This window comes from Molothrus aeneus, chromosome 2 (assembly GCF_037042795.1).
Source record: "Molothrus aeneus isolate 106 chromosome 2, BPBGC_Maene_1.0, whole genome shotgun sequence".
Taxonomy (NCBI): Eukaryota; Metazoa; Chordata; class Aves; order Passeriformes; family Icteridae; genus Molothrus; species Molothrus aeneus.
In genome coordinates, this window is record NC_089647.1 from 35,480,902 (window position 1) to 35,625,080 (window position 144,179).

A 144,179-nucleotide genomic window follows, 5' to 3' on the forward strand; every position below is an offset into this window, starting at 1 on the left:
CCAAAGCCTTAAGATTTGTATACCAACAAAAGCAAGAGTCTTTTAATACACTATGTTTTGCCATTTGGATTAACCTGGGGTATCTTTTACTGATCCAGCTTCAGAGGACTGAAGTGGAAGAAGTTCAAACATTCCACAGATTCTTCTTCCATCAGCTTATAATGCAATTGTGTCTTTCCCCAGCTTCTGTACTTTTTAATTAACAGAAACAAATCCAAAGAATCCCTCCCACCACAAATATTGTGTGAGCGTATTTGAGTAAAAGCAGTGATTATTTGTTGGTATACTGCTGCATCCATCAGTCTTAAATAATCATAAATAAAAACATTTGTGCTATTCTTTGGTACATTTCTGTCTGTTTAAACCACAGCTGAACTTTTATGTTATACAAACAAAAAATTGCACTTTTATCTTCTAGAGAGTCTTGCTCCAAGAGATTTTCAGCTGAAGGATTCTTTATTGTACTCAAACCTTGTCCCATAAGAGTTGCTGCTGTTGCTCAGTTTATGAAGTATCTTAGAGATTTTGTTTGGTCCACAGCAGAAAACTCCAATGGTCTTCCTGTTAAAAAAAAAAAAAAGAGGGGAGGGAAAGTTATGACATTGTGAATAAACAGTAATTTCCAATAAGAGACAGAAGTGGACCCTGGCCTCATGGTGTTATACACAAGCCACCTACATACAGATTTTAAGGGGAGAACAGTTCACTAGATGATGCAGTTAATTTTACTGAAGCCACCACATCTCTCCTAAGTATCCCTACAACAAACCTTATTATTTATCTGACTAAGACAACTCTAAGGAAGAAGTGCTTCATCTTAGTCTCAAGATACCAAATGATAAAATATTACTATTTTTCACTCTATTTTTTCCCCATGATTAATCACTTTTTTTGTTAAAAATATGTCTCACTGTAAAGACTTCCTTAGTGTAACTCATGAATTACACAAGCATATCTAATCACTAACAGTGATTTGTTACACTAATGAAAACAGAGCACTACTAACCCATGATTATTTCTGGCAGCAACAGAATAATTTTACTGCTTTACTTTCACATTAGCATGTAGTTTTTCCTTCAGCATCTATATTGGAAATCTTACAAGAAGTCAAACACAGAGTATGATCCTTGCTCATCACCCATAGATCTTGGCCCTTTAGTCAACCTGACTTTTTCACACCGTTCTACTGTCAACAGCTCTTTGCTCTCTGGTCACCTTAAAAATAGGCTGCAAGTCAGACTTACAGCCATACAACATTTCAGGGCTCAGAACTTTAGCCAACATCAGAACAAAACACAGCAGGACTGAGCCATTCACAATATTCACTATCTCCCTTTTTTTTTAAGATGAGGAGAGGGAAAGAAAGCAGGGAAATACAATACGGTGCTGCATTTTCTGTATCATAAAAAAAAAATCATCTTCTTCCTGCTGAAATTGTGCCACTACAGAAAAATATCTAAAAGATTTACTAGGATGAAGAAAAAGCATACAAGAGGGAACATGGCTCTAACTATTGTGATCTACAGCACTCACCAAGAGGATGGAGATTTGGGTTCTGGGTTCTGCCTCCAGGACTGTTTCGATATTTTATGCAATAACTATTTAATATACAATATTTTAGCATATGCTAAATAATCAAATTCAGTTTAAAGCTCCCTGCATGTGTTTGATGAGAGGAGGGAACTGATTTAAGAATAAATCTTTGGTTCATACTGCTATGTGTACATGTCAGGTGGCAGGCAGCTGCCAGAGTAGCATGGCAGTGCATGTTGCATCAATGCACAGCAACGCTGGCATGGTACAGCTGAGCACTCAAACATCAAAAATGACCCAAAATTTATGCAGGTAACTGCAGTGGTGTCCTTGTGCAGGCACCTTATAACACAGATTGCAATTGCCTTCAATGACTTCATCTCTCATATCAATCAGGGAAAGTCATAATTCAGACTTTTCTCACCCTTATGTTTATCTATTAAGCTTTCCTGTTCTGGCAGTGCTCCTTTTAATGGCAATGGGTGCTGTGCTGGTGGCTGAATTTGCTGCAATAATGAGAGGGCTGCTGCTTGTTGCTCTCAAATAAGAATCCTCAGTACTTGCAGATTCTGAAATCTCTTTAATCTGTGCGCACTGGAGAAAAAGGATTCATGAGCTGCCAGCAAGCCTCTGGCTTCTACTGTGTATTTAATTGAAAGAATGAATGTTGTTGTTGGGTTTGGGGTTTTTTGTTTGTTTCTTTTTCTTTTTCTTTAGTTGAATTAGTACAGTGAACTGATAAAATAAACCCCAAAGAGTTCAGCTGCCCCTCTCCCTTTCATTAGGTATAAACAGCCAACAAAGTGAATACATAGTGCCAATGTATTCTCATCCCAGTAACATTCTTCCAAGGGGGGGGTATACAGATATACAGATTTTTTTGCTAGTGATTAGAATCACAGGAAGGTTAAATTATTTGCCTGAAGTCACACAAGAGACCCATGGCTAAGGTCTCCTGAAACCCAGCTGAGTCACTGTTCTGTGCAGTGAGCCACAGGCTCTCAGATTGCCTTCCTGGGATACCCACCACCAGCATTTAGTCTGGACACCCCTTCACACACCATTCATCTTCCTCCCCTGTGTCCATCCCTGCCTGCAGATGCCTCTGCCCCTCCTCCCCCAGATCCTGCCTGGCTGCTGAACACAAACAGAAAGGTGGCTGAGGAAAGCTACCACATAGAACAGCATATTACTACCCTGACTGTTTATCTATCATTTGTTTAGGACAAAGGCTCACTTTGTATCTTAGATGAACACAGGCAACTGTATAGTCCTATGTCTGAAAATCTTCATTAATGCCATTAACATGTTTACAGTTAAGTAAACTATGTTATAGGCCATTCTTTGTAATGATTATAAACTTCAACATAGAATTTACTCCTTCAGAGCACTAAGCAAGTAATTCCTCAGTGTTCCTATGGGATGAGCACGTCAGCACATATTCTTACATCCATTTTATGAACAGCAGGAGTTAAGAGAGAGATTAAATATTTTGCTACATTGAGAGGATAGAGTCAGGACCTGAAATGTTCCTCTTTTAAATCCCACATTGGTTCCTAGAGAGAGGTTTCTCCTTTAGAACAGACAAGAAACGTATCATGGTGCTCCATGCTTTTTTCTCCTACAGGTATTCATGTCTTTTTCTAGGTCGTTCTCTGCCTGGAAAAAAGCACATGCCCTTTTGACCTAAGCAAACTGAGCATGGTGCAAGCTTTTTATCCAGGACACAACTGAACAGGAACAAGGCTGTTGCTCCATTCCCCCACAAAAAGCATGAAAAAACAAGAACAGTAATTTATTATGTAACTGTTCCAGTTCAGATTGCTGGGTCTGCAGGTGTCATATGAAATACGAACAGTAGATGGCATACATCCGCTCCTCTTTTCCCGAAAATCAAAAAGGAGCAGGAATCTGATGCTGGGCTGTCCCATGTCACGCTCTGAAGGTCTGGCAAAGCTCAGACACTTACAAATGCACTTTGCTTATTTGGGACCCATACAGCAACAACAGCAACAATTCACAAAGCACACGGCAATCAGAACGGCTACACAGAGAGACAGAAAGCTTTGCCAGCTGCCTGTTTATTTATATGCAGCTTTTCCTAAAATCATAAGATAAAAACTGGAAAATATCTTGGCTGCCCATAAACAAGCCCAAGGGGATGATTGCAAATGTGAAAGTCTGAACACTGGCACCAGATGTTGCAAACAACTTGACTGACCTGTTTTGCTTTAGTTTGGTTTTTTTGGTCTCTGTATAGCAGCAGGGATATTTAGGTGGAAAGTTACAGAGAAATAAGAATTGAAATAAAGGTAGTAGCAGACCTGGAAATAGGACTAGAGGGAAAAACTAAAGTTCCCATCTCATTCAAGGAAATACAGAGAATAATTAGCTACAAAAGGTAAATTTCTGCAGGACAGCTGAGGTTGTCAAAGGCTTCGCTACTGTGCACCATTACCAGTAACTACATCTATAGGTACAGACCTATACAAACCTTGATAAAGAGATGATGAAGAGGGACAAAGCCTACATCTTAGCAAGATAATCAAAAGATAACATTATTTTTGTATTAAAGATACCTTGCTTGAAAATGGCAGCCCAATTTAAAGACCTGATGTGAAAATGCAGAGGAAATGGTACTTGAAGTCTAATTAGGAGTAATGCAATGGAAAGCAAAAAAGAAAAATCAAGTATGATTATTACTACTACTAATGGCTTCATCAATATTATGTGCTCTTACATCCTCAGAGGGAAGTGGCAGGAACCTCATAATTTTCACCTTTTAAAACTGTACTCACATAGTTAAACAAAGACATTAGAATGGAGCATAAAAGGTCTACAGCCCACTATGCAGAGATCTTTTGGCCCAGTCAGCTTGGCCCTCTGAACTCTCTATTTCCTTTTCTTTCCCATGGTTCTTTGCTCTAAACCCCTTCTCTAAGTGTGAAAATCTTACTAGAGATGTAGCAGCCTATGGGGTGTCCTGCTCACAATATCCTCTATGATCTGAATCCAACACAAGTATTGTCAGCAGCTCACACTGCCCACAGTGATACATTTGGCACTCAGTATTTCTCAAGAGCCAGGGCTCAGTGTCCCCTAGTCATATCTAGTCTCGGAAGAGAAGAGTCAACAAGCCATGGGTAGATTTCACTTTGCAAGTGCAAGAGAGAACAAAAATTTCTTGAGGGAAAGTTCTGCAGAGCACCTCTCAAACCCAATGCATCCAGATTACTGTCAATAGCTACTCAGGGGGGTTTTCTCCCACACCACTGACTTTGCCAGAAGTGGATTAGGGAAGATTCACACAGTCCCTTCTCTCAGATCAGCTTTTGAGGCAATGAACTGCCAGCAGCAGGAAAAATATTCAACCACCAAAGTTGGATCTGGACAAAAACATTCTATATGCATGCCTTCTCTGGTTTACACTTGTCTTTCAGACCATAATATGCTTTCCCAGCACAATAAAAAGGCATTGCCAGGTTTTAACAGAGAATAAAAAATAGCCAGAAATACCCAAAGACAATAAATCTTCTGAATAAAAACAAAACAGGTAATTCAAATTCTTCCTTGCGAATTCTGTTTGTATACTAGCATTACAAATCACAAATCAACAATTTTAAGAAATGTAACTTTATATAAAGAACCAGTGTATGTTGAAAGCAAGACATTGCCACGGACAAGAACACATGTAATCTCTGTGCAGTGAGATGGAAATCTGCTGCTTTTATTTTCTGAGCCACTGAACATCTCAACTGCATGAGAAGCTGAACTGCTCTGAACATAAAAAAAACCACAGTGTTTCAGTTTGTATAGTCTATCTCTCAGCAAGATAAATCCCAGAAATATTTTCATACAAACATAGCTAGAAACAGATATGCCCAGCCATCCAACTGTGGCACCCTTCACATGGACGAGCACCTACCTCCTATTGCACTTTGCTATGTCATCAAACAGGAGCTTCCACCGGGGTCGTCCAATCAAAAGCCTGGAGTTTAAAGCTTGATATTTTTCACCAATTATTTTCTGCAAGAAACAAAAAATTCCATTCTGCCTGATTTGCAAATTGCCTCATATCACCCAGGGCTCCCATTTCTGCTATTGGCTGACTTGCCAGAGTGCTGAGGTGTAAAACCTGAGCACAAGTACCAAACAGCTGTGATGGGAGCTGCAGCCATTTTATGCACCAATACCTCTGCTTAGTATCTTTTCAATGGCTCTCCTTGGTGTTAGTTACATACATTGTCCCTCATGCAGCTGCTCATTAATTCCTACATTACTTTTAAACCAATTTATTTAATCCATAAAACAATAACCATGCTCCTGTTACTCATTCCCACACTGGCTTTTAATGCTAAACTGGAAGAAATACTGCTGATGCAAAAATCATATTTTTGTCTGAAGTCTTTTTTTAAACTTTGTACAAGTAACTATTAAAATGACTAGGTCTGAAAAAGTAACAAGGGAAATCTTACTTTTCTCCCTGAGAGTAGTTTGCCAACTGTTTTGAGCTGCTGCAACGGCAGAAAGCAGACAAAACTGCTCCCCAGATGGAACCCACTCCATTCCAGAATGCTAACTCACCAGCATTTTGATAAGGTGAAATGCTCTCCCACTGCAGGGCACAACCCTGGGTTTGCTGTCCTAATACAGCAGCAAGAGGCAGAGAGCTACACATTATCTAGGCTCCCACGTTCCCTGCCTTGCTGAACAACCCAAAACACTGCTCACACCAATGCAAACACAGTCCTGGCCAACTCAGCCTTCTTTGGGCTTTTGTAGACAAGAGGCACTCGCTGCAGGGTGAGTTCTTACCACACAGGCACAAGGGCTTCTCACAAAGGGAGCAAGAAGTGTAACTGCCTGAATTTTGGCAGCAGTCAGCACTTTGGACTAACATCAGTGAACACACAACCTGTATGGCCATGGAGACTTCTCCTTGAGCAATTATGAGCAGCACTATGCTTCATGGCAGTTTTGTTCAATGGCCACAAAAAAAGTGACTGTAAAGTAGGACTTCAATCAAAAAGCTGACTTAAATAAATTCAGCAGCTGCTTAATTAGCATCACTATGAAGTATTTGTATACTACATAGTATCAGAAAACTTCCTTTGAATTGACTATTATTTCACTTTCCCTATCACATTGCATTGCAGTCCAGCTTCAGGTTTTAATTTTAACCTAAAAATTACATAGCAGGTTCATCAATTAGGCATTTTCAAGCATTCCATTTCCATCAACATATGCTGTCCAGGCATTGCATTTGTCATAGTCATAACTACTGTAGCTACCACATAATTTAAACTACAAGATTGTGTTCCTCCCAGAGCAGTAAATGTTATGCTATCTCCACCTGATAGCAGGCAGATCAAAATCCTTTGGGCATGGTTTTTCACTGCATTTCATGTTTTCCAGTAATTGTTAGGCTTGGCTCTGGGCCCCCTGTAGTCAATGGAAAGCTTCCTGACGCGGCACAGTTAAGACTTGTACCTAGGCTTATGTGCTACATAATGTAAAATGAAGATTGCAAGCATAAATAGTTACAGGACATGCCAAGAGTTGGGGAATTAGCCTGGCGTTAGCATTGGCAATACATGTCAATTGACAGTTCCATATAATTTCCAGTCTTACACATCAAGAAATTTCTACCTTTCATCTATATATGAGATAATGAAATAAAAAGTTTTTAAAAATAGCTAGATTCTTTCAAAACATATATGGGAAAAGAAGATTTGAGCTTGCAAGTTCCTAGAACTATTCTGGTTTGGTTCTTAGCCCAGAAACGATGCAGATTTCCCATCGAACACGGCCAACTGTCTGGTCTGTGGCCTGGCCTGGAAGGACCTTGTTCCTAGAAAAGGGAGATATGGATTTCTGCCTGCACCTAATCAAGTTAAGGGTACTGCACTAGACTCTCTTAATGCTGTGGGGATGAACTGGCTGTCTTGCTCTATTAATCAATCAGTCACCCGAGTTTATGGCCTCATCTCCTGTTTTTACCATCTGCAGTAATCCCCTTCTGCCTTTGACTGACAGTTTGCATTGCCTATTACTCCAAGGTCTAGTTTAGTTTACAAACAACATTTGGCCACGTACCTGTATTCCATCTGTTTGACTGAGGTACAGCTGGATATTTATATAGTCTGGCCGATTCTCCTGCCAAAGCTGGAGGATGATAAAAAAAGCTAGTGAAATAATATTCTTTTTCTTAATGCAAGCGTGAAGTCACTTGTGCCTACTATGCTGAGGTACATGGGTTTCAGCATCAATGAAGTAAGCTTTTCACTGAAGAGGATGTGCTTGTATAGCACATCATGCTGTGTAAAAAATATTATTTTAGGAAGACACATGGCTCTTAAAATATACTTGAAATTATAAATCCCACTCCCTTTTCAATCTGCCTACTAGCAGAATGACTAAAGGCCACTCAAGGCTTCCCAGACTGCATGTGCTTCTTCTTCCTTCTCATAAAGTAGTCTGGACACAGGTAAGTGTCCAGGCTACTGGAACATGGCAACACTGCAATGAAACATTGGTGATGGATACTCAAACTGGTTTTGATCCAAGAACAAATGAAGCCTGGATCAGGCAGCCCAAGCTACTGCTGGAGCTCACTCGTTTTGAGAAAGGCTGCCATCCTCTACAGAATGCCAGGTGTGTGGTGTGGGCATACCTTGCATTTAAGTTGTCAGGACCCCTCCAAGCAACAACCATTACCTTGTTATGCAACATACAGAGCAGATCTGCAAACCAGCGGAAAGACTCAATGTCCCGGCACACCCAAATGAAGTAGAGTCGTCTGAGCTTGTAGCATTTCCAGCCATCACTTGAAAATAAAATGTGTGGGTAGTTAAAAATTATAATTTAAAAAGGAAACATTAATGAGGATGCTTTATATTTATTAATGGAAACATGAATTTCCTTTAGAAGCTAACTGCTAAGTTGCTCTTCAAGCTGTGACACATCAGACGCTGAATTGACCAACACAGCCTATTCAGATTATCCTGAGAATATTAAATATCTAGCACAGAGCTAGCAGCCATCACAGACACTGCTTCCACACTAGGAAATTGTCACTTATACAGATGATTTGAGCAGCAAATATGGATTCATATATCATCATCAAACTTTTATTTTAAAGCAAAGAAGACATTCTAAGTTCAAGTGTATTATGTCAACGCTTTATTAGGTTTATAAAGAGGCCCGTAAGTGGAAAATATTGACAAATGTAATCATGTTGGGTCTTAATTCTGCCTTTCTATGTGAAAGGCTTTGGTTGATTATAATTAATACTGTAGCAAAATCACAAAGACCAAATGAAATCAGAGCTCCATTGTGTTAGGGAACTGTGTGATACATTACAGACCTCAGAAAATGCTGGTGGATAAAGTGCAGCCATGGGCAGATTCTGGCATTGCATTTAGAAAAACAGAACTCTCATGCAGATTTTTAATTCAATTAAAACACAAATAAGTACAAAGGAAGGGTTTGAATTAACTAGGAAAGAAAATAGAAATAAAAATATCCTGATGAATAATGAGTTCAAATAAAGCACAAGTATTCAGGAAACATTTTCTTAGTTAGCCAACAGTGGTTTTTGTTGTTCTAATCACTGAAATGGTCAGTGCACAGTTTCCTCCTTTTCCTCCTAGAATGATTTTCAGATAGAGAATGCCATAGCCTGTTCACTTAAAATTAAAATTGAAATGCCAATCCTAGGAGCCAGGCCTGGTCAAAAAGTTTCATGATATATCTCACCATACCCACTGTCCTTTATTCCAAACTGTAGAGTTGCTGGCATATCCAGCCAGGATATAGATATAGATCTATATAAGTGATGGCTCCAACCAGTATCCTGCCTCCCCATACCTCTGCCCTGAGGAGCAAGGATGAGCACCTCAGCAGCACATAGAACTGAGAACTCACCTTTCATGTAAACTCCTCAGAGAGAGTAAAAAAAGTGCATTCGGACCCGGGAGTACAGTGTCTTTCAAGTCCTGATTTCCAATTTTTTATTTGTTAACTGCTGACTTTCCAAACACTATTTCCTCCATCTCTTTCTGACTGCCTAGACTAAGACAAGCACTTAGGAAGGGTCACAATCTGGTCAGATATGACAAGAGAACTGTAAGCAGTAGCAAGGAAAAAACATGCTTTTCACTAAAAAAGGGATAAAAGAGAAAAATGAAAGGCATTTTGTATTGAAATGCCCCAGTTCGATAACAAAACACCACTCTAGGTGATGAAACACTGCATCCAGACAAGGAGGCTGGACTGCAAGAATTCATCAAACAAGTCCAGCATAGATTTAAAATAGCACTCCAGACACATATGCGGGGTCTACCTCCAGCAGGATATATTGTGCAGGAGAGGTGCAATCTCCCATTACAACCCCCATTTCTTGTGTTTCTGTGTTACACTGCCCATAATAGCCATTATTTACAGACTTGTGCATAAAAGCCTCTAGCTTTCAATAAAGTACATCATAACTTAAAATAGGGCACAGGGTTCAACAGCTAAGTGGAGGGAAGGGCAGGGGCATGAATCAAATTATGTACATACAACAGGAAAACAATGGAGCAGGAAACAAGATTTCAAGGACAGGCTTTGGATTTCTCCTAGACCTGAGTGTCCTTGACACAACAGGACTGGCCTGGCTGCTCTACAGAGCTGGCACCATCAGGCATTTTGCATCTTCATACCTGCCAATATCTGCTTCCAAGCCAGGGCAAAGACACCTACAGATCAGCCATTAAACCAGTGTCTTGTTGATGCTTAAATACTGAGGAGGGAAACAGACTAAGACTGTTACTTTTCTCCAGAATGATTCCCTTGTATATTGTACAGTGCACAAGGGAAGAGCAGCTAAAAAGGCAGGTTATGGAATTAGCTCCCTGGAAGTCAATTTATGGCTTTATGCAGATAAATGGACGTTGCAAAATCCTTTGGACACTACCATTTTCTTGGAGTGTCTGTGAGAATTCCTACAGCCTCAGATAACACACATTAGAGGCAAACATCTAATTACCTGCTGCTGGCCCATCTTTGTGTTCCATGACATTTTTGCTAAACAGTATCAGGGATAATCTATCACAAGGAAAACAGTCATTTTATCCACCTGAGCCCCAGGCTTTCAGCAAAAATGCACCCTGGTTTTGAGAAGGTGTTCTGTATGCTCTCAAGAAAAGAAAATAAGGGAGCCCAAGATGGTCTTTGGGGGCTGCAGCACCATGAGACACACAAGGCTAATAACTTTCAGTAGCACTTGGCACTGTCAGGTCCAGCCCAGGCTAAGGACAGAAGAATGTGGACAGCACCTAAATTCCACACTTCAGCTTCCCTTTGGAGTTAGAGCCGACCATGGTGTGTTCATCTTGCAAGAAATGCTTTAACTGTGCATTGTAAAGCCCTCCCAAAGCCTGGTGGCATCTCAGGGAAGGTTTGCTGCTTTGGCTGGCTGTTTATACTGGGCATTTGATACACTCACTTAACCTGTGACTGGAGCCCTTAACCAATAACACTAGCAAATATAAATAAAATCAATAGCAATCATAAAAGGAAGCCTATTTCACATAGCATAAGATTTAGTGGGAACCATGCTGTCAATGTGACAGAAAAAAAAGAGGCGGAAGGTTTAATCTGCATAGAATATCAAAGGCTTTACATTAAAATGAAATTTAAAAATAGAGGAACAAGAAAGGAAAAATAGAAAAATGCATGCCTAAAATTTAAACTTTTCAAATGGAGTTAAACATCTGCATACTACCTGAATTCAGATTGATCCCCTTATATTAAAACATCAAGCTTAGACATTTAAAAAGTCAAACCAGGAGAGTTGGTCTTGCATTTCCAGCAGAAGGATTGTCACAATTTTCTGACTCCCAAAAACTGTTAGAGTACACAGCCTCATCTAAGCTGGGCCTGGGGGAACAAGTCCTGCTGAAAGGCTGTGACTAGATTAATCACAAGCTTGATTGGTGGCAGGATACAGAGGCTGGTGACATTGTCCCAATTCAGGTGCATCCCTGCCACAACATTTTGGGTTACAGAGCTGGTATGAGAGGATTTATGCCCTTTAGGGACATCTCAGTCCTCTACATCTTTTCAAGGAATCATTCACTTATGCCAGTGGAAGTTTTTTAAGACACTCAAAGCCTTTCTGTCATTCATTGTTGCTGTAAACTGGGGCAAAATGGCTTTAAAGGCTTAAGCTCACTTACAGCAGTGTGTTGAGCACAGATGCAAATGGTGTAACCCCAATACCTCCAGCCACACAGAGGCTGACCTCGTAGTTCAGCGATTCCTCAAAGGGACTTCCAAAAGGTCCATCCACATACAGTCTGCATAAAGAGAAAAAGCACACTTTTAGAGGAAGCTGTTAAGACCAGACAAAGGTAAAGAAAAACAAGTTGGAATTAAAACCCTGCAAAGGATTTGTTTAAAATTTTTTATTAGTTTTCAGATGCAGAACGTAAAAGTCGTTTTCCTGGAAAACTTTTTGTGGGCAGAAATGAATGTACAGGTGGTAAGAAAAACTGTTACCCAAAATCTTTCGGCATGTTCCATGATTAGACAAGCTACTTTTTAATTGAACAAGTGGAGATGACTAAATTATGGCTTCCTATTTTGTCTAGTGTTAGAGGGCAAAGAAATGGCACTAGAAACAATGACTTGGAGGGTCATACGTAAGAAATAAAGTAGTTTGGCTAGGCCTGCCTAGGAGGTTCATCTTATACACATTTTCTGAAGGGGGAGAAAAACTGCCAAGTTTTTCCCCTTTGACTCATGCCTATCATTATTATAACCATTCTGTCCACTTGATTTAAAAGATTATTTAGGAGATTGTGTCCCATTCCCAACCCATTTTTAACACTTCAGAGAGTACTGGATAGTACATTGACTATAATTTAAAGGTCAGCTTTAGGTATTTTCAAAAGTTTGACCTCCTACAAAATCTTTCCTACCGTGCTGACAATCTGAGCAAGGTCACCCATAGATAGCTCAAAATTTATGGGCTGTAAGATTTCATACACTCTATTCTACCACTCGATTCATTTTCTATGGAAAACCAACTGCATATCTTACCTCAGTAACAGATTCATCTTTAGAAACTGCTGCAAAGAGAACTCGAACAGGACATTTACTCAAGGCCTGTTCTATGTATGACTGACTCACTGGATCAGCACGTTTTATTGAGGTAACTGCTGAACACAGCCGAGTGTGGTGGGACCAGCACTGTGTGCAGCAGCTCAGGGAACAGCACTTGCCCACAGGTCTGTTGACCAAGAGCAAGCTTTGGCCTGAGTCCACTAAGGAGCTCCAACACACATCAGTTTCATGCACACACACTGGTACTTATTGCACAACCAAGCTGCATATACTCCACATCTAATGAAAGGGCCTAAGAGTCTCCTTTATAACAACAGCCAGGGAATTAAAGGCAGAGAAGACATCTCCTTTCCCAGAAAAAGCCTTCTAAACCTCATCTGATTAATTCCTTTGGAGGGCTGGATTTTAGCCATAACTTAAGTTCTCAGTCTGATTTAATTTCTTTTAGGTTTGTGGTATGACCCTTGGCATCATCTTACCAGTCAAGACACTATCTTGTCTGGGTGTCTTTGGCCAATATGGTCCTTTTTAGGAATTTTTTTCCAGCCCTTTGCTATTGTTGCTTGATATGCCTCATATGTTAGGCTCCTTCTTCTGGATGCCTTAATTGAACACAGATAACTACAAACTTTCTGATGGATCTGAAGGCTGATTTTTAACTGTGTCCTGTCTCACAAACTCCATACTTGGTGTCTTACCTGGAGAGAAAGGGAGAAGACACTGGCCCAGCCAAAGAAATCAGAAGGCATTGGAAATATTTTTAAGCAATCAAATTTTAAACCTAAACCATCTTCAACCTAAACATGCTAACTCTTATTTCTGCATTTATAGTCTCTATGGCATTCTACGTTCTCTTGGAGAATCTCAAAGTTTTGCAATATCAGATATATTAGTTCCAGCATGATGGGAATATTAGAAAAACAAATTCACTCCTTACTTAGGACAGACATATTGTTTTATACAATACAGCCAAGAAAAACTTAACTTGTCATGCGCATACAAAGTAAACAGAACTTTAAGTATCTGCTCATTAAATGTTTCCTCTTACATAACACTTTGTACCACATTACTTAACCAGGCTTTATTTTCCACTAATGAAATGATACCACTGCTGGTGCAGAGTGCAGCAGCAGCTGCTTTAAGAGATCTAAAAGCTGCACTGTTTGATGGAGGAGGTAAAGGAGCAGCTCTTATTTAAATAAGCAACAGGGGAAATGCTGAGAAGCAGGTCGTAACACTGAAATAATCTAGTCCAAGGGATATTCTGAAAGAAGTCCACAAATGTTATGGATCTCAAATGTATATGTAACAGATGTAACAGAGATCTAATTTTGGGATGTTGGAGTATGTCAAAAACAAACAAACAAACAAAAAACCCAAAATAACTGGATAACAATGACCAGCAACCCTGTCATTCCTGGCCTACTTCATATACATGTTACCCTAATCAGCCCCACCACCTAGCTGGTGAAATCTAGAGAATTGCTCCTAAAGGTATGAAGGGCAAAAGCACAGGCCTGAGGGAAATTCCTTACATTCTGGACAAGCAGTATTAACTTTCCTTTGGATACACAAACCTAAAGCCAACATTTTTAATTAAAAACACAACCTAATGAAACAAAAACAATCAGAGCACATTTTTCCAGAAATTACCCCAGTGGATGTGACAACAGTTATTTATTGTAGGAGTGCCACTTAACATAACTGCACTACCTGGGGACTACCTGTATGTATGTATGTAGGTATGTCTGATCTCAGAGGGATTAAGAAATTCCTGGAAAGTCTGAGTGCCTCTGAATAATACTGACATGATCAGGAGTGGAAAAATGCAAAACTAGATCTGGTCACCAGAAACCAGTAAAGCACAGTGCCTGCCAGAAATTCAAGAAACAACCTGCAATTAAATATGCATTTTGGTCAGAATGCTCCAGTTTGTGGTCCATTAGCCCCATCTGGCCTGCAAAATATTTCTATTTGCCCACTGTGTCTTCCTCTGAGGGAGTGAGGAGCAGTTGCTTGGACAGCAGATGCAGTCAGAGAAGCCAAGGGCCTCCTGCTGTGTCTGCATGTGGTCCAGCACACAGCAGCCAGAAGTCACTGCTTCCAAGTGTGAAAAAGAGAAATGGGGGAAAACCTGGAGAAATATTGCTACTGTGTTAACCCACTCCACCACTCAGAGTGCCTGAAAAGACTGATTCCAAGCATAACATGATCTCCCTAGAAGATTTTGTTGGAGGTCATAAACATGCACTATATAATCCCATTTTACTACGGAGATAATTTATAACTGAGACAAATGTGGCCCTGATGACTTAATGGCAGTGGTCATTTATCCTTTTCTTATTCAGGCCAGTGAAAGCAAGAAACTTCCTGATCCCCTATCAAATGGCACAGGGTTGAACAGAGCAGTGATTCAGTCATAGATTTCTGCAGAGATTATGCAATTTTTGTTTCCTGTCAACATGTTCCTCCTTTCATTTGGTAGGACAGAAAACTTTTGCATAAATGCAGTTCATTATTGAAAATAAAATATCACAGTGCTCAATAAAAAGACAAGGGGGGTAAGATGACTTTTTACTTCTTGAGCTGTGGCCCAGATATATCACACTACCATGCTACACTCTCATATCCTCCCAGCTTTTATTTAATTAACATGAAGGAAGGGAATGGAACTTTACTAGAAGTTTAGAAATTGCCCCTTCAGGCAAACTTATTCAAATAACAAGTTGTTCTTTTCACATATATTTCACTTTTCACTTTTCACTTCCAGTCTTAGGAGTGCTCTTGCTTATTACTGGCACAATTTTTTTAGCTCAGATAAAGAAAAAAAAGCTCTTCAAAATAGAATACATCAGAAAAAATAGCAGAGCACATTATTAAAAAGCATCTAACAGATATTTTCTATTTAAAGCACAGTTTCATTCTACAGTGCAGTGGTACAAAAATAGCCCAACAAGCACTAAACCAGCTTGGTTTAGTGCTGGGCAATGCTACTGCACTAACATGGGGCTGCCCTTAAACTGTCTCAGGGACACAGGCAGCTGTACTGCTTTTGAGATCCAAGTCATTATTTTCCATAAGTGAATGTGTGGAGATACCTGCTCACATCTCTTGGAATTGGCTCTCAGAGCCATGCTTTACTTCAAGTTGTAGGAGCCCTTAGAAAAGATAATGCTTTGATTGTATTTCACAACCCAACAGTAAATTATGTTAACCCTTTTTTTACTAGGCTCTCTGGGAGTTACTGTAAGACATTATCTGGGATATTAGTGCAATAACAGATGGATAGGGGAGTTAAAAAAAGAGCTCATAGGAAATTTTAATTAAAGCAGAATCATCATTTGCAAGCTGAACAAAATGCTTGGATACAAAGTACTGCATAGAGCACAAAAAGTGAAATCCTAATCTGACTGAGGTTTCAGGCAAAGCTCAGCTGAAGAAGGATTTAAAGCAGCAGCATGAGATTTTATGTCCTTGATATTCAGTTCTTACTAAGGTATCTTTGTGTGAGCACACTAAGTTCTGGATACAGTCATAAGACACAGTCAATAAAGCTAATGGAGCTGAATTCCTGATTCCTTAGGAAAACATCACTGACATTCTCCAAAATCAACTAAACAACTCTTCTCACATGCTTGTTCTTCTCTTTTACTTGTCCTACCAAAACCACATCTCAGTACTGATGGATTCAGCCTGAGAACTCCAAGGAACCAACTGTCTGATGGCTGAAGCAGTTTCCTTATGTTCTTCTGCTGCTCTAACTCTGCTGCACCAGAGAGATGCAATAATCTCTCTCTGATAACCCACACTATCAGCTTCCACCCCCACATGACAAATATTCAAACAAGTGCCTCCATGTTCCTCCCACACTTTCCTTCATGCCTAGGAGGGAATCACAGTAAACATCTGCAGAGCTATCTCATTATCTCCCTTCAAATTCCTTCTTAAGACTCCTCTTTCCTCTGATATCTAAAAAAATAGGCTCCTGATGTGCTCCCTGTATCTCAGTCATATTCTGGATCTGTACTGTCCCACTGTTTCCCTGAATCTTGCTGTCTGATTGTATCCATCGGTTGTCTGCTGTTTCTCCAGTTTAAGCTGGTTTGTCTCTCTGCTGTGTGGCTCTGTCTATCACAGTGGCTTCCTGATGCATGACTCCTTCTTCAGGGCACCAGCAGAACAGAGATCAGAGAAGGACTTCTGGAAGTCATCCAAATCTGAAATTTGTATCAGAGACCATCTTTCATAGTCTGCAGAAAGCAAAATGGACTACTGCACTGTTCTAGAACATTTTGGAGTCCAAGGCTCAATTCACATTTTCCAGTAAAAGCCTAGCTACAACAAATGATGTGATTTTTCAAAGAAGCTGCATTTACTACTATCAAAGATTTTAAAATATTTTCTGTAGCAAAAATCAAGACAGCCACTTCATTTTATGAAGTCAACATACAATACTTCACAACATTATTTAAACCTTAATTTATATGTGTACACTTTGGCACCATTTTACCAGAGGGGTTGTGATTATTGACAGCATTTCAGTACTTTTACAATAGCCTTTTACAAAAGAACCACTAGTGAACAAAGCATGCCATCCTTGGCTTTTACGGATTTCCAAAACCACAACAACTTTTCTAGGTTTAAAAGTGTCACAAAATGTGACATCTGGCATGTGTGATCAGAGATTCCCATGTGTACTCCTGACACTGTGAAGGATGATGTTCCCACTAAAGCAATGATCAGCCCCTTAGACAAGTAAGCTTGCAAAACCCAGTGGGTCCAATTAAATTTATATACTGTTTTGTGCAAGATTGCAAAGGGTTATGATTCTAATTCAGGTTTCATTAGCCATCCTCTCCTGATTTTTTTAAACTGCTTGAGTTTAATTTCTGGTTGTTTTTTCACTTTTTTTTTTCCTCACAACTTCAAACATATTCTTACAGTATGTACTAGAGCTTGCAGAGGTTTCCTTCTCTTTTCTACAGAAGCTGAGTCCTTGATCAGCTAGTGAAATATCTGATTGTAACAACATGGATGGCTCAAAAAACTATAGAATCAATTAGCACCAAATTTTCTTCAAATAGAAACCTGCTAAATCATTATTATTTTTAGAATCCTATAAGAACCATCAGTTTCATTACATCTCAGTTCCATTTAATTCTGTCTGACTGGGCAAAACAAAACAAAATCAACTTTTTTCAGCTTTTTATACTCTCAAGAGCCCAGAGGTAACTAAAGAAGCATTTTCAGCTCTACAACATCCTTAGCAAGAGGAAGTATTTTGAAGGCATGATGATAAGGGTAAGATAGTGGAACAGCTGAGCAGGCACCCATATGGATAATGTTTCTCCTGTAAATCACAAACCGAGATTTGTGCGTTTCTATGACACACAGTGCAGGTTCGAGAAGATTCTGCTGGAGTGGGCTGGAACACTAAAGCAGCAAAAGTTGTACAATTACCTTTTGGGAGCTGGACTTATAACAGAGGAGTGAGGAGGAGGAGAAAAGAAGAAAAGAACCTCCTAACTATGAACAAGAAGTTCAAAGAAACATGGAGATTGAAGTACCACTGGTGGCAACAGAGAACAGACTTGCACCTCTAATGGACACCCTTATAAATATGGTTCCTCCTTGTTCATGACTCTCACAGTAATCTGAAAGCAACCTCTCAGACCAAGTTAGTTTCCCTCAAAACTGAATATAACTATCTAAATATTGCCTGAAGTATTTATGGAGAAACCATATTTCTGACTACTCATTGCTGACTATTACAGGAGAGAAGCAACAGTTTACACCATTCACTTACTCCATTAAAAAGGTCTGTAAAATCACTATGAGAACTACATTCAACTATAATTATCAACTGAGGCAACTTTGTTCTCTGAAAGTATGTGTACTTTCTGTACCAAATTTTTGGGTCAATATTCTTAATTAATGTTGCAACAATTCTTCTCCATTCTTCAACCTTTTTAAGGTCATTTTTACAAAATGTTCTCAAAATGTATTCCTTTGATTAAAGAACACACAATTTTATTATAACAAGAAATCCCGTTGTACACCTTATTTTTTACCAATTTCAATTTCTATTTTGTAAGGTGCCTTTCCTCTCTATAAACTTCTGTCCTACCAATTTTGCCTAAAGTAATCAAGAAAAATTAAAAGAAGAGCATTTGTAAAAGCTGCACAACCTATTGTATCCTGCTTTTTGAAAATTTATCTGTTACATCATTAAGTGATAAAATGCTGTATACCAGCAACCAAAACTAGGTAGATTGTGCTGGCCATATTTCTCCACAACCCATTCACTGACAGAGTAGTTATCTGCTTATCTCACTGCAAACTGTATTTCTGCTTTAGAGCAATCCACTTCCGTACTTATCTTTGGTCTGTTTCAATATTTATAGGAAGCTTTCTGTTGCCTATACTGCCGCCTTTTGTGGTCATCTCAGAGAGGTGACAGATGGCATGGAAGTAGTGCCAATATTGGTCCTTTTCCTCGCTTGGTAAATGCTACTCACTGAGACAAGATATCCCTTGTCTCCACACCAGTGGAAATACCTGCAGCATCAGTTTCTGTAGAAGCCTGGAAGGCAAGGTGGCTAATGCTCATGGTGCAAACTGCAACAGCTGGATGGACAGCTGTGGAGCCAAACAAAGATTGTTGGTAGCAACAGCCAAGCATTGTTTGCATTAATACACTGTGAGAAAGAACAGGATGTGGCTGGAGAAGGGGCCATACAGATGTAGGGCAGCACTCTCCTGGGACAAATATCCTTGTTCTGCCTCCTGGAGAAGAGCACAACAGAGCACAGCACAAGTGCAGGAGTGAGGTCAAAAAGCAGGATTGGAATGTAGGAGGGGATCAAGACCACCAAAGACCACTGACCCCTTTCCATACTGATGCATATTGATGCAACCCCATTGTATATTTCAGATGCTGTTTCAAGTTTTTCACATCTCTAATTATTATATATTAACCAGTACTGGAAGCCTAATGCAGACTTAAGCCCTCAAGCCAGGGTTTGGGTATTTTCCATTGAAGTAAGAATGGGAGAACTACATGGGAGTTCAGGACTCAGGAAAGCCAGACAGCACATACATGAGTTTTATACCCCTGGCAGGTCCTTTCCATTTACAAATATACTCAGGAGACATATTATACCAAAGGGCAAAATACTTCTTTGGATAGAGTAGGCTGGGGAAAAAAGACCACTCTAGTTGAACATCGTCACCTGCCGTAGGCTTTCCCAGTCAAGCTCCAGTACACCTAAGGGATGGGGAAAGAAAAGCTGGCTTCTGCTGACAAATCACAAGGATGACAAAGCAGAAGATTTAAAATCCTAGCTAGGTATTTTCAGAAACAAAAGGGGAGGAGAGAAGCAGCTGACTGAAGTGCTGGCAGATACAGCTGCCAGCAGATCAATATGAAGACAAGGACGGTCATATCATAGCTCTCTCTAAAGTCAGCCCACTCAGGCTCTCTGGACTGGATTAAGTTGAGACAAAGAATTCAAAATTAAGACAATATAAAGAAAAAACACAGAAAGGCAAATCTCACAACAAATTCTGCAGTTGGAATGAAGCAGTTACTTCTGCAATAAAATGGAATCCTCAATACATATTAAACCTAAACACAAATATTCTATCTAAAATGTAATACAATCCCTAGAAAAATCTGCCGTGTCTCACTGCAAACTCCTTCCTGTCTTAGGGCTTTCATTGGGTAAACAAAGTGCCTTTGTCCAGTCACAAGCCCATCTTTTATCTGGAAAACTCTCTTTTTAAAACAATGTCTCTCTTGGCTACACTTCTTTTAAGGAAAGATGTTGATGTTCTCCATGAGCTTCACATCCTCTACAGGCCAGTGATTATGCCTATAGAACTAGGTTACCTTTGGGGCAGTTTCATGAAGCAAGTCATTATTGGCTTGGGGTCTGTAAAGTATCTTTGCTTGAATTTAGCTGCCAGAAAGCCTAGAAAGAAATTCTCTAAATATGCCTCTGAGAGTTGAAGAGAGAGGTCTGCAAGATAGTGATAATGCAACTTCAGATGGCTTCCAGATGTTCAGTGATGGTCAGACCAGCTCATTTCCTTAGGCAGAGAGTCTCTTATCTGGAAGGGGATACGGACAACTGGCAAGGCCAAAATGTAAAGAAAGAACACCTGCCCAGCAGTAGACTGAACCATATACATTTGGAATAAAATGGCAGACTAAAGATGAGATCACCCAACTTGGAGCAGGAATTTCTGAAGTCAACAGAAGCCTACAGATGAGTCTGCACATAGATTCATTGGCAGAAGCTTATCATCCACCAGAAAATATACTGCATTACATCATAGATGAGCTCAATGCAGTCCTGACTATCTTGACCTCCTCTTTGTTTTTCTCTGACTATGCTCCAGCTTCTTATTTCCAGTTCTGTTTTTCAGAGTGAATGGCCTATTATTGTCTGCAGTGTTCCAGTTTCAAGTCCCTGTATAATGGCATTATTATTCATAGGTGGCAGTGTCATTGCTATTACCTTTCTAGCCATACAAAGATGCCTCTGTGCAGCTGCCTTAGGCTATTCAAAATAAAGAAATTTTTATCCCTTGAATTTTTTAATTCCTTCAAGCTCTTACCTTTCTATGTGCTCATATTAACAGAGCCTTACTTTTTAGCATTTCTCTTTGAGTTACATTTAAGAAGCTTACAGAGAACAGGTGATCCCAAACAAAACAGGTGAGAGATTTGGTAAGAGACAGAGAGATATGGGACTAGTATTTAATTACTGCAAATACATCATGCTTTTCCTAACCCTTCCCACCCTCACTTTTCATAAATATCCTGAGATCTACAACCCATTGGGTGTGAGACACTCCTGTAGGACAAGGTGACTGAACAGAACAGACGGTGGCCGTCACAGCAGAATTAACACCTCTGGCACAGAGTCGGGGTCTAAGCCAAAGGAGCCTCTCCTGCAGGTTCAATATCATCTCCTATCGACCAGGATTCCTGAAGCTGCTGTGCATATATACAGAGAAACACCACTGGGTGTGACTGGTCTTGTCATTATATACAACAACTCGTGACACGTGAGACTTCTTGCACAAAATCAGTGTCTTGCACCTCCACACTGATCCCCACCATGTTTGTCATCATTGTGAGATGCAGATCCCAAGACTGTGTCTCAGGTTTAATCTCAAATGATACTGTTGACCAGTCAGAGAGGAGAAGTTCACACTTTTAATTCCATCTCTCTCATGCTTATCCACTGTAATTTCCAGAATGTCACTTACATCTTCAGTTAATGCTCTTTGTTTTGGTGAAACTAGAAAGCAACACATTCTCAGAACTCTTCTCCATGAGATAGGGTTTAGTTTAAGTTTAATTAGCTAAATGCTTAACTTTACTTGAGGCTGCACCTCAAATCCTGTGTTCAGTTTTGGGTCCCTCATTGCAAGACATTGAGCTGCTGGAATGAGTCCAGACTGACAAGGGCAATGAAGCTGATGAAGGGTCTGGATTAAGTCCTATGAGGAGTGACTGAGGGAGCTGGCGTTGTTTAGCCTGGAAAAAAGGAAGCACAGGAGGGACCTTATCACTCTCTACAACTGCCTGAAAGGAGGCTGTAGCCAGAGTCTGCTCCCAGGCAACCAGCGACAGAACAAAAGGACATAGACTCAAGCTCTGCCAGGGGAGATTCAGGTTGCACATGAGGAAGAATTTTTTCACTGAAAGGATGGTTAAACTTTGGTGACATCCAGTCACCATTGCTGGAAGTGTTCAAAAAATGAATGTGCAAGGCACTACATTAGTGGAACGGTTTAGTTGACTTAGTGATGTTTGGTCACAGGTTGGACTCGATAATCTTGGAGGTTTTGTTCCAGCCTTAATGATTCTATGATGCTAACATTTCACACTTTAATACACACAGACAAAGGCTGTTATAAAGTATGAGCCTAACAGTTTCCCCACCCCATGTCAGTCTTTCTTATTCAACAATTTCTCTTTTGATGAACTGTCTGACATTCCTGCCTATTGGAACTCATCTTCCTTTTCTTCCATCCATCACCTAAAATTTGCCAGATGATTCAGAAATTTCATTCCAGCTGCTCTGATATACACTATCCTCCCTGGTTCAATATCATCCAAGGATTTAATTAACTTGGTGTTTACATCTCCCTCCTTATCATTCATTATTTGATATATTAAAAGAACACATCCCAAGATGAATTGCTCCCTATTTGATACCTTACTCATTTTAAAGCTCTCTGCTTAAGAACTATTTGCTGCTTCCCACCTGTCAACATTGACTTTTTCTTCATTTAATACACTGTGCTATATCCTTATCTAGATAATACTTTGCTGAATTCTCTATAGAAAAAAAAATCTGATTCCAGTACAAAACAAATGGCAAAAACGCCACTGAACTGCATGATATCAGAATTTAGTTCTGCAGGAGTATAAGGTGTATTATCAGGCAGAAATACACTATAAAAGTACATTAGCTTTAGTGGAACAGCTTTTTTGCCATAGGACATGGGTAGTACAGACTGGATGAAATTCCAGCCCTCTAGGTTCTGTGTATCTACTAAACTTCATCTTTGTAAGACCTCACTCTTTATCCATCAGCTGTGATCAGTGATTTAGGTGTTCCACATATCACTTAGTTTGCTTCTGTTTAAGGATTCCCTTAAAACCTGTATTTTAAACAAATTGTAAAGGTAAAATTGGACGGACGAGTGAATACTTTCTGGTTGTCCAGAATATACTGTTTGGTTGTCTGGTTCTGAATCCTCTCTGAGATTCTGAAAACTACATTACTGTTTTTCCTAATGGCTGCATATATCAACCATTTGCTAAACCACCACTGAATGTTTCTAACATCACTTCAACTGCTGTGTAAGTGCCTAAAGATCTCTAATCAACTTCCCCCTTGGTATAGGAACTTTACAAAGAGCAAAAAGAGAAAGGAGGAATGCAGCAGCTTAGGTGCTGTGCTGGGATCGACCCAGTCTCTGTCATACCTTTCTTAGGAGAACCTGGGCAAGTCAGCTTGACATGTGACAGTATCTACCTGTTAGACAGAAATAGTTGTATTTCTCAGATAGAGACAAGCATTGCAAAAATGACTTCATTAAAAGTTTGTGAGGCCCATAAATACCCTGTAATGGTGGTCATAAATTTCATCAATAAATGGATCAGAATCTTTAATGAGCAAGTAAAAGGAAAGGAGTACAACATTACACAAAGGAGTGTTTCTAGATATTTGTTTTATGGTTTCCAGCTGCCCAACTGATGGCTTTTATCTTTAGATGTGACCTGACAGTTTAAAAAAGGGTAAGCAATAGCTTCATGTCTCACTGGAGAAGCCTTGCCAAGGCAAACAAATTAAAGAAAGGGGACAGATGACTGTGGATAAAGCCACCATCCTTGTTATCTCCTTGTTGATCCTATTTCATCAGTTCAGCTAACCTTAGATGACAGTGTTCAAATACCTGAGTGCCCAGGGGGGTTTTTAACACAAGTGGCCCAATGACAATAAAACCATACATGACTTAGAATTACTTTTAATATATATTTTTCTGTGAAGCAGTTTTAATGATAATTTCCCTTGAAATTTCATTCTTCAAGGAACCTTCAGTACAGAGATAAACAGACCCCAGACTCTGCAAAATTGAGATATTTTTGGTTTATTAATAGATGCTTAATATCCCAGTCATGAGTCTTCTTACTGGATATCATAAGAAGGATCGAACAAGGGAACAAGCTAAACCTAATTGGATATAATTGCCAAAACATTTCTACATGGTGCACATGCTATTCACTGGTGCCAGAATCTGAGTGCAGGGCCAAATAACTAAAAACAAAGTTAAATTGGTGAGGGGGGTGCCTCTGCCCACAAATAGCTGGAATAGCAAATGCAGACATAAATGGATTTCTTAAATCAAGTGATGCTCTTAAGAGCTGCCTGCAACCAACCTGCTCTATTTTGCTATCAAATTACTTGAGAGAGACAGATCAAATTTTGATAGCTCCTCTTTGCATGGCTTCTTTAAAGTGGATTCCTTCACTGTTGTGCAAATATGCACCAATTAAAAAAGTTAACCATCAACCATTACATATCCAGTTACTGCCATCTAACAACAGAAAGACAAAATGTATACAGATGCACACTAACTATGCTCTCAGACAGCAAGGCACGGCTACAGATGGAGCAGTAAAAGCTAGGAAAGTTCCCCATCTCAGCTTCTGCTGACTCTGAAAAGAGGGAAGCAGGGGCTGAGCTCCAGGGACAGCCATTCTGCTGCACTTAGACCTTGGAATTAAGATGTTCAAATGGAACCATGTGTGAAAGAAGATTTGCAGATGCTGAACTTAGCCTGTTCTCACATCAGGACACAGCAATTCACAAATAAATGAACAAGACATTCCTTCAACCCTCCTTCCCAGTACAAAACAGAGGGAGATGAGGTTGTCCATTAATACCAACATGGCTTGCCTGTCACAGAAGAGCAGTGCCCAGAGACTCTCATTACAGCCTGTGTCACTGAACAAGCTCATTACATTTTGCTCTGCTGATCAACAGGGTACTCTTTTGAACTAAGAAATCTTTTTCCATGTAATGTATGGACTGTGCACAAAACAGAAAGTTACATCTGACCTTCCCTTCCCTTCCCTTCCCTTCCCTTCCCTTCCCTTCCCTTCCCTTCCCTTCCCTTCCCTTCCCTTCCCTTCCCTTCCCTTCCCTTCCCTTCCCTTCCCTTCCCTTCCCTTCCCTTCCCTTCCCACTATTCAAAAAACAAATTATAGTAGAGGTTTTTTCCTTTTGCTTCAGTTCAGCAGCCATGTCTGACATATGTGAGTTGATGCAGAATTTCATGTTGTCTCCTTGAAACAAAACAGGGGTGACAGAGGGGCTGGCATGTAACAACTGTCCTTCACATAAAGTCTGCTCTTTCTGGATGGAAAGCAGCACAGCATTTCACTCTGGCATAACTTAAATATGTAACCAATGACTATTACACTGCTGTTTACAGACCAGCAGTGATCCTTCAGGACAGCAGCACTCAGAAACACTGGCACTGAACTTCTGACTCTGAATTGCTCACTGCATCAGCTTAATAAATATATTTTGATACTTTCTAGTTGTTCTTTCAGCTTATACTAAAAAAAAAATTATGGAAAGCCTGGGTTCAGTTCACAACTCCAGAGTTTACCTTATACCAGCTTGAATGAAATGCCAGTTTCCTAGATTTGAGGAAAGTGAGTGGGATCTCTCCAACGCACTTCAAACTCTTACTCATGGAGTGACGTGCTGAAATCCTAGAGATGGTTCCCTTAAAAACTGCAGTGGCAGGAGATACTCTTGGTGTATTATTAAGATCACAGAGTTTCATCTTCATGATGCCCACACAGCCAGAACATCAGGTTTGTGACTCCTTCACAAGATAACATTACACCTACATGATTTACCTTGTCCAAGTTGAAGCACAGGAAAATAGATGGCTCAGTTCTGCCACCATTTCTTTGCTTGTTGTGGCAAAAGAGCACCACATGATAGAAAATTGCTAACAGCCACTTCCATTGCTGTATTTCCCCAACAACATTAGGAAATAAGGCACCAAAAAAAAAAAGTAAAAATAGTTTTCAAAAGTCTTTTGAGAAGGGATGCAAATACCTTCGTTTTGAAGAAACCACTGTAAACGCATGTGTGCATTTCAAATATTATTTAGGAAACCTCAGCTATCCATGCAAGTAAAAGAACTAATTAAACATGAAGAATATTAGAAATCACCAGCACTAATGTACCTAGAAAACCTATTTTAATCTTGAAGACACAGTATACACTGAGTGGAAATGCAAAGTTATAATATCCTTATGTAACATCATGATGCACCATGCAGAGGGAGAACAAGACCTTGGAAACTCTCAGGCATTTTGCTTTCATAAGACACTTTGGAGTATTTTTTGAAACTAGAGAGAATACAGAGAACATTTGTAATATAGGTTATCACCTCCATACTGGTGAAGCAGACCTGAGGTAAGAGGACTGACCCTGATGCTGTGGGGGTTTTTGGAGTAGGCAGCAATTTTGCTTTATAGAAGCTCCCAGAGAAATGAAAAAGTTTTAAATGTTGGATTTTAAATGAGAGTTTGATTCTACATGACTTTCAACCCCACAAAAATTTAATTTAAACCTTGTTTTATAAAGATACCTTGACAGCAATGGATAATTAGGACATAAAGCAAAGTATTATATCAAAGTTATTAGGCTCTAAAGCAAATTATTTTCATATCTTTTCTTTCTGGTTGGTGCCTACAATACACCTTCTCTCACTGCTTTAATGGAAGAAAAAATGTCACCACATTCTTGATACAACAGAAACGCATCATTAATCACCTCACTTGACACACCTGATGCCTCACGTTAGGAGCAGATGCTTAGACTAATAATTTTCTGCAAATGTGTAACCCACAAGATTCTTCTATTAAAAAACAACAACCAGAAACTCTGAATAACACCAAATTCATCTTCAACATCCAAAAAATCAGTACATATCCTCTATTCAAACAGCTTTTGTGTTTGGACTTATCTACTTTAGTCTCCAACTCTGTTTGTGAGCAGCCTCAGCCAGCCGATTAGGCAACAATCAGAAAGGATTTGGCAGCTAATATCATGACTGTTGCAGTCCTGCAGCTGCTAGCAATGTTTTCCAGCTGCTAGCTGTCTGGCCACTCAAAAGCACTTGTGATTCTTTCAAACCACTTGACAAGGTCACAGAAGAAGTTTCCTTGGGGCTAGGCTTGGCCCACTGGGCACTATCAACGAGCAGCCAACTCCTATCCTCATGAGTGAGGATAATTAACATCTACAATAACATACTATAGGATGAGACAGCTTTTCCACCACTGCCAATTTTTACAACTTCATAGTTCTGAGCTAAGCTCTAGCCCAGATGTTGAGACAACTTCCTCCATGAAATGGGGCTGACCTGTATATTTGGGGATGCTCAATTCAGGGTGGTCCTCTTGGCATCCCACAGCCCAGGTCTCCTATATATTTCTCTGAAGAGACGAGGAATGGCTGTTAGATCAACATGGGCCTGTTGCTGCCTCTGATTATCACCAAGAGTTTATAGGCCAACAAGTTTCATGAAAAAGAAATGTGAGTGTCTCCCTCACATATACCTTAAAGAGCCTGGCACTCAGAATTAAACCACTCCACCAGTGCCATGCACCAAAAGGCTGCTAAAACTTAAATCCAGGCTCATGTCCTGAAAAGAACAAACCATCTTTGCCCATTTTATGCAAAACTAGAATACTAACAGTCTCCTTTGTCTTGAATGTTTGTGCTTTCCTCTCCTCTGCAGTATTAAAGCATGAAGAGACACTTGTAATACACATGAAATGCTTATCTCACACTTTACCTGCACCTTCAAACCTATTTGGCAAATGGCCAGAACTGCAAAGAGTGTTGATAAATTACTACCATTGTTAAAGACCAGGAAGTACATTTATGGCTCATGTCTAACATGAAACACAAAGGACAACATGGCAGGCAGATTCTTCTTTTTCCTCCAAATGTTTAGGGGCATAACATAGTCCATTTTGCCCCTTATTATAGCTGGAATCTTTCTTTTCTCCTTTTTCCACCAAGACTTACTAACAAAACACCAAAGATGTTGCCTCCTTTAACAGCCTTGGGGTCCCTCACTGAAAGAATGGGGCCAAAAATAAAAATGCTAATGTGCAGGTAGGCGTATAGGACAGAATGAATGATGCTGTCCCCTTTTACCCAGAGTCACATGGAACCAAAAAGTGGTTGGAGTTGGAAGGGACCTCTGGAGGTGATCAAGTTCAACCCCTGCATGGAGTAGGTTGCACAGGACTGCTAACTCCAGGAGGAAATTAATACTGTCAACAACTAAAACTCCTTAGCACTTGTTTCTCTTCTTTTCCAGAGCCTGGTGCTTGGATTGCTGTAACTATGGTAATTGTGAAACTACTTTTTTTAAACTAATATAAGTCATTACTTTTAAAACTATGATAAAATTGGATATAAGGGCAGAAGAGATCATTTTAACTCTCTTACATAATGAATCAAAGAACCTCACTAATACTTTCAGTATCAAACTACTATAACTTGTGTTTGAGTTGTTTTAAAAAAAACATCCCTCAAGATATCTGGTGGCAGATAACTCCTCACAGTCTCATGATGCTGTTGAGTAGTAGACATGTATGTATCAATTAATTGGCAAGCTTTATCAAAAACCATGCTCATACTCCCAGACAGCCAAATGAAAACCATCTCTAATGATTTGTCTTACCTCCTTCACTTTGAACAAAGCAATGATTTCATCTCCCAAAAGTTGTGAGAGGTTTAATCATCTTTTATTCTCAGTCAGCCATTTCCCATTTTCAACTAGGATCACCACAATGTTTTGCAAGGAACAGTTCATGCCTGCTATGAGCCATAATGAGCCACAACTATGCTATGATAAACAGGTAAGTTCAAGCAGCATCTAAAAGAGAATACATATGCACATGGAGCTTCAGTTTTGCATGTATGTTGCTGCACAAATCTCTTTTTTTTTTTCCCCACATCTTTCTACCTAGAAAGATTTATACTTGTGCTTTAGATTTCAGGTCTGAGCCCTATTGAAATTAGCAGCAAAATTCCTCTTGACATCAAGGGAACTGGTTCACTCTGTGCTGTTGTTACATGAACTTGAGGCTACTGGAAACAGAACAAAAGTGTCTTTATTTTGCAAGTTACTGCAGTACTGTACTGGTACTCTAAACAAATATAGCCTATGTCTTGAGAAATTTATGAGCCATTTCTTAGTTTAATGTGTAGTCCTAATATTTCAAGATACTGATTTGGTTCCATTTGATATTATCTGGATGGGTTCACATGTGCTCTTTTCAGAATCTGAGCTCAAATATGTAATGTACAGTATGAATTACTGTCCTCTTTCTTTCTGTTTTCATTTCAGTTTCAAAAAAATTTAGATCCAATAGTTGCATTTTTACTCCTGTAATACGATTGCTCTTTTTAATGAATAGCTACCAGCTACCCCATTGATATTATTCTTTCCATTTTGTAGAAACCTCTAATGACAGGAAAATGGACTTTAATTAGAATGAAGGTTTTATTATCATGGAGCTCAGCCTTGCACTGGTTTGTAAACTCTACAGAATAAGGTGTTATCGCTGCAAAAAGCCACACTAAAAAAATTAAAAAAAAAAAAGAGACAAAACCCTAACCTCATAAAAATATTATTCTCAAACAGCTTGAATTTCTTTTAAAGGTCGTTCCTCCTTAAGCAGGTCTCTTTTTTAATCAAGTCATCAAAGTCTCTTTTTTAATCAAGTCATCAAAATTCTCTGAAACTCAGGTTTCTGAGGACAGAGACTGATGATGAGATAGTTTGCTTCTAGCCTGCATTTTGAAATAAATCTTGGAGCATTTCAAAACCAGTAATTTTCATGCTTCATGTACAATGCCACACAAAGCATTTAAAGTGCTTGTGTGGGCACTTCTGAAAGGCTCCTTCATTTGGCACCTTCCCATCTGATTTCAGCAATATGGGCAGGCCACGTGTTTTTGCAGTGGAAAAGAGGATAGATGTTATTTCAGATGAGAGAGCCAACTGCACACAACTGAGAGGACTGTGGAAGACCTGATTTCTATTTCTGATCTCATCCCAAGGAGAATTGTTCCTGGATGATGCTGGTACCTTACATCAGAGTTCCATGCCTCGGTTTTTCCTCTATAATAAGAGGACATCTTTTGTAAAGCACTTCACAGGGAGCCTTTAATAGAAAACCACTCCTTAAAAGTTCTCCACCTCTTTTTAAAATTAAAAATCTCTTTGCCTTTGCAATGAAGACTCAGTGATGAACACATAGGTCACAATTTTCCCCCTTGAAGAACATCAGGGAAGTTGTTGCCTTTGTTTCTAATGCAAACTGAACTGGGTTTCTAGGCCATGCTCTGCTAGCTGCTCTTATGCTCATTTCAATCTGTGATTCAAGGGAATCTCAGTGGGTGCACTGCCTGAGAAGCATCACTTCCAGCAGCCATATCTCACTACTTTCTTGTGTTAGACACAAATTATTTTCCTCTAAAAAGAAAAATGTTCTCAAGACAGCTGCAAATAAGACATAAGCTTTATTCCTGGGGTATTATTTATGAAATTTTATCTGTTTCTTGGCTCAGATCTCAAGCTGTAGGAAATTGCCACAGATCCATTATCATTAAAATAAATAATTGGGAACCAGAAGACACAATGGTTTAGGGAGGGCACTAACTTTCTGCCGTCTATTTGTCTAGACTTCTCCATGATGAGAATTGAATAACATCATTTAGCTTTTTTGAGCTGAAATTTCACCACAGCTATTCAAAGATGACCTTCAGAAATATGTATTTGAAGATACATACATATATATCAAGAAGTTGTATTTTCTGGGGTTTTTCATGATGTGAAAATTACCAGCATTTTTGTGCATACACAAGAAGACTACCTTAATTTACTGTGAACATATACAAAAGAATTAAAAGTAAATGCATTTGGAATATTATTTCATCATACCTGATAGGTTTAAGTTCATTTTTTTCTCCAAAATTCAAGACTTTGCCATTCCATTTAAATAATAAAGATTTATTTCTTATACAGCCAAATTTATGAGTTTAGATAGTCTCCTTATTCTATGAAGAAGTGCTGTTACTTCTCTTGATACACATTATGGAAACAGTCACCAAAATGTTGTTTTTCTTCATTTCTGCCTTTTTTTTTCCTTTTGTGCTTTTTGTTTTTGTTTATTTCACTTTATTTTAAAAGTAAGTGGGAAAACTTTTGAAAGGTTTTAAGATTTTGGGAGAGAGACCTCTTTAGCAAGCCTTACCCTGCAAGAAATTATTATTTATTTTGTTCAAGATAAGGGCAAGTTTTAAACTGATCTCCACCCTTCTGTATGGAGGTGACATTTCAGATGGTACAGGACTTTCTTCTTCAGGATAAAATGGTACAGTGCGATGGCAGAAACTGGAAACTGAAGTTAAAAAAATTATCACAGGTGAAGAAACTGACAAGTGAAACAAGCTGATCTAAAGGCTTGTGAGTTTTCCAGATTTTAACATCTCAATTTGATTCTAAATTCCTGCTCTGGCTGAGTGAAAAACTTGCTGCAGGGATTATCAGTAATTCTCTATGGCTTATGTTAAGAAGGGACTCAAATTAGCTGGAACATAACCACTCCTTCTGTTCTTAAAATCTGTGAATCACCCAAAAACTTTTTTATCAAACCCACAGAAGATAAGAGTGAAGACTGCAAATATTTCTGAAGGGGGAAAAAAAAGAAGCAAATAATCCCTCTAAAAAACCCCACATATTTATATGAGGATTTCAGCTCTAACTTGAAAATATAAAGTATGGATGAACTGTCAAGTTACTTCTAGACAGAAAAAAAACTGCTAAAAACCTGTAATGCCAGTAGCATTTCTGGCACATCCCTCTTTAAGTGCTGCTTTGTGCCATGTCAGCCTCTCTCCTGCCTTATTCACCCATCAACCTAATTTCTCACTCTTGCACTTCTTTTATCACTTTCCTTATCATTCTGTTCTTTAGGGTTTGCTTTTTTCTTTTGACACTATCAGGCCCAGCTACAAGTGGCACTTCTCCCTGGCACTTCAAGGCAATTGCATATCCTTTCCCTGTGCACAAAGCACAGGCAGTCAGGAGCAGAGTGGAGTCAGCAGGGATGGAGCAACCTAAGCCCCTGCTACCACCAAGCACCCTATCACATGCTGGACCCTGCAGCCAAATTAATGAGCATAGTGCCTTCTTCAGGAGCAATCCTGTGCAGTCTTTGCTGCACTCTAGCAGTTCCTGCATTTTATGAGTGAAACTGTGGAAAAAACATGTAGGAATAAAATCAGCAAAGTGGACAAGCAAGGAAAGCATGAAGCAGATACCAACATGAGAAAAGCTCCTGCAGAAATGTGCTAAATGTGAAACCCTCAATGGTTTTTTATGAGATACAGGGGCCGTAATGCTCATTTGAAAAGTAAGGAGTCGGGATAAGATTTGTTGGAAAAAGTTTGGTTTGCTGACAGACCTGATTGTGTTGGCCTAACTCCCCTCAGTGACTTCAGCAGGCTTGTGGAGTGAGGGAGAGCAGGACGGAGCTGCAGATATGTCTGTCATTTGTTTTGCATGCGGAGGGTTTTCCCAGGCAGCTGTGCACCCCAATCCATTTGGTTGCCCACAGCTGCAGGTTTATTCTTAGTTTCAGGAATGTGAAACCTTGTGGACATGGTAATGGCTTCGTGTCAGCAAGGAGACAGGTTTTCCCCTCAAAATAGTTCTCTTTGTGGACAGGTCAGTTTCCAGATTAAGTGGATAAGGGTATGTGGTCACATCTGATTCCTAAACCACGTTTGTCATTGAGGTATCAAAATGACTTGCCCGGATTAGATTGTTCTTGCTAGTCCTGTTACATGTAACTACATGCAGTGCAGTGTGTTTTCATTAAAAACCCTTAAAAACTCTAGGCATGGGATTGAAGCATAAGATAGAGCCAAGCCCCTTCTGCTCTGCAACCCCTTGAAGAAAAGTGAGAGGACAAATACTGCAGGCCGGGCTGGCTGGGTGGGTGCTGTCCCACAAACTGGCAGAGCGTTGTGTCCAGCCCAGAGGCCACGGTGAGAACTGGTGCTCATGATGCCATGTGGGCACACAGTGGTACATCAAGAAGCCAAGCTGATGTGCTGTGTAACTTTATAAGACTTGATCTTTGTAAGATCTGCTGCTTGCCAGAGCAGGTATTGGCTCCTTGGCTAAGCCAAAGCTGTCCAAATAAACTCAGGCAAACACAAGGGCAATAAAAATATCACACATTTCTCCATCAACTAGGAGGGAAAAGCAAGTTTCTTTGACACATCTACCACAGAAAATTCAGCATATTCTAGAAAACTTCTTCCAGACATTCCAGTGCATGGACATCTCTGAGAACAAGATGCACCCAAAATTATCTGGCTGTTACCTGGGAAAGAGCTCAGGTCCTAATGTAGTAAATGAACAAGAACATAATTCAAGTAAGAACACCAAGGTTTCTATTTCTTCCAAAAGTTGATGGATTATAGTTTGCACATTTAGCCTTTAATATTTATTGCAATGATTCTGAATATCCTGAGTGGTGCTGAACATCCTCCTATCCAATCTCCTTCCTTTCGACATTTGTCTCTTTAATATGTGAAAACTTTTATCCTTTCTACCTACTAAGCCCTGCTTAGTCAAGCTATTCAGCTAAGTCACTACTAAAAATTCTCTTCTATTTTTAACCTTCAATATTCTTCAGATTTCTTTAATCATTGCAAGCTTGAGTTTGTGCCCTGTGACAACATCTCATTAAAATGGTCTTCCTACTCAGATCCTAATGTAGTACAACCAGCCACTGCTCAGTTGAAGTCATAAAGGGACACTGATTTAGGAGATTTGTCTCTTCACTACCTTAATTTCTGTTAACCAACCCTTTGGAGAAAATGAGAATAGGAAAGGTGAAAAAATCATATGGGAATAAGACAAAATATATTATGAAGATAAACAGGTTTTCTACTTTGCTAAACTCAAGTACCTTGCTCAAAAGACAACCCCTGGGGAAATTTGGATAAGTCAATAGTGTTCAACCAGTTTCTAAACAGGTTGTAATATATGATAAATTTCTGTAACAAGTGAGCAAATTTGCACCAATCAATGATGCTATGAACAAGAATCTATTGCTTTGAAGAACATATGCAAACTTATTTTTGCTTAGGTGCCAAAATTTGGCCAACTTTTGCATGTTAGAGGAAGCACACAATCTTCCCAAGTAACATGGCTGAAAACATGTGTCCTTTTTGAGATGCAAGGCCACTATAACTTCAAAGAGGAGCAGAGCTCCATACAAGATATTTGCGCTGTGATCTTTGAAGAGTTGAACACATCTTCTGTCAGAAGACAACAGACAACTCATTTGCCCATGAATCTGACAGTGTGTAATATTGTTAGTAGACTTTTTGCCAAGAATGCTAGCAATAAATTGAATGTAATGAAATGGAAAGTCAAACATCTTAGGAATGATTTATATAAAGATAAGTCTGTTCTTTGAGGAAGGACAACAAACTGGTTTCTCAGACCAGTCTGACAGTGTCCATATCAAAAATGAAATAATCTAAGCCAAGCAAAGCATAATACTGCCAGGGTTCCAAAGGATAAGGAGAAAAGTAATAATTCATGGAAGTCCTAACAAAACAAGCAAATCAATCCGTACACATATGGTGCCTTCCACTATTTCATATATAGGACCTCCACAGTATCCAGTTATATAGTGACAATGGACAATGCAAACAAGAAATTTAGGGTGATAAATCTGTGTCTCCCTTGAAGTCAAAGCAAAACTTTGTCATTTTCAGAATCAGGATTTCATCCTTCAGTAGTTTATTTTCAAGTACTCACAGCGAGGATGTGACTGGCTTTCAGCACTCAGCCTCCCTAACTGTCTGTTCTTAAAAAAAATTGTATTATCAGATTTAAAGAGATTTGACACCTAGCTTCACTGACTTCTTGTCTATTTCAGAAACCTCCTAACAATAATAACTAAAATAAATAACTGTGCTTGTTTTCACCATCATTGAAGGACTGTCTAAATACATTCTTTCTTCCATATCCACCCTCTGTCCACCCTGCACTAGCATTCTTTCATTGCTCATTCTGGTCAGGGTTAATGTGAGCACTGTTTCTTCTTCTTTCCCCTTCACTGCCTCAGTTGAAGCTGAAAGTGACTGTTTCTTCTAGTAGATAAAACAGCAAAGAGCTTTTATTGCTTCACTCAGGTATGTCACTTGGAAAAAGAAGAGGTATTGTCCAGGATACACAATACATTCAAGACCTCCTTAACACTCAACACTACTCTTTAAATCCCTTTAGGGATATAGGCAAACATATACCCTTAAAAAAGGCAGAAAAAAATGTTTCCTAGTGTTTGCAGCCTTTCAGAGGAAAGCCTGTTAAAATTCAAGGGAATCTGTCACCATCAATGATGGAAGCCCAGAAGACAAGAATGGGGATTAGCCTGATAAAACATCTACCTGTGTCAACAGAGAAACAAGCTCCATCAGACACTGATCCAGGCAACTCAACATCTGTGCTCCACCACCACCACCACCACCACCATCACCACCTCCCCCACTGACAGCTGAGCGTGCTTGCAATGCGTGTTTGCTTCTCCTCAACATCAGTCAAAAGACTGCAGAGATCAGTGCAAGTGTGGCTCCCTGACAGCTCTGTCTAAGGATTCTGCACCAAAAGCATGTACGGTGCTATAAATGCTTTACTCTCCCTCGCTGCAAATAGATAAAGATTTTATTTCTCCCAAGAAGACAATCTTACTTACTTGGGATAGCGTCTCTGCTGAAAGATGGGCAGAATCTCTGTATCTTGATTTGAATGCAGAAGCAGTAAATCCCGAAATCTTTCTGTCAGGACAAAGAAAAAAAAAAGAAGAAAAGAAAAAAAAACAAACCCAGACTGTGACTCTGCATTATATGTTCAGGCCATGAGTAAGCAAGCAGTAATATCAGTGAATTCTCTTCTCCAGAAATATTTAGCAGAGGACAAAACTAAGCATGGAGGGACTAAAAACCACTGTTTCCTGTAAAACCTAATATTTTAAAATGCCTTTTTTTTTTTTCATTCAATACTGCATTCTAGTAGTGCCTATAAGCTTCTAAGGTCTGCACAGAGGTCTTCTGAGTATCACGCACAGCCAGCCATAAAAAGTCCCTGCCTTGAAGAGCCTAGTCTAAACAGAAAGGAGGAGCCCCTAAGAATTCACACTCAAGGAACACAGTAGTCAAAACAAAACACAGATTAATTAATTCATATAAATTAAACTGCAGTACAAATCCTTCGGTAACAGGCTCAATGTTTTAAGGATGGTTGGAAGACTGGATTTCTTTTTTGTCATAATTATCTATTTCAAAAACTGCATGATTGGGTTTTCTGCAGGAGCTAAAGCTTTTGTAACTTAATTTCACTGACCACCAAATGAAGGGGTGGTTGTAGCTAGCCTTTCTCTTATGCTTTTCTCTTGAGGTGGTTAGACACAGTAAGTCAAGTGGGATCTGAAGGACCTTCTATCAGTCCAGATTTCTCAGTCATGAAAGATAGAAACCTCCTTAAAATTCACATGATATTAAGATTCAGGGATAGAATGGGATTTCCCACCCAGATCAAATTCCTTTAGTAGCTCTCCATAGCATGGGATGTGCTCTGTTTCCTTCTTTCCTTCCGTCACCTGCAAGTTTAATCTGTCCTACAGTGGCACAGAACTGATGCCCTTTCCACCTCCTACCTTTCCTTCAATACTTTATAACTGTGGCTGAAAGTCTTCAGCTACAGGTATTATGCTTCCTTTGCTAAACCACAGTTTGTAGCCTTTGGTGTGTGTGGCAGCTGTACCATGGATTTCTCCAAACTAACTCTCTTCCATGAAAGTTTTCATTCTGGAAACTGAACCTGAGGGTAAGTGTAGTCCTCCTCCTCCTCTCAGATTCCTATGTATCTTAAAATTCTCTAACACCAAGTTTATGAATAAGAAAGTTACAAGACAAAAAAACATTTAGTTTTATGCAATATTCTGCATCAAAAGTAAGCTCCATTAATTTGGATACAATTCTGCTATGTAGCCTCCAAAGTGGAAAGAAACCCATCCGAACCATACTTCATAAAGTTGTAATACCTTGAAAAAAGCACAGTTAATTCAGAAGGAAAACTCTCTTGTTAAGGCCTCAGTTTTAAAGGTCAGCTATCTCACACCTGAGTCTTTTCTCAGCTGGCTAAGATGTATTGCAAACATTTTGGATAAGATACCAGGATCTGTCAGTGAAGAAAGAAGGGCTTATCTTTGTTCCTTTATTTGTACACCTCTTCATATTCAATTCTGAAAGAAATAAGCACTCCTACCTCCAAAATTCTTCTCAAATCTTCAAAATGTAAATTAGACTTCCTGTACCTAACTGGAACAAAGAGCAGATGTGGCCAACAAAACAAATTCAATAAATGCAATACTGTAAAGATGAAAGTTAACTCCAATGAGTACCTTTCAGGAAACAGACTGCTCACTGTATTGAGGAAAAGCTTGCTTTTCCTACACTACTTCTTGACCTCTGCTTGAAATTTTAGGAAGATGGAGAAATTTGCTTTTCTTTCAGTCTTCTGGTACATGGCAATAGGATGTACACACACATGCCCTATCATACTTAAAGATGATACATTACCATCTTCAAAAGCCAATGGACAAGAACTGAAAGGCTACAGAAAGTTTTCACCAATGCAAAATATCCCCTCATATTTCAGAGCCAGCACATTAACTTCCACCCCTGCTTCAGTAATCTCCCCACACAACCCAAGCTACTGATGCATTTCCAGGTGTCCTTTACAAAAGCCTCCATTCAAACAACAGCCTTTGTGTGTGCCTGATGGAGGAATGGGAGGAAGTTTACCACGGCAAACACTGAGTGACAGCACTTCTTTCCATGACTTGAGGATTTTGATCTCTAGAACGCGGTGCGAGACACCACGATTAAGGATCTGTCTTTGCGGTGGCATGGCTGATTTACTTCTGAGGGCCTGTAACCAGGTGTGACAGCAATGTCAAACACAGAGAGACATGCTCTTACTCAGTTCAATGCTGTACAACACCACATTACAGGTAGGTGAGTGAAGCTGATTTGACAGATCTTGGTAAGGATCTGTGACTCTCAGTGAGAGACAAAACACATCTCAGTGAGTGTGCAGATATGTCGCACCCATTGTTCTGTCTGAGACGGATATCATCCAGGCAGAGTGCCATATTCCATCTCTATCTCCTACTCTGTGCCATATTCCATCTCTATCTCCTACTCCGTGACTTATTCTTGTGCTGCTGCCCTTTCACATTGATCAAGGCCACCTGGCTGCACTCCAGGACTCAATTCAGCAAGCAGCGATCTTGAAAATATTTTGAATAGTAATGTGACAGGGCTGGCCAGTGCTGGAGCAAAAGCAGCCAAGTTATGGCATCTGAAATTGGCCTGAACAGTATTCCTACTAGATCTTGTTTTAGCTAAAGTCAACTTTTTTATTCCCCCCACGCTATGGCAAATTTCCCAGGCAGATGTATTTTCTTTTCACCATATGACTTTACTCATTTTTCCATGTGGCGTGGTTTAACCTCAGACAGCAACCAAGCCTCACACAGCTGCTTGCTCACTCCTCCCATGGTGGGATGGGGGAGAGAATTAGAGGAGTAAAAGGAAGAAAACTCATAGGTTGAGACAAAGACAGTTTATTAGGACAGACAAGGGAAGAAATTATAATCATGGCAATAATAATAAAAATAATTAGAATATACAAAACAAGTGATGTACAATGCAATTGGCTCACACTTGCCAACCAATGCCCAGCCAGTTCCTGAGCAGTGGCTCCTGGCCAGCTTTCCTCACAGTTTATGCACTGAACACGATGCCATATTTTACAGAATATCCCTATGATCAGCTGGGGTCAGCTGATCTGGCTGTGTCCCTCCCAACTCCTTATGCCTTCCAACTTTCTCACTGGCAGGGCATGTAAAGATGAAAAGTCCCTGTCTTAGCATAAAGACTGCTTGGCAACAACTAAAATACCAATGTGTGATCAACATTATTCTCATCCTAAATCCAAAACACAGCACTGTACCAACTATTAGTATGAAAATTTACTCTGTTCAAGCTGAAACCAGAACACCACAGAAACACACTACATGGTAGTGTTGCACCTCATCTCAAATCTATTATACAGCTTCTCCCAGCACATTAACCTCCATGTCCTGTGCATGCAGGAGTCTTTAGGACTGAATTGTCCCATGGGACCATTGTGTACACATGTCACTTTTCAGCTCTATGACATGCTCCTATTACACCAATATGTGCCTAGTACCAAAGTCACTCTAGACAAATGACACTATTGCCTTTAAGACCATCCAACAAGGTGATGAGGGAGGTGACAAGAGCCTTGGTAGCTACTTGACAGCACAGGTACTTTTGGTGCTCTTACAAAAGGAAATATCTGAAGACTGATGCTTTACAAGAGAAGGCTTTTCAATTCACAAGAAAAAAAGTCACAACAATAGCTTCCCAAAGGGGGAAGAATTTTTAAAGAAACCTAAGACATTGTTCTAATTCATACTACAACAACAAATGAAAGACTTGAGAACTAATGAAACCAATCATTAGAACATTTTTACATTATTTTGAGTTGCAATCAGTAGTTGACCAATAGAACTAAAACAAGTCACAGTCTTTTCATTACTTGGATAATTTTAAAGAGGTATCTTCCATAATTGAGTCCTTTTTCCTGTGATGCTTTTGTCTAGGTGTTGGTCTGATTCATTAAAATAAAAAAGAATAACATTTACTTAGCCAAGGTTGCTTACTTCTGAAAACTGGCAATTACCTTTTCCGTTCCTCATTCTATTCATACAATTTGCATGAGTTAAAGTCTGTACTAGCGACAGTATTGTTCACATTGTTCTGAGATGAGCTATACCACTGATTGTTTTGTTGATCTGCTGTGTGTGACACTGCAGCCTGTCTCACTGATGCTCCCATAAGTCTGCCTATAGGACAAAGTTCTCAAAGACATCAAGAAAGGTTGCACAGTCACATCTTATGCTCAAATTTATGTTATGTTTTCAATATGATGAGTGCCTCAACTTCCTCCTGGCTTTTATTTTGAGTGTACAGTTCTTTCCAAATTCTTCATCAGTGAGAAGTCCTCAGTTAAATTTAGGCAGTCTCATTGAGACTATACATGTTTAGCTAAATATATAGTATAATTAGTTACCTTTGATGACTGCAGACTGGTTGCAATAACACAGTCTTATGCCCTATCCTCCTAAATCAGGAAGACTGCAGACTTTAAAGAAAAGAAAGTTTGCCATTGAAATCTTTATGGATTTAACATATCCTATATATTTATTTCTTCTCTGTCTTTTATCTAAGTTTTCTTCTCTCTGTTCTACCTTTTGCTCCTCCTCTCCCTCCCAGCATAATATACTCACCAGTCAGCTACTGGAACCTCAGTTATAAATACCCTTACCATCTTTATGGTAATACATGTTAACACCAAGCCAGTTAATCTACAAGGACAGAAGGATGCATTTCAAGAGAAATTTTCCCTTTAAAATATTTAGATTAATGCCATATTTGTTCTCAAACAGAATGGGGTTGTGCTCAGTATGGTGAGTTGACAGTAATGTCAGAAAAATAAGAGCAAGAATGGGCATATGGTGTGAAGGTCACTCAAACTGGTTACACAGTCAAGTTTTGTCCTTCCAGGATACACTATTACAGAAGTGGAAAGAGAAACAAAGGAAATTTCTGCAGTATTTTAATATTTGGGTCTTCTCACAGTGGAGAAAAATAATTTCTATAGAAGGTCCCTGTGAGTTAAAACACATTATTATTCACATTCTGTAGACAGAAACACGCTGTGGCACAATGAGCACTGGCCTTGTTTTTCAAAGCTGTCACGTCCCTGAAGGTCTTATTGCTTTAGCACTTCAAAAATTATGCCAAAAGTCACGCACTGCAGTTGTGTAAGGTTTGACTTTAAAAGTCAGGTCTTGTGGTTGTCTTTTCTCACTCCTTCTTTTTACAAAATATCTTACGGAAAATAACAGCAAAATCACTTTCACTGTAATTTCACTCTGCTGAATTCCAAGGGTCTTGAAAAATCAAATCCCTGCTCCTTCAGAGTTTGATGGGTATGAAGCTATGAGGTCACTGCACTATATACCTGAAGTCTGAGACATTACTGGTTTGTTTATCCCAACTACCTTTACCCAACACCTTTGGACCATTTTCTGAACCACTAATAAAAAAAGGTCAAATTTCATACAATCAACTCAGTTCAGAACACTGTAACACCAATGGCAATTGGCTTAACAGGATAAGGATTTCATTAATACCAGTTTTATGGATTTTTTTAAAATGAAGTTAATAAGGATAAAAAGAAATGTGATGAGAAAGCAACCAGAGAGTGGGAGAACAGAACAGCTTCATCAGACCACCAAATGGTCTATCTATAGTGACACTCTTCTACATTTGGATATTTTGTAGTCATGTTTCTGTAATTACCTCTTCTGCATTCTGAGCAACAAATATCAGTTCCACCTTTCACCACAAGGACACTTGTAAGTCCTGCAATTTCAAACTAAAAAAACTGCCTAGTTTTATGCAAAATTTACAGTGGCTTGAACAACTTCGATGTCACAAATACCAACTTGCAGTAATTAAAACAAAATAAATTTAAAAAGAAGTCAGCTTTCTTAAAACTGCTGATGATAACTAATAGGATTTGAAATCCACTAATATGACTTGTTTTCGAGTTCCGTAAATTTGGAAAAGCTGTCATAAGTAGTTCTACAGTGCCTTGTAAAAATAAAAGGCAATTAGGAAGAAGTCTTTTCCAGTTAGGGGCTATAAAACAATGATGGGCAACAAGATGGCATAAAAATGAAATGTCTGATATTTTGGTTTGACCTGTGGCTTATTAATGGCTGAAGTTCCTGAAATTAAAGAGTTATCACTTCTCTCCTCTTGAAGAGTCAGTGCTACAAATATCTTCCATCAGATTAAAAGGTGAGGAAAAAAAAGGTGATGAGTTAATGTTGATGATCAAAAGGTTCCAAAATGATTACATCATCAACCTCAGAATTTCCCTGAAACATACATATTTTGCTGATAGAGACAGGCTTTTTGACCAGATTGAACTTCCATGATTCTCAGTCCATTAAGCCTCACAGAGTTTAATTCTCCTATTTTTCATCACCATTTCCTTCCTTCCTGATCAGTTGTCTGAAAGACTAATTAGCGTCATTATTTACAGAGTTACTGAAAAACCCTGAAAACTAGTGAAAACTCAAGAAGTTGAAAACTATATTTAAACACTTTGCTCTTTATATTTATTTAAGGGAAACAGAGAAGCCTTTACAGAAAGGCAAGCGGTCTCTTCATTTTCTAAGGTAGATGAATAAAGTGATCATCCTTCCTTTCAACATTTTCTTTTACAGGACTTTAGTTTATAAGCAGAGTGGGAGGGGGAAATATGAATTTAACTAATCATTACATAGATCTGCAGTGAACTCCCAGTCTCTCTGGACCTGTGGAAGAGTCGTCCTTTCTCTACAGAAAGTCTCTGTATGCCCTGCTTTCCCTACTAACCTGCCTTTGCACCCTAAAAAGCTCCTTCTCTTTTCTCTAGCTGTGTGCCTACCAGTTCAAAATCATTCTCCCTCCCTGATTCCAGAATTGGCAAATCCTTTCCCTGATGGAATTCTTGGTGCTTTCTTGTGTCCTTAAATTTGTCACAACTGCTACATCAAAATTTGCTTGGACGGATTTATTTCTAACTAGATCTCCCTCACACTATAATCACACATCTCGCATGATTTAGGTATTGTCGGGTTCGGCTGTCTGTCTCTGCCTGGACACGGGTAGGGTGGTTCTTGGGTGGCATGCATTTCAAAGGACGAGTCTGGACTCTTCAGCTTTTCGATCTTCGGATTGTTTATTATTTCTTATCTACAGAATTTTCTTTCCGCCCAACAGAGGTCTGATCTGCAAGGCAGCCAAGGGCACTCTGACCACCCACGGGGCGGTCGTGTCTTTTTATACTAAAATCTACATACATGATATTTACCTTTATTTTCCAATACTTTTCACCCATGTTGGCAAGTGCACTTTCACCATAAACCAATCCCCAAGTGCCAACATCACCACAGGAGATGGAAGACAAGAAGAAGAAAGAAGAAGGACGAGACACGCCCTGATCCCTCCATCTTGTCTCCATAACCCCCCTGTACCAAAAACCTTAAAGTTTATATTTCACCCTATAAATGTGTCCCTTTTACACCCTTCACTCTAAAGTGATTCTCATGTCCTCAAACTGCTGTCACTTCTGTGGATGGATCAAAATCAAGCCACCAAACACTCTTGGCAACATTCCAGGATTTCCAAGACCCCCAAGGGTTCTCTCGGCAACTCTGGACATCCGGAGTGATGTGCTGAGTTCCCACAAGGTATATATGGCCATGTATCAGCAAATGAAGAAAAAGAAAAAGAGCAAAAGGCAGTTCTTGTCCCAGGAACCTTAAAAGGTTAGAAGATAAATGATGGCAAGGAAAAGGCATCATTTGTTTTGTTTCAAAACAGGGAGGAGAGATGTGGAGGACCATATTTAGACTGCATTTTGTATGACTGACCTGACAAGACATCACTGAGTGACCCAGACTGCCTGTTAGCTACACTGCAAGACCTGGGTTTCCCAGACAGCCAGGGAAAAGAAGAGAACACAACACCAAAGTCAAGCAGTTTTGATGCTCACTACTGAGTTAGAAATCCTTCTGAAGGTTACACAGCAACTCCCTAGTGGAGGTGGTAAATAGCTGAGTGCTGGAGTTCAAAATAATCAAGAAACTTTAGTCAAGGAACATTTTTGGCCTTAGAGATAGATACTTACTGTATTTGAAGACTATTTATGTCATGACAGTAAAGCTCATTCCACAGCTAAGCTCTTACACAGTACCACAGTAAAACACAGTTTCTAAACAACACAGAATCTCAACTTTAAAAAATACTTTATAAATATATGCTCTGAAGGAAAACTTATTTATGCAGATTTTTTTATAGCACTGCATTCTACAGTTGCTGCATGTAGCCATGAAGGGCTATACTTTGCTTTTTTAATTCCCCATGAGCAAATGCAGGGAGGATCAACTACTATTTCCTTCACTAGTGCTGTAGTTTTCTCTTTCACAACAAGCCAGATGAAATGATTAGGCACCAGTATAGCCTTTTGGACTTTAAGATAATGTAGTGACAGTTGTTCTAAAAAGTCCTTCTTTCATAGAAAAAGGAAAAAAAATACACTCAAACTACACAAAGCAGGAGGATTTAATTGGTTCTCTCTTTGTAACTTGTAATCTGATACAGAAACTGGAGAAAGCCAAACCTTCCAAAAGCTACATGGAACTTTTTAACACTGAAATGGAGCTACTATCCAGATGTGCAATTATTGCAATACTATCCAGCTCTGCACATCTCCAGAGGGTTTGCCTCTAAAAGGCTGAGCAAAGGCACAATTAATCAGGCTGTACTGATTCACACCAAGGCCCCCCTACTCTAATATCTAGATTCATTTGTGGACACATCTATGGAAGAATGATCACAGGGTAAGACCCCTCTGCTTTCGAGCTTTTCTATGACCGTGTGTCTCCTGACTCTAACGTGGTTTGTCTAATAAGAAATTCTTAGATTCCTTTTTAATGTACTTGCCTAGTCCCCATGTGCATTCCACACTGTTTGACAAGGAGTTCCAGGTGTTTCTCACCTATTACATGAAGATTCATCACCTTATGTTTGCTCTGAAATCTTACTGACTGTATTTGATGGCCAAAAACTCTGATACTGGCAGAAACTGTGAACAGTCAGGCTCCACCCACCCACTCTTTCAACATTATGCATGATTTTGCAGACTATGGCTATATTCCCCTGAATTAGATCTTTTTCAGGCTAAAGAGTCCCTGCATAGACAGTTATCCCATGTTTGGAAGCCTCTCCATGCTTTTGGTCATCTTTGCCGTTCCTTCCTGAGCCCTGGGCAGTGTCATGTCTGAGTGATGAAGACCAGACCTGCACACAGGATTGAAGTCCTGGTAGCACCACAGAAGTACCCACCAGCTGCACAGTCATCTCCTTGGCTTTATTCTCTACTTGGCTCCTAATAATTTTTCTCTCTATTGCTGCTGAGCACTAAGTTGATGTCTTCATGGAAATAGTTATTGTGACTCCAAAGTGTTATTCTTGGGCTGCCATGGTCTCATCATTGCCAGCCATGTGTATTAGCTTGTCACCAAATATATTAAACACCAGCACATACCCACATGCATACATCCACCGGTATTTTTAGCCAGGTCTAAAAATATGTTTGCAAGTGTCATATATTTTACACATTTGAACAAGTGACAAGAACTTTTCAATAGACAGATTAATATGGCAGTCAAAAAATAATGGAATTAATTTCTATCCAAGACTGAAATTTTGTACCATAACAAAACCACTACCAGTCACTGTGAACACATTCTTGGGCTTTTGCCTATTCCTATTTGGTGACAATTTAAACTTAAGCATGGGATCATTTAACCCTCTGACTAATACAGACACAACTTCATCATTACTCTCAAATATGCAAATAAATTACTGTGTAATAACTGTAGAGGATCAGAATTGTTGAGGGCAGAAGAAATCTCGGGAGATAATCTAATCCTGGTCTAAGCATGGCTAGAAAGAGCAGGCGACTTGTAGTCATGTTCAGTTGGGTTTTATGCGTCTCCAAGGCTGGAACTGGATGATCTTTAAGGTCCATTCCAGCCCAAACCATTCCATGACTCTAGGATATAATCAGGAGGTCTGATTGTGAAAAAAAATATAAATAGCAATATTTTGTGCTGTTCCCATTCATTGCCACCTTTGGACAAAACTGCAAACCCATGTCAGTTTGAAAGAGGGACACAGCCGGTTAGGAGCCAACTGCCTGCACAGCTGATAGACATGAGGGGCAAGACACTGCCCTGCAATAAGCTTCAGACTGGCTGGGCAGGTTAAATACTGGCTTCTCTTAGCTGGGGCAGGGATGAGAGGAGAAGGGGAATGCCAAAGAAAAAAGGAGTTTGTGAAAGAGAATGGGAGTTTCCTTGCTAATTCACCCTCACTCATAGCCTTGGAATATGAAGTAGAGATGGCCCAACCCTCATCCCTCCAACAGCAGCCTTGAGCCCTGTGATGCTGCTAATCACCAAGGCTTAGCTGACCTTAGAGGGATCATCAGGCCTAACCTGGCCTTGCTCACAGCCAGGCTGTGTGAATACCTGCATGGAAGGTGCTAAGGTGGTCCCAGAGGAGAAGCTGCACTGTGCTGGATACAGCATTGGGAGTGAGCAGCGCTGACAGGCACCCTGTGTGGGAAATGTCTGTCCAGCCAAACACTTAGCTGAACTGAACAGCAGGAAATAACAGTGGGGCTGCAAGTAAGAAACAAAAGCAGAAACAGGGGGCTAAGGGACTCCATTGATATCTAAAAATCATTTCCCCTGTGTTTTCAGCTGTCTGTCTCTTTCAGAGAACACACACAAATTCTTCTCTGAAAGCACCAGTTACACTGAAGCATTACATAGGATAACGTGAGCAGAGCTCAGCTGGATCTTATTTCCTATATAAATTTTGCTAGTCAGCTGGGGATGAACCACTGGGAAAAAAATGTACATTTTTTCTGAAGATCTAATCACATCTGAGGCTCCATTTCTTATAACATCTCTCAAAGGGCAATATCAAAATCTTAGCAGGAAATCATTTGAATGACTGACAAATGAAATGAGCCATTAGATACTGTTTATCTCATTTTTTTTTTGATAGGTGATAAAATGTAATGCACACAAGTGTATCAGAAAATGTATCCAAAACATGGTTTCATTTCACTCTGATGTGAGCAATTCTGCTATTTCTTCTTACATTTGAATTAGACAAGTCATTGTTGAGAACTTAAGCCAGACAGCTGCCTGAATATAAATTATTACATACAACCTAGTCTGGGTAGTTTTCATTTATTCTTAATTCATAATTTCTTACAAATACCTATATTTATTGACTTAGCACTAGCTCTTGTGTTGACTTTTGTTAAAATATGTTGTGGGATTTTCTACAAGGTTGTAACCACCATCTTTCCAGTAATACTGTTATGAACATAATGAAATATTAAATAAAAATGTTTTTACATGGCAGAAAGTCTGTTATTACTCAAGTCAACAGAAAATGTATTCCCAGCCTTGAACAGGAGAGTACAGCTGAAAAATTTTACTATGCAATACTAAAACTGATAACTATTCCCTAGAACAGAGAACAAGTGGTTTAACTGATTTGGATCAAACAGTTCATCACATGACCGTAAGGAAATGACTTGGCACATCTTTATTTGAAAAAGTGATTTTGCCAATTCCTGTAAGTAAAAACTATCACTAGATATCAGTTACCAGTCACAACCTGGCATATAACAGCACATCAATGCACCATCACAAACTCAGCAGTACATAATAGCACAGAAATGATAAAATCCTCTTCAAGCAGACATGGCACATGCTGGTGTATATGTGCTGGGAAGTATGGGACACTTTTAAAGAAATACTCTTTCTTAACAAATTTTTGGATTAAGGAATTGCTGGTTTTTTTTGGAAATTGTGCTGAGAAAGTTTCATTTGCCATGCTTGTTAATAACAGGGCACAATTAGCATAATCCCCTCAACCCATTAAAAAAGGAAAACATCAAATAACAGAAATTATAAAAATGTCTTTAATGAAATATTTTGCTTTTTTCAAACCAGTCACAGCTAAGCTGAGGAGACACTCAGCTGACACAGTGTAAGTGAAATCCTTGAGGGAAAGCCCTGTGCTGTCAGGCTGGCACCAGTCACTTGGCAAAGCACAGCAAAGCACCACAGCTTTGACTCTGAAATGTGCATGGGTGTCTGTGGCATTTTCTTTGAGGAAATGGCACTTACAGTGTGTTTAATGAATAAGGGAATATGTTAAATTTATGACAGGAGATAGTCCTTAAAGCTGCTTGTTGCAGTGAAGAGCACAAACTGCCCACTGATTTATTTTAATTTCATATAACATGAGGAGGCTTTCTGGAGGATGTAGGTGTACTTGTTATAACTGACAGTACAGTAAAATCCTCACAGAAGACACTTGAGCAATACCCAAAATATCAACTAAGCTCTGAAATTCCTCCTCTCCCCCAAATCCTCCTTCAACACTGAAAGAAGTTGTTGTCACCTCCACTGAGTGCCTATTTCTCCAATGCATATAAAAACACTAATATTTTTATTTAGATCTTTCCAGGCTCTCTTCCCAGCAGAGAAGCATTTTCTCTTATTCATGATCATGGTGTTTGCTACAGAATTTTAGGTTTTATTAATATTTTTTCTTTAAAAAATTCTGATCCCAGGTAAGTCACAATGCTAAGCAGTCATCCACTCATTATCAGCTTCTATATGCAGAATAGAAGAATTTACCTTCAAATTACTAAGAACACAGTGATGTAAACCATTGTCCAAATTTTACTCTCTGTAGATGGTCAAACATTTCCAATCAAACTGTGGTTTATCAAGGATAATGAGATTATAAGAGAAAAAAATTTAAAATTAAAAATTTAAAAACCACACCCAAATGCTGAAAGTTTAGAGATATGTGTGGGCATGTATATATAAATCAAATGCAATACTTCAGGCAAGTCATAGTTAAGTTTTCTCACATGCCCAACTCTTTTCCCAGTTTCCCTGCCAGAAACTGCACTCTTCCAAGATGTGAGTGTTTGTCTCCACAGGACAGAGTGAGACCATGGCATGTTACAGCAAATATACCCTAAGCTGGGAACACAGCCAAGAGTAGATAAAGAAAGCTGGAGACATAAAAATCCTAAGAAGAGGTTGGGAGAGCATTTACAAGTGATATTTCTGGCTTTTGGACAGTATTCGTGACCATATGAATTCTTTGAAAATCAATTAGTATTTTTCTATTAAAAAGTTATTTTTATTAAAAAAATAGGTGTTACATTTTATATTTTATTCATTTACTAAGCAATTTTATTGTTCACATTTCTGAAGGGAAAGCTTGATTTAAAAAGTAGCCAGGAATGTTATTTCTTCTCTTTGCTTTGACTTCCCTGCTTCTTTGTCAAACCTGCTGAAGGCACTGCATGCCTGGAAGACAACCTGTTTTTTTCCAGCTGTTTCAGCTGATCTAATGAAAGATTTTACTTCTTCCTAGAATACCTCCCTCTCATGAAAGATTATATCATTGTAACATACTTTGGTTTTATCTGCTACAAATGTTACAAACTATATTAATAGGAGTCACGGTATCCTTTTTGAAACAAGCTCTGACACTTTGTCCCCACTTTGAGGAAAAAAAGCTTTAAAGAAGGAGAAAGAGGAAGAACAGGAACATGCCAGGGCTGCAGAAATGTGGGTTATAATATCAGTGAAACAAAATACACAGTGCACCCTGCCCATCAGCTGCTGCACTACATGCCAAAGGGCTATTTATTGCTGTCACAGCACAGTCTACTCCCTGTACCACTATGCAATCTCCTTTGCATTTTGGAAAGTGATTTCCAGGCTATAAATTCCCCCCTACAGTTTCTCCTCACAGCACTTTAGTTAATACTGAGATAATTGAGTCCTTTGTCTCAAAGAAATGCCACATTCAGCATGTAGCAGCCACCATTTCAAGTCTCCCTCAAAACTGGGATGCACTAGTAATTAATTTACTTGGCTGTATCTTAAACTTTATAGTATATTATATTTAAAACATTTCTGCCTCATTGCCTTTTGCAATTTAAGGACCTGATGAAAGTAAAAAAATTGGGTTTTAATTAATAAAAAGGCATCTTTTATGAGTGTCAATCCACTAAATTAATTTGTAATTAATTTAGTGGATTGACACTCATAAAAGATGTCTTTATATTAAAACATGGACTGCACTGGCAGTCTGACTCCATTCCCACTAGGAACTTGCCTCCACCTCTGTGTTCTGCACTGGAGTATCCAAACTTTGAGGCATAAGACCACGAGGTTCAAAGTTGAGTTTAGAGCTGGAATTAGCATGTATTTTTGTGTGTGGTTTATATAAAATGAGTAGCCATAAATATTTTAAACCAAGCTCTTTTGTTCACAGCACATACCAAAATATCTGATAGGAGAAGCTGTGGAAAGTTGCTGCTTGCCATTTCTCATGACACGATGCTTTCAGTGCAAGTTCTGAGGTTTGGGTTGACTTCTTTCTTTTAAGGAAGTCAACTTTTTTGAGGCCACCAGATACACCTGAATCCTATTTTTGCACTTGATACAAGTGGTTGGTGGCAGATTTTTATTATTAATATTTATGATTTAAAGGGATCCTTTTCCAGGGGAGGACTAGGACAAAAGAGAGCTGTGGTTTCAAGATGCCCTTAAAAATTCTTGGATCACAAACTATTTCCTTACGGTGAAACACAAATTTTTCAGCTTGTATTTGATGCATCTGAGAAATTATGCATATACAAAAGGACAGGACTGAGCAACAGGATGGGGTGGCACATGAAAAGCTGAGTTGCAAGGGACTGTAGGGAACCGATGATAAAATTTGGGGTGTAGGATTTGCCTCCCACATACAAGACCAACATTGATTTTAATGCATTTTGGAATGGAAAGGCATTTTGGAACACCTAACTGCTGTTTCAAGGATGACTGAAATTCAGGGTAAGGACATGCAGCTGACAAAAAGTGGAGTAAATATACTTAAAGAAAAAAATACTGCAATAAAGGAGATGGGATATCCTAAATAGAACTTCAAAGCTAATATTATGCCAACAAGCAGTTATATAATGTTTGTTGTGAAAATAGGAAACCTCATTTGACCACGTTATTTGATCACAATGACATTTGCAAGGTTGTGGGAGTTTTAATCAACTCCCACAGAATTAAGTGCTGAACACAGCACAAATTCTGAGCGAGTGATGGCCCCTCTCTCCCCTCCAATCCAAGCACCAGTAGAAATAAGCAGACAGGTAGAAGAGACCAAGGAATATAGTGCAATACAGTGACAGTTCAACTATTACCATTAATGGTGGTCTTCATGCAAAAGAGTCATTTTAAATCACACCAGAGCCCAAACCAACAAGACTGCCATTTAAAAGCAACCCCGCTTCTGTATCTCAAGGGAATGCCAAAAGTGGAAAAGGTGCAGGAAGCAAAGAACCAGACAAATACAAGGTCTCAAAACTCAGATTTAATACAACCGGTAGCCAAATAGAAGTTTCAAAGGTGCCATGTTCATTTTCTGTACATATTTGCACAAAAACGGGCAACAACAAAAATGAACACACATTTCCTAGTAGTGGCTCTTGTGCTGAAATGAGGAAAAAAGCAAAACAGAGAAAAGGAAAAAATTAAAAATATGGGACAAAACCTACTAACTTATGTAATCATCACAAAGTTGAGCTTCATTTTCACAAAAGTACAAAAAGAGCCCATGAAAGGTTGAAGCTGAAAACTCTGCAGAATATTCCAACCCCAAGATTGTAATATAACTTCTGTATAGAAATTATTCGGAGAAACTATCAAGCATCATGCAGGAGCTGGGAGCATGTAAAGATAAATGTTCCTTCTGATCATAAAATTTATAAATATCTACAGTTCCTGCACAAGTTTTTCCATTTTTTTTAATGTTCTAAAGCTGAAATATATTTTTCCTCATTAACTATGGCAATTTTTACAATCTGTTAGAAAAGGATCCCAAAAAGGACCATTTCAAGTCTACTTTTAAGATATTTTAACCAACAATTTTTAGTTAAAAGGTAGTAACTCAAAATTCCAAATCTGAAATGTGTCTATTTTTTTCTTCTGTCCCCAAGGGAGAAGTAACAATAAACTGGGAACAAAGCTAGACATTTGGCAGGGGTTCTTCAGCAGAATTTGGATGGCAACTAAGAGAATCTATTGCCCCAGGGAAGTGCAGATATGCATGAAGAGCTGGTATTTTGATGTGAACTCTTGTATTTCTCTAGAAACCATGCTCACACAAAGGACCCCGAAAATCCAGCAAAACTTCGTATATTCAGTGCTTGAAGCAACTGTGTACCTCTGCACAGAAACTATATAAGAATGAGTCTTCCCTAAGCAGACATTAACAGAAAAATGGTGAAACAAAGGCAACTCCAGAACAGCAACTTTGTCTCCTTAAGTAGGCAAACACAGCACACAGTGATTACAAAACCAGAAATATGCCTGGCACTCCACTCAAATACATGTCCTACAGCTTTTCACTCTAATAATGTTATTTTCAAAGTAGAGAGCTTTTTGCTTTTTTCCCCCTACATTCATTCTGATTCTATCAGCTGGTACATGCTAATGTGCTCCACAGGCTTCACTCCTGTAGCTCCTAACAGTGCTGAAAATGTCTGAGGTATGACAAGAAATCCTGCAATGTTGTGTTCTTAAATCAGTTCTTAACTACAGCAACATCCACACATCCAGTGCATAATGTATCCAAGGATAAAAAGAAATGTACATCATTGAGTCATGTCATTTTCAAAAATCATTACATGATTAAAAAGTGCCTGGGATACGCAAAAGGGTGGAAGTTTACAAATAACAGGATGCACCAAGAAAAGACTTCTGTGTAGGAGAAAATTTCCTTCAATGTAACTTTCTCACCCAAATATCTTTTTCCCCCTCTAGACAAAAAAATCATTAACCGTTCAAATTGGATTTGAGTCAAGTTACACTGTTTTTGGTACTAAGTCAGCTGGAGTTCAACTAATGTAAAACAATCCAGGTGTGGAGCCAAAAATTCAGATGTGTTCACCTTTAGCATTAGTTGTTTAATCAGAGGAAAAGGGCTTTCAACCCCTTTTAGTCAGTAAACTAAATCTGTTCTCCTTTTTCTTCAGTCTCTTAATTCTGCCTTTTATTGAGCTTTTTAAAGGAATAAATAAAATAAATAATGAACATTATTGGCAATGAACAATAAAATTAGTATTCCTTACAGTACACTATGGCTAATCATATTGTTAAGGCATATTAACTTCCTAATAATGTAGCTGTATTATTTTATTACTAATGTCAAATTATATTAAAAGGAAACACAATTAAACCTTTTTATCACTCAATTCTGCTATCCTCCTCAGAAGTGTAAGTAAGATTCCCTGACAATACAAAAATTGTTAGTCATAAAAATCTATCAGTGGAAAATAGCACCTATCTCATCTCTGTCCTGTTCTTCCAAAACCACACACAGATTTTGCTGGAACAGCTGACAGCACCACATCATTAACACCTTTACAGCCTGCCAGGAATCTGATGGAATAACTAAACACAAAAAAATGTTACTATGGAGTGGAAAAGGCCCAAATCAAACAGAGCTTGAGGTAATAGCAAAAGAGTTGACCAAATGTTCATCACCAGTGAGTAGATATTTTTTAAGGAAACTCAGTAGCAGTTACAGTGAACCTGGCACAACCTTGTCATTTCCTGTGGACAGACTTTATAGTCTGATTATTCCTTCTTGTCATCTTCTGTTCCACACATGACTTCAGTCAGAATCAAGATCCACTACCAATGCAGGAGATGCTGAGTGAGCCACTGCTTCAATACATCTCAAACTGTTCTCAGGGTTACTGAACCTAAAATATTGCCTCTTTGCTAGATCCTACATTTGGTGAGATGTTCCAGGTAAGCACAGGAATGCATAGCCTTGGGATGCTCCAGGCATCCCATAAATCAGGAGCTGCAAGAGCCTAACATGGTCATGCAAATACTCCTGACAAACTCTCCCAGACCAGAATGTTCAGATCATTCTTCCTTCAGAGACACTTAAAAGGTATGTCATTTTCTTCTTCTGGTCAATGTGAGAAAAATCCTTAATCAGACTCTAAAATCCCAAAGAACTGTCCTACTTTTTTGTTTGTTTTTCTGCTTAAAAACAAGTAATTTGGGGTGTGTACTGTTTGCTGTCTCAGGTATTACTCCATAGGGAATTAAACAAAATTCTTTTTTTAATTCACAGGGAATTAAACAAGATGCTTTCGTACACTTGCCATGCTCTGAAAAATTGTTGTTTTTAACTGAAAAATGGTTTGTTTGTTCTTCCCTCATGAAACTGCCTGCTCCAAAGCTGGACCTTCCAGAAAAAGGACTGTGACAATATGTGACAAAAATTCCCATTATGCCATGTCCTCTGTAAAATAAGGTCACCTGTACCTGAATGAGCCAGTTACTAGGCATAACCTCATCTGTAACAAAAAAAAATGAAGCAAAGATAAATATTTTCAGATGAGATCTGGAGTTTATGAGGGTGAAGCACATCAGTACTCCATAATCTGTTTGTTCTGGCTCTATCTGGACAGTTCCTGCACACATCACCACCTCCTGCTGCCACAACATGTAATAGCCTATGGGACAGAACTCTCAGATTTAACGGGTGGTACTCAAGTGCTTTTATGGCATACCCACAATAAATATCACAGTGCTCAGAACAAGCCTTGAAAATGTCTCCAGGAACATACACAACTGCACAGCAGGATGGTGTCACTACTAGGTAAAAATTATACAAATTACTGTGGAGCACAGAACAGCATCATTGCTCTAAACATGGTGCCACATCAATTTGTTCCAGAAACACACTGCAACATAACAGCAATATTTCACTGCCTTAAGGCATGCAGCTCACCTCAACACCTCTGAGTGCTGTGTATTTGTTTTCCACAAAAACACGCTGCATGGCTTCTGAAGCCTGTTATTCCTGCATCATCAATATCACTTTCTGTCTCACACCCTCAGGTTTGTCTAGTGAATGAGACACATTGTCTTGATACACTGCCATGTCTTTTTTCACTGCTGTCAAATTGTTGGATACGAGGCATGGCCCATGGCCTCTCTTTTTCCCTCCAGAGTTGCCAGATGAAATGTCAACTTTAAAACTAAACAAGCAGTAGTACTTGAGGCAGCAGCAAGGACAGAAGAGACATAAGGCTGATAGATGACAATGCTGAGGACAAACTAGACAATAAGTGGGACAAGAAAAACCTTGAAAAAAATTGTTCTGTAAATACTAAGCCAACAATTACTTCAAAGCTAAAGGAAAAATAGATGGCCACAGGTACCAAGAGAAACAGAACAAAATAGGTATTTAGAGAGGATAGCCAGTAACAAGATCAGGTTTTTGGCTCATCCATGCATCTCGCAGCTCTGACCCATGAATGAGACACTGCAGGACCTTCAACGTTACTGCAGGGTATAAACACCCAACCAGCTCAGCTTGAGGAAGCCACAGAGGAAGACAGGTTAAACCAACCTGCATGTGTGCAATCACCACAGATCAGCCACTGTAAACACATCCTAACTTGGGCACCCAAGTCCTGACTGTCCAACTAAGCCATGTTCCACAGCCACAGGTTTCACAGTGCCACGGAATGTTCTGTTAATACATCAGGTGGGGACTTAAGCAGCTCGCAAGTCAGCACAAGGACAGCAATTGCATAATCACAAACCCATTTTTAGGAAGGTCTATGATATCTGCTCCCCTGTTCACAATACCCATGGCAAAATATGGAATGATAAATCAAATTAAAATGTTTACATGGGAAAAATCACAACCATTGAACTAAATGCCAATGAACCAAACTACCTACCTCTGCGGCAGTCAGATAGATGTAGATATATAGACATACTCTTTACAATGAAGGAATAGAAAAAGGCGTGCTTGGAGCCTGGCTTGTCTTATCCTAAACTAGACACATAAACTGGTCAGAGGTCTACAAAGGGAGCTAGGGGAATCATTTCAGGTGAAAATATGTGCTCCAAAGGCATCTGAGGGCACATTACAGCAATACCAGTGATCGTGTGTTTGTTTTCTGTGATGAACATGCTTAACTTAAGCACTATACAGTTATTAATACCACCACAACATGGGTGAGAAATAGGAGATCTCAGATTTGTACTGGAAAAGGATATGGGTGCTTATATAATGGAAAAGAAATTTATGGTTTTATCCAAATCAGCTTCTGAGGGGGGCAGATTCTCAGCTGTTCTAAGCTCCGACAGCACCACTTTGATTGAATGGAGCATGAAACAGGGGGTGTAGATTACCAGTTGGTTTGCAAAGGTCTCAGAGCTACTGGTTTTGTAGCTTCTTCCTCTCTTACCTACTTTTTCTGTCCTACACTTTCCACTGTTTAAATAATTGATTTTAAAAAGCAAATAACAGTACTACCTGAAAATCTACTAACTCTTGGCTCTTATGCAAAGCATTGTTTCTGGAATGACTGGCTTTTCCTAAAGCTGCTTCTTTCAGCTTATTTTATTTGAAATCTAAAATATACACACTGGGATATGGGAAATATCAACAGCAACTTCTCATCCAGAATTGAAAATACTATTGCCCCTTTTCTCTTGACATAGAGTTGCTTTCCCAACCTACAGCACAAGGTATTCTATTACATTTTCAAGGTATCAGTCAGGGACATTGTTAAGAGACTTGACCCGAAACAACTTGCAGAATTGGTTTGCCAGTAATCTGTACTCCCTCTCCTGTCCTTACAGCTAGTGGCAGGAAATGTTCCTTCACCACATCTCCCAGGTGCAGGCAGCTAAAGAAGCTAAAGTTATCCAGAGGAGAAATACCTCAACTAATCAGTTCTTCTCTGCATTTCACAGCATATCTGCACCTCTCTTGCATTCTTTTAATTTAGGCTTGTAATTGAGTTCTCTGAAATAAATTGTCAAGTCTCTTTGGTGTCAGGTATAAACTGTCAGGAATGGGAGATGGCGATACAAAAGAAAATTTTAATAAATAGGATAAAGTCTGAGAGAATAGGTCATGAAAAGAGCTCAAATGACAGTATGTCTCATAAAAACTCCTCCAGTCTAATATCCTGTCTGCAGAAGCAGCCTTTAGAGCATGCTTAAGAAAGATAATAAGGAACATGGCAAATATAATAATCCTTCCTCAAACAGTCAGCAGATTAGAGACTATTAATTGTCACAGGGCTTAAGGGAATGAGTGAGAACAGGGCTCCATGGTACTGATGGAGCACCAAGGGCTGGGTAAACTGTCTGCTTCTTGACAGCACATCTGACACTGGGAGAGATATCTCTGTTTAGCAAAACTGCTACAAGAAATGGTCTCTGTAATGTGACAGTTCCTGAATATCACACAGTCCAACCTAGACAGATCTTCCTTTCAGTGGAGACTATAGATGCTGACTTGGGAGAATAATACATAAATGCTTAAAGAGAGGAATTCACACCACAGAGGTAATCAGAAAACTGTAAAGATGCCACTTATTTTGGAAAAATCATTTAGCTAGTACTTCTCCATCCCACTTTTCCAAATAGCCTACTGTCACCTCCCATGTAGGAATGATACTTGCCAACAAAAGAGCCATCATTCTGAGGCAGACCAGAGGCTAATCTGCCCATCTGGCCAACACTTCAAGCAAGGAGAGAAAATCAGGGGGTCTATGGAACACATGTGCATATGGCATTGCCCTCCCAGCCTTTGCCTGTTGAAGTCTGGCAGAGGCAAGTATGTAGCCAGACTGGAAAGTTCAACAAATATGCACAGACTTACTATCTCTGCATTGGTCTAATCCCTTTTAGGGTGACAAGCTCATTTGACTCAATTCCACAAACACACAAGCTGATACAAATTAACATGGAGAACATTTTTTCATAAGAAATGAACCAGACCCCGCTGTGTATCTGTCTTCCTTACAAGGAAATGCTATGCTAAGCAAGAACAAAGTCAGACACTACGGAATAAGGACAACTATCACTTGAGTATACAACTGTCACAGAGAGCACCAAATTGCCCTACCCCTCTGCAGGGAATCCTGGCTTACACCCCTGGTATGGAGGACATTCAAAGAGCAATGGAAGAGCGTGGAAGAACATGAAAGCAAACCTGTAATCTCAGTGTACCACAGGCGTTAATTAACCTGGCTGCTATCCAAACTGCTGGAACCAAAATCTGCTTATCTGGGAGTTGCACATTTCAGCATTTCTGCAGACACTACTATGTACAGAGGCACTGCACTGCACAGGGGTAGCAGACTACCCAAAAACAAAAAAAAGAGGCAGAAATGGAGGAATGCTGAAAATTATTACAGTGCAATCAGAAGATCAGTTAGTAGTGGAAAAAACATGTTATTTGAAGAAATAGTACATCTGAATAAAGCAGGGATTGCATCAAGAATGTAATAAAAACAACTTCGGGAAAACAAGTATGAACAATCTCTAGTGAGAATGCACCACAGTCAAGGAACAATTGTGCAGAAGCCAGAAACGGATAACAGTTCAAGTAAAGGCATTTGTCTCTGAAAAGGAATTGGTTTTCTACATACCTGTCCAGTCTCCTACTACTTTTAGGTGGACCCCAAACGTTGCTTTGGTATCTGTAGGGCACTAAAAATATTAAATATATTAAGCACCACTTCTGAGAAACAGAAAAAAAAATGCATTCAAAGTACAGTTGTTAAGACAGAACCTAATGTTAATAGGTTGTTCCTAAACAGCCACACCAGCAGCTGTACCCTTAAAGAAGTATCATCAACACAGCTGGGGAAGCCAAGAATGCCGAGTATCCCTTCAGACTTAACCCTTTCTTCTGGTCACAGAGGAGTCTGGATGCTTGTTTCCTGATGTGATTTGGAACAGACACTTCACTAAGCAGTACTCAGCAAGGATACCAAAAACAGAATGGAAGTATTCCTCTACTATTGACACATCATTCAGAGTCAGGAACTGCCCCACCATTCTTAAGGCATTTAAGAGACTTCTGATTCTTGAATGTCAAGGCCCATGTTTTCAAGCTGACCATTCTCATACAACTGATGCTTTCTTCTAAATGGAAACTGTAAGCAATTCACAAGACCTTACAGTTTGCAAAGGAAAAGCACCAGATTCCATAGCATGTCATAAAAATCACATTGCAGCCACCATTGTCTCGCTCCACACATGTGCCCTCACTTCAAGGCTATTGATTGTGACTATCAACACAGGAATGTTAACACTTAAAATCTTATCTACACCATGTTATTTGAAAACCTCCAGTCAAGGGCTAAGGAACTCCCCTGACTTTCCATTCCTTGCTAGAGGGACATTTCAAATGCACTGTTTGGACAGCTTTTGCAGGTAATTCAAATGATGCACACATAAACAGGACAAGCAACATCAAGAAAACTTCACTTTCCTTCTATAAACCAATATCATCGGTTTCTTTTTGATAAGAGATATTATTCCTGAGTTTTGATGACTTTCTTAGAACCTGTTAATGATCATTCCAAGCTCTATCACGAAACCAATACCCAACAGATGATGTTCTGTCCCTTTTGTTTTTGTTTTTTTTTCCCACTACTAAGAACAAACAGCAGTTTTGAGGGGAGGGCTTAAATGCAAAGAACACATCCATATTATAAATAAGAAGGGGCCCATATTATAAATAAGAAGGGGCAGGAAGAGAATCCATGCACCAAATACACATGCACCATGCTTATGAAGATATTTCCTGGCTCTGTTCTGGACCTTCTGGCCATCAGTGTTCCCAAGATTATATTTTCTGTGTACTGTGAAGCCACTGACCCCAGAGCTGACAATCAGTTCCTGTCAGCTCTGTATTTAGCAGCAGACACAGGCAAAAGGTTAGTATTATCTACATATCTTGGAAAAACTAAACAGGGAAAACAAAGTCCCAGCCCATCACTCCTTTTTCCTGAGGGGGAAGAGCACTCCTTTTACAACGAATGATTACTAGATACACTTTTATGTAACTCCTTATTATATTCCAAGTTTTCCTACAAAAATGAGGTACAGAAACCCAGAGTCCCAATTATTTTAGCAAGTCTTAGTCTCCAAAGAAAAACAGCATCAAGGGAGGGATGCAGACAAACACACAATGAGGCCAGTGTTTGCTATGTCTCATTGCAGCATCTTTCAACAAAAATATCAAGACTAGTTCTCCATATAAAAGCAAGCAAGCAGTCTCTTAGGTGGGAAGGTGCATACTGGCAGCAAAAAAGTCTGTTCTGGAGGATTCTGTAGGGTTTTGCACTGTGGGCTGCCCCAGGGCTCTCTGTGTTTCACAGGAGGTGGACTGAATTTCTTGGTCCAACTATCCACAGTCCCAGTTCAGCACATCTTTTACAAAATTGTTATTCCCTGCTTCCACAAAGTTAATGGCAGAATACCCCTTGTCTCCTGCCAGAATAGGTTCAAATCTGTTATACTTTACATCACTTTTATGACTAACTCTTTTCTGCACTACCCTGAAAAATTATCCAATAAAAGTGAGATTTATTTCTCTTTAGACTTTAGGAAACCTATTTTGATACTTATTACTAGCTATGAGACATCCTCATAGAGTTCTGGAAAAATCTCCTTATGCTGCTAAATCTTACCAGAAGAAACATGACTATCTGGGCTACGTGGAGTGAATTTCCTCCAGTTTAAAAGAGAGAGAAAGAATGTAGGTGATCCAGCAAAGGACCACCAAAGCAGTGAAAGGACTGGATAACCTGACATTCAAAGAGGGGTCAGTAAGGGAATGTGCTTGGGTAACCCACAGAAGAAAAGCCTTGGGGAGATGTCTGTCTACGAATAACTAAGAAAACAGCTAAAGAGAAGATGAAGGTGCTCACTCTCTTCAGAACCATGCATGGCAACAAGACACCAGACCAGGAGTACAAGTTGTTTCAGAGGAAATTTCATTTGGATATAAGAAAAATGTTCTGCATCATGGAACAGGCAGCCAGGGAAATGGTACAATTTCTCCTGCTAATTCAGCTAATTCACACAACACTAAATAATATCATCCACAGTCCTTGCACCAGAAGGTCAAACCATATGATCTCCATAGGCCTCTTCTGACTTTCAGACTTTCCTACATGCCTATAATTTTAACTCTGAAATTTGTATTTACATATTTTTACTGCACAGAACATTTATTTTACCCATTTCATCTCTGTAAACACAATGGCTTTTTCACAATGGCTTTTTTTCACAATGGCTAAACAGTGACTTTTTCCAGACTGTTGGAGAATACATTCCAGCAGCTAAAAAATATTCAAAGACAGTTTTTCAGAAGTTTGATCATGAAAATGGGCAGATTTTCCCATGTTATTTATTAACAGACCACTGGGAATGCACACTGAAGTGCAATGAAAATATTCTCTTATATATTTAACCTTCATGAAATCACAGAATTGTACGATAGCTGAGACTGAAATGCACCTGTGCAGATTGGCTACTTCGATCCCCTTGTGAGAGCAGGGTCTGCAAGAGCAGGTGGCCCAGGAGAGCGTCCCATTGTGCTTTGAAGGTCTCTAATGATGGAGACTCCACAGCCCAGGCAACCTGTGCCACTCTCAGAGACAAAGAGGGGTTTCTCTTAGGTCCAGATGAAACCTCCTGTTTACCAGTTTGAGTTGTCCTGTGACTAGGTGCCTCTGAGGAGACTAATTCTATTTTCTGCTCTTGTCACTCAGTTCAGCTTTCTCAGGTCTCCTCATACCCAGAGATCCTCCAGTCCCTTACTCATCCTCACGACTCTTTGTGCTTCAATACATCCATGTCTCTCTTGTGCTAGGAAGTCTAGAACTGGGCACAGAGCTCTAGATACATGGCTGATGGGAGAAGGGTCACCTCTCTCCATCTGCTGGCAACCCTGCCTAATACATCTCAGGAAGCTCTTGGCTTTCTCTGCTGCAAGAGCACATTGTGGGTTCAGGGTCAACTTGGTGTTCACCACAACCCCATAGCCACTCTGTGCTGAGTCCTTTCCAGCCAGACAATTCCCATCACATACTAGTACCTGGGGGTATTGCCTTGCCTAAATGAAGGTGTGCCAAAGCAGCCTCAGAAATGCATCATGCCCTCTCTGAAGCTGTGAACAAAACCAATTAAAATTATTTTGAAACTGTGTTTTGGCAAATAACATTTCAATTTCCCCCTGCTGCTTTTAACCTGGGAACCCTAAGAAACAATCCACTGTACTATGTTGAAGCTCCCTACTCTTCCTTTATCACCCAGTACACTGTCCAGTGGAAAATTATAAAGATTAGTCAATCTTAAAATAAAAAAAAATACTTTATCTTAGGTCCTTTTCCTTAAATCAACCTTGTTTTCCAAAAAGAGAAATCACTAACTTGAATAGCCTGCAATGAGAAGGGAGAGTAGACAATATTAAACTTAAGGCTTTTCAGTAATCCTTTCCACATTTTGAACTTGTTTGCTGCACTCATTTGATTAAAATGCTATGATACACAAATTAACTCTTGCAGATACTGTAATAACATGAAGTAATGTTCATCTTATTCTAACCTCAGGTGATCTATACCTTTAAAAAGTCTAAGATTTTACAGGTATGAATGTCTACATTCACCAGAATATCTTCCAACATTTGGCCCTTCTAGAAAACAAACTGGAAGCCAAAGAAATTCTAGTAAATTTGATACAGATGTGAAGATTTACACCCTCAGAGAAACCAAACTATGTTCTTAGCATTAAGATGGAATACTTCCCTCAGTTTACAATGCCTATTTTTGTATATATTTTCACATTCAACAAAATTACAGGAATCTTACATGTAAACAAAATTTAGAGAATACAGGTTGTTCTACATCTTGATAAAAAAAACAACTTTCCATATATTTTTTTCCTTTTTTTCTTCAAGCTAACTTGGAATACAAATGCCAGTTATCACACAGGGATTGTACAACAATCCCTGGAGAACTTTATTCTTATAAACCACTAAATTAATTACATTCACCAGCAACCTAAGCTCTACTATCTATCTCCATGCCAAGATAAACTGGATAATTTAACTAATTTATAATACACTACTAGATTATCACATATTTGAAATACATTTTATTTAACAATTTTATATTGTTATGTGATCACAGTTCTCGGTTGTCCTCTACCTTGCTTTTATATTAATGTAAAGTGAGCAAACTAATTACTGTTAGATCATAGCAGTTCTACTTTACACCCACTGTATAACAGCTCCAGGTTGCCCCAGGAGAGATTTAGATGAGGTATTAGGAAAATTTCTTTCCCAAAACAGTGGTCGAGCATCAGAACAGGCTGTCTGAGGAAGTGATGGAGTCACCATCCCTGGAAATGCTCAAAGGACATGCAGATGTGGTGCTTAGGGACATGGGTTAGGGGTGGACATGGCAGGGCTGGGTTAATGATCTTTTCCAACCTGTGTGACTCTGTGATTCTAGACCAGTACAAAAACCTGCTCATGGCGATGAGCACTGGAGAAATCTGTGCATGAGAGCCCAGCACAAAGCAACTGAAAATTGTGTTATGAACATCTGTGCTTCTAGCTTAGAGTACCCTGAATATTTAACACCACAGCTTATCTACTGCCCAGAACAAGAAATGAGACAAATCTTACTGTAGTTATTTTAATGTTATTAAATGCTATTCAGTATTTTAAAACAGTCTTTTTAGGTGTTAGGGTGCAGGGAATGGGGTGAGACAGCAGCAAACTAGCAAGAAAACAGAAAGTTAATTCCTGAATGTTTCCAGTTCTTCTGCGCACCTCTACGATAAGAACTGTGAAGTCTCTTTAGAGAGGTGCTAAGTTCTAATTACTGACTATCACAGAAATGCTAATGCATGCACCAGGATAACACCAAGGAATATCTGTTATCAGAAGAAAGGAGATGAAAGGGATGCCCAAGTTACAAACCCCCAGTGGCTCTGCAAATAAAGCTCCTTACAAGTTCCAGTGGAGATACTGCTCTCAAGTAAACTGCACCACAGTAAACACCATCTCTGCATGTGGCACTGCAGTAGGTGGCCTGAACAGTGACCAAAATTACAAAGAAGATCTGTGCTACAGCTGGAAGAACAAAGTGTCTGATTGGGGGAATTTAAAAGCTTGTTGTGGGATTTGTTTACATAAAAGGAAACTCCTTCAAAGAAGTCTTTCACTTTGAGTAAAAACCCATTATATGATCCTAATATGGATTTGCAGATATCCTGGCAGGGACTGCAAACAGTGCAGAGACCCTGTTTCCATGCTCCTGCCTGCCAGGGTGAGCCAGCTGCACTGCAAACCCTGATTCATCAGTACATCCTTGCTGCAGACTCCATGAACCCTTACCCAGACCAAGAGAAACACATTAGAGACTTGACAGGTTTTGAAAAGAGGCAGAAATGAGGAGAAAAAAAGAAGAACTAAACACGACCGATATATTTTTCCTTCTGTAAAAGGGAAAAAATAAAAAAGAGAAAAAAAAATAAATAGAAAGTTTTCAACTTTGCCAACTGACAAGAAAATATGAACCTTGGAAGCTCAGTAAGCTGCAGCTTGTCTGGTTTCATACAGAACTGATACAAACATTCCTAAAATGATTCATTCTGACATTAGAAAATGGAGAGGAGTGATGACAAACACAGGCATGCTATATAAAGGTAGCCAAGAAATAGTAGCTAGACTTCAGTCTGACTCATAAGAGGTGAACTCTGTAACACTGGGCTACCCCTGCTTTAACTAATTAATCCTGTAAGAAGCAAATTTCAGAGGAAAAAAAAGTTACTACGTGGAGGTATTCTTTTAAACACATCTCTTCCTCAAACATTTGGAGATTTTTTAAAATGTCTCTATTTATTTTTGCATCATGTTATTTCACAGATTGGATTTTGCTTAAAAGCTTTTCCTTTTAGAGACTTGGCCTTACAGCTACCCTAACTGAACTGGCAGACATCATAACATCTTGAATGTGAGGAAATCCTAACCATGGAGCATGATTTAAGTATCAGCAGTGCCAGGATGACCAAGGCAAGACCACCATGCCTCAAACACCATGGCTTCAGCCAGAGCCCTGCCATGGTAGAACCAACTCCCAGCAAGCAGCCCAGCAAGCAGCTGCAGCAACATATTCCAAATATTTTTCACTTTCCATTGCCATATACTCCTTGCTGTACAACCTCAGACACCTGCAGTCAAGCTAGTGGAAAAAACACATCATAACAAACTGCAGGATGCATTACTGGGCAGCTGCAGATCCAAGAAGGATCATTCTGGTCATCTGGGGTCTAAATTCCTCTGTAACACAAACCACAAACCCACACCCACTAATTCCCGTGAGTCTGTAGCTCATCAGCATTTGCTAATTCACTCCCTGCAATCTCAGTTGTTAAATTACTCTCAGTGTTAGAAATTATCTTTGTTTTCTTTAGGTCTCAGTCTATGAGATTCCTATCTATAAAATCTACTTGTTCCTGGATTTTACTCTTGCATTACAAGAAAATGCAAATTTTTAATGTAGTGTTGTCTTAGGATTGTAAATAGACCAATACTTGTAAAATACTCACAAAATGGCATAAAATAAAATTTTGAATATATAATATGAAATTTCTTCATTTGTTTTCTTGCAGGTCTGTAACAGTGCAACTGATACTCTATTGCTGCTATGGATGCACTCACTACAAAGGTACACTTTTAGACACTAATCAGCATTTCTTTTCCTCTGCAGCTCAACCAAGGCAAAAAACTTGCTGACTACCCTTTCATCCCTGCAGACACGCTACACATCACAGACTCATAGAATGCTCAAGCTGGAAGGAACCTGTAGGGATCATCAAGTCCAACTCTCTATAAGAGAGAAAATAAAAGTGTTTCAATCCTAGCAGTATTCAGCCTATATAATTTATGCCTCTCAAGTTGCTGGTTCGGGGGAAAAGAAACCAAATCACAACATTTCAAGATGCTCAGGATGCAAGCCTTTGTCCCTGAAGGAACAAAAAGCAGAAGAACAATGCTTCTGCCCATGGCTGCTTCTCCAAGTCCTCCAAGGGTACATGGACACATTGCCAAGTAACAATGCACAGAGCTAACAAACACAGGACAAGGAAACTCAACAGCACAAGAAGGTCCAATCATCCCCAAGCAAAACAATGGGCCACCTCCAAGCTCATTATAACTGGCTTTCAGTAGTGTGAGACACTCATGGAAAGAACAACCAAAGGATCAACAGGTTTTCCAGTCAGATCACCACCACCTTGAGGAACTGCTGTGTCCCTCTGAACTCCCCTACCAGCACACACTGTATTTTGCCAGGCTAAAGCAGAGAGCCCCACCAGCCAGATGGTCTTAATTTTAGGACAGAAAGAGACAAAGCACTTAATTTCCTCTAATATTTTGTCCACATGTTAACTGTATTCATGCTTAAAGCTTGCGCTCAGGTTTTGTTTTTCTTGTTTGTTTGTTGGGGGGGAAGGTCATTGGTCTTCTTTGTTTGTTTTATTTTGATATTCTCCTGCACTTCCTAGACCTTGCTCTCACCTGACTTAGCAGTCAAACTAAAAGCACTATCTCTGATGGGAGAAAACACATTTCTCTGTTGAAGTCAGTACATGCTTATTATGTATTGTAAGTTTACTTTCACTGAATCAAAAAAACCCAAACCCTGCTGATTAGAGGGATCTGCCACCTTCTCTTTAAAGTATCTGCTGAAGGAGAACTTGGGCTTTAGTGAACTTGAGTGTAAGAATTTCTGTGTTCCCTTCTCACTGAAAGAGTCAGATTTGAAAGTTTAAATAAAAGTCAGGGTTTACGTAGGGTTTTTATACAGACCTCACAACTATTAATCCCCAAACCAAACAAACAAGTCTAAGGAAGTACTAACGACATCTGCAATAATTATCTATTCTATTTTTGTTTTACTTAAATTCTTCATCAAACAGCTGCTAGATATTCTACTTCTATGAAGAGCAGACAAGCTCTAGGGATTTCTTTAGCCTGCCAGCAAGATACTTCACAATTTCCCTAAACACTCTGCAAATCATCTCATAAAGACAGGTTTCATAACTATTTGCACAAGATATTTAACAAATCTTATTAGAATGTCATCATGTTAGATTTTGTTTTTATTGTATTTATCAGACAGTATGAACTTAGCTCTTGATGTCCTTACGTACTTTTTACTCAGGCAACGTTCCAACAATTTTTCCATTTTTTTTATGAAATATTTCAGAATTTGGCCCCTAGGCTTTTCCTGTTGTGGATAGTTTATTTCTTAAGTTTACAGTGCACGACACATGTTTCTCCATCATCTCCTTATGCAGTACACAATTTCTGGCTTAAAGAAGCTTAGAGCTAAAACTCCACTGCTAGACTTTTAAGATCTTCACTAATTTTAAATGAGCCTTGGATTATCCAAGGATAAAGACAACTCTGGGTTTACAAAACACTGGTTTTATTTTACAAAAGCAAATGTGCTACTTTTGATGCTGTTTATACTGAGTGTAATATTTGCTAAGATTTTTCTGACAAGGAATCAGGCCCAAAACCATAAAATGCACAGATCAGGACCACCACCTTGTAATCCCATCATATCTAAATCCAGATACCAAATGGACTTTGACGGAGATGCAGAAGTAACAAGGAAAACTCAATCTACCAAAAAAAATTTACAAATCAAACCTTAACAAAACCCTTAAAGGTAGAGAATCTATGATTAAGTAATAGCTCTGAGATTTTAGGTACAGTATATAACTTGTCATGTACATTCAAAAACCTCCCAGGTAATTCTTCTATTTACCTTGAGATGGTAAATGGATTTAAAATTTTCTCTGTCTGTGATAATATTACTCTACTATTTGGATATTAATCAAGTGAGTATTCTTCTTTAATAATATACATTTGGATCTGAGTATCTGCATATGCAAACTTATCCTCTCCTAAAAACTCAGTTTTGACTTGTTAAAAATGCACACATACCATCCTCCCTCTGGAGTTTTCTTACTTATACAGACCTGTATGTATGTGGAAGGAAAGGAAGGAAGATGTTGCACTACAAATCCTCCTGATGTGATCTATTTCAAATTAACCATCTGCTCAAAAGTATGGAGAATCAGAAGAGGGGCAGAACTTCTTGGAGCTTTTATTACCAGACTCTTCCAGTTTTCAGTTACTTCAATGGGAATTAAAAGCAGATTAAATGCAGCACTAAAGTAGGGGAGGTCAGAGCATTCTCTGACACGGAACAAAATTTCTAGTTTCAAAGAATGTTTCAAACCTCTTGTTGCCAGTAGCTGATCACTGCTTAGTTGTTACCAGAACTAGGATCTAGACATTGAAGGAAGAGCCAAAACTCTTTAGAGGGTCTGAAGAAGCAATCTCCTACCTTATTAATAAAGTACATATTTCGTAAAGCCCTGGAGTCTCAAGACTAGGATCTTTGGTTTGGCTTGTTTTGATTTTTTGCTTTTTATGTGCTATTTCTGAACCACCTGTCTCTTTTAACTTTATCTCGTAAAGCTACTAATCAGTGGATATGCAGAGAATGTCTTATACAGACACAGGGAAAGCTCAGCAAGTGTTTATGCAAGCTACCTATGCTTAAATATAAAGATACATGTATATGTCAACTGAAGAAAAGGCAACAAAGGAAGTTTCAGGATATTCAGACTTTAGCTCCAAGGAAGAAGCAGGGGCATGACAACTGCCAGTGACAGCCAAAAATATCAAAACTTTGGAATAACAGATTATTTGATGCTGCAATTATGGATGTTTGTTGCAAAACAGAATTTTCCCAAACGAAACCTCAGATCTGAGCCATCTCCAAATTTAGAAGGATTCATGTCTTATTCTTGTCCTTATTTCAAGGTCTGTTACAGTCTAAATTCTAAATGAAGTGATGTAGTTGTTTCCTACCTTCCTTTGGCACAAGAAAATCAACACTACTGAAATAACAAGGTCACCAAGCTTTATGAGCTGCTGGGAGTAGACACCGGTCTTTTGATAGCCAAGCAGTCTAAACTAGAGCTTATGAGAGTTTGTGCTTTGACTCTGTAGTGCTGTAGTGGATTCAGCAGAGACCTCATGAGAGAACTTAGGACATCTTCTGAAGCACTTAAAATCTGCAAAACACAAGGCTGTTTCCATGAAACTTACTGCTTGCTAATGCAAGAAATTCCAGAAACACAGTAGAAAAAGCGACTTAGGACACTAATTTATATAGTCTAAATAGGAATCTGCCTCCAATGCCATTCATTAGTAAAAAAAAAAAAAATAAAGGAAGCATGCAGTCATGTATTCATGGTGCTGCAAATTGAGGGAACTCAACAGCAAGGGGGAAATGTGTGATAGAGATGGAAAAAAAAACCAATGTAAACTGCAAGCCTTAGTCTCTTTTTCTTCCTACAGGTTAAAACAAAGAGCAACCAGAACACTATTGAAGGAAATGAACACTCTCCAAAACATTAAAAAAAAGACAAAAAAAAAAGACTTCAAGGTCTCTAAAGATTGATTTAGACAATTACATTTAAATTGCATTCCATGGCAGACAAGTTCCACACTTTCCTCCAAAAAGGGTAAAGAAATTGCAGTCTCAGGAAGCAGAGCATGGTTTCTCTGGATGGTCTGATCTCCAGACCATATCTTGCACTTGATCTGAAAGACAAATCTCTTTAAAAGAATTCATCAAGGGGAAAACACACAAAAATAATTTGTCCATTTTACAAACACTCAAAGTAATTATAAACAGAATGTAATTCTAGTCACTACAGATGAAAATATCTTGGAACTGACTGTGTTCTGCTCAAATTCAATTCTAAGATGCAAGAATATCCTACCTAAAATAATTAAATTGGACATGAGGGTATACAGGACTGAGAATGTGACTCGCACTGTCTTACACATCACAGTAACAGATAGGTACAGTTGTGTAAAAATCAGTGAAAAAAGCATCATAAAACATGATAAAAAGAAAGGTTTTTTTGTGGAAATTAAATCAGAAAAATGGAGCAATGAAGACACTATGAAGTGAATGGCCCACTAAGCACTACCTAGAACTGTACAGCAGGTCACTTGCAGGAATCCAAAATGTTGGGCCAGCTATTCATTACCTTTCCCAGATTTCCCAAAGACAAGGAGTCGCACTAGAGAGTACAAAGTCACTAGTGAACAAAAAGCAGTAGAAATACACTTCAGAAATGAAAATCACGCTGCTCGTGAGAGAAAACTGGTGTTTTTAAGTGTCCAAATTTCAGAATGTACAAGTGACACTACCAGAGGGTTGAGGTAGGTGATCCTCCTTTATTCAGCCACACTTCGAGACCTGTGTCCAGTGCTGGGTTCTTCACTACAAGAAAGACAAGAACATACTGCAGAGAGTCCAGACAAAGGCCATGAAGATAATGATGGGACTAGAACATATCTCCCACAAAGAAAGTTTGAGAGGGTTGTGACTGTTCAGCTCTCACTTCTGGAGAAGAGAAGGCTCAAGGGGACCTTATCAATGCAAAGCACCCAAAGGCAGGCTGCAAGAAGAATAAAGCCTCTTTATGCTCACTTGGTTACAGTTCAGAGCTCCCTCTGGCTCTGAGCAAAACACATGGGAGATTTGCCAGAGTGGAATGGGAGTTCAGTGTCTTTACACAGCCTCCCTGTGTGTTCCTCCACCCTGGTGTTATGTAAGAAACTGAGCTAAACTGTAAATATTACACAACCTGAAATGGGAAGGGACTAGTAAAATATGTCCACGACTCCTTCATGCTGACTCACCCCTTCCTTTCCACTTAAGGTTATTACCCACATTTAGGAGTACAATGTCTGCAATGGTAATTTCTTTTCTTTTAAGCATGTTCTAGGCACAGTGAGATATTTCACCAGTGTGAACAGAACATCACATAGGGCCTGGAGACACGACTTTTTAGTATACCTGTTGAAATAGGACATAGGGTAATAGTTTTAAACTGAAAGAGAGTAGATTTCGTCTAGAGATAAAGAAGAAATGTTTTACAATGAGGATGGTGACACACTGGAACAGGTTGCCCAGAGATCTGGCAGATGCCCTATTCCAGGAAACATTCCCTGAGCTGGATGGGGATCTGATCTAGTTGAAAATGTCTCTGCCTACTGCAGAGGGAGGTTGAACTAGGTGGCCTTTAGAGGTCCCTTCCAACCAATGTATTCTACAACTATAAGCAGGACAACAGTACCAGGAAGAAGACTGCAGTCTCCCCCCACAGCTCTGCTGCAGTCATTGCTGAAGTCATTGTGGCAGTGTACTTCCAGTACCTGAAGCCACACAAACCTCTCATGAATTTCTTACTGTGGATCTAAGCCACTCGCCCCATCACCAACCTAGAAAAATAACTTCTGTGGAAAGATTATGATCATTCCACAAAAGAAGCAGCAGTAGCGTTCCAGCTTGCTTGGACAAGTAGGTCAGATGGGAGTGGAAAAACGACTGATTTAGGCAATTTAGAGTAATTGTCTAAAACGACTGAGTTAAGCTTTTGCATGCACATTCTACAAGCATTGTCCTATGGCTAGCATCATATTAAACAACAAAAAAGCTTTCTAGGCAGGACATCAGCCCACACCATACTCTCTGACCTAGAAGGACATGTGGAAATGTGCCCCTGGCTTAGGCTGGGTAAAAAGATTGTCATAGATCTAGACACTTAGAATCCTCATTATTCTGTAAAAGTCATTTACCCGATGACAGCCCTTCTCCAGTAGAGTTAATGCGGTAGCAAAATACCCTTGTGTATCAACTCAGTGATAACTTCATATCTTGTAATAGAATATATATGTGACCTTGAAGGATAAGCTGTTGTGCTGAAGGATACCACCATACTTAAAAGTAGAAAACATTGAGCATGAACAGGAATTTCCTGGTCTAGTATTACTTATCTAAAATACGATGCACTCTGCATGAGTGGAAATTGCTAATTTTAATGTTAGATATTTAATACGTGGCTGTAAAACTTACACAAACTGTAATTTATCAACTCCAATTACATATTGAAAATATACTGCACATTATCACTTATTTATGTTCACTAAGAAAACTCAAATTCACAACAAGAGATTTTCCATAGTTCCTGGCTCTAGAAGTTCATCTGCAAAAATAATTTTACTTAACATGTATTGCCATAATATGCCATTTTAAATACTGGATGAAATTCTCAATTCATGCAAGAAATCTGACATCCGATTCAACTTCATCTTATGACCTCACCCAGTAGGTCTGTGTCAGCAGTCTCTTCTCTGACAAAAACTCTCATCTGAACCAGGCCAAATATTTTTTGATGACATTATTTCTAAAAATTAAAACCACAAAATTCATTGTTTTAGCAGTGTCCCAACACAAGAAGACTAAATCTTTATAATAAGAGTTCCAGTTTCCAAACTGTGCATTTACTAATAATGATCAAATTATTACCATAATATTAATTTTGACTGAGATGTGCCGTGAGAAATTAGGAACATGATGTTTTAAGATTAATGTTTAAATAAGATATGCCCACTGGTACAGACCAGCTTTATAGCTATACCAGGGCAAAAGGAGTGGAAAGAGCTACCCAAGACTTAAAATAGTTCTTGAAATGTATGGTCTGATTACTAATGTCATAAGAAAATGTAAATATGTTCTGACTAAACCATTCTGCATAAATTCATATATGCATGTAAGTTTTCAGCATTCCACATCAAGTTATCTTTGTGCACTATACAGAGGACAGTCCTAAAAGTACTACTTCCATTAACACATTATATATAAATAATGTGTTATAAATAACACATAACACATTTCTCTGGTTTGTACTGGTAAAGTGAATGCCCATGAAAACTTTGCAAAAGTGCAATGAATGCTTCACCAAGCTATACAGAGGCAGCTTCCTTTAAGTGAGATTCATTCCTAGATTTACAGCACAAAATTGATTTTGGAAGCAATTTAGTGTCGGTTCCCCTGTGAATCCTAGCTCAGCATAGATAAAGTAAATTAAAAAACCAAAATAAAACACCCCACAAACCTAAAGAACTGGACCTGACTGTGCCCTCAGAATATCAGCTGGCATAAAAACATCTCAATTGCTCCACAGCACTCACTATAACTCAGAAGGAATAAAGTATCAGTTATCAGCCCAAAGAAAGCAATCACACATGAACATTTATCTCCACAGTCTTCTTGAAGAAGAATGTCCAATTCAGGCAATCCAAAAGCATTGACTCCCATTGGAAGAAAAAGGCTGCCACAATATTCAACCTCATATTCTGCTTTTGTAACAATATAGCCAGCCAGTACAGTGATTTTTTAGCAGAATCTGCACTATGTACTCCCAGAGAACCCAACTGTATGTTATTCCAGTCTGTCTCTACAGGTTTCAGTTCCCATTCTAGACCAACTTAAGTAGCAATCCTAACATTGCATCACCTCACTGGTATATCACATCAAGTCATCAATATATCTCTTAATATTAAAAAAAATAACAAAACCACAAGACAATTTTAGAAACTTTTTTTTTCAACTTGATTTTTTCTACCTTTGAAAAGGCAGTCACAGAAATGTGTTCTCATTGAAAAAGAGAGGTGGCAAAAGCTCATTACAATTTGTGCCCCTTCTGTATTAAGGTCTAGAAATATGGCTGAAACTTCTTTTATAAAAGAATTTCCAAAATCACATGGATTTTATTGATTTATTTATGGATTTTTTATGGATTTATTTATTATTGGTTTTCACTTACGGAAGACTTTGAAAAAAGTTCCCATTATCTTTTTCTCAACAGTGGAGAAAATTAAATATGTATTGAATACTGTCACACATAATAATCATGCCATTTCATATTCACTGGTACCCTCATAAATGAAACATGAGCTATTCTGGAGAGAATTGTCACCTTGAGAGAAACAAAGACCATTTGCTTACCAAATATAAATAAAAGAGAAAGTACAGAAAAGAACACTATTTCTTACCATTGTAAGAGTGAACGGATGGCTTTCCAGGGCAGACACTCTCGGACAGTGGAGAATAACATACTGAAATAAAATGGTAGAAAGGATACATTCAAAACATTCAGCAATGGGCTAGGACTTATAAAGTGATACTCATCCCTACAGATAATGTTACATGAAAGCAAAGTGGTTCTTTAGGGCCACATTAGCTCACCTGACCAGGCCTTGCTTCAAAGTCATCTTTCACCATCCTGACTTCAAGGACGTTGGAGGGGTGGCTTATCACTGAGGTGATTGTGACTGGCTTGTTGCTGCGGATGTAGCGGTACAGCCGCTCCACACAGTACAGGCACAGCGGCCCAGAAATCCAGAACCAGGTCTAAGGCAGAACAAAAATATCTTATCTCATAGAATTTTAACTTTCTGTCTTCGATTTTCACAACTACATGAGCTCTTTCAAGATCTCACTTCACATCTAACATCCATGTCTCTCTCTACATGCAGAAACCGAAGAATGTTCCAAAGCCTTAATCAGTCTAACCAGCAGCATCACCCACAAGCACCAGCAATTTCAATCATAAAACTCATAAGGAAAAAAATGCTAATGACCTTGTTTGCTATTCTGGTTTGATGTAGTTAGATTGCAGCTGGTTTCAGCGAAGAAAGAAACAGTACCTACACAGACCAGAGTACTATACAATTGGTTAACATTTCTGGAAAAACACTGTCAGACTTCCAGTGTTATTTAACTATTACCTTCTTATAGCCATCTCAGATTCAAGTAAAAACCTAAGAAAACTTCATTCTTGTGCTATAGAAATTATGTTGATATTAAACTAGTGCAAAATCATAGACAACAGAGAATGGGCACTTCTGAATCACAATCCATTTGCTCCCATGAAAGATGTGTATGCTAGACAGAAAATGCCCTGGAAATACCCATTCCTCTGCACTGATTATATGGGGAGTCCTGGGTGAATGCTCCAGATGGAGACATTTGCAGCTGCTCAGCTAAACCCCATCCTAAGAGTCAATTACCAATAGCTTATGGCAGACTTATCTACTAATTCCACATCTGCTCAGTCATTCAAGCTGTGGCACTGAAGTGCCCCTCAACCCTCATCCATCTTCCCTCCCTTCCCAATTTCTGACGTTACACATCAACATCTCTTGCAACTAGCAGAGCATTTATTTTCAACAATAAAAAGCCTTACTAGTTTCTGTAGCTCACAGTTTTGGGGTTTTTTTTCAACTTGGTATCACAATATTTCCAAATTCAAAAAAATCCTAAATAGTGTTTCAAAGCTGTCAGGAGAATATTGAGTGGCCATTTCTTTCCATGACTCCTTTCCCATTAATGGCTCTAAAGCAAGCATCTTAAGCCCCTAAGAAGACTCCTTGCTGCCCTGTGGGTCATATGGAGCCAGATATACACTGATGGTTATAATTCAGGAATATTACCACAACAAAATACCAATCCAAAGAGCTTTGTTGGAGGAATTCAATGTAGAATTAACTGCTTCTCAATAGGATTACATACTCCATAGAAAAATGAGTTCCCAGTGTAGCTAGTAAGGGGGACACATGTTCAACAGAAAACAACAATGATAATAACAAAGAGAAACTCCTGTGGGGTCTGTTATGGGACCATATTGAATGGTGGGCCTTGGACTCATGAACTCCATATTTGCAAGCTTCCTCAGGCTACTTGCCAATACAACCCAGCTCATCTTTTCTCAAAAGAAAAGAAAAAAATTCTATAAAGAAAAAGCTGCCACAAAACATAAAGAAACAAAAGGAAAATGGAAAACTGAAAAAAGAAAAGGCTTTTCTGTCTCCACTCTCATCATACTTATTTGTCCATGCCACACATAAAACAAGCCTGTCTGCAAATAACAGACTATAAAAGCCAAACCACAACCAACTGCAACCCAGAAATGCATATTAGGACTTGCATCCGCATGGTAAAAAAGAGAACAAATGGAGCTTGATTATTTCAATTAACTACTGCCACACAATGCTTACAAAAGGACCTTACAAAATGTTATATAAATGTTTGCTCTGAAATGCTATGCTGTAAAATCACATTTTTAGCAGGATCAATGCATCCGTTATGGTGTTGTTCAAAAAAGAACATTACAGCCAATCTCTTGACATTTTTCCACCCTCCCTGTTCCATGCACCACATTGTAATGTACTTCAGGGTTAAATACAGATTGTTTTTTCCCCACCAAATCTTTGAATGCCTCAAAAGGTTTTAATAATATTTTCCAGTATTAAAACATCTGGTCTGGAAAAGCAATAATTAGTGGTTATGGCTGACTGAAAGGCTTGGCATGGCTTTTAATACCTGAAATGTCGGATCATACAGACCTCTGGGAAGTGCGACTGGAACTTGGGTTCCTCGGAACAAACTCTCATAAAGCTATTTTGTACAAAGGGTTCTGGTACTGGTGGGTCCTCTGGGAAAGGCTCAGTAGTATAGTCTGGAAACAGCTCTTCAAAAGCCTTTGGCACAGTCAGATTCTGTCGGAGCGTTTTGTTAGGATTAAAGCAACCAGGAGGGTGTTCCTCTAAGTTGGTCTGGTACTTGAGCACTCCCCTACAGGAAAATAAAAAAAGTAAAGACTCTGAAGTAACAGAAAATAACAAACAACTTATCTTCATTCAGAGAGGACTTCAGAAAGCAGTCACAAGCCTCATCTTCTGCTAGAAATTTTATTCTGTTTGCCTTCAGGACTTTCCATGGGATTTAAACTTTGCAACAATAGAGCCTTCTGTCACTTGAGTCAAGGTTTAACTTTTTCAGCTCACTTGGAACTCCCCCACTGAACAGCCTCAAGCTTAATACTACTTGAAATGGAGAAAATATTGTGGGGGCCTTGAAAAAAAAAATTAAATAATCGCATTTCCAATTCAATCACACACAGGCTGTTTTCACTCATCCTCCCTACAGTCAGCAAGCCCTGCTTTTAAGGCAGTCTTGTAGCAGAAGTAGCCCAAGTTGCCAAATCATAAACTGCAGGAATGTTCCCACTACTTGGTGTTTATCATGTTTACATACAAATAGAAGGAAAAAAGAAAGTCCTGCATGGTAGCCAAGGAACCTTCCTTGCAAATTATTTTATGAGGTCCATCCTTATTTTAGTTTTTCTCAAGCTAAGTTAAATTTACAGTAAAATGAAGTGAGAACTTTGAAGTTGCAGTTAAAAACCTTGAAGAAAAAATTGGGAACATCAGACACTCTGCCAGTACATGAACAAATCACTGAAAACAGGGAAGAACAGATAATAGTAATAAAATTCCTCAGAAGTACTACTTGTGTCCAAATCTAGATTTGGTTACAGTAAAACCACAAGGAAGAATATATTGAAAATAAAAAAAAAGCTAAATGACACCTGTAGAGAATGGTGCTGGGTGGGAAATGAGGCATACTGAGACAATGCTCTCTGAGTGCTAAGCCTTGTTATGAAGGCTCATCTCAAGCATACAATCAAACATAAGGACAGGTGCTCCTCCCTCCTCTCCTCAATATACACACAGCAGCAGCAGCAACAGAGTTTAACTCAGAAGAAAGAGAACTAGGACATCTGCAATATTCCCAACCTAAATGGGCTCTGACAGGCTACTGGCAATCTTCCCTACAAAAATGCAGTCCTGACAGCTAGTAACAAGCTTCCTACATGGTCTAGTGAATCATGTCAGCTTGGAAGTTAAGCCTGCTCACTCTTGAATTCCATCTGACCCTGGGAGAATCATTTGGGAAGTGTCCTTGCACCTACACCCATGCTTCTGCCTGCATTTATTGCTCAATCATGCCTATCACTTGCATCTGGTAGCACTGCTGGTCACCACGTATTGGCAAAGTGACAGATACCCCCAGCATTATGCTAGTTCCCTGCTCCATAAATATTATGGTGCTTCATGGATTTAGCTGGAAGTCAAAGCCCGTGCAGTATTTTTCCAGTGAACCTTGTGTGCATACCTGCCAGCAACTCCCACAGCTTCTCTCTTCTCAGCACACCCCCAAAGATGATTGCCTTGAGAGTAGCTGCAAACATGAGCATCCCCTCCAGTGATCTCTAGTTTATTTAACCTATTATAAACATGCTGAGAGGCAGACAGGGATCACAAAGCTGCCTGTTAACAGCAGCTCAATAACTCCCAATTCTGAAGCTGCCAAGGAAAAGTAAGTCTTACACACCCAAGATCAGTGCCCAGAAAGGTTGAGTTCTGCACTGAACAAACATGACAGATGAATCACATCACTTTATACATTGCTGAGAAGTGGTTGGCTGCCTGAAGGATACTGTAAGAACATACCTGCAACAGTTTGAAACAAAACAAGAATCCAGCAATACTGTGGAAATACTTTACTCCTAAGAGGTAAAACCTCAATCAACCTGCCTGTGCAGTTCAGTCATGGAATATACCTTGCTCTGTACAGTAATGGCTATGCATTTGCAAATCACAAAGACATCCCACACAGGAGTAATCTGGGAACCTAAGCATGGATATCTAAGCTTCCTTTATTCTCAAAAGAGATTACAGAATTGTTTAGGTTGGAAAAGACCTCGGAGATCATGAAGTTCAACCATTAACCCAGCACTACCATGTTCACCACTAAACTATGCCCCTAAGCACCACATCTACACATCTCTTCAATACTCCCAGGGATGGTGACTTTATTGCTTCCCTGGACAGCTTGTTCCAGTGCCTGGCAACCCTTTAGTGAAGAAATTTTTCCTAATGTAAAATCTAAATCACCCCTCATGCAACTTTTGGCCACATCCTATTGATCTTATCAATATCACTAATGGAGCCAGGAATCAGTCCAGCTCACCTGAATGTAGATCTCTGAAACAGCAAATTACATGAAGCATCCTTCAGGCTCCACTGGCTGTATTTATCAGAACTCATTAGACCATAATGGGAAAGACACTGAGAAAACATGTAGAGACCTACATTTAGGCATCTTAAAGTTGAACTGACTCCCACTCTCCATGACTCATTCTTCTCCCACTTCTGACACTCAGTTCTTTCAGATTTGCACTGAATACCTTTGTAAGTTAGTACGAAGGAGGCTGTGTACCAGAAATATGCCTGTTCAATACTTGCTGTATTACTGCAGCCTTGGTTTGCAAACTTGGTAAATGGAACATGGTTAGGAAAACAATGGGCAAATGATAACACTGTGAAGGAGATTAATTAAACTGGACAAGAAAAATACCCCTAAGGCAATCACTGGAACAGACTGCCTAGGGAGGTTACAGGATCTCAGTCACCAGATGTTTTAAAGAATTTGACAAACACCTGTCAAGAATAATTTCGAAAAAATTCATCCTAGCCTCGGATGGGGAGAACAGGTTAGATCCATTTTCCCTAGCCATAAACAAGTTCTATGCCATTGAAAAAAAAAAAAAAAACAAACCAAAAAAAACCCCAACAAAACAAAAAACCCAAACAGCTCCCCAAAACAAACAATAACACAAAAAACCCAACAAACTCAGAGAACTGGAATTGTGTTGAGAAGTTTCAATTGCTTTGAACTCATGATTTCTTTAACAGCACATTTTATTCCACAACTTATTCCTACAATGATCTTGCTAGGCCAATTGCCTCTCCAAGTTTACTTTAAGCAGAAGGGAGTACTGTCACACATTCAAGCACCCTGTGTTTCAGTAGATATTTGATGACATGAAGAAATAAACCTCATTCAAATACACCTTCCCTTCTCTACACTCTGCATCTACATCCACAAAGAAAACTTCAGAGATGTTAATGGAACAGATTTTCACAGAATCATAGAATAGTTTGAGTTGGAAGGAACCTTTAAAGGTCACTTAGTCCAACCCCCAACCCATGCAGACATATGTCGTAACTTCTGGAAGATGTTTTACCTTGCAACAGAGCTCAGTTTGTTTGTGCCTGATACAGACCTGACCATCAGCTTCCTGGCACATAAACACTGGTCTGATGTTTGTGAAAAAAAGAAAAACTAGGAAATTTTGTAAGCAAAGAGAAAGAAGTAATTAGGGAGATGCCATTCCTTCCCTCTCCTTTGGAGTCAAAAAGGAAGGCAGAAAGGAAAATGCAAGGAATGAGCAACTTTCCTTTATATTCATGTCTCAGCAAACAGGTAAGAGAGGGCAGAAAAAGAAGCTATGTTTTCTTGATTTCTCACTAGACACTGAATGGAAAAGGAATAATCTTGAAAGTGAAAAAGTTTGTGCTAGCTGGCTATAGCATACACAAATCTCCAAGCTACAGCCTGATCTTTATTTAAACACACACCAGAGGACAACGTCTTGTACCAAAGTTGGCCCACTCTGCTCAAGCAAGCTCAGGAAAGGCAGTAATCAAGGAAACTGCTCTTTCTGGTTGTGCTTCAGGAAAAGGAAGAGTATTTTGTGCTGGTTGTGCTTCAGGAAAAGGAAGAGTATTTTCCATTTACTTACCCAGAAACATGCAGCATCAGCAGCATATAGAAGACAAAGAAAAGGTTGTGTGTATACCAGAAGATGTCATAGTTTGAAACCCTGAAAAGAATAAACCATGGTTCAATGCTGTTTCAACTCAGATGGAATCACTGCTAATTAAAAGCAGACCTGTGCACACAGGACATCATTATACACTGCACAGTTATGCAAAATAGTCAAAGCCCAGAATGTTTTCCCACAGGCATACTGTACTTGCACACAATTAAGTGTTGAGAAGAACAAGTGACTGGCACAGAAGTAACAAGCTGAGAAGGAGAGGTAAGGGTGTAGAAGTACAGAGCCAGATGGAGAACTCTTCTGAAACTGGGAGACTTGACTGCTTTCACAGGTCCTAGTTAGTCCCCATGAGATCCTTACAGCTGCAGTCTCAAAACTCAACCTCCTTACAGCGAGAGTCACCTTACATTCTCCCAGCCCCAGTACAGTTTAACGTGTCACTAAGGCTGCAGCACACAAACAGGTAGCATGGACAGCAGCAGAAGGGCCAGTGGGAAGGGTAAAAACTTTGTGAGGGTATGGAGTGGAAGAAGGCACAGGAAGAATAGGACCTAGAGCAAGGAGACAATAAGAGCACAGTAGGAAAATTTTCAGGGCAGGAAGCCACAATACGTTACTGCTCCAGGACTGTTGGTCTTGGGAGGAACAAGAAGAACATTGTGAGATCAGGAGAGGTGAAGGTGACTTCCTTTTATCAGTAATTTGTTAGGAAATATAAAAAGAATCCAGACCAAAGCAAATACCCATCTGGAACTGTTTTCTGTTAAGCTTGTTTGGGTGGTTTTTTGAGTAAAATAGTTACCAACAAACAACAATCAACTGACTAAGAAAATACACTACTTCACAGCACACAAACACACCTCTCATACTACACAGCATGGTAGGAGAGTTCCTTCTAAAACCAAAGAACCTACCCCCATTCATAAACTGAAACAATTATTAAATAAAAAATATTTTTAGCTCTGAGAGCATGGATTAAGAAGCTATTCCTCTGACACAGCTAACTTCTTTTTTTTCCAGAGCTTTTTCCCTCCTATGGTATTCTACACAACCAGCTAACTGCTCTTCCTTCAATACAACTGAAACATATGCTGCATTAGTTCTGTTGTTACAGGAATTATTTGTTTTCTTTTGCAAGAGAGGAAAAATAACCTTGACAGTCCAAGAGCTACCAAAATAAAATCCAAGCCAGCAAAATAACAAGGAAGGAAGCAAAGGAGGAAAAAAAAGGAGGCAAAAGAAGGAATACAGCAACAGCAAGGGGCTCTGAAATCCCCCCTCCACCCTGCCATTCTTCCCCCAGTCAGCTCAGTGTTAACACTTTTTTCCTCCTTGAAGCAGCTCAAGCCTTTTCTAACTCCCCACACCCTGGGAGGTATTTTCATGCAGTCACTCATCAGTATCTGTGAGGAGTTGTGGGAGTAATCATCAGTAAGAGGCAAAAAAGAAGAATGGTGTGCAGAGTGGAAGCACAATTGGAAAGCACAAAGAGGGTAAAACAGACCTTCTATCTCAAAACAGGTCATAGAATCCTAGAATGGGACCTTAAAATGGTCTAGGTTAAACCCCCACACTATAAGAAGGGACAAGGACAGGCCTTGGAGCTCTGGTTTAATTTGGTTCCATGCCATAATACCAAAAGCTGCACACTGAATGTTTTATTGGCTCTTTAGCATCTTTTTCAGAATGTACCAATTTTTCAAAATTTCAGTGATGAAAAGTCAATCCCTGGACTGCTTCTGACATGTTGCTTTCAACAGCTAATTATTGCTATTGATTAAAATTACTGTACACTTCTTTCCTGAATACGTCTAAATGTCAGCTTCCAGCTTGTTGATAATTTTATTCTTCTTTCAGCACTCCTACAGATATCTCTACTATAAAATCCTGCTTCCTCACATGTATTAAGTTGCCCTAAATGTGAGCAGGCCCTCTGAACTTCACCTCCTTAAATTATACAAGTATGTAAATCCTTGAACCTCTTACCATGAAGCGTATTTTCCAACACTGTAATAATTATGTATTTCTTACTTGTATCCTTAAACTACAGATACATACATTAGTATTCTAATATAGTCAATAATCTTCCTATTGATACACATGAATTTTCACAGCTCTTCAGAATATTTACTTTTTTTACCTTCCTAGGGCTTAAAATAGACATTATTCACAGAACGGATGCATTTCTTAGGAATGCAAAGTCCTGAAAATTTGAGGTAAATTGAATATTTAATTTTGGTTAACCTACTTTAGAATTTTGCAGATGAAGACCTGAAAGAGTTAGTTTACTGAGAAATGTACTAGGAATTTGTCATGCTTTAAAGGGACACACTAAGCAGCACGGTTCTAGAAAAATATTTTTAATCCTGTTACAGACAGTTTTGAAAAGGAAGATATATGCAGTAGTTTTGAAGATGAAATTGAAGACTAGAATATTTGGTTACAAAAATAGATGGCACTGCAGCACCTTATTTTTTATTGTTATTTTAAATACCGAACATCCAAATAGTAAATATCATTAATTTTAAAGTTGTCAGGAATGTCAACATTTATTGAGAGGGTTTATTGTGTTTTCTGATAACTTCATAACCCTACTGAAAACAACTACTGAACAAAAAATGTTGCTCTAATTCTCAGGTATAACATTGCAAAAAAATTAGAAAATTTTTCAACTAATAATCACTTTATCCTCTTAAAATATTAGCAGCTAATTCAGTCCTTCTAATACTTATTTTCACAGTTTACTGAAAAGGCAGGAAAATAGAGGCATACTCATACACAGAACAATTTCAGGAAGAACATACAAAGGAAGAAATCACTAAGCAGACCAGTGTGCAAGAGCAGATTAGGGCTGAAATCCAAGACTATTACAGCCTCTGAAATACTTTATAAAAAGCTCAGTTTCTGATAGACAGTGAACATTTACAATTAGCTTTCCTAAAACTGTACTGTATGCTCAGCCATCATAAGGCACATGAGAATCCACAGGGAAAGAGATTGAAAAGGGACATAGAAATGCATGCAGCAACTTGTTCCCTTAGGAGAAAACACCATAATAAAGACAAGCTTGAGCTCTATGCCTGAGGGAGAAGCCAGGATAAAATTTCCAAGTAAGAATTATTGCTAGGGCAAGAGGAGATAGAGATTATCTCTTTTGGGGCTTTGATTCTGCTGGCTAGATGGCAGAAAGCTGGGAAAATATTTGCACTTACAGTGACTGTGGAAGGAACTAAAAAGCATGTAACTTCAGAAAATGCTGCATGACCCCCAAAATTATTTCCAAGAATATTTACAACTACATATATTTTTCTAAGTTTCCCAATCACTAATACATGATGTTTTTCTAATTTAATTTGGCTTTGAAGAAGACAGCCAGGACTTTGTTCTGGCTCAATGTTGCAGAATAAAGTAATAGTTTTATTTTTCCATCTTCCCAAAACTGTCTTTCTTTTGTAAGAGAGCTATCTGTGTGGACCATGTAATGTGCAGTCTAATCCTACACTTCAGTAGCCTGCAGTGCCTCACAAAAGTCTCAGCCCTGGAAGAAGCCTTGTCTACTGAAAATGCACAAATATTTGCTGAACTACTTTCTCAAATCACAGGATAACACTGCCAGGTAACACAGCTACTCAGGAAAGCCAGATTAGTTCAACAAAGTTCATAACCACATATCTAACTCACATCACTGGAGCACCATTAATGTTTGAAGATACATAATTAATACATCCTTCCATGTTTGCTGAATTGAGGTGATGCACTTACATAGGGAATTCAACCTCTGTAAAAATGAAGGGGCTATTTTTACACGTTCAATTGCAGAATCCAGTACTTAAAATGACTACAACATTGGGCTAGACCCCCCCAGGTATCAGTCACTCACAGGTACTATCATATGTGCTCATTAACATTTGTACAGAATGTCAACCCACCAGAGGACCAGACCACTAGAAAACCCAGCAGCTGCTCCGAGCCAATACTGCATTGCTGCTTGGTATATTATAATTCACATTAGAAAGAATATATCTTACAACCAGAAGCAGAGCTCTTAAGAGCAATGCTCAACTTCAGTAGTATAGTTTTCATTGATGATAGTTTGGGATTTTGGGCTTTTATTTTGGTTTGGTTTTTTTGGGTTTTTTTTGTTACAATTTATTGTTATAATTAATTGGTGAAAATAATTAAGATAACAATAACATCTTATTTTTCTTCCACTGGACTTAATTTATGCACTGCACTTCCAAATTGCTGAGTTTACTGCCTCCCCTACAACCAGGAATAAAAGAACTATTTAAATTTTTAAAGGTCCACATTTTTAACTCTGCACACTCATTAAACAGTACTTTTTCAGAAGGCAATTCAATCAGGTCTTGTAATTGTTTTCATACAAAATTCACTGTGCTAATTTTACTGCAAGCTAGTGAAAAAATGGACAAGAAAACTGGTATTTTTAACACTCTAGTCAGAAGGAGAATATGATTACAGAAATGGCATTTTTTAGCATAACAATCTTACCTGATGGCATATGTGGAAGCTGTACACATTAGGAATAATACTAACACCATAATGACTCCAGTCAGACCTGGAACTAAAAGGGACATAACTTATATTTGAACTGTGAAGAGGTATACTTGTCTACTATGACCTTTTAAGAAAGTGGAATTAGACATACAAATCATGATTCATTCAAACTCTTGAATAAACTTATCTCTTGAGCACAACTCATGTATCAAACCAGACAGGAAAGAAGAGTTCTTGTCTAATTTCCCACCTTCCCAAGAAAAATATCCCTTTTCCTTGCCTTTCACCATGCATCACAATTTCCTATTTGTCTTTGCTCCTGTCATCTTTTGCTTGTGACATCTGTATCTAAGCAGGTAACTAAGAACAAACACTGTTTACATGCAAGACTGACTGTACAAGCTTCTGTCTCTTTTTTATTCCAAACACTACACTCTGTTGATCATGACAATTAAAAACCTGTTCAGGGACAGAATTTCAAGCAAATCAATTTCTATGCAAGCTGTCACTACAATTTTTTGCCAGGCCATTTCATTCTGGAATGGGGAAGAGCCTGAAATTACTCTCCATGGCATTGTATCATGCTTGAAATTGTTGCCCATAGAGCAAGGTCTGTGAGAGTCATCTGCAGCCAGAACTTGGGAAAGAAAGGTTAAAAATATTAATGATTTGACTCATCTGCTCAAGTGAAGACTTCTATGAGAACTAGTTTATCCTCAGGTCTTTTTTAAGTCAAAGGAGAGATAATCTCAAATCTTACCTTTTTATAAACTTCTCAATATTCATTCATTGAAAAGTCTGATACCCAAAATCTAACACACCACAACTCACTCCTCAGTTTTTACAGACCTACATTCAATGGAAGCTTTGTCATGGACTTCATAAAAAAAACTTGATTTCCCTCCTTCATGGAAAGATTGCAGTTAAAAGCAGCTGCAATAAAAAAATATGCATTCTGTCCACTGCCTCCTTCCTAATTTTTTTTGTCAATCTGATTTGATGTGTAGCGTGCAATGAATCTCAACTCTGAACTAATACCTCCAATGCAATTGCAGTACAGCACTGATTTAGCTTCCTACACTGTCACACAAGCCAGAGGTCACCTTTTATGTCCAGTTTTTCAATTATCTTCTCCATCAGACTGAAATCACTCAGTCTTGCCCCAATTTATCAGTTCATTTTTAGTGTTTCATTTCTGCCCTGTCCCTGACTCTCCTTTCCTCTACTAAGTATAATCTTTAATACTTGTTCCTCCCACAGTCTGCCTCACACCCTTATACAAGGAGGTTCTTTCCTGGGCTAATCTGAAAAGTCATCATCACTGTATAAATCCTTCTGATTCTTTATTCCTTCTGTTTGCTGTTCTGAACTGTCTGGGAAGAAACCAAGGGTTTTTTGCTTATTTGCACAGCTCCCAGTGCAGCAAATTCTTGAGCACTCCTTCAGCACAAATAGTATGTGATCATTACCAGTCATTAGGACAGGGAGTGAACAGAGTAATTTTAAATTTAGGATAACTCTGACTTCAGTTTCTGTCAGTTCACATTCTCCCTTCCTCTTCTCTCGACTGATCTAAACCTTTCCTAGGATTTTTGTGAAGCACTGGCACACCAGACACTAATTCCAGCACACCTATTGGGATTGACAAACCTAGAACAACTGCTGTCTGTTCATAGATTTGATTTGACTGTGCCCTAAATGCTACCAAGTCAGGATTTTGTGTTTGATCCAAATAAGGGAGAAAGTGCGACGGCATCAGGAAGGAACTTTATCTGCTTATGAAGCGCTACAGCTCAGTCTGGTGCCTGCCCCTCCATACCCAAACATTGCTCACTTCTAAATTCCTGCACCAAAAATGTCTTCATCTATTTATTCTGTATGAGTGCTGCAGCCTGATTCCCATGTAACAGTTCAGATTGCTCAGAAACCCAACCAGGTCTTAAATAAACCAGCTGAAGCATAAAAGACTGGTTTTCCATTATGTTTCTTTTTCTAGAAATTGGATCATTTAGGAATTTGGTTTCAATATTAGGGAGAATCTCTGTTTGAAACTAATGGATTTCTGCTGACTCATCTGTACAACAACAGATTTGAAAATGCTGCTCATCCTACTACTGGGCTTATGTAACTCCTGCTTCCTGACTAATGGCTAAGCAAATCCAGGTTATACTAACACAAACCACACAACCCCATACAGCTGAGATACAACAAATGGAGCATGCCAATACAGGACCAAAAGAAGTGTTGTCTGCAGAGAGACAAAGTTTTCTCACTCAGTTTTGCAGGACTTACCAGTTGCAAAAAGCAGTTTCCTCGGGTCCTGAAAAACAGACAAGTAAAACCAAATAAAATCAACGTATGGTATTTTATATCTATTATATGAATAATTTTACAATAATAAGTAGCCTATAAAGCTCACACATTTTAAGACATATGCAGTCCCTAAATCTGGAAGCAGGAATGGATTTGGTAACAGTTTAAATTGACTGCAATTCAACAAAAACTAAACCTTTAGCCTCTGCATTCCCCCAGCAAAGATAATTCAGATCTATAATCTGGATTCAGATAATTTTACAGATAATTGTTTTTAGAACTTAGGGAGAACAGAGTGAAGCAGAAGAGGCAAATGTTTTGAATTTAAATGTAAGACAAGAGGCAAGCATTTTATTGCCAGTTACATCACCAAGACATTTGCAGTGGACCCTAGTGAAGCAAGACTGAACACAAAGGATCTGACAGATGTTCCTGTGTCCTTCACCACATGTGAAAGGAAGAGGGAATATTTCAACATCAGGGAAACTGCCTCACTTCCCCTGACAAAAGCAGTGAAGACAAAACCTATACTTCAAGAGGTTTTGTCTTCACTGCTTGGAAGACTTTTATTTAAACTTGCAGATAAATGTAGTGAGGGGAGATGAGAAGTTTTCATACAGGACAGGAAAAATGAAGTGACCCTCTTTCTGACCTGGTCTGAATCCAGATGTGTATACCAAGGTAGAGAGGACGAGAGCAGTATCTAGACTGTCCACCATGGTTTAAAAAGGGATATAAGTGGGATTCAAATACAAAGGTGCAAGAGATACTAAAGTACCTAGAATTCAGGAGTTTTGATCCTAGAGTTCCTAAAAACCTTGCTATTGTCTCCATTTTCTATTGCAAAATTCCTAGGGCTGCTTAGTAGGGGCTTAGAACCCTGGCATCTTCTTGCCTGAGGTAAGCTCCTGCTGATCTTTCTAATGAAGGGAAGTCTATCAGACCACTCCTAACACAAGCAGACACACAGTCAACCCAGAAGCTCAGCAGAATAGTTGGTGTTGGCATGTCTGTCTGCCATTGAATAGCTGGGTGATTAGATCATTCACCCAGGGAATGGAAGACCTTGGTTGCTGGTCCTTAGGAGCCTGGACTGAGTCGAGCTCTGTTTTTCCAGGAAATGATGCAGCTGGGATAGGGTCATTCTAAGTATTTCCTAATGAAACTGGATAAAAAGAAATGCAGACCAGAGACTAGAATGAACACAAACAAGAGAGAACTTGACTGTAGCCCAAGAAGAAAGGGTGCTGGACTCTGGTCTTGCTTCTAAAATCAGTAAATATCTCTCCATTGCCAAATACACAAGCATTTACAATATACCTGACCAAGGGACTACGAATCTGATATTCCTGCAAGACATCTGCACCTCAGTCAGACAAGGCACACAAATCAAGTATTTTGCAAGCAGAAATCAGTTCATGTAGATAACTAACTCCATGCTTAGCATATATACTCATACATGCATTCACTGCAGCTGAAAAATGCAAAATCAATTTCAAATCTCACTGTATTCTAAACAATGGAAATACAGAACAAATTTGCCCAAAAAGCAGCAGAAATGTCTTAACCAGGCCCACCCAAGGAACAGAGAGAAGCAAAAGAGCAGCAAGAGAACAAGGTGGAAGGTGAAAAGTTTAGATGATTGCATTCTTCATCTAATAATCAAACAGGACAGAACCTTGCTGGCTTTAATACATGCTTTGTCCAAACAAAGAAATAAAATCCACAGGAATCTACACAAGGGTGAGTTTTCAGTGCATGAAACAGGAGCACTGTACAGATCACACAATGGCATTAAATATGCAAATATTCATATATTTAAATTATATGCTTAAAACCAAAATATGAAAGGAAAGCTGGCTCACCTCACCACGATAGTTTGCTGCATTTAGGGTCACAAATTCTTCATTGTAATTCTCAGAGAAGTTAAGAGCATTCACCAGATGAGCAGCAACATGTAAGACTAAAAAAAACAAAAAACTGAGTAAATCTGTAAACAAGTGCTGGATGTTCCCTGTGGCCACCCAGATGCCAAGATATAATCACATCATCTGCATGAGATATACCAGGGACTCGGGAATTCTTAATTATTCTTCAAGAGTAAATCAGCTTATAAATATTAATGACAGAAGGTTGTACGTATTTTAGGGGTTTTTTTTAATACTACAGTGGTGATTTCTGTACTGCAATGCTTCAGCTGAGACACAGCATTCAAAGGTGTCCAGCCAAGAATATTTCTTCTTCACCAAAGAGAAAAAAGGGTAGTTGCCTCCACTGCTCCCTCCTCTGCAGGTAAGTCTGTAGTACCCTGATTTTTTCACTCAAATTCCTTAGGTACAATGAGGGTTCACTTGCAAGGGCAGATTTTGACCTGGTCTCACATACCTATCTTCTAAGAAACTGGCATTTTAAGGAAAGGCTTGACATTAGAATGTATGCCCATGTGTTTAAAGCAAAAAATGAACCAAAACCCACACAGATTCGAGAAAGCATTTACAATTTAAGACGAGCAAGCACAGAGCAAGACTACCCCCAAATGTACTGCAGCAGAAAAACCACAAAGTGCTGCATCAACGTGCTTCCAAAAGATGCTGCTGCTCAGCACAGTGAGATCTCACCTGAAAAGATGCATATCGTGACACCACATGTCACATGGAAAGTTTTGCTTTTATCTAGCAGCCTTCTGGTTTTCTTGCTGGCAACCTAGTAAGAGAAGAATTCAAGTACTCTCTTCCAAAACAAAGCAAAGAAAAAAATACTAACAGCAACTGTGGTGACATAATAGCAACTTCATTAGTTTTAACACTTTGCAAGCTTAGTACCTAAATTTAAAAACTACTGGATTATGACAAGGAGACAGTTTTGAGGACTTAATGAAGAAATCACACAGATATCAAGAGTACATAATGTACCTCCTGGCCTTAATATTTAGGAATTCTAGCATTACTTGTGAAGGCATCACTGACTCTTTTATAAGCAAGATCAAAAGGAATGGTCTATTTGCATACATACGTACAACTACAGGCATCAAATCTTATAGATATTGTCACATGATTAACAGAAGTGACGAGTTCAATTTGCAACCATCTAGCAAACACAAATGTTCCTCAAAAGCATTATTTGTATTTCTGTAAAAACAACTAGCAAATCACAAAGAAGCTAAACATTGTCTCTCCCATGATAACAAATGTATCAGGTTGGGTATTTTTGTAGAACATTCTGTCACCTCCAGTAGGACACTTGTGGTCATGCAGAGACAAAGTTGGGTTTATTCCATTGAATTCTATCAGGAAGCACTTGAGAGGACACATATATCTCCAATATAAGGGTTTGGAAAGACAGAGGGGAATTTATCTGGTTACAGCTCCACAGCAACTCCCCATCCTTCAAAACTGCACTGAAGAAACCACCCTCTAAACAGGTCAAATCAAACCAGACAAAGCCTGTCTTCAAAGGAGTCATGATGTCTGATCCTTGCACCATGCAAGCACATAGCGTAGAACAAACAGGGATGTAACAGATTCTTTTTCTATTGTTTTTATACCAAACAGAGACCAGGGCCCTCTTCTCAAGCTCTGCATTCCAAGGACAGCACTCACCTTCTGGGACCCCCGCAGGAAGGCCAAGAGAACACGGCACATGGGGAGCAGGACCAGGCAGCAGTTGAGATTGAGCACAGATGCCGAAGCTCTGCTAATACACAATCCTAGCTGAACAAACATTGTAAGAGTTAGATTATGGGGAAAAGGGAATGGTATGTGCGTCAGTCTTGTCTCTCTTTTACTCTGCTGTGAAACCAAATGGTTCCCCTGCTCTCTGACTCATCAAAATAGTGAAGTTTCATGATGTGCTGCAGAAACCACGGCACACACAGCATGCTGTCCTGTCCTCACAGGGACGGAAACAGCTCTCATCTTTGCATCAAGAAGTTATTAAAAATTAACTTTGTCAATAATAAATTACAATTTTCTACTAGAAGATCCAATATCCTCATCAGTGCTCAAAGTCACATGGAACAAAACATTTGAGACAACAGTAAGTGTCCACTGAGAAAGAACCTGAAAGCTTCAACAGACATAACTAAACAAAAAGAGTGATAAATACTATGATGACACTAGACAGGCACTCGAGTGTAATGATTTTTCTGTTAAGCCACAAAAAGATGTAAAAAAATATTTATTCAATCAAACTGAAACGGTCATAGTGTTTCAAAGACTGTTGTAGAATTGCCACAAAACTCCTCATCCATTCACATTATGCAATGCCATATTTGGACATTAAGAAAGTAGGTTTTCTTCAGTTTAACTGCTCAATAGCTGGGAACTGTAATGAAATCTAATTGCACTAATGCTTTCACTGATATATTTGGAACTTACATAATTAGAACAAAAACGCTTGTCAAATAAATGAACAAAGCACACATTCATGTCATAAACCTGTATTTTTAATCTTATTATATTATCTCATTCATTTATGATTTTAAAAAGTTAGCAAAATGCCATTGTTCTCCTAGTTACTAGGTTGAATTACCTTTTTACTAGCTTATATAAAAGATGCTTTTAGACTGTCAACAGATTTCTGGAAGGATATTTCTTATACTGTTCTCAAAACCCCAAGTATTTCAACTCCTGAATAACTTAGTAAAAAAATATTATAATATTAAAGATAACTCAAATGCTGCAGGAGCATGTGAATGAGGTAAACAGGTACAAATTATCTAACAAAAATTACTTAAGGTTTATTACCTTTTTCAAAATTAAACTACGTTAAAAAATGAGCATGTTTTACTTTCTGACAAAAAAATTAATCTGTGCAACATCTATTATATTCTTATCTCTGTTATCAAGAAGAAACAAAATTTACAGACTTATGTTTGTGTCACAGAAATGGATGAATATATAAGCTAGTAAAAACAAAAAGAATAACTGCATTTCAGAATATCTTGAAGATCTGAAGCACAACAGCATGAAAGGGTTTCTAAACACCAGTACCATAAAGCATTACAACTTCCTGCTCTCCCAGTTAGCAACATCCATGTACCTCACCTGCTCTGCAGCACACCTGGGCACAGCACCAGGAAGCAAACAGAAGGTAAAGATGTTCAATATACCTGAAGAACAAAGCTCTGCACCTAAATCCTTTTTCTCTTCCAGCTACTTTTCATTATTAATTAGACCTGAGTGCTAGGGACCTCCTCACCAGACCCTACCAGCTCCCAGAGAACAGAGCAGTCACAAGGGCACCCTCTCTCAAAAGCTGCCCATGAGAAGTAAGAGCAATTACCCCACAAAATGTGCTCTACCTTGTTCTCTACCACGTAAATGTGGGATTTCCAGAAAAAAAATCCCAGGAACAGATCATCTCCAACCTACTGAATGATAAGAAATAAGACTAAAATGAGCCATGTCACTTAGTTCTTTCCCACTCTCCAGATGTCCTCCACTATTTCTTCCAATGTATTGTTAGTCCTCTTTTTCCTTACATAAAACCTCCCTTGCTTCAATTTTGTCTGTTGCTTCACTCTCTGATCACTTGCACAATGAGATTTTTTTCTTGCTACTCCCTCCTCATAAGCCATGTTCTTCAGAACTTAGGCCATCCTCTCCTCCCCACTCTAGAGTCTCCCAACTGGAAATAACCCTTGAACAGACTGGACTTAATGAAAAGAAAAATGTCTCTATAATGCACTGTTTGCATATACAACACTGTCTCTATTTTCATTAAATCCTCTAAAGTGAAGCTAAAAATGAGCTATACACCTCATTGAAGCAATAATGTCAGAAACATGGTATTAAAACATATAAGAATTTTTATTGGGGCTTACTGATGTGCTACAGTATTGCAGTGATTAAATGGGCATGACTTGAAAAACTCAAGAATTATGTTAGAAATAATGTAATGCAAACTTCAGAAGCAAACTGAATCATTTTTGTAGCTGTTGATTAATACACAAAATCTGAAAAAGTTGCAATACCATTAATGAGCAGTTTGAAAATTTTAATAACTTCTGTTGTATGGCCTATATGATACATCACTACTTTCTCAAGAATTTATATTGTCTTTGAGTTTAAATATAAACCAGGCATGACATCAATTATCCAAGACTTCCTTTACCAAGCACAGCAATGTTTCTTACAAAGCTTTAACAAAACAATAGCTTGGTCTAGAAGAGAATCAATTCTACACTGAATAGTGTTAAATAAATGAAATAACTCCTGTCAGAGTTCAAGAAGCATTTGAACAACACTGTCAGGCACATGGTGTGACTCTTGGGATGTCCTGCTCAGGGCCAGGAGTTGCACTGATGGGTCCCTTCCAGCTCAGCATAGTCTGGGATTATAAGTAAAATGCCAAACAATTTAACAAGTTTGAATCACAAATGATGTGCAGAAAAGGCTATCCTACTAACCCTCCTTTGTTTTTCTCCACTATTTAATAAAGAGCAAATATTCATTCATAATGCAATTACTATGGAAGAATGTCTTACATTCATTATAATTCAATGCTATCAACACCTGTACATACAAGAAAAAAAAGGAAAGAAAATACAAAAAGAGACCAGCAAACAACTACTTACAGCATTTTCAAGGAAGTATGATTCAAATATTAAAATACTGTTACCAATGGTTCATGTAAGGTTTTACTCTGAAGAAATAAAGTTCAGCAATATTTCCTGCAACAAGCCCATGACTGATTTGCAAACAATGGGAAATACATTTAGAAATTCTTAAAATCAAAATTCAGGCAAGAAGAAAAAGAGTTTAAGTTTGCTCTTGATATCTAGCCAAAAGCTAAAAATATGACCATGAAACTAATTCTTTCCAAATGGTTTCCAAGAGATCTCTTTCTTAACTTCCTTTGCATTGCCTGGGAGGCATAGTAACAAATTAACACAGTACATTGTTAGATTTTTAAACAATAGTAGAATAAAGGATGATTTTTGCTCCAAGGCAACTCACTGGGTCTAGAAGGGAATATATACCCTTATTAAGTAGTTAAGAAATGAGAAAAATATAATCCTATTTTCTTCCTGAAGTTTTTACTGTCTTAAAAAAATGTTATTGCATGTTAGTAGCATGTGAAATTTCTGCAGGATCAAAAAGAAAAAAAAAAACCCCACACAAAATCTCTGGTATACTGGTATCTGATTTCATGGAGAGGCAAAGAATCATAAAGAAACTAAAGGATTACTCCAATTTACAGACTAAATCTGTGGCAAAAATAGTAGGGAACTGGACCATCTACAAACTCAAATCCTAAAAGCTAGGTTAGATTTTTCCTCCAGACAAGCATAAAGGAATTGCCACCTTCTCCAAAGCAGCATAAAAGAGCTCCAGAATGTAAATTCTCTAGTTATCCCTGTCTGATGTACAGTCCACAGAAATCCAGATGGACTCCTGGCTGTGCTCATACAACATACAAAGTATGTCAGAGAATGAAGAGTCAGTTCTCATTGTATCTTGCTGCCAGCAAGACTGAAAATGAGAAATTGAGCTTCCTTTGCTAGGAAAAGGAGCTTTTCTGTTAGGCAAATGATTTCAGTATTAGATTGAGGGCTGAAGTACCTTACTGTGCACCCCAGAACTGCCCAAAATTCATAATTTATAAATACAGAGATTAATGTTACCTGCAACTGCTGTGCACAGAAATCTGATATTTTATACATGGTTGTAAAATTAAGATTTCAACAAATACTGTCCTATCTCACCTTTTAAGTCAATCTTTTATCAAAAAAATGTTAGAATAATGCAAACCCTTCCACAGCTGAGAGTGATGTGATTATGTCTCTCAAGACTTCACCACCTACAAGCAACCACCCTGAACAGGTCATGGTGCAATAGAGACACCACACTTGATGCTGTCTCTTAGAGCCTTTCTTTAAAATTTTTCAATCTTCTTTGGTTCAGGGCACCTTGAAAGGTTCTGGCAAGACTCACAAGCCACATGCTGCTCTGTAGACACAGGTGACAGACCACCTCCCCAGATCAGTACTAGAGCAGATAAAGTTGGTTATTTTCCTAGTGGAACAAAGCGCGCTACGCAACATGACTCCTTTTGACCCAGCTTCCTTTTCTTCATAGAGTACTCCTTCTCTTGAGTAACTCAGCACTGATAACTTAAGATGAAGGACAGAACTGAACTGTATGTACAGCAATTATTCCTCTTAGGCCTGTCAAATCTGGCTGGAGATCTAGCAATAAAAACATGAAGCAGCTGAAAAGAAGGAAAATGTGAGTGTAGGGGAAACCTACTAGAACATGTGAAAACATCTACAAAAGTTTGACTTGGTTTTGCTCCTGAAGAAGGTTTCAGAGAAGGAGTCTGTAAATCTCAATCTCATGTACTGCAACTCTTTAAAAATTATTTTAAGTGGTGCAATATTTTTTAATATGTATGGAGTATCTTCCCTGCACTGCTGTGAATCAGTATTCTCCCTATTCACTTGTAACTCATCACACAGGCATTCTTTGAAGGTTTTCCATCTCCTCTTGTCTACAAGTTTAGGTCATGTTCCCATTTTATAAGCAGTGCCTTTGTGTAGGATGTACTCCTTCTTCTGCTTAAATCAGACATTCAAAATGAAGAAAACAACTAACTTAATCTTGAGTGCAGTAAGAGCTTCCAACTTCTCTGATAATCTCCAAGCAAAGGGTCAAGACACAACTCTCCCCAATGCTAAAATATGGGGGGTAAGCAGATTCCAGTGTGGTTGCATAACGACCAATGAAAGTGGAATTTGGTCTCAATTAGTGAAATCTCTGTCGTTACGATAAACTAGCAAGGAGAGACATAAAAGTTACTGGAACATATTCCAAGCAGTGAATAAAGGTGACAAATGTTATGCACAATACTGCACAATAAAAAGGCAGCAACTGTACAGATAGAAAAGCGAGGCAGCACTTTTCAGCCCCATTTTCAGTTATTCAGTCTTTTCCCAAAGAGATCCTTCTGACAATGCATTTTCTTCACTTTGGTCTGAAACCCAGAAGCTTATCTCTTGCATTAACATTTGACTACATTACAGCTATTTGAGCAGGGACAAGAGAGGGAATGGGGAAAGAGAGACGCTTCATGCCACGACAAAATGAGCTCAAAGCTCTTTCTGCTCACAGGGAACTCAAGCAACAGGAAACAAGCATTTCATTCAATACTGTTAAAGCAAGACTTGAGTTCTATAAGGCCAGTACCAAACTTATGGCTGATTTTTTTTTTTTTTTTACCAGGCACAATCAAACTTGTTAGACAAAAATACAGCCAAGCTAGACTAAAGAGAGAAATCCTGAAGTCTGTGAAGAAATGCGTGCGGACAATTTCACTGACTGAGTGGACCAAAATCTCCAACAAAGATTTTGGAGTCAAGTAATTTAAGACTCTCCCCTTCTGTAACTCATTCCTACTACACATTATAGCACCTATCATGAACACAAAGATGAGAATATTCCCTTCCTCTCTGCCAAATTCTTTTATAAGAAATTCATGTCTGCTGGGGATTTGTTCACAGGCTTCTCTTTGTTAAGCCATGTAAGACCACAAGTTAACACCTATGAAATCATTAAAAAATGAGGTTCTTTATCTGAAATTTATCTGAAAACTGGTGTTTTCAAACCAGTGTGAATGAATGCATTCATACAGTAAGACTATGACCTGCAGTGTTACAAACAATTCAGTATCCAAAGGGATGGTTCATCAAAGCAAAAGTATTGGAAAGGAATTTACATCCACCAGGTTCTGGTGAACTTTCACTGCAAGTATTATGTAATCACAGAATTATTCTGGTTGGAAGGGACCTCAGGATGTCTCTGTTCAAACCCCCTGTTCTAAGCATGTTCAACACCAAACTCAGATTAAGTTTGCTCAGGGTTTTTTGCCCAATTACATTTTGAAAACTCCTGGGGATAGAGACTGCACAGTGAAGAGTTCATGGTCTCATCAACAGAAGTCAAACTGAGCAAAGCAGAGATGTTTGACACAAAATAACACTAAGTTTCCTGGTACATAAAGATTGATCAACCTCCTCCTACCATGTTACTGCCTTCTACTTATCTGTTCTCTTGGCATTTCCAGGACACCACCATGCTCTTGGTGCCTTTTCACAGGTGTAGAATTAAGGATCAGGAAGATTGTTATTGAAAGACTGAGTGAGAGTTAAGTACCTAAAAACTTTGAAATCCTGTCCTAAAGTATCTTGTTCAACATCACAGAAAAGGCAATTGGAAGAGAATAAACATGAGCCTTATTCTCTGTAGGCAGCTGAAGGGAAGTAAATCACTTCGGGGACCACTGAACAAAAGACCAACACCATTCTTTCTCTTTCTTCACCTCAGAGATGGCATAAAAACATGGCACAGTTGAATATACTCAGAATATTCAGTCCAAGATCTTATTTCATATCACACTCTGATTTCCTCCAGCAACTCTTCTTGTTCCCTGTTACTTGGTAAACAACCAAATTACCTGTGGTAAATTTTTCCATGCTGCAAGTGCAGACGTTCTTAAGGCGATTATAGCCTATTGTAGCATACTAAGAAAGAAAAGAAGCCAACTCTTTAGGAAACCTCACTGAAAAAATCAGAAACTTTTTTTAATTCAAAAAGTGACACTCCTTTTGGGCAACTTTGTTAGCTCTCTGGAAAAAGGAACCAGTTGTCATGGAAGTATCCATTAAAGAGTTCAATCTGTTCACACAAAAAATATCAACTGTTGAATTAAAAATGAAGAATTTAATAGAAATCTCAAAATCTTCAGACACCAAGAAATGGCACAGAGGCTCTGTAAAACACTTACACAGGCATAGAACAGAGAGTAGACTGGTTATACAGATGGACCATGGGTCAGTGACTATACAAAACTAATAGAGAAAAAGAAGAGGGGCAAAAATCCCTGTGAAGCTGTAGTATTGCTTATGCCATCTCCTGAAGAAACCAAATTGGGTTCAGTTTTCCCAGCCCTTGCAAAACAATCTCTATGACTAATACACATACACAGATATAATGAAGAGAAGGAAAAAAGCTTAATTCACAGAATGACTAGGTTGGAAGAGACCTTAAAGATCATCAAGTCCAACACAAATTTTAGGGTCCAAACCTTAACTTGGGGATCTACTGAAGATATTTAGATGAGCTGTAAAAAGTGAATTGCAAGTACATTTTACAGTCCTTAGTATTTTGAAAAATGTTAAAATTAGTTTTATAACTTTGACCAAAAGTATCTTTTAGGCTTAGCTCTTCATTTTTAACCTTATTTTAGGAGTCCCTAAATTCTGTAGTACTTTTTCCCACAGTGGCAGACACAATTATACAAACTTAAAAGGACGACCTCCTAGTCCTCATCTCCTGACCAATCTGTTGCCTGAATCATCTTACGGGTTCTGAACACACATTAAGTTACTTTGCAAGTGACTTCCACTTTAAAGTATAAGAAAACAAAAAAAAAATCCCAACCAGATGATGACCTGGTATGAGGCATATGAATAATCTGAATTGAGAGAAACTTGCTGATTGATACCAGCTGAAAACCTGGTCCAACACGTCACCCAAAAACATTTGCTTTACAAACAACCCATTTGCTCCACCAGGAACAAACACAGTTTTCAAATGGATACACTGGGATGCAAAGCCACCAGAAATCAAGGTAAAATTAAACACGTTTTCATGCTTTTTCTGTCAAGAAGGTCACCACTATGAAGGATTTAATTATTGTCATTCCCTTCTTTTTTGCACTATCTGTGCTAAGATTCACTCTTGAACACATCTGAATCAACCATAAGAAGGAAAAAAAAGGAGAAAAATGTATAAACTCAACTTATTTCTAAGCAAGATCACAAAACTTTATGGTACTGACTAGTTATGACAATATCAGCCATGTGAAACTATATACCCTGGATTTACCAAAAAGAAACCCCAGAGGCTCTACAGCAGATTAGGATGCACATCATCTGTGTTTAATCTCATGTCAATTTTCTACTGAAATGCATTCCTGAGTATGACATAGTGTTACAAAGCATCATGTTATTCAGACACTTTTTCCCAGACTGTCAAATTCTGAGCAACCCATGGGCATTTTCCAGAAAGATGTTAACCCTTACTTTATGCCTTTTTAGACATAAGTTTTTTTTTTTTTTAATTACTACAATGGGTAATTTCCCAAGGCAGGCTGGTATCTCACGTCTCCAAAGTATCTTTTTGTGTTTATCTGCTGGTGGTGGGTGTTACCCTTGCTAAACCAAAACATCTGAATCTTTATTAAACCACCCAGAATGAAAGAACTTACTATTAGAAATCAAAAGTGAAGTTACATGTATTACATTGAATTTAGACAGAACAGAGGATCCATGAGAATGACAAAGACTGAAAAGAACTAAGACTTATTAAAAGAAGTCCCTCAGCAAGCATGTATATTACAATAACTGGATTGGAAAGAATTTGCCGACAAGAGTCCATAGCTTGCTAAATGTACTGATGACGAAAAGTGGAGCTCCAGTCATTTGTTGAGCATGTCTGTGTTTCTGTGAGCTTGTCTGCTGCTGGGAACACTGGGAGGGTAGAGAAGAGGGAAAAGCATAGCTGTCCCACACTTGACTGGCTCTTTTTCTTCTTAACAGTGCTCACTTTCTACTCCTAAACGACTGTCAGAAGTATCCCAGTAAATTCTTACCTGATCTTTCCCCACTTTGAAAAGTTAACAGGTAGTTTGTGCCATTTTTGATTAGCAAATTCATTCTGCCCCTTATCCCATCCTCGAACATCCCAATTTCCAGGGCAAAAGTAATGTCCAGGTCACTCACCCCTAACATCTGATGCAAATAATAATACTGTAGCCCTTGATTATAAAGCAGGAAGGTTTTCCCGAAGAGCCATACATTGAGGGAGAGCCAGAAAAACTGAAATGAAACAGAAACAAGAGATTGTAAGTGAAAGTTACGTGTGCAAACTGTTCAGTGATCATTTCATTTCATTCATAAAACTCATAGGTAGGTCTGCAGCTTCATATGTTTATATGTAAATGGAATGGAAAAGCAAACTTCATGCACATATTATGCTTTAAAATATTAAAATGAAGTGCCCCTATGTGGGAAATTTTCACTTTCATTGAACGTCACAAAACTTTTTGTGTCTTACGACAACCGAGAGCTGGCAAAGCACTCCGATACAAGACGCTATCCCAAACCTTTAGCTGGACGTTGCATTTAAGAGACTCAAAGAATAAAAAACAACAACAAAGAGACAAAGGAAGGTAAAGAACTTGACCTCCAAGAAGCTGCATCTTCTCCCCCAAACTTTCCCAAACAGAGCCTAACAAAGAGCAAGCACACGCACAGCGTGTGCCAGCCGGGCAGGGCACGGAGGCGGGCACTGTCCCGGGCCACGGCACCCGCCTGCACCCATCCCTGCCAGCCGCGCACCGGGACGCGCTCGGAGCACATCCCGCCCACCCGTCCGAGCCGCGGCACCCGCACGGCATCCTGCCCCGCACGCCGGGAGCCCTGCCCCGCACGCCGGGAGCCCTTGCCCCGCACGCAGGACGCGGTGCCCGGCTCCCCGACCCTCGGGGCAGCCCCCGCCGCCTGCCAGCACCCACCGGCCCCTCCTGAGCCTCTCCCGCGGGTCAGCCCCTCTGAGGGCAGCCCCGGGGCCGCCCCTACCAGGAAGAGGTGCTTGCTCCCCTCGTTGGCCAGCCAGCTCCTCCAGGAGAGCGCCATGGTGCGGGACGCCCGCGGGGCAGGACGGAGGGTGGGGGGCGCCGGGCGAGCCCTCCTTTTCAGCCGGGCCGAGCCGCCCTCCCCTCTCCCCACCCCTCACCCCCCGCCCTGTCTTCCGGCCGCCGGGGCGTAGCGCTCCGGCCCCGTCGCGCCGCCGGCCGGCCCCCGGCTCCGTGCCGCCGGCGCTGCCCCTTTGTGCGCGGCCCAGCTCCCCGGGAGCCGCAGCGCAGCCGGGGCTCTCCGGAGGGCAGCCTGCCCTGCCCTGCCCTGCCCTACTCTACTCTACTCTACTCCGCCGCTCTGCGGTGCCGTGCGGCCGCTTCCTCGCGTCCCCCACCTTGGGAAGAGCGTTTCCCCGCAGAGAATCCCGTCCGTGGGGATCCCGCTTGCCCGACCCCCCCATCCCCGACCGGGCTGAAATGTGATCCAGAAAGCAGGAGGGAGCGGGGGAGCAGCCGTGCATGCAACTGCTCTGCAGTTCGGGTGAAACAAAGAGGCTGTCCAAGAAACTACTGTTCGGGCAGCACGTGAGGCCCTCGAAAGCCGGGAAGGGACAGGCTGTGTTATTGATTTGAAGTCTGATCTGCTCCATCAGGTGTCCCTGGAGGACATTGGAAGAGGCGGCCTCCTGTGTGCCGGCACAGCGGGTGTACAGTCGAACGACAGCCAAGAAAAAGGGGCTATGGGCAATTCCACATCCAGTGTCCAGAGTCTGGGTTGCTGTGCTTTGCCGGCAGTCTGCTTTTACTGGTGGCCTTTGGGTTCGGGGAGGTTGGGGTTTGAAGGAAAGTTGCACCGGATACTGATTTTTATATTAAGAAAAAGCTTTTGAAAACAATGCTTGTTGCTAGCAGCTTTCAAACAGGACAGCCTTGTGAGACAGCGGAACAGTTCCACCAGGCATTATGGTGCACAGGTTGCCCCTTGAGATAGCAGTAGCAGTGGCAGCTGACAGCAGATGGTGTTCTGGGAGACGCCAAGTCCAAGGAGCGGTGCTGAACAGTCTCGTCCAGTCCAGTTTGAGCTGGCTGTCTTTCTCTTATTATCTGGCAAGTTGCCATTTTTTGAGTTCCTTATGAGCTGCACACCAAGGGTCCAGAAGAATGGAAGGGAACAAAGTGCCATCTTTCTGCAGTTTGTATCAAGGTGGAGGGCATGTCTGACCTCTGTGTGGCCCTGGCAATAAAGAGTACAAGTCAGGCATGGCACCTTTGAAACTCAGTTGAGAGTGGTTTTGGTGCAGCAGGAGCTCTGTCTCAACAAGTGGCAGGATTTCTGTGGCTGTATGAAGTTTTGGGTGAAGTTCTGAAGAAGCAGGATTGCATCCATTTTATATCATCTAATGACGCTAAAAGGAGAACTAGTGAAAGGAAAAATACATATTTTGAATTTAAGACTCAACAGAACCATAGTTTGATGCCAAAGCAGCCCTAACAGCAGAAGAAATAGTACAGTTTATTTATCTTTTTTGCTATTTCCATTCACTTTTTTGCTTCTGTTGTAATGCTAAGGAGAATGGAAACTGCTTACAGAGAAGCAGATGATGAATCTTCTCTGGACAAGCATGTCAAAGATGGGATGCCACAAAATAAAACTTGAAGGATATGTCAGGCCTAATAACATGGGGTCTTGGCCGAAACAGAAGCCAAGGAGACAAACACAAAACCAAAATAATTTGCCCATGCTATATTTGCACATTAGAAATGGCTCTGAAAAATCAGCTTATGCAGGATCTGACTGCCCACTCACTTGAAGCTGATGACTCATGAGGCAGCACTTCACTGCCTACTTACAAAGTGCCATAAGGCATGTGGAGCACATGACTCATGCTCGTCCACATTGGATCCTACATCATATCTAGGTACAGAGCAAGGAATGTGTTTTTGTAGAAAACACCCCTATTTTCCTTCTCCCTGGAAACAGCCAAGGGCTTTGAACCAAAAAGAGTCTGGCAAAGACCAGTGCCACACTAATACATGTACATTCTTCCTCCACAGAAAAGGCTGAGTTCATTTTCAATTTTAAGCCATCCCAGATGTATATGAGTGTGTATTTTAAATTTAAGAGCACTCAGAAATGACCACAGACAGTAGTTATAATCCAAATAATTAGAGAAGTTATACTATGATTCTCAAACCATTTGAGCTCATCTCTGTTTTGTGGGCATTCATCCTCTGATTATGATGGTCTCTGTGCTTTGTCCTACCAACTGGACAGAGCAGTGCTAAGGTAGGCAGTCCTCTGTATTGGGTTTGTGTGGCCAGGTGTTGGTTGGGAGGAGGCCTACAGGGGTGTCTTCTCTGAGAAGCTGCTGGAAGCTTTCTTCATGTCCCAAGAGGCTACAAGACAGATGTGCCACTGGCCAAGGCTAGGCCAGTCAGAAATGGATGTAACAACTCTGTGATAACATATTGAGGAAGAAGAAAAAAAAGTTTTTGTGCAGATGTAACTGGGGCCAGAGAAGAACAGGGTGAGAATATGTGAGTGGAGCAGCCCTGCAGCCCCTGAGGTCAGTGCAGAAGGAGGGCAGGAGGTGCTCCAGGTGCCAGAGCTGGGATTCCCCTGCAGCCCCTGGTGTAGGTCATGGTGAGGCAGCTGTGCCCCTGCAGCCCATGGAGGTCCAAAGGGATGCAGAGATCCACCTGCAGCCCATGGAGGAGGCCCATGCTGGAGCAGGTGGATGCCAGAGAAGAGGCTGTGACCCCATGGAAGAGCCATGGTGGAGCAGGCTCCTGGCAGGGAGAGAGGCATACCCATGGAGAGAGGTGCCCATTCTGGAGCAGGTTTCCTGGTAGGGCTGGTGACTTCATGGGGGACCCATGCTGGAGCAGCCTGTCCTTGAAGGAGTGCACGACATGAAAGAGTGACCCACATTGTAGCAGTTTGTGGAGAACAGCTCATGGAATGGTTGCCTCTCATTGGAAAAGTTCATGGAGAAATGTCTGCCATGGGAGGGACCCCATGCTGGAGCATGTGAAGGACTCTTCTCCCTGAGCAGAAACATAATGACCATAACCTCCTTTCCCCATCTCCCTGTGCCGCTGGAGATAAAGCTGGGAAGGAGGGAGGGATGAGGGGAAGATATTTTTAAAATCTTCTTTTACTTTTCATTATCGTGCTCTGATTTTGTTAGTAATAAATTCATTTAATAATCCGTATTCCAGTCTGTTTTGCCTATGGCAGTATTTGGTAAGTGATCTCTCCCAGTCCTTATCTCTACCCATTAACCCTTTGTTTTATTTTCTCTCCCCTGTGCAGCTGCAGAGAGGAATGATAGAGAGGCTTTGGTGGGTGCCTGGGATCCAGCCAAGGACAGCCCACTGCACCATCCTAGAGACTGAACATACAGTGTCTCTGATAATGTTTCTTCTACTGCATCAGCAAAGTCAACTTCCAGGCCTACTTCCCATCAACATCCTCTACACTCAAATCTACTCTCCTGAAGTATATTTGGGTACTTTACAACAAACACTTCGCTGAATGTTGTAGTCAATGTTACAGACATAGCTCGTAAGTTTTCTTGTGCTGGAATTCTGCTTGTGTAATTGAGAGTGATCCAGAGTCAAATCACCTAAGCTCCTAGGTGTCTCCATCTGTCATGTCAGCATGTCTTATGTCTCATGTCATGTCAGCATGTCGTGACCATCCTGCAAGTGCCTGCAGGGATGGCATGTGTTGTTATGAGCACAACACTCTGTCCTTCTGGTCTGGGGAGCGATCCAGGCACCTCATCTTCTGCTCTGTTGCAGTCTGGATTTAGGTAGACAGGCCCTAAATTCTACATGCATCCCTAAGGGCATTTGTCTCCTACACCTTCTCAGAATATTTACCCTTAGCACTGAGAACATGGGAGGAGAAGAAAATGTTGGCACTGACTTTATTACAGAGAACAGGAACCAAGTGCAGCTTCTGCATAACAGCTGAGTGATTACAGTGTTTGCCCAGTAGTGGGAGAGCTGGATCTTTCTCAAAGAGCTGAAGCCATTGCATTCACATCCTAGGAAAGTTTTCCAACCACTGCTTTTCACTGGGGTCAGAGAAGGAAACAATCCCCAAGTGAGCCACTGTGCTGCCAGGAAGGCAAGCAAAGGAGGTCAGAGAGAAAATCAGAAAGCAATGCTGGCCAAGTGGTAACAGCACACTAAGGAAGAGAGAAGATCATCTAGGAAGAGGAGACTTGGGATGCCAGTTCATTTATTTTTTCCATTGGAAGAAAAAATGCAGAACCAGTTTCAAAATTCAACATGTTTATGAGAAAACTGAAATCAGAAGAGAATCCAGAAATAGAAAGCTTTTTCCACAAATGAACTTGTGTTTCTTGGAAACTTTCTCTTTTAACTTATGCTGCTTGCTGTTTACCTTTATCATTTTTCCTTTAACTCTAGCATTCAGTCACAACATAAGGGTAAAATAGCAATCAAAGTACATGTCACTGTGAGGATCTGTGCCATGTGAGTAATATCCTGTGCAATGGCATATGGCTTTTATGGCATTACATGTTGTATCGTTTCTTTCCCTTTTTGAAACTGGATCTTTACATTTGCTGCATACCACAAGATCAGCTTGCTTTCTAGTATGCTCTGTGATGGATTTGGAGGCCTCCCTAAGGTGAAATTCTTCTCCAGGTTTGGGTGGTAGCCAAGTTTATCAATTTCCATGAAGCTGAAGTGATTCATGGTAATGCATTACTTACTGCTACTGTAGTGTCTAGGAGTATTAGGCCTGGCTCAGGCCCACAATTTGCCTTATCAGAAAGGTAACATTTATGTCCAAAGGCTTCCAATGAAAAACCAAACAACAACAGTTGGAGTTCTGATCCTCAGTTCTTGTAGACATGGCAAAATGGGCAGCAAGGTGTGAATCCTTTGGTAGCATTAGCAGGCTGTGTTCTACTTCCAGTGCACTCTCCTAAACCAAGCCATTCAGCCACTGCTCAGCTCCATTCTACAAATTCAAAAATATGAGAGGAGGTCCTACAGTATTTTGTTCTCAAATAACCTCCTCCACATTCCTGACTGAAAGAAAGATAGCACGAAGACTCCAACACACGGCAACATCATTCATCACAAAAGAATGCAAGCACATGGCACATGGGGAAAATGTGTATAATAAATACAGCTGGAGTGCATTCCATGACAATTTGAGAGAAATGTCAGTTATGTTTATTTTTCCAACTATTTGCAGAATTTTCTTGAATACTTATTTCAAAATTGAACCACAGATCTATGGATCATTAACACACTGCATCTTGTTCCTTGTAAAAGCCTCTAGGTCCTGTCTACCTTACACTGAATTTATGGTCCTTTTCCTTTTTTTTTTTGTGGGAACCAGGTCTAAGAATACTACAGGGATTAAAATGCATATTGCATTTATTTTAGAGGCCATTGGAGTCCCTCAAGATGGCATTCAAAAGGTTTTCAGCCAATTATTCCTGTATTTGGCCAATCAACTCTGTTTGGAATTTCTTTGAAAAAAAGTCACTAAGTTGTTAATTGCAACTCTTTGAGTGGGACCATCCACCCCTTTCCTTATCCACCAAGTGGTCCATCCATCAAATCCATGTCTCCCCAGTTCAGAAACAAGGATGTTATGTGAGGCAGTGTCAAATGCTTTGTGCAAGTCCAGGCAGATGACATGAGTTGCTCTTCCCTTATGCACCAACACTGTAACCCTGTCATAGAAGGCAAACAGATTTGTCAGGCAAAATTTGCCCTTAGTCAAGGGCTGTCAACAATCACCTCCTTGTTTTCCATGTACCTTAGCATGGTTTGCAGAGGGATCTGCTCCATGATCTTGGTGGGAACAGAGATGCTGCTGACTGGCCTGTAATTCCCTGTGTCTTCCTAATTTCCCTTTATAAAAATGGGGGTTATGTGGCCCCTCTTCCAGTCAGTGGGAACTTCACTGGCCTGCCACAACTTCTCAAATAGGATGGAAAGAGGCTTAGCCACTTCATTCACCAGTTGTCTCAGGATCTGTGGATGCATCTCGCCCTGTCCCATGGACTTGTGCATCTTTTCCTCAGGTGATCTTAAACTTGATCATCTCCTACAGTCAGGTGGTTCTGCATCCTCCCAGTCTCTGCCTTTGTCTTCCTTGATTTCAGTGGTGTGTCTGGAGCAACTGTTGGTGAAGACTGGCAAAGTTACTGTGTTAGCCATTTTAACTACAGCACTGAACTGAATATTATTAATGCTTCCAGACCATGAATAAAAGTTATTGAACAGAGCTGGTGTGGAAAAAAAAAGTCACTGAGCAATTGCATTAACACACTACCACTGAATATCAATCCGTTTTCAGTATTTAATAAAAAGGTGATAATCCCTCAAAGAGAGACCAAAGTTTTTGTGGAATCATTAATAGTCTTTCTTTGAACAATCCATGAACAAAGAAAAAAACTGATCAAGAAAGGCTTAATATCAACACAGTCACAACTCAGGTGGAAAAGGAGAATTGGTCAAGAGCGTGCAGCAGTAACTTCAGACAAGAAATAAAACATTTCTCATAGCTCACATCCCAAGGTGACGTAGTGCATGCTAACATTATGTCAGAGGGGATCATTCAGTGCCAGGATACTAAAGTCAATGCCAAATAATCTGCAGTATCCAAGTTTTCCAGGGCACTCAACAAGAAAACATCAGTCTCAGTTAACTGGAAAAAAATTTAAACAATTATAGTACAAACTACAACTCTCATAGTTTACAGACCATAGTTTACAGAAACTCTTAAAGTCTACAACACAACATCCAAAAACTTGCTTATGCAAACATCATAAGTATCAACATTGAGTAAACATTCATACTTCCCCAACTCTTAGAAAAAACATTTTTCCTTGGAAGAATATAAATTTAAAAGCATCAAGACTGCAGATCTGAGAGGCTAGCACGTTATTCTGCATTAGTTCTGCCAAACTGGTGTTTGCACTTTTACTACAAAGTTAGTGGAGCAGGAAAAAAGAAATCAGAAAGGCAAGGCAAAGGAGGGCATGAAGCTAACAAAGGGTGTCTGAGAAATAAAGTTGACTTCTATCTATGATTACAATAAAAAGTAAAATCAGAAAAGCAGTTTTGACATAGCAAGATAAATTTTAGTCAGATATTCCAGATATTACAAATTCCTACCTGAGGGAGAGTTCATTCTTTGTTTATTCACATTGTCACATGTCTCAATTCTCTATAATTAGGTTCCATGCACAACTTTATTACTCTTATTTACTTCGGGATTACATTTGTCTTCGTAAAACCTGCTTGAATGTGTCCTGTAGATTAATTCTGTGGAAGTTCACTTCTGTCTGCACATTTGAGAAAGAAGTTCACATGGAGATGCAAGGAATAGTTGCTCAGATGTATCTCTCCTAATTACTCTGCCTTTCAAATTTGCTTTTTGAAAGAGGCCTTTTGCTTTCCTTCAAGATGTGTCTTGCTGCCAGTACAGATAGGCAATCTGAAGTGTAGTACTTGCCATGGCCAGAGATACAAAAATCCCTAAATGCCCACATGAAGGTGAAGGCCTGAAACAGCACCAGAAAAAAAAAAAAACAAACCAACAAAACGATACAAAAACAAGCAAACAAAACAGGAAAAAAAGAAAACAAAACCAAAAGCAAATGATCCAATGAAAAAACTAACCCAAAAGCACATAAGCAAAGACTGGAACCTTCATGACATTAGTACAGACTTCAGGCAGAAAAGTTGTCTATGCCATACACCTGCACTTGCTGGGCAGGTGAGGACTAATGCAGTTTCACTGAAAGAGCAAGATCTGCTTGGCTTGGAGAGAAATATGGGATTCAGTCAGACAAAGCAGCTGTGCTTGGAGGTGAAAGTGTAAACACTAATGAGGCAAAGCTCTCTACCAGCCTTTAAATAAAGGGGAACACCAGTATGTGAATAAATATTTATACTTTGGTCATGGTTAAATTTAGTCCAAAAATTATACAAGGTGCAGCAGTGTGCTGGAACAGCTTTCCAGTGAGAGTAGTGAAGAAAGAAAAAAGAACTTGTTAAGTGTTAGAGCTTTATTGTTTTATGAAAATGACTGTATATATCTCTCAGAGTAAGTGGAAGACTAATAAATGATCCAGTTTAAGAAAAGGCCTTCCACTCCAAACACATCTTCAGAAGTCATCACAATGATCACAATGATCACAATTATTCACTATTCCTTCCAGTTTCAGTAGAAGGTTTTTGGGTCAGAATTGCTAATTTAATTCTGATGTTTTATTTTTTATTTAATATTGAAAACAACATTTCTCTTCTTTCTTTATATTAAAATTCTCATGAAATTTCTTGAGAATGTGCTTCTTATTTTCTGAACTAATGGCCTTACACCAGAGTTCAGCTATCTTTGTAAAAGCAATACTTAATTTTCCTGCTTGGCAATTAATTTCACTGCAAATTCAACTCATATTTCTTGCTTAGTATGACCGACAAAGGCAATCGCATAATATCAGAGGATCCCCACCCCTTGCTCAGTTTTATGAAGCCCAGTGCCATATGGAAATTTCAGGGGATCATGTTGCATTTAGTGCTAAGACAAGGTAAACAGTATCAGGAAAGATAGTTTAGAGAAGAAAGATTGTGAATATTATTGAGAAGATTATAGGGGATCGACTCAAATATGCTGTTTTATTCAATTAGGCTCTCAGCCAGTAAAGGTCTTAGGCACACATTTAACTTAAAAAAAAAAAAAAAAGGCAAACAAAAAAACCCCAAAACAAGCACAGTTAGATCCAGTCTAATTTTGCCTACAGTTAAGTAAAGGGATTTCTTTGCTCAGTGAGGGCTTTCAGCACATATGTAACCTCTTTGTTGAACCAAAGTCTTGCCCAGGAGTTAATGGGAAGCAACATTTGCTGAGGTGCATGGAATTATGTCAGTTAGGCTGGGCACATAATGTGGCTTGTATTTCTCCTTGTTCTCAGTATTCTGAGTAACAGAGCCAGTTCTATTAGAGAAAGCCATTATGAAAAACCTTGACACAAAATGCTGCTGGCTTGAGAACCTTTATGAGCGTCCTGGGGTGACTCCCAAATTTGTCTTAAACCAGGACAATGTTAAATGCATTTCAAGTTTAATAATACATTTAAGAGTTATTGAATATCTAGAGGCTTATGATTTGCTATTGATACAATTTTTATTTGTCAGAATGTGCCTTTCCTTTGAAAAGTATCTAGGTAGAAAACTGGGACAAGTCTTAACTTACCTTTTTTGTGCTTTTGTACTAGACAGTCTTCTGGGAGAAGCTGAAAGTCTCCTCACTGTATAACAGAGTCTTATATTAGAGTTAATGTTCCTTATTCCTCTGGAGTCACAAGCACTATGCAAACCCTTGCAAATTAATGAAACATTGTTTCTGGTGAGGCTACTTGAACTGAACCTACCCACAAGCTAATGAAAGGTCTGGAGTTTGTGTGAGACCAATTCCACAACGGAGAAATTAAAATTCTAGTATGGTAGTTGCACCCCTCAGCTATGCAAAGAGTAGCCTATTTCCATAACCATTTAGTATCACCCTGACCACGTTATATGACAGCAGTGTTGTCTTTTCCCTTATTTATGTAGTGCCCCTGAAATCTTTGCTGCAGTCACCTTGCTGTATTGAAGGTCTAAAATGTTGGCCAAATGCTTCCCCTGGGAACAGTGGCACTGTGGATTATGTTAAGCCTTACTGAAACTAAGGGCTGTAACCAGCTTCTATTCCCTCCACTGAGAGAAGCATAGGAAGTCACTGAGGTCCAGTAATGAAAAGTTGTTGAAAATAAATATCCCCAGATATGAGGCACATTACTGCTCTAAAAGACAAGTATAAAAAAGCTGAATTTATTGCAGGGCAGCGTTTGCTACATATTAAGCAGAGGAAAATTTACATTTCCATGTGAATGTGTTGCAGGATAAAAACAAAAAAAAAAACAAATGGAAGAAATAGAAAAGGTGTGACACCTTCAACAAGAGTGTCAAGATTTGTAGCTGATGAAGAAAGCATGGAATGCATATGAAGATAATATTGTTTGTTACCGGATGCCTTGCTAGGAAAAAATAAATATATATTCTTTATGAACAAACATTTTTTGCAAATACTCTAGGAGCAAATGCTTAGTTTCTTCATGCATGTTTTCTTTGAACATTTTTACTTTCTGCAAGTCTAGCTCCACTGATTAATAAAATAAAAGAATAGTGTAGATATTAATTACATGTTTTCTTCAATTCATTTACATACAAAATTAATTGATTACTAATTCCAATTTCCATCATAAGGAAAATATATAACTTGAATGAAATGCTCTCATTCTGCCAAAAATATTTTTTCTTATCATTATTCATTTATTTTTGTGTGAAGTATTATGAACACTTTATAAACTAGAATAGATGAATAACATTTACTTTCAGCTATGCTGGGCTTTTGGAATTACATCAGCAATTCCTCCTTACTTGGTCATTTATTGCCCGAAAGCAGTTTCAGTCTTTAAGTGTTATTAAAAAGCAAAAGTTTTTTCTCTTACAAATTCAATTTGAAGTACATTAAATCATTTAAATAGTGAATGATATGCTTGAGTATTCTTGAGCAGATTTTTTGGATGTTCTTTTATTGCCCTGTACCCTCAGTGGAATTTTGTCTGTTATTGCCTGCTTTGGAAGGCCAAAATGTGAATTATGGTATCAAATAAACAGTTAATATTAATTACTTTTCAAGAATTTAGAGTGGAAATATTTACAAAGATGTTTAAAATCCAAAGGTCAATAAACAGCATAATTTTTCAATATTTTAATGCCAAGTTAATTTTGCTGTTTGATTAAGAAACACAAGGGGAAGGTGAAATACTCTTGCCAGGAATGAAATGCATTTACATTTTCCTTCCAGTTATGGTAATGGACTGACATCAGAAGCAAAAAGAAATAAACAAACAAGATATAGTCAATTTTCTGTGAAAATGAAAAATATTTTTCTGTAATTAAATTGCTTCCCAGAGGAAATAAATTTTTCAGTTCAATGCCACAGTCTTTCATCAGCTAACATTCTCCAGCATCTACAAGGAGAATGCTGAAACACTAAGATACTAGCATTTTTAAGTATGTAAATCTATAAGATTTTATTTGACAGAAATGAATGCTTCAATAGGAAAAAGCTAGTTCAGCATAAAATTATTTGTATGAGCTGGTTGCTGTTCACTTTGTTTCTCAATGTTTGTCTCCTTTCTTTGCCTTGCTACACATTGGTGAAGGAATTCATGGACACATTCTCATCATATTTCTCTGCAGGTAGAGCTACATGTCACCTAGATTGTCCTTCCACCAAGACATGCTCATTGAGGATGACCATTAGATCTAAAGCCTATAATTGAGTGGCATCCAATATTGAACCTATGTTTTTAGTCCTCAGTCCAAGGAGATTTAGTCCTGTATTTTTTTCCCCTACCACCAGTTTCCAGGGTAGGCTGGAATGTGGACATGCCACTGAAACTCTCATCCAATGCACTAAATGATGCAAAATTCAGGCAGCAAAAAGGAAGACAATAACAAGTAATGTTTTTACTCTGCTACAATGGAAAAGCATAAATAAAAAGTATGAATTTGCACCTGCAGTCCCAGCTCCTCACATTGCTGCTGAGTAGAACATTAACAAGCTAACACAACTTGTCAAAACCAGGAGCTTCTTAAATTAGTTCACCAGATGCTTAACCTTCTTCCTTTGTGTCACACTTACAGTAGAAGCCCGTAGATTCAGAAAATCATGTATTTTTATTAGTATTCAATTAATGTTTTAATTTGAGATACAGAATTTCACAGTGTATCTTCTGACATGCTGTGATACATTTCAAGATGATATAATAAACATTTGCAAGGCATTAAAAAATGCAACTACAAAAATTAAAGGCACTTTTTTGTTTTTCTCAAACAAGACTTTGTTAGATAGTTTTCATTGTGATTCAAAATACCAATGTCTTCTGTGAAAAAGAACTTTCCTTTCCTTTACCAGCTTCTTAAGAAACTCAGTGATGGGCAGGAAAGGAATACTGTAGAAGTGGAAGTTGCCATGGGCAGAATGGAAGCTTCAGACAAAGTTCATCAGGGAGATCCTTCTCTTGTGTCACAAGGTGCAGAAGGGACACCCTTGCTTTCTAAACTCCTTGTCAGAAAGAAGCCTAGGTGCAGCTGGATCCAATCTTAGCCCCAGACTTGGTCAAAGGCTTATGTCTAAAGGATTACAATATGTGTAATTGATCCTTTATAAGATTTTGTCCCACAGGATTAAGGATGGCAAACCAAATGTATTTAATCTCTTTTAGCAAAAATCCACAATACACGTGCTTATGTATTTATATGACTAGTATTTATATGACTAAATAAATGATCTGTCTAAATGGATGGTCATGATGACTGGACTAAAAACCTTAATAAAAATTACTTACTACACAGATAGCTACAGCTACTAGTGTAGTGCCCTCTTAATGGAAGCAATGTTGAAGCAATGATGTTAAATGTAGCAAGATAATTATTGAATAGAGGTTGATTTTATTCACCCATACCCAATTGTGGGCAAATTTTGTTCAGACTCAAGGGGAAACCTTCAGGAGTGTCCCCTTCAAGGGAGGAAAATCCACACACTCTGAGAAGGGGTATGTTAGAAGATCCTGCCATTAAAAAGTGGGACTGGACTGTCAGTCATGTTTCTACAGGCCAGTAGTGTCACCTCGCTGTCACCACCAGTGTCAGCTCAGCAGCCTTAGATAAGTTATCAGTACTATCACTTGTTGATTGCTTTATCAGGAACTTTGTCTCTCACATCATCACCAGGGCCAGTTTCTGTCAGGAAACATTGCACTTCCTCAGTGTTTAACTTTGGCTGATGAGTCTCAGCATCCTCCAGCACCAAAATCACAGTGACTCCCATTCTCCTTCCACCAGTGATAACTTTTTTAAATAGGGTATTGCTCAAGCTGTTTTACCTCCAGTTAGGCAGAGCATCCTGCTATTGTAGTAGATGTACTAGTACCAAGAGAGCTCTGTTTCAAGTCTACTGCAGAATCCACGACTTCCAGCTTGTTCTACTACTGTACCAACTGCTCTTGCTACATCTGTGTCTCCTCCCCATCCTCTCTGGCATCTCCATATGGTTCCTTACCCTGATGCTGGAAAGAGATGACACTGAAAGCAAGCCACACATGCCTTCTCGTCTCCCTGAGGGATAACATTCCTTAGGACAGTGCTTTTGAGCATTTGGGATTAGCAGTCTCAGGTGAGTGGAGAAGGTAAAAGCTTGCATATCTTGATACTCTTGCCTAAGAGAGTGTATGAGAAACAGGTTTTGCAGCCCTTGCTTTGAGATAAAGTTCTCAAGAAACACTTTGGTGTCTCAGCAAGATTGGGCAGGGAAGGAAGAAAGGAAGAAGGGAAATGACACTTGCAGCTGGAGTCACTTTAAAACCTATTGAACTGTTTCTAAGAGGTTTAGTAGGATTAGTAAAAGCATAAATATGTGGGTATTTTGTAGGAGTCTGAACATTATCATCTGTTGTGCTAATAGAAATATTTACCCTTTCAGCAGAAAGTAATTCCTGTAGCATTTTGCAGTCATCATCTTCTATGCACCAATCAGACAGGTGTGAGGTTGGATACACTGAAAAGGCAACAGTCATGCCTGGATGGGAATGCTGAGCACCTGGATGGTCACCACATTCCCCAGGACACAAAAATAAACATAATTCCCTGAGTAGTGCTGCAACAGTTTATCACATCTTCCAGGCAAATCTGTGCATCACACGAGTGCTGTTTGTCTATAGACACATCACTAAACTTGATCTCTTTTAGCAAAAATCCACAATACATGTGCTTATGTATCTATAAAGACATGTATATTTACTCAGAGTAACATCTATTTGTTGTAGGCACAACCAGAGAAACCACTGTGATGCTAAATAGGAAAATGCATCTTAAAGATCCTGATAGCATTTATAGGTTTATTCATTTATTTTATATCCCACAATATTTCTAAGTATAATTATTGCAAATGTAAATGTCAATAGGAAAACTTTTTACATCCATTTCCTTTGGTATGATTGCTGTAGCATTTATACAGTTTATTTATAAACTTCATCTTTTTAAATAAAGAACTCCTTGTTGTTTGGCATAAAATTGTTCTGATTCAACAAAGAATCTGAACCTACCACAGAGAAACTGATGTTCTTGCTGAAGAATGCTTTGATGGTTTACCTGTTCTTGTATGTAATTTCTAATTCTAGAATTCACATTTTTCTACTGAATGCCAAGATAAAATTTGATTTTAGGTTTCTCATTGACCCTTATTCTTTGTCATTGTCTTAACTTCTGTAGAAGTTAAGAATTGGTATTTAAAATCTCTGTTATTCAAAAAAAGTAAATAACCATGTATTTTAAGGAAACCTTCCTGCAGCAGGAACAAAGACAGCAAGAATGAGTTACCTGGGCAGAGATGCAGAAATTAAATAAAACCAAAACAATAAAAAGCAGAACACTCTGAAATTTTCAGCACTGCTCCACATTAGTTTACACAACTTACAGAGCATTTTGCTTTCTGAAACCAAGAAAAATTGACAAAATATTAGTGTCATTTTTCTAAATCACAGCTGTTACCCTCTGTCACTTATTTTAAGCTGGCCTAGACAATGATATTTCAAAGGAGTGTCAGACATGTACTGAAGTGTGATCAGTGCAATTCTAATTTAGCTGGACTTTTCTCATGCTTTGATTATCAAACTGTATAAATTAAAGAAACAAAAGAGAGTAGTAAATTGATGTATAACAATGAGCTTTATCATGCCATATGAAAAAAATTAAAAAAAAAAACCAAAAATCATTTTGTAATATAACTTTAAGAGTTGGTTATTACATTGAACATTGTCTACTTGTTATTTCAATGAACTAAATTGAATAATGAACAATACAACAGACTTCCTTGAAATGTCTGTTCCTTGGGGTAGCCTAGCCTAGGGGCTGGAAAGTTTGCTTTTGCATTGGTTTCATTCCAGAAGAAATAAACCCAACCTAATTCAGAAAGAGTACGGCAATATTCTATATACAATGCATCACTGGTTTACACCAGTGACAAGACCAAGGGTCTTGTGCTGATGTTTAAAAGACATACTTATAGGAACCATTCTCATAGGATGACAGAAGTCCATTTTATACATCAAAGTAACTACTGATATTAAGAACATCACCACCACTGGCTAACACCACCCTTTGCTGTGACTTTCCATATTTTCCAAAGATAGGGGGGCACAAGAAGATGAACTAAAGTCAAAGCAATGGATATCAAGGATATTAATAATTAGAATAAGTAGTGCAAGCCCACCAGGATGGCCAAGGTTTTTGTAAGCATGATACAGAAGGATTTGAAGCAGGCCATTTAAGTGGCTTTCAATATTTTCACAGCAAGCTCCTTTTAGCCAGAGTGCCAAAATGGGAAAAAGCCCAGTGTTAACTGATGGATTTAGTAAGTGGACCAAGAAAGTTAGCAGTACTGGCTGACAGAGGTTGGTGATTGATATTGTGATCGTAAAGGAGAGATAATAACCACCAAGGTACTTCATAATCTAAGTATTTTATGTTTGATATGTCAGTGAAAAGGAGCAATTGACCATGGAGATTGATAAAAATACTAAGAAACTTTCAATATGAAGGGCAGTTCACAAATCAGTGTCAAAAACTTCAGTATTGGTGGCAGGGAGAAGCTTCAGTATCTTCACATCCCATTTGTAAAACAACAGAAATAGAGCTCTAATCTTTGAGTATTCATGTAACGCAGAGAAGTATTGCTGGTTTTAGTAACTCTAATATAATCAAATCCATAGAAAACTTGATAAACAAGCAAGGAGGTTTTTTTGACTGTTTGCTTGTTTCTGGAAGATTAATACTCCAGTACTTTTTCTTACTAATGTGGCAGTGAAATAAAGTTCAAAACTATTTTGACTGTAAGACATGACATTTTTTTCTTTTTTTTTTCTTCCCAAATCTTTAATTCAGTTTTTAGAGTCAGATGCTTTAGACATGAAAGACATTGGATCAGTCTGAAGATGAGGTTTCTGGCTTTTCCTCCTCTACTCAGAGAGCTGTCTTCTGCCCTACAAAATGCTACAGTCCCTGTGAAAAAGAACAGTGTCATACCATCACCAGAGGGAAGACACTGCTTCCAGCCCAGCCTGTCTGACAGGCTGGTGGTAAAGACACTCTCACACAAAGCACCTAGGCTGGGTTTTAGTCCCTGAGCTTGAGAAATACCTCTCATCATGAATCTTCCAGCATCTTGCCTGTATGCTGTCCCTGTCAGGGTACTGAATCAGACCATTTATCATCTTACTCTCTAGTTGGAAGAAAAATAATCCAGTAGTACTTAGCGAAGTTCCCAGTTTGATAAGGGTTTTGAGAAGACCTGTTTTATGTAGCTCGGCTGTCATTAAAATTTTCAGATGAGACATGACTTGCATGAAAGCAAGTCATGGGCAGGCTGTTACCTTCTGGGAAGAGATGCCTAGGGCCTGAAAGGAAACACAACCTTTAAGATGCTTGAGAACTGCCACAGTTAAAATGATGCATCTCAAAGAGAATGAAGTAGTGCCTGGGTCTGGATAAAATGGAGATATCATCTCACTGTGCAGGGAAGGAGAGTTGGAACTATGGTTATTAAGATCATGAGCAAAGCTTTGGCATCCAGAACCATAATCACAAACTGACGGCAAACTGACATGGTACAAAAAAAAAGAGGGGTCTGGGGACAGCTCCAAGAACAGATGCTTGTGTGACAAGGTCCAGAAAAACATCAGAAACCTCACAAGGCTGTGAGAAGGTAAATATTCAGAAAAAATATGGTAGCACATGTAGCAGATTCACTAGTTAGGAAAGTTTTAAAAAGGGGATAATAAGAAGAAAAATCCTAACCTCTCAGAGGGAAAATAAAATATAAATATGACATGCCATCCTTTCATATTAACCCAGACCTGGTGAGAGACAAAAAGTGTTACTCAGACTTTCTTTTTTCCTCAGAAGACTGTCTCTGTACTCTTTTGTGGCTTGGATTTTTTTATTTTTTTTTATTAGATCCTTTGATGGAGAGTGCTCAGCAAGTAAACCATCTTGCTATTCAGAATTGTCTTTGTTTCTGTGTTTTATTTATCTATTATTTCTTTGTTTCTTTTTTTCTTTTCCTCTTTATCCAGCATTTGGCTTCACACTTTTTTGTATTGCATTGCACACAGAACATTCTGTTTCTTTAGGAGCTTTTTTATTGTGTGCATTACTGCAGAAAATAAACACCTGTACTTACACAAGTTTGTATGCAGCCTAGTGAGATATCCTTATTTTACAGATAGGAAACTAAAGTAGAGCAATTTGTCCCTAAAATGCTTCCTGATTTGGAATGGGTGAAGTTTTTTAGTTCTAAATCCTTCAATTTTTCCTTTTTCTGCTCTCCAGTTGTGTTGGCTTTCCACTTGTTACATTACAAGCTTTACAAGATCAATAGCCCTCCTCATCTTTTTGCCTTGTCAGTGCTGAATAAACAATGTGGGATGATAGAAGATATTTTTTTCCCACACAGATCAAGAAAGAATTTGCATTTTTGGCCATCTTGCCAGGCACATGTCAAGTATTGGTTTGTTAAACAACTGTTTGTGGCTAAGAAAAAATTTGGGCTCCCAGTACATTTTCTTTACCTCCACTTTTTCAAATTGATTCTCTAGCCTATGCAACATACAGGTAGATTCAGTTTACAAGGGAATTGCTTCAGGGAATATGTGTTCTCTCCAGCCCAGAAGTGCATGTACTTCTCTAGACTAAACATAACAGATATGTCTCCCTAGCACTTGCAGAGCCTTTGCAGTTTTCAAAGTTGACTGTCCCAGAGGCTGCAGTCTCTGTGCAATGTTAAGTGACCCAAAATGCCAGAAGACAACATGCAATTTATATTATTATTTATTGAATTCCAAGCATGCAAGTTCATATTATAAAAGTATGAAAAAATGCTTTTGTGTGCAATAAATGGCCTCGTACATTGTCCTGTGTCTTAGGGCAGACAGCGAAAAAACATAAAAAAACAGCGAGAGTCTTAGGGATGCCTCTCCATAATCATCTTCCAGCATTTCACTATTTGTGGCTCAGAGAGTCCCTGAGAATCAGTCAGGCTTTTTTTTTAACACTTAAGGGGTTTTTCCTTCCATGGGTTGTCCATCACTGTAAGAACCATATAGGCTTTCAGTGTCTACTACCTCCATGGGTAAGAAACTGTACAGCTGAACTATGGATTAACAAATATTTTCTTCACCCACATAAGATCACTCACCAGTTTCATCTGATGTCTCCTACTTATTGTTTTAGAAGTACAGTTGTTATGTACTAATTTTCACCAAAGCACCTAAGATTTTGAAGACCTGTATGTATATTTCTATACATATTTCTTCCTGGGTGATACCCCCCAGTTCTGCCATTAGCTCTGTCTCAAACCGGTTGTCTTCTCTGTTCCTCTCCCAGGTATACCATAACCTTTTGGATAGGGTGGATGCCATGTAGCACTGGTTCAAAAGACCCCTGACATTCCTTCTAGACTGTAACTCAAATATATGTAAGGAACAAAGTTTTACATAAAAGAAACTGAGAATATTAGAACTTTAGAACTAATCTGACAATTGTCAGTTTTAGTCAGACTGACAAAGTTTTACATAAAAGAAACTGAGAATTTTAGAACTTTAGAACTAATCTGACAATTGTCAGTTTTAGTCAGACTTAACCAGAAAAATAAACAGCTTGATGAATAATCCCAAGAAAAAAATACTGCAATATGTGTAAAGGCTGCTCTGAAATGGCAGAGCAAAATTGCCACACTGTAGATCAAAGTTATGAAACAAAATGAACAATATGAATAAAAAAACTAATAGCTTAGGGTTTTGTGTTTTGCTGTGTTTTTTTGTTTGTTTTCTAATTTTGAGTAGACGAAGAAGATATGCATCAATGTTTAAGTAATATTAAATCTGCAAGTGACAAAACAAAGTTGATTTAGGATTGTTAAAAGATGCAGTGACCTAAGCTGATCTTTTGGATGGTAATAAGCCACTTAGCTAAATCCCATCAAGAATCCTGCTTACTAAGTGATGGTACAGTGTGACCTAACAGGAGAAGAAAATAAATATTACAAATAAAAGGAAACCCTAGAAATAATGATCAATGTCCTAAGGCATTTGAAAGTAGAAACAAACTGTGCAAAGAGACATTATTAAATCAGGGTGGTACTTGGGGATCTCCTGTAAGAAGCTGAGAAATGAATTTGTGAGAAGATAGTGAGAAGAAAAATGTTACTATCAGCTGGGAAGAAGCCGCAGTGTGACAGACTCCAATTACAGTTGCATCAAAGAAAAATAACTAACCACAGACTGGCAAAGAGAGGAAAATGGATAAGCTTTAATTGCCTCAACAGAGCTGGTCTTAGGCACATCTGAACACAAATCAGAAAGGTCATCTGAAAGAATGTGAAGCTGCTTAGAAACAAAGAAAAATGGAAAACAACTTTTCAAATAATGAGAAATGGGAATAAGGAGAGGAAGAACTCCCAGTCTTTATCCTTATTAAACAGAATTTTGTTGAGTTTAATTCTGTAAAACATTCAAACATAACAAACAATCCACCAAAAGCATAAAAACAAGGATCAGGCTGCTGCAGAAGTTTGTGGAGTCATTCATCAGGTCTGACCCCTAAGACTGACCAAAAGTTGCAGGCAGGAGAAGAAAATTTTTAAAAGCTTCAGTGAAGCTGGCTTAAGGACTTCCTTGGACTTCTCTGTCAGTCTCTTGGCATGAGGGTTCTTCTTGGAAAGCCAGAAATTTGTCAAGGATTGTAAGACTTTGAAAGTCCACAAATAATATTTATGCTACTATCATTTGCTGTGAAGCCATACAAAGTTTCACAGGGCAAATCACACTGGGAAAAATTTAGATCAGACTCTAATGCAATTAACTTCATAACAGGGAGGTCAGCCTAGGGGAGAAAACAGCACAACAAATTCTCATTGAATCTCAAAATGCAGTTCAGATCCAGAAAAAAGAGTGGGTTTGTCCTCAGAAAGAATAAAGTTAATAGAAGTCATTGTATAAAAAAATCTCCATTGTAAAGAAGGAAGAATTGAGAGTTCCTTGAAACTGCTCTGAATCTCATTTGCATTCAGTGTCATCTCCTAGTCCGTATGCGCAGGTGGAAAAAGGAGTGAGAGCAGATTTCAGAGGCTTGGAGATGGAAACCTGCAAGTCTGAGTCTGCATCAAGTGTCATCTGGGACATAACATCAGCAAAATATTTCTGTGACTTATGTCTTCTCACTTCTGGTTTGTTTTTGGTTTTTTTTTCAGAAAAATATTTCTAATTTCATAGCCAAGAACTGGATTCCTTACTTTTCAAACTTACTGTTTGCATTTTGATCTCTATCTAAAGTGAGATTAGGTGAAGCTTTTGTATAAAAGACATTTTACTTTTTGGGGGGCATTCAATTGCAGTAAAATATTGCTATAGGTGTGTCCTTCTGCTTAATGTAATCCCCACTGCATGCCAAATCTTTATTGCAGTGACAGAGGAAATTATCATGGTGAAAGCGTTAGGAACATGCCATGATGGGGCAGAAGGCAGGTGACAGCTTTTTTAAAAACAGAATGTGACAAGGGAGACCAAGCAGGAAGAAGAGAGCAAGTTATTCCCTTCTTCACTCCCCATAAAAGAATCATAATTTATGGTGCGCCTGATGCTACCCTTAAGGTGTTGTAAAGCACTATACAATCAGAAAAACTTGGCAGGTATTAATAGAGGCTACATATCAGTACCCTCAGTGTCAACAGAGATTCCTACAAAAAATTAGGCTTTTTTTTTTTTCCCAACAGCAGGCTTCTCAGGAAACATCTTTTCTATCACTATTTATATCTTCACATTTTTCAAAAAGATGGGTTTCAGTGATCTTTTTCTACTCTGTTTCCACAGCTAGCTCCATTATTTTATGACTTGCCATGAAGTATTGGAATTATTTGCCTTTGACTGGAAGGAAAGAGTGCTTAAATCACAGCATCCAAAGATGCCTAATCATAATTTACAGAGATCTAATTTAGAAGTCCCGTCAAACCTGAGAATGACAGGTTGGGGATTTCAATAGCAACTACTTCTCAAAAAAGCAGTCAGTCCTTTAGAAGCAATGTACAATTAAGGTCATCCTGCCTAACATTTGGAGTATGACATGTCAATGGACTTTATCCAGCAATTCCTACAGTGCAGAAGAAGTACTTTATGCTTGATAGTGTTTCTTAAATATATCCACTCTCATTTAAACACTCAAATGATAAGTCAAAAATCTTCCACTGCCATAGTTCTTAGTAGTTTATTAACTGTTCAAATGTTTCACTCAATTCTCAATCTGAATTGATTTTTCATAAGTTTCTAGAGATTGGCACACATACCTTGTACTCTTAGGTCAAAGGGCAGGTACTGACAGATTTATTGTCTTCTGTCAGTATATTCAAAAGGCGCAGCATTGTAGTATTTCTATTTGCAAGCAAATTAGGCTTAGTTATCATGTCTGAAACCAAACTCCAAATCTCTCACTTCTTTTCAGAATGCTTAGGAATTACTTGATACTTCTTTTTGAAGAAATTAAACAGACCTAGTAAAAATATTCCAGTAGTGGAATCCTCTCTGTTCTGCACGTGACTGTAACATCACTTCTTTTTTCTAGCTGAAGTTCCAGTGATGGTAGACCCAAGTTCCCTGTTTATCTTCAGCTACAGCACCACACCACACATAAGTTTGCACTTGATTTGCTATAGATCATGTCCCAACTCCTACCTCAGAATCATTTTTCCAAGAGATAGTTTCTTACCATATGTATATGGCCTTTTTCCTTGACTTTCTGTATAACTTTATTAAGAAACAAATTATTCATAGGTACATTCTAAATGCAGCAGTAGAAACCTATTGATACAACTGATCTGTCCTCCAATTTTCATGTTATTTGAAAACTACATGTGTTGATTTTTTTTCTTCTGAGCCATATTAGCCAGCTCAGAAACACTGACCAAGACTAACACAAAGAAAAGTAAGAGTCTTGCTGATTTGTTTAAGGAAAATACAAATCACATATATGCTGCACTTAAAAGCATGAGTGTAGTTTTAAGCTACTAAAATTTATAAATATACACTGGTATTATTGCTTTCCTGGAGACAGTCTTAGTTAATAAACTTGCCCGCAGAGTAATTTTGAGGACAAAGTATCTTGAGTATTTGTGCCTCAAGATTTAGGGTGTTTAGATATTACAATTACTTGAAGTTTAAATGTTTTTATGAAGATTTTAAACTCAAATTGGAGAAGAGGAAATAGCCAAAGAGCAGAAGAAAAACAGCCATCAGTCATTCCAACTGAGATAAACAGAGACTGAATAACCTCACTTCAGTGAAGTTCACTTTTTTTTCTGGCAAGATATTCTGTTTTTAATTTGTTAGACCAACTTTTTCTTTTTGATTTTTTAATTTTTTTTTTTATATTTTCCTGTCTGGAGAGTACTGCACATGAACCTAAGGGAACAGGAGATGTACTCAAAACAGTAGCACAGCATAAAATGTTCAGACACTGGATAGGGATGACCTCATCCTATTTTGCCTGAGTTGACTAGCTCTAAGAAGTGAGCTCGCCATTAATGTGTTCCAACAATTCTTTGGGGAACTGAAGTTCAACATTAAGAGGCACAATGCCATTCCTCTTCATCCACAGTAATACAGTGGATATTTTGAAAGTTTAAAATGCAAAAATAAAAAAAAAATAAAGGAAACTAAAAGGTTAGTTCTCCCAAAAAAATACTAAGGAGGTATTATGGTTGACATCATAAAAGAATATATCACAACATGCACTGTAAGCAGTAAGAGAAAGTATTCAAGATATTGTTTTGCATTAGGGAAAATCCTGAACAAATTAGAGCAAATAAACACTCCTGAATGCTTGTACTCTTGTTATGACACCATTTAACGAGAACATGGCTTTTAATCTCTCTTCTAAGAAAAACTCAGGAAAAAGCTGCTTTCACATAAAAACTGAAACTGAAATGAAAATTATCTAATCTAAAAGCTATTTTCAAGTGAGACTATCTCTGCAAGTTCATCTCATGTTGTTCATATTTCTGTTTTCTGTCCTCCAGCATGCGTCAATGAGTTTTCCAAACCCACAAAGCCGCACATATTATTCAGTTATTTTATCTCTCTCAGTAAAATAAAGCTTGTCACATTAGTCAAAATCTGAACATCTCAGTCTGTTTTTCTCTTAGTTTTTTCTTAAGCTCCAGGAAATAAGCTGTGTTCCTCATGGATTTACCACTAAAAACCTTCTCAGAATAACCAGGACTACATTTCTAGTAAACTGGGAGAAGATGATACGTGGCACTAGAGGAAGCAAACTTCTTAGTTGTGGTTTGGTACATCCAGAATTATGTCATCCACTTACACACATTGACTCCAGAACACAAATCTATTTCCCCATCAATCTTGGATGTCAATTTTCTTCTTTTCTATAGGAAATTAGAAACACGGGGGCTTCAAACTGCAACAAGTCTATGTCTTCTTTCTCATTGCAGAGAGGGGTGGGTGCACATAGACACAGAGATAACCTCTCTCCAATGTTTTGAAAGAACGGAGCAATGAAACTTATTTTCCCAAACTACATAGCTTTTTGCAACTCATCTTTTCTGTTAAAGAAACAAGTGAAAATTACTTCTATTCATAGAGGCATTTATTTGGCCTTGTGGGATTTTTTTTTTAATCAAGTCAACATTGTATGGCCTAAAAATTATTTTTTCCTGACAGTTCATAACACATGAATCACCTACTAGACTGTAGAAAACATGATGGTTTCCTCCAAAGAAAGCAGAGAACAACTTATGCAAAATGTGCAGCCTTGTGAAAATGTTTTCCTAGTAGGGCAATAGAACAGGTCTGAGAAGTCCTAGTAGGAAGGGAAATGTTTTATTTTCTTTTTGCCTTTGCTTCAGAAATAGCATCTGTGCCAAAGACATGAAGGGATGGATGAGAAGTATTCAGAAGTGAAAAAATGAGCAGATTTGGATGGCTCTAATTCAAACTGTAAAAGAGGAAAATCAGAGCTACCATATAGTGACACAAGAATTGTGAATATGAATGAAATAATTTTAGAGATAATTATTTTATTGAGAAGCATAATTAATTATATAAAAGGGAGGGAGATTGTTGCTTCCTAAACACTCCTGAGCAGTAGAGTATCAGGCACCTTGATACACAATCACAGGAATTTCTGTGCTATAAGCAGTTCAGTTGCTTCACAGAGATGCTATCCTCTCCCCTTAATTTTGCAAAGGTGTTAAGAGTGGACATGGAATCATTTCCACCTCTCTTCATCTCACAGGAGCAGGTGTCCTGTCTCAGTGTAGTGGCTGCAGTGCTGTATGGAGGTATTTCAGTGCTCAGGGCAGGATGTTAATTTGCCTCCCCCCCACTGCTCCCCTGCCAGCAGCAGATCCTGTGTCCAGTAATGCTCTTGTTTTAAATCTCTGATATTCCCACACACAAACCAAAGGAGCTTTTTACACTGACCCGAATAGAACTCTTCTTCCTGAAATGTATCATTAACTCTGAGTTGTTCTTGAAAGGGGAGCTCAAGCTGAACTTTCTCAATTATGGGAGGAAAATTGTAACTTTCTAGAAGGCTGGTAGACAAAATTTTAAAGATAGATATCTGTGAAAAAAGTCACGATCATCTATTTGGAGCAGAAAACATAATTTTGCATTGAATTGACTTATATTACAGTGGGCACAGTGTTGCTGCTGCTCAAAAATGGAAAATTATCTCCATAAGTCATCCATTAACCAACAACACAGGCCCAGCTAGTTCAGCCGAACATAAATATTTCTCATTATTCATGTGAAGATAAAACAGTCTGAAATGTGTGAGAAATTGAACAATGCCATAATAAAGAATAGACCATGTACAAGTATAAAGGGGAAATGACAAATGTCAGAGTTGCCAAATAATCTTGTGCAATGTCAAAATCAATCCATTCTCAGTCCACTGAAAAAAACAACCTGACTGGAAGGAACCTCTTCAATCAGTGCATTCAGACTTTTGAGGAAACTTTTAAACTGATTATTTCTTAAAATTAATTCTAATTTCAGTTCTGCTCTTCTTGTTACTATTGAGTGATCATCATACAGACTCATTCTTCAGAATCTAGAAACTTTCTTCTGCTATCCAGCTTAAATGTATTTACACTCCCTGAAATCTATCTGGAATTTCTTCCAATATTCTCTTTCAGTCTAATTTCTGTTTTTCTAGTTATTCCTTTTCAACTCTATGACCTATCCACTCAAACTCTGCTTTGATAAGCCAAATATAGAACAAGGATATTTTCTGGGGTGGTCTAAAATCTTGCATTCCACATGTGTACCAAGTCTGAGTTATGACTCTTTCCTGGAAAGAGACTGCAATCATAGAGAACTTTCCAGAGCCTTGGTCAATAACATTGATAGTTCCTTCTCTCTGGTGGAAACATGTTGTTAAATATATTGCAGCATTTTGTTTGTTGTTTTGAAATTCTTTACTGAAGCCAAGATAAGGGAAATTTACTGTGTCTCTTTTTTTAGCAAAACCCAGAACTCTTATCAGAGAAAATGTTTGGGTTACTGGTTGTTTGTTCTTGGGAAGTGCATGTTGCCTTTTCCCCATTTCTCAAACACGGTTCATGGATAGAGGATTTTCTTCTTCAAATTACATTGTAAAGTCTTTCATACAATAAACTCAGTCTAACATAATCAAATTCTGTTTTATTCTCTCTACTAGTTGCATTTAACTTCTGTTCTCTCTGCCCTTCTTCCATTTGGCTATAAATCTCACTAATATACTCATGTTTAAAGCTATCAGAATTCTGGAATGAAATCTATCTCGCTCTCCCCATATACACACTTTCTCCCTTGGATTATAAGAATCTTGAGATGAGTTTCCACTTCAGTTCTGGTAATTTTTAATCAAGATATTGATTGAATGGAACTTCAGATCTGACCATTTGCAAGATAATACCTAAGCTGCTACTTGGAATTTCTCCAAAAAGGAAAACAAATGTTTCTTGTGTTAGAGAGCAGCAAGAGCAAGGCTATTGCACAGGGGAAGATGAGCTGTGAGTTGCAGATGATCACAGCAGAGGCTTGCTGCAAGACCCTGGTATCTGAGCACACCAGGATATTGATAACAGCTGTTTTTTTGGCAATCCCAGACAAAGGAAGGTGATGAATCCAGTAAAACATGTATCCAAGGGGTCCAGAGAGGCAAAAGACAGGTTGAAGGCAAGACCAGAGACAAGCCAACAAGATAAGAGACAGGACTAGAAATGCATACAATATAGCTTAGGCAAGGCATAAAACCAGCCCCAGCATATCCAGGTAAGGTACAAACCCAGCAGAGCTCCAGGAGAAAAGGACAGAGGACAGGGAGTGAAGGTCCCAGTGGAAGGTCAGTCAGGACATTAGGGCCTGCTGTGCACTACCCTACTCCCAATCACTGCACAGATTTGACAAAAAGCAGATCTAGAAAGGGAAAGGATGAACTATATAAACCTGAGAAAGGACCTAGAAATAGCATATTCAAGTGAATAAGTCCTTGATGCTTGACCCCTTCATAGCCACCCACTTCTTCAGGCATCCAACAGGCAATAGAACCCCTTCACTATTTTTTAATCTTACCGCATTTTAGGACTCTCACTATGGAAATATCATGACAATAATTTGTAAAATTTTGATGCCAAACCTACAATCATGGACCAGAGTTCATTATTTTCATTTGGATATGGCTCCCCTCCCACCAAACAAAGCAAAGCAGTGATTTGCACAAGATTTCCTTCATCTGTGCACCATTTTGACTTTCCATCATGCCTAGATACAACCTGTAAAGAAGCCTACTTGTTTCATTATATTAATAGTGATCTCCTAGGAGAGACCTTCTGCTTAACAATTTATCTAGAAAAAAAGTCTTAAACCATTAAATCAATAGCAATTTGTAGCATTCACCTCAGTCTTCTACCACTTTCTCTTTTTAAAGCTGCAGGCACATTTGATAAAATTTTTAGATTCCCAGTAATTATAGAGGCTGGATTTAGTTTTTACTGTCAAAAGAATCTTACCAAAGGTAGTACAAGGTGAAAATATTGCTACAATGTTGCAGAAGATAGACTGCGGCTGTAATGACAGGTAATACATATTTGGATTTTGAAGGATTCTGGGATTTCCAGGTGGAATTGCATGGCCTAAAGCAGCAAGAAGGTGTTCAACCCCTAGCCAGGAAACACCAATGGCAACTGCTTCAATGTGTTTGAGAGAGTGGGGCAGAGAAACAGGAAATAAATAAACTTCTGTCAGGTAATTTGTTGTGGTTTAGGAATGGTAGTCTCCAGTTTAGTGCTCCTGCTGAGATTCGCCAAACCACACTGTGCTCGCTCCCCTGTGATGGGCTGGAGAGGAGAATTGGAGGCACCAAAGGAAGGGGGTTGAGATAAGAACAATTTACCAGAAACAGCAATGAGATAAACAGTAACAGTAACAATATTAATAACAAAAGTGTACAATAGAGACAGTGATTCATGGGCAAAATTCTCACTGTGAAGCTTGCCCCAACCCCTTCACAGCCATGTCACCCTGACTGGTCCCTCCAGCTCACAACTGGTGCTGCCCAGCCTCTCCCTCTGGCTCAGAAGCAGGGCCACACAACCACTCCCTCTGGACTGGAAGGAACCCCTCCTCCTTGGAAGGGACTCCTTCTCTCAGCCCTCAGCAGTGACATGAGGTGGTATAGAGTAATCTCCAGGTCCTGGACATGGCTCCTCCTGGCCACTGCAAAAGTTAACACTAGCCTGGCTGGAACCAGGACATAATTACACCTCCAAAACCACAAATATTTCCCCCCCTGGTTTCCTTATACACTAAGATTGTTGGATGGTGGATTGGATGGATGGATGATTTTGGATGGAACCTCCAAATCTATATGAGGGTTTTTTTTCTGTTTCATATTCCCTCTTTCCCATTTTCTGTTGACTGCATTGACACAAGTCAACAGAACTATTAACTTTTATCAACTATTAACTTTTATCACTGAAGTATTTTACATGAAGAAGTACAAAATCTGGTGACGCCAACCTAAAGCACGACTGCAGTCATAGTGCTTTACAATTAAGGCAAGGTTGATTAGGGAGCTGTTTTCTCTCATCTTGTAGATGGCACAGTCTACATTTTGTAGCTGGCTACAGCTTCTGTCAAGAGAAAGCAGATGGGGATGTCATAATGTTTTCATAGTGAAGATCCTAAAACACTGTAAGACTATAAAAACAAAAAAAAAAATCATACAGACTCCTAATACTTCCCCTGCTGTAAGAAGCAGCTTTAATTAAATATATTTGCAGCTAACTAACTGCAGATTGGAGGGAGCACTGGGACTGAAATTTTGCCACTGAAAGATAAACAGGGACAACCAACCATAACACTGACAAAAGAAACCAAAACAACAACCCTGCTTTTGCGGCAGTGCCTGGGAAAGACACAATTTCTCACAGGTGATCTGCGAAGTTATGCCCAGTTCTGAAACTTAAAGCATAAAACCTGAATCAAAAATAAATAAGCACCACCAGCAGCATCCAAGGATGCCAAATTTCAGATGGTGGAGGCTTCAGCTGCAGGGTAGAAAAGGTTTCCAAGACAATCTTGCCCTGCTCTGAAATGTCACCTCTCACTCACTCAATCTTTGTTTAGCTTTCTCTTGAGATCTGCCAAGCCCAGTAGCATTTCCTCCAGAAGAATTTTTTTATAAGCCAAGGAGTTATTCCCAAAGGGAATGAGCCTTTATTAGGAAAGAAAAAGGGCATCTGGTTCAAATCAAATAGTGGATCAGAGAGCAGGAATATTTTTTCTTTACTGATACAAGACTTCTGCAGCTTCCAGTGAACAGAATGGGGCACAGAATGCCAATTCAATTAGGCAGCACTGTTTCCTCTGACTCCAGAAGGGAAGTTTGCTGTTGCAAGGCAGAGACTCCTGGGAGCTGCTAGTTACTTCCTATGTGACCTTGGGCAAGATTCTTCATATTCTCATGCCACAGTTAGCTGGCAAGAGTGTTGAAGTCTTAATTAACATGGGAGAAACATGAAGGGTACTGTAGGAAAAGCACAATTTTGTCTTTATTACGTTGCCATTTGGACTGGTTGACACATCTCTTGCTCCTATTGATCAGGTTCCAAAACTGCCTCAGATTTAAAGAAAAAAAAGCTGGTATTTTAATATGCTAATTTATGAAGTAAGAGTTATGCTACAGCGAATCAAGTCTAAGAGCTTACTAAAAGAAGCAGTCAGGACTCCCACCTCCTCTCTGGACCAGTGCTGCCTTGTGCTTATGCTTTCCTGAGGGCTTCATGAGCTGGTAGTGCTCACTAAAGGCAGGAAAAAATGCATCTCCCCACACAAAACCATGGATTCAGAAAGCAGAATTGTATCAGTCAGGTCAGCTGAGATCTTGAGGCAGGAACACAGTTCCAGGGAGCTTGTGAGAGGTGGAACAGGGAATGGCAGCTCCATCCTGGTGGCTGTGGGCTTCCCATGTCCTAAGTCTTATCCATGAAACTTCCCCTCTGTCCAAGCAGACATCCCCACAAATTATTCATTTTTTTGATAAGGAGCCCAAGAACAGTAAATGTGACTCTCCTCGACAACCCAGGGGGAGCCTTTAGATGGTAAGAGACCTTAAAAAATAAACTACAATTTTAAAAACAGGCTCACCTATGCCTGCTTGGCACCCCATTGTCCTGGAAGCCAATTCTCCTGCTTTCCTCTGTTTACTTCTTTCAGAGCTCTTTCCAGAGAGATAGACAGTTGATAAGTGAGCCTGGAGTTGTTGTACAGGAAACTATAAGAATAAATTTAAAGTCTCCAATAAATATTTAGACTATTTCGTCATAATCATACTACAGCATCAAGAAAGCTTGCATGTTAACTGCAGTAGATGAAGGGCAAAAGAGAAGGGAGGAATGCAGTGAAAAGTTTCAGAGGGAAAAAAGTTCACATTTTCAACTCTGTGTTTCTTCTCAGTGATGACTGTTAAAGAAAATATAAAGTGAAGAAAAAAATTGCTTTCTCTTTCAAGATAGAATTTCATCTGGCTAGTTTTCTCCACTGAACATTTTCCCATTTTTTCAATACTGCTCAATCCTTTTGTAACAAACAAGAGAGGACAAAGTAAAGGGAAGAAAAAATTTCCAGTTCACTCTTAAACAATCATCCATCTCCTGGTCATTAAGCCTTTGTTTGGCCTAATGGAAGAACATTATTTCAAAAGCTGGATTTATTTTTTTGATTTAATTAAAGATATTTCAGTGAAAGCTGGATGTTGTTGATACTGCAAAATCAGTACTATAGCATCTAGTAGAAGGGCCTAGAAAGAGAAATTGCGTCAGTAGTTGTTTTGGTCCAAGGCATATTCATACTCTGTTTTAATGTTTGTAAAGTAAAAATTTACCAGTAAAGGAGGAAAAAATCTTCCTCATGCTTACTTGCACCATGAAATTAAAACTAGCTCCTACAACTACAGATGAATCAGAATAATATACCTACAGTGCACAGGCATACTAACACATGATTCCCTTTGTTTGGCTCTAAATTAAGAGCTATTATTAGTTATCCTGTGGTAGTTATAATCAGAAATTGCTCTTATGATCTTCCTTGCCTTTAGAAGAAGACTGATGAGAACCAAACTGTATTTCCTTGAAATTCTTTATTTTTATTCTGCTTGCTCCCGCCCTCTTTTGAATCCCTCCGAAGTTGGAACTTGTCATATTTGTTATATAATAATTGCGTAATCTTCCATTTTTACCACCCTTAGTCCTTATTTTTAAGGTTCAACCACTAAGGGCCATAAAAAACCAACAACAACAACAACAACAACAACAACAACAACAAAAACCAAAAAACCCAAACAAACAAAACAAACAAACAAACAAAAAAACCAAAAAAACCCCCAAACAAACAAAAAAAAACCCCGAATCAAAAACCACAAGGCTCTCACTCCAGAATAGACACATTGAGTTGATCAGCAGAAAGGGCCTGTCAGGCAGCATTGCAAAAATAACTCTGTGCTTCACCTTAAAATCGGAGAACTAGGACATACTACCAAAACATTGATTAGCATGCATTCACATTTATTGGGGTAACAGAAGGCATGTGTCCTTCAGAGATCTGGCCTGTTATGTTCAAACTTGTTTGAAAAAATGTTAGTTCATCCCAAAGGATAAATCAAAACATTTAGCATACCACTAAATCCATCATGAACTTCTTGCAAAGGAGAAGCTAACAAATATCCCAGACTAGGTGCTTTGGAATTTTAGCAGAGAGAGTCAGGGCAGATGCTTTCTGACCCATATGAATAACTGTGTTTCTTCAGTAACAAAGGCAGTGTGTTATCCCATTAGGTGTGCAGTGGCTTGGGTCCACTGGAAGCTGCCCATGGCAGGGGGTTAGAAAAAGATGAACTTAACAGTCCCTTCCAGCCCAACCTATTTTATTATACTTACTCACTCACTCCCTTTAGGATCCATGTGATTTTCAGGAGGTCCACAGACAGCCAAGAGAGCACACACAGAAAAATGTTTCAGACACTTGAATCTCATTAATACATTTGCTGTAAATAAAACAATTCACAGGGTTGCAGAACTAAGTGGATTTAGCTCACACATGGCTCTATATAAAATATGGGAAGCTTTACAGTGTTAGACTGTGATTTTGTTTATAAGGTGACTAGGATGTTATTATTGCCATCAGAAGGGCTTCTTCCTTTCTAAATAGTCACATTTTGGAAAAAAATGTTTACCATTCATTTATTAACAGGCTTAGTTACTATGACTCAGAAGTGTACAAGTAGCTGTGTGAATCTCCAGAGCACTGATTAACTTTTATGCAGCTTTGAGAGCTGTCATAATCTGCAAATTTTATACCAATATGAAATAAAGTGATCAAATCACCAACACTAAACTGAGTTAATGCCATTAGACTTACAATAATGCTTTCCTGGATACACAAGATACGTATGATGAAGCATAGGTCAGAGATTTACAGCCTTTGCCCACCCATGACAGGTCAAAATTTCCTTTTTATTTTAAAAAAACTATTAATAATTCATATTCATGGACTGAACATTAATTTGTTGTATCAAACTTCAAAACCAGGGTAGATTTAGCAGATTCTCTGATAAACATCCATAGCCCTTGTTAAACTAATAAAACCAAAACTGGTTTTCTTGGAAGGTCAGCCTAAATGTCGCCTTCTGTTTGCTTTATCCATAAAGATAGGATTTATTTAGAGAGGCAATTCATATGACACTTAGCATTCTAAATTCCTAGTCCCAAAGCTACCAAGAGTGTCTCCTGGCTTTATTACAGCTTTTCTGGTTCATATTATGCATTAGAAGGAACTCTGCAATTGTTACCTTTAATATTTAAAAATAAATCTCTCAGTGCTTTAAAAAAGCCTGAGAAGGATGGGCTACTTTGAAAAATAAGTAGGTACTTTGTGCTCTGCTTAAAGATATTGTGTCTAATGAAAAAAATACAATGTGGAAAAAGAAGAGCTTGAGTAAGGCTATATATACAAAAGTGATTTTTTTCTGTCACTGTAACAGTTTAGTGCTTGATAGTCGTGAAACTGAGGCAATTTACTTCTCAGCTGAAGATGTCAAACACTGGTTATCACCATCCTTCAGCAGGCAGGTGGAAACCACAACAGAACCTATCATTTTTAATCGTATGACCAGACTTTAAAGAATCTTGGCACAAACGTAGAGGCAAGGATTCCTGTGGTCTCAGCATCACACCTACATTCCACCGGTTGTAGAGAAAACAACTAAGTTTGCCTGAAAGAGGCCCCCTTGCCACAGTAACTCCGAACTTGACAAGGGGTGACTTCTCCAGTGGAGAATCTGAATACAGCCTTAGAAACAAAAGAAGCAGTGCTAGTTCAGAATTCTTATCTAAATAATATTGGATGTTTTGAGTATTCAGAAAGAAGGAATAGGTCTAGAAAAGTGAATCTTTACATAGGATAGTCACAACCCCCTGGATGACAACAAGTTTTTGGGTTCTTTACTTTCATTATTTTGTTGTTTTAATTATCCCAGCCTGACTATGATGTCAATGCCTTTGATGTATAGGGATTTTTAAATGTCTTTGCATATAAAGTATTTTAAAATATTTGCAATTAAACCAATGAGGTAGTATGAAAGGGGGAAAAAAATTATGTTTATGCTTATTTAGGTTGTCAGCTGAACAGGGAAGGAGGAAGTATATTACCACAGGGATCCTAAGTTACTCAGAGGTTTGTATGCATTGTTGCTGTATAAATAATGTCTGAATCTCTTTGAAATTCTGGAATTGCTGACTATTAGTTATTTTGTATAGTAAAAGTCTTAGAAGACCAAACTAACACATTTATTTTGGTGTCATTAGTAAATAGAAGAACACAACCATGGATCCATTACCGACCCTGGCAGAGTTCAGCGCCTCAACATTCCTATTGCAGGTCACAACTGTTCAAAGGCCTCCCATTTCTGTCACAGTACATAAATCAAAATATTTCTAGCAGTTTCATGCTTCTTTTTGAAGAGATCTTGTAAAAAGGAAGTGCAGTTCCAAAGCTGTCTTCTGTCCCCAGTACAGAGTACATGCTTGGGAAATACCTTCAGAATTCATTTTGAGCACTCTTTTTAAATGCATGCTGCCAGCAAAAGCTAATAGATGATGGTAGCAAAATTAGCCATGTGAAGCATTCTGAGATAATGACTTAATTAATTACTTTGGTTTCAACACAGAAAAGGACTTTAATAACTATTCATATTTAATAGTGATGCATAAATCAGGACATATAGTTTGAAGGTCTTATAAGCTTTAGAAATACACAACATAAAATACATTATCTTTGTTTCTCAGTCGGGGTAACAATGAAATAACCAGAGAAAACAGAAATAAGAGTATTTACTAATTTAAAGTAAGTGAGCCAAAGAACAGTTCTTGCTTAACTTAAGTACTTATTTCATTGCAACCTGCATTGCAAACCTTCTCAAGTGCTATATATTGAGTGCTCCAGAGTTGGTATAAGAACTAGAGCTGTATTTTAAGACTTGATAATGGTATGCTCCCCCATTTTTTGCCATCTGTGTTTAAGAGGCAGTATTTTCTTTGGATGTAAAATCAAATAATGAAAAAATTGTCCCCCTGGCTTAGAATGCAAGCATCAGTATCAGTGCTAGTGTTTACTTTACAGAAAAAGAAATAGAGATAAAAGTGAAAAGTGACAAGAAGTACAAATATAAACTCTAGGGTGATGTGGCACACTTACTGCATGTCCTTCACAAATACATGCCTCTTCTCACTATGGAGAAGAGCCAACACAAAGCATCCTCGGAGTATATTTCAGCATTTTTATATGGCTTTTATACAGCTGCCCACTTCTGGCATGGTAGGCTGGGTAGCCTGTCCAGCTGCAGCTCAGTTCTGTGTTTTAGGTGATAAATTACCATCCACTGGTACTATTTCAACTCAGTGTGAACAGCTTTGGCCAGAACTTCTGCTCCTGTCTGCCCATAAATGCATCCTAAATCATTATCAGATTGTCTATCCTTAATGTGCAATCTGGTGCCCGACCTAAGCAGACAGCATGTAATTTGTCTGCATAATATTCTTAGCCCATCTGTGTGACCGATGACATGAGCTCGTCAGATTTGTCCAGTCTTTTCTGGGCTGTTTCATAAAAAAGATATAATGATTACAAAGAAGTAGAATTTAAGACACAGAGACTATCTTGCTGCTTTTGTTAGGGTATCAACTTTGGATAAAGTAAATGTTAGAAATTAAATATATAAATGTCAAATATATAAATATATATATACATATATATATATATACACTATAAACTATATAGATTATATTATATATTACGTATATTAGAAAATATATATTATTATATAATTTATATATGTCAAATATATAAATGACTTTTAACTTGGGATATAAAATATAAATAGATATTTTTATATATAAGTCAAAAAAGGTTTTTATATGGACTAAAAATATTTCTAAGTATAATAACAGGGTGCAATCATATCCAGTGGACAGGCACTCACTCAGCCTTTTAAACTTTTTATTTTGAAAATGTCTTTTAATGGATAGCTTCCTAAGCATATCAGAAAGAATAAATCCAACATATAATCATATAAGTAATTTCAGCTTCCTTGGAGACATGGTATTGGCACTGAACCTTGAATTAATGGAAAAGATCATATACAAAAATAATGATCAATTATCTATTTGTCTTTTTTTTTTTTAATTGATCAAAGTCATTCTTTGTTGCCACTCAGAGCACCATGGAGCTTTCTGACAGATTCACAACAAAAATTTTGATTCATTAGGCTTTCATAAACTCTGCTGGACACGACCTAGTGAAACAATCTTTTTTAACTACTCAAATGTGCAAAAAAAAGGATAGTTGCTGATACAGTTCCAGTTTCAATAAGATGGATCCAAACAAAATATCTAAGATCTAAAACCAAATAGGAACTAAGTAGTGCAGCTTAATTCATGGAAGTATTTTGCCTGCAAAAATCCACGCTTTCCCTTGAATTTGCAGAGAATTCTAATTTCACCTCTTGAGCATACTGCAGATCACTCTGTGTGGGACCAGAATCACTAAACACAGATATTATTTCTAGCAGAAACTTGGTAACACTGGTTCCTTTGTTCTAGCTGCAATTATTTAATGTTTTTGAATAGAATATCCTTGGTTCAGTCATTGGGAATGTCAATGCGTATCATGGCAATCAGTGTCATGGAAAATGAAGTTAGGGCCAAAGAGAATAGGCCTCTAGTAGCTGTTTAATTAACTCAGAGAAGACAAGTTAAGGAGGGCCCAAGTGTTAACAGCTAACCTCTCTAAGCACGTCTGCTTATTCATTTTTGTTTTGACAGTGATTTATGGCTGTGATTCTTGCCTAGCAAGTAACAGCTATACTGCCTCAGGCCACGTGTTATGAGACATAAAGAAAACAAGCCTGTCCAGTAGTTGCATTCCACTGTGTTCCATCACAGATGTGAATTCTATAGCAAAATAAAACACAGATTAAGACACACATACTTAGCTACATCACCTCCTCACCTCCTTTTAGACAGCTTCTCTTGTTTCTACTCTGACAGTCTTCTCTGCTGCTTTAAAATAGGAAGATGCTCAGCACTGACAACAGACAAGGGTCAAACACAACATAAGTGGTATCTCTTTCATCCTTGAATTCCTCACACACTTGCAAGTGAGAAAGTCACTCTCCATGCCATGGGGAAAAAGGATGATGCCCAGCTTGGCTCAAACAGAGGAGGCCAGCCCCTCAGTCTAGAAGGCTCTGGAGGGGATGTGAGAATTTAAGTGGATTGTGAAGGTTCTGAGAGCCCTCAAACAGAGCAGGTTTCCCATTGTGGTATGTGCCTTTGCATGGCAAACATGTCTCTGCTGGAAAGAACCCACAGTGTTAAAGCAATCTGTGGCAGATAAACTGTTCACATCTGTCTTTCCTCCTCTGTAACCCCAAGATGGTATAGTGGGGAAAAACCAGGAATTTTCAAGGCAACTATAAGCATTTTGGTCAGCAGTTGTAAGCTTTTTTCCTTTATTATGAGTTTTAAATGGATAGAATTTATGTTGAGTACTGTGTGGGATGTGCAGAGTTCAGCCCTCTTCACACTGTACAAATAGAGATTCCAAACAAACATACTTTAAGGTTTTATCATTTAAAAATAAGTAGGAATGTGTTAGACTGATCTTACACAGTGTCTTTCTGATAGGGGACACAGAGCCTTAGCTCAACAATTACAGTGTGGAGGCACAAGGGATACTAGAAAGAGTTATGAGGTTTGTGATGTTCACTTTTGTTCCATCTCTACTGTGGAAGAACTTACAATTAACTTATTTGGTTTTCTCAGTTAGTTAAGCTGCCAAAAAAAAGCAGTGACATCAAAGTCATTTAGCACCTTGCTTAAATATGACTTAATGACTGAGAAATGATACCAGAATGTTCAGCAGACTACTGGCAACAGAGGGTACATTCTAATTTAAATGGATTTCTATTACCTTATCTAAGTTTACTCAAGAGCCTTATTCTTCTCTCCCTATATACAAATACATTTATACAGACAGATAATTTCTGCAATGTTTACCCATACACAGACAGGTTAGAAATCTCTAGAATTACTGGGAAGCATGCTTGTTTGCTTTATACACATGGTGCAAAAATTAATACCACACATGGGATGTGTTAGGCATTTTCAAAGTGCTCCATAAGATCTCTTCATAAAAACATCCTGTCAAAAAATTATAAAAATAAGAAAACTGTCACTGCTCCCTATGGATCAGAACTCACTTGAGGACATGAGACAGAATAACCTGAAAAGATACCATCAGTGTGTAATAATTGGGCTGAATGTGCAAGAACTCTATATATTTATCCAATAATATGATGTGGTCCTGATTTGACTTCCTTACAAAATTCTCTCGTTATGAAATATAATAATGACTGGACTATTATACACTCCCCTGCCCTTTGCAGAAGGATCACTATGTTACACTGCCATAAATCAAGGACACAGTTTAAGGGGTAAATCAGAAGAAAACACAGCAGTTGCAGAAGACAGCAAAAAAGTGATCCAGGACTAAAGAAAGCTGTCCTTGTCCAGAGAAAGGAGGCAATTATCTTCAGCACTCAGCAGACAGACAAAGCACTGTTACAGTGTTGGTAAAGCTTGTTTCCAGTTCCCTGGAGATCAACATTCACTGCTCAGTAGAGACAGGCCTATCGAAACTGGTTTGTTTATAAAAGGAACACTTTTACCACTGGAAACAGTAGAAAGAGTTAGGTAGCTAAAATACACTCAACATAATAGAAAACAGATGTCTTCTATTATAAGACCCAGCTGTAAGATCAGGGGACATCACCTACACTCAGCATTGCCAAGTTCATGTAGCTGTATTTATTGTCTTTAAATTGAACAGTCATCCAGCTATCTCTATTATGCCTAGCTTCTTAAAATTATAATTTGGTAAATACTACTTTTTATTATAATAATTCACCTTGGAACTGTTTGCATGTCCACAACATGGAGTCGAAATAACTACAATGAAGGCAAATACCAAGAGATGATGTTCTCTGTTTTATTTTTATTGCTGGACTCCCTTAATGCAAGGGAGGGAGATTCAGTGAATGCCTTCCAGTAGTCCAAGATCCACAATCTCAGCCACTTTCAAGTACAAAGTTGTTAGTTTGTTTTCATCTAGTTCATTGCCCTCACATTCCAAAAATTTATGAGAAGAGTAATCCATAGGTATCTTCAGAAACCAGAAAGTTGGAGGAAAGCTATGGCTCCATTTCTTTTAATGAGCATTCATCGCAAACCAATAATTCCTCAGTCTCCAGTTTAGCTGTCTTAGAAGGAAAAGAAACTTCACCTATCCCTTTAGCTCCTCTTTAACCTAATTTTACTTCCATTTAGGCTCTGTCCTAAGCACAGTCACCCCTGGCAGCTGTTACCCTCTGAAGAGGTGACAGCTCTGAGGGTGAGGAGGTGCTTCATACAAAACCTCAGCCATCAGTAGCACATCTAGCAATGGAAGTGTGGCTGCTAGAGGAGAAAGCAGGGAACTTTGTAATGTCTTGTCCTTTGTTGCACACAGATGGTTTCTTGTATCATTTTTCCAAGAATATCACCCAGCCAAGGAGAATAAGAGTCTAAATATCCCAAGTAAATAAGAGTCCAGCCAAGGAGAATAAGAGTCTAAATATCCCAAGTAAAATCAGCCCCCAAAAGAGAAAATCTGGCCTTCAAGAGCATATGCTATAACCTGAACTTCAGAGCTAAATCTAGCATCCAGAAATTCAGTAGCTCTCTAGTTTTTCTTGTTAATTCAAGCTTTCGAATAAGTAAATATTTAAATCTAAGAGCTATCCTTGGGATGCTTTTCAGACTGGGGAACTGTTGAGATAAATGAGGTAAATAAAACTAATTCTCTCTCTTTTGTCAGATATTGGAAGAGTCTAGGTTTGCACCAGGGACTAATTCCACAGTAGTTAACATACTACCATGCCAAAAGTGTTCTCAAACTCTGCCAAGAAATTTCAGAAATTCAATTATTTCTATCTTATTTAGCAACAGATCAGTTTTAACCTTGCTTTGTTGTATAAAATGTTCTTTTCCTGGTTTAAGGGTTATAAAAATATTTTGATTTTACCTTTGGATGACAACACAGCTACTAGAAGATTGCCAAACTCAAGCAGTAAAGTATATCTGTGAGTTAGCTCCAAAGAATGCAGTAGGGGAGGGGAAAGTGATTAAAAACTGCATATATTTCCATTTAAACATCTAAGCTACTTTGAGCATGTTTTTGAGATTTAATCTATAAACATGAGGTACAGTCACTTTTTTTTTTAATGGAAAGATACATTAGAATTGGGATTTTTTTACCCTGAGCACAACTGTATTTGTTTAATCTAATTCAACAGCTCACAAAAGGGTTAGTATCATATTCCATGTAGACTTTCCATGGCTAACCATTTCTACCATCACAGACCATTTAAGTCTTAATATATTTATCCTCACATAGTTATCCCTTTGAGGCAGGGCAGTGATTAAATCTGAGTTTCCCAATGTCTCACAACAAGTCTAGGAACAGAACTCTGGCATTGTTTGCTCTGTCATAGTAATATTTTTGCAAGAACAGTTTTTCACATTAGACAGCTATTTTGTTTTCAGCCCCACAGCACCGATTGAACCAGACCTTGTTTACAGTTTATTCATCAGAACTGTTGAAACCAAGACACCAAGGTTCACACAAAACTGAAGCAGTACAACAGTCAGAACTACATCCCAGGAATCTTGCCTTCCATACATACATTTTATTTTCAACTCAAGCATCCTCTTTGCCGTGAGATGTAACAGAAATCATCCAAATCAAGACATGCCCTACTGACATGCCTGCTCATGAATAATATCACTGAATAATGAGTTGATTTCCAGCTGAAGAACTTTTAAATATTACTATGTACAGCAAGAACTATGAGAATTGAGGATATTTAGGGAGATGAGTGGATATCTAAGAGATATTGGCTTCAGTCCTATGTCCTGTACTGTGTAGCAAGGCAGGCTGTCTGCTTGGTATTTCAATTGTCTCTCCCAAAACAACAGGAATTGTGAAACTTGTCTGGCATTGAAGTTCTTTGGAAGCTGAAATTAAAAAATGTCATACAAATAAGACCAATGTTTTCAGTTAGGAAGCATTTCCAAGAAATAAATGCACTCTCTTTGTAGATGGGAAATACATATTTTAAATCAGACAATGCACTTATACAGTCCTAGATTTCCACACAACTAAGACAACTTGTCTAATCCCCAGATGAACAGCTTTTCTCATAGTATTATTATTTAAATTTAATTCTAGAAATTGGTGAAGTGAGTTTCATTGAAACTATTATTTCAGGAAAGATACTGGTTTCAGAAAACAATTATTTTTCACTCAGTGCCTTTTTTACTCTTTCCTTACCTTTACACTCAAAACAAGTAAAGAAATCCCAACAAACCTTACCCCATTCTATAGTAAGAGCAAGAGAGCAATTTCTAACAATGAAAAGGGAAAATGGCTATTCTGAGAAGGCCACTCAGACAGATACCAAGAAGTAAAGTACTTATTGCCTTAAGTAAAACAGTACTAACAATAACACTCAAAGCAGTCAAAGACACCTGGAAGGGTTTGATTCCATTCTGAAGCAGTTTTTTAACAACCATTTTTCTGAGAATATTTAAGTAGATTATTTAGAGCTGTACTTCAAAAGCAAAAGCCAAAAAAAAAAAGTTTCAGTGAAAGCAGCTGCTTTTCAAGAGCAAGGTATCAAATTTATCAGTAAGAGAACTTCCAAATCGCACCTACACACCTTGAAATCCTTTCATGTCCACTTCAATAACTCAGACACACACACAAGAACCAAAGCAGAGGTAGCCCCAGACTGCTGCCCAGATTTCAAAGCATATGTGTGTTCAGAAGAGATGTGCAGGGAATGTGTCCCCAGCTTCTGCTGAACCAGAGCATTCCATGATTGTCTGTGTGCTTTCCCTTCAGAAACACCTACACAATGGTAGGAACTATTGGCTTTGATGAACTATTAATATGTGTTTTCTTCAGTTCAGAAAGACTGTAGCATCTCAAATCAGATGTTTTGACCTCTGGAGAAGAGAGTTAAGACTGAAGAAACAATGTGCTTACGTGTGTGTCTTTAGGTTTTGTTTTCAAACTTGAGTATCCATTCCCTTACTCTGAATCACTAAGCACATTATCAAATAGAGAAGAAAAGCAGAACAGCAAAGTAAAAATGAATTAATGACTGCAGCAGTATTTTATGTAAAAGAAACATAAATCTCAGCAGAGGACTGGAGAACTCTAAAGTATTGTTTTCTGTTCTGCAACCTTCCTTGCCACTGAAATAACAAACCTACATAGGAAAAAGTATTTCAGGACAGTAGAGGAGATAGTGATTGGGTTGTCCCAAAGAAATGCAAAGAAATTATGAATAACTACTTAGGAAAAAGGAGAAATTAATATAAATCTCTTGCCTTTTAAAACAGATAGGTCAGTAATGAGGAAATATATCTAGATTATTCTTGACTGAGGAGCCACTTATAGAAAAACACAACAGCAGAGTTTTTAAAGAGAAAGGAATATAGCCAGAAGAACTAGTGAAAAACCATGAGTTCCAAGAATTATTAAATCCTCAGGAAAACAAAGAATAAATTCAATGATAGTAATATATTCCAATGAACCATAAAGTCTAATATTAGACAAAAAAAAATCAGAAAAATTTTGGCTAAAAGAAATCTAGTTGCAGTCACTAGCAGCTTCTTGGGGATAAAAACTATTTTGTTGGGAAAAAAAATTAGAAGGAATGCTCTCATGCAAAAGGCAGATGAGTGGCCTATCCTCATCAAAGAACATAGTAATATCAGAAAGGATAAAGATAAAAAGAAATCAAGCAGAAATTGAACAAACACACTTCTTGGGAATGAACTAAAAATATAAAAATGAACCTAGAGGAAAGAGATGAAAAGAGTCTTACAAGGATGCCTTTACATATGCACATGCATTGCTCTCAGTAAAATTCACAGGACAACTCTCCTGCTAATATTCCATTGTGAAGAGATAAACACAAGTCAAGTATCCCAGCTTAGATATATAACCCAGAAGAGCAAATTTCTTCAGAGCAATTGAAGTACACAGGAACCAGAGTTACGAACAGCCTCAAAACAAAGGCATGCTTATCCACAGCTGGTCTTACTCAAGACTGAAAAAGCACTACCAACAGCAGTGCACTTCATCTGCTCCATAAGTCAATAGTGCTCATATTTATCTTCCCACATACAGGCTGCCCACCTCTTCTCTGCTAGAAGGTGAGGTGCATGGGGTGGAAGGCAGAAAAGAATACTGCCCAATTTCACCAAAGACATGTCTCTAGATGGGAATTTAACTGTGCTGAACACAAATACATCTCTATGCTTTCTGTGAAGCTTCTTTCTCAGGGGAGTAGGATATCGCAGGAATCCTGCACATAACATCCTATTTTAAGGGCTTGGTGGCTGATGGGAATAAGTGATAGCCCTGGCTGAGGGACAGTCTGATTGACAGACTATTTTATTGCAGAATGTGAAACTCAGCCTGGAAACAGATTACAGGACTCAGACACACCATCACTAACAAAAAAAATCCTATCTATGGCCCTAACCATGCCAAAACAACTGGAGATTATAGGAAAAAAAAAAAGTACCTAAATGGGGACATACATTATATCCACTGGAGAGCATTTCTAGACTTGGTCTTGACTTAAACCAAGTTATTTGTCTAAAATATGCCAAATAATAGCTCGGCAATTTTTCTAACACATTGTTTCAGTGTGCCCTTTGTCAATTATTAAGAATTAAAGCCTACTCTTTTGTCAAGATCAATGCTGACAT

The 144,179-nt window shown here is 38.8% G+C and overlaps 1 protein-coding gene across 2 annotated transcripts; it reads right to left on the bottom strand.

Moving 5' to 3' along the window:
- Positions 1–440: 440 nt before the first annotated feature.
- On the bottom strand, positions 441–101,078 carry NOX4 (NADPH oxidase 4). 2 transcript variants are annotated; one of them, XM_066570383.1, is made up of 18 exons: positions 101,013–101,078; positions 100,155–100,250; positions 90,970–91,080; positions 89,989–90,073; positions 89,236–89,333; positions 87,350–87,377; positions 85,052–85,124; positions 80,501–80,581; positions 76,416–76,644; positions 74,257–74,421; positions 74,064–74,126; positions 58,687–58,747; positions 36,065–36,146; positions 11,754–11,873; positions 8,251–8,359; positions 7,630–7,698; positions 5,459–5,559; positions 441–561 (listed from the first exon to the last, which is right to left on the bottom strand). In XM_066570383.1, exons 1-18 carry the CDS (start codon positions 101,067–101,069, stop codon positions 441–443), a joined length of 1,749 nt encoding a protein of 582 aa, XP_066426480.1. In that variant the 5' UTR covers positions 101,070–101,078. The 2 variants fall into 2 exon arrangements, with proteins under 2 accessions (XP_066426480.1, XP_066426489.1); XM_066570392.1 differs by lacking the exon at positions 11,754–11,873.
- Between the last annotated feature and the right edge of the window lie 43,101 nt (positions 101,079–144,179).

Bases quoted from the DNA above. Each gene is read 5' to 3' on its own strand.
- NOX4 (XM_066570383.1), bottom strand. From the start codon at position 101,069: ATGGCGCTCTCCTGGAGGAGCTGGCTGGCCAACGAGGGGAGCAAGCAC. The intron at 74,422-76,415 runs GTCTGTATGATC...GTTCTGCCTTAG, and splicing joins TCCAGTCGCACTTCCCAGAG to ACCTGGTTCTGGATTTCTGG. The intron at 74,127-74,256 runs GTGAGCTAATGT...ATTTTATTTCAG, and splicing joins TTGAAGCAAGGCCTGGTCAG to TATGTTATTCTCCACTGTCC.